Consider the following 127,857-nt stretch of genomic DNA (forward strand, 5'->3'; position numbering starts at 1 on the left):
CTAGTGTACTTCTGCTTTCAGGTATATACTTTGCAGTAGTTTAAGGATACGTGTGAACATACGCTCTCTCTCACAGAAACTGGTGTATATCTAGGTTTTGGGACTTTATTAGAAAGTGAACCACCTGAGATGAAATTAGAGTATACTATAAAAGGAAAGGTCTCACCCGAGTAATGAAGCTGAAGGGCTGTCATTCCACACCTGAAGTGTCTGGACACAGTCTGAAGTGGAGCATGTTGAGGTGGCAATCATCACTTTGGTTAGGTTGTGATCGGCAGATGCAACACTATTTAACATGGATTGGGAGAGGCATACGGGAAAGTGGGCCCTATCCAAGGGTTCCAGGACTGGGGGAAGTAGAGGCTCTATAGTGGAGATGTGAGGTTCCTGCTGTCTTAGGGTTCCAAAAGACAACGGATAGTTAATGTTATCATCACATTATTTGGTAATTGGGTTAACTTTGAAAAGTCCTTTTGTTAGGGTTTGCTGTACAGTACCCAGTATCTTGTATATAGCTGTGCTATTGGTTGCTTCTGATCTACTTGGTCTAGGCTTTTGAGAGAGCCTGCATATCAATTACACAGCCTATATATTTATTTATTTATTTTAATATTTATTTTATTTATTTATTCCCTTTTGTTGCCCTTGTTGTTTTATTGTTGTAGTTATTATTGTTGTTGTCGTTGTTGGATAGGACAGAGAGAAATGGAGAGAGGAGGGGAAGACAGAGAGGAGGAGAGAAAGATAGACACCTGCAGACCTGCTTCACCGCCTGTGAAGCGACTCCCCTGCAGGTGGGGAGCCGGGGTTCGAACCGGGATCCTTATGCCGGTCCTTGTGCTACAGCCTATATATTTAAAAGATTCAGTTTGTGTTTTGAAAAACTTCGAGACATACAATTGATTTTCCCCCTCTCATATTAATTAACTAGTGATCTATATGACTACATTTTACTAGGAGTGTACATAAGCACCATTCCCACCACCAAAAGACTGTGACCCATCCCTCCCACCCACTCCCACCCCCCACTGGCCCAGGAAGCTGCATGTCTACCCCTCACCACAGGGTTTTTACTTTGGTGCCCTACTTACAGTTTGGTCAGGTCCTGCTTTTAGTTTCCCTTTCAGATCTTCTTACTCAACTTCTGTTGATGAGTGGGATCATCCCATACTCATCTTTATCTTTCTGACTTAGCTCACTTAACATAATTCCTTCTAGCTCTGTCCAAGATGGGTCAGAGAAGGTGGGTTCATTGTTCTTGATAGCTGCATAGTATTCCATTGTGTATATATACCACAGCTTTCTCAGCCACTAATCTGTTGCTGGGCACCTGGGTTGCTTCCAGGTTTTAGCTATTATGAATTGTGCTGCTATGAACATAGGAGTACATACCTCTTTTTTGGGGGTATAACCTCAGGAGAGGAATTACTGGATCATATGGAAGGTCCATGTCTAGCCTTCTGAGAGTTTTCCAGACTGCTCTCCACAGAGGCTGTACCAATTTATATTCCCACCAGCAATGTAAAAGGGTTCCTCTGTCCCCACAACCTCTCCAGCATTTGTTGCTGCTGTCCTTTTTGATGTATGCCATTCTTACAGGAGTGAGGTGGTATCTTAGTGTTGTCTTAATTTGCATTTCTCTGACAATCAGTGACCTAGAGCAGTTTTTCATATGTTTGTTAGCCTTTTGGATCTCCTCTGTAGTGAATGTTTTGTTCATATCCTCTGCCCATTTTTGGATGGGGTCATTTGCTTTTTTGGTGCTAAGTTTGCTGAGCTCTTTATATATTTTGGTGATTAGTTTCTTGTCTGATGTATGGCATGTGAAGATCTTTTCCCATTCTGTAAGGGGTCTCTTTGTTTGTTTAATAGTTTCTTTGGATGTGCAGAAGCTTTTCAACTTGATGTAGTCCCATTGGTTTGTTTCTGCTTTAGTCTTCCTTGCAATTGGGTTTGATTCATCAAAGATGTCCTTGAGGTGTAGATGGGAAACTGTTTTACCAATGTTTGCCTCTAAGTATTTGATTGTTTCTGGTCTGACATCTAGGTCTTTGATCCATTTGGAGTTGATTTTTGTTTCTGGTGAGATAAACTGGTTCAATTTCATTCTTCTGCATGTTACAACCCAGTTTTCCCAGCACCATTTATTGAAGAGAGCCTCCTTCTTCCATTTAATCCTTTGGGCCCCCTTATCAAGGATTAGATGTCCATAGGTGTGGGGATTTATTTCTGGGCTTTCAATTCTGTTCCACTGGTCTGTGTGCCTATTTTTGTTCCAGTACCATGCTGTTTTGATGATGATGGCTTTATAATATAGTTTAAGGGCTGGGACTGTGATGCCTCCATTTCTGTTTCTTTTCCTCAAGATTGTTTTGGCAATTCTAGGTGTTTTCAGGTTCCAGATAAATGATTGTAGTGTTTGTTCTATTCTCTTAAGCTTGGTGGAACTTTGATGGGTATTGCATTAAATTTGTATATGGCTCTGGGGAGAATATTCATTTTGATGATATTTATTATTCCAATCCATGAGCATTTCTTGGTATCAGTTTCTATTTCCTTGAGTAGTGACTCATAGTTTTCAGTATACAAGTCTTTCACTTCTTTGGTCGACTTTATTCCTAGGTATTTGATTGATTTTGCTGAAACAGTAAAGGGGAGTGATTTCTGGATGTCTTCTTCTTCAGATTTAGTGTTTGCATAAAGAAATGCCACTGATTTTTGTACATTGATTTTGTAGCCTGATACCTTGCTATATTGCCTAATAACTTCCAGTAGTATTCTGCTGGATTCTTTAGGTTTTTCTATGTATACTATCATATCTGCAAATAGTGAGAGCTTGACTTCTTCCCTTCCAATCTGTATTCCTTTGATTTCTTTCTCTTGCCTGATTGCTATGGCAAGAACTTCCAATACTATGTTGAAGAGTAACGGTGACAGTGGGTCGCCCTGTCTAGTCCCCGATCTGAGGGGGAATGCTTTCAGCTTCTGTCCATTGAGTATGATGTTGGCTGTAGGTTTGCTATATATAGACTCCACTATCTTGAGGAATTTCCCATGTATTCCCATTTTTTGTAGAGTTTTGAGCATGAATGGGTGTTGGATTTTGTCAAAGGCTTTCTCTGCATCTATTGAGATAATCATGTGGTTTTTAGCTTTGCTTTTATTGATGTGGTGAATGACATTGATTGACTTACAGATGTTGAACCAGCCTTGTGTTCCTGGGATGAATCCCACTTGGTCATGATGAACAATCTTTTTGATATGTTGCTGTATCCGGTTGGCCAAGATCTTATTTAATATTTTGGCATCTATGTTCATCAGAGATATTGGTCTGTAGTTTTCCTTTTTTGTTCTGTCCCTATCAGCTTTTGGTATCAGGGTGATGTTGGCTTCATAGAAGGTGGAAGGGAGTATTCCTGTTTCTTCAATCTTATGGAAAAGCTTAAGAAGTATGGGTACTAACTGTTTCCTGAAAGTTTTGTAGAATTCATTTGTGAAGCCATCTGGTCCAGGGCTTTTGTTGTTGGGGAGATTCTTAATAACAGTTTTAATTTCTTTGTCTGTGATTGGTGCATTCAGATTTTGTAGTTCTTCTTGGTTCAGTTTTGGAAGGGCATATGCTTCTAGGAATTGTTCCATTCTTCCAGATTCTCCAGCTTGGTGGCGTATAGTTCTTTATAGAAGTTTCGCAGGAATCTCTGGATATCTGTGGTGTCAGTTGTGATATCTCCTCCATCGTTTTCAATTCTATTAATTTGAGTCTTCTCTCTTTTTTGTTTGGTGAGTCTGACTAGGGTTTGTCAATTTTGTTTAATCTTTCAAAGAACCAACATTTGGCTTCATTGATCTTTTGTATGGTTCTTTTATTTTCGATGTTGTTTATTTCTGCTCTAACTTTAGTGATTTCTGTCCTTCTGGTTGCTTTAAGGTTCCTTTGTTCCTCTTGCTCTAAGTCCTTGATGTGTACAGTAAGGTTGTTCATTTGAGCTTTTTCTTGGTGTTTAATATGTGATTGTATGGCTATAAGTTTCCCTCTCAGTACTGCTTTAGCTGTGTCCCAAATATTTTGATAGGTTTTGTCTTCATTTTCATTTGTTTCCAGGAACATTTGAATTTCCTGCTTGAGTGAATCTCTGACCCAGTGGTTCTTAAGGAGTATGTTGTTTAGTTTCCGAATTCTGTGACTTTTAATAATTTTCTGTTTGTTGTTAAATGTTAGTTTTACTCCACTGTGGTCTGAGAAGATACTTGGGATGATTTCAATGCTCTTGAATTTATTGATGCTGTCTTTGTGGCCTAACATGTGGTCTTTCCTTGAGTATGTGTTATGTGGATTTGAAAAGAAGGTGTATTCCAGTTTTTTGGGGTGAAGGACTCTGAAAATGTCCAAGAGGTCTAGTCTGTCAATCTCTTCATTCAATTCTCTTGTATGTTTGTTGGTTCTCTGCTTTGTTGATCTCTCTAAGTGTGAGAGTGGGGTATTGAAGTCTCCCACTATTATTGTATTACTATTTATGTATTTTTGAAATTCTTTCAGTAAGTGCTTGATGTATTTAGATGGTCCCTCATTGGGTGCATAGATGTTAATAATTGTTAAGTCTTCTTGGCTGATTGATCCTCTAATCATTATGTAGTGTCCTTGCCTACCTCTTATTACTTTATTTAATTTAAAATCTAATGTGTCAGAGATGAGAATGGCTGTTTCTGCCCTTTTTTGTGGTCTGTTAGCCTGTATGATAGTTTTCCATCCTTTCACTTTAAGTCTGTGTTTATCTTGTTGTGACAGATGAGATTCTTGCAAGCAGCATATGGCTGGGTTATGTTTTCTGATCCATCCCCCCACTCTGTGCCTTTTGATGGGTGAGTTTAAGCCATTGACATTTATTGATATTATGGATTTAATGTATTGTAGTGCCATTGTTCAAAAAAAATTTTTTTGTTTGCTCTGATATATTGCAAGTATTATAGTGATGTTCTTGTTTATAAGAGGTCTTTTAGAACCTCTTTCAGGGCCGGTTTGGTGATGGTTGCCTCCTTTAACTGTTGTTTGTCTAAGAAGGTTTTGATCCCTCCATCTAGTTTGAATGAAAGTCTAGCAGGATATATTATCCTTGGTTGAAACCCTTTTTATTCAGGGCTCGATAGATATCTTCTGGCTTTTAGAGTTTGAATGGAGAAGTCTGCAGATAATCTTGTGGGTTTTCCCTTGTATGTGACTTTTTGTTTCTCTCTTGAAGCCTTTAGGATCCTTTCTTTATCCTTACTTCTTCTCATTGTGACTATGCTGTGTCTTGGTATCTTCAGGTCTGGGTTGATTCTGTTTGGTACTCTCTGGGCCTCTTGAATCTTGATGTCCTTTCTGTTATTCAGGTCTGGGAAGTTTTCTTCTATTATTTCCTCTAGAATGTTTGCTTCCCCTTCCTCTCTTTCTTCCTCTGGCAGGCCAATTATACAAATGTTACTTCTTTTGAGATCATCCCATATGTCTCTATTGTTGTTTTCAGTGTCTCTCAATCTCTTTTTAAGCTCTTTCACCTCTTTCTTAGTTTTCTCTAACTCATCCTCTGTCTGACTAATTCTGTTTTCTGCTTCTGTTAGTCTGCTTTCCCTTGCCTCAGCTTCTTTCTTCATTACAGCTATTTCAGCTTTCAGTTCTCTAATTGCCTCAAGATAATCAGTATTTTCCTTGGGGGTCTCAACTTTTGTTTCCCTAATACTGCCATTCCTTTCCTCCAATGTTGTTTTCATTTCTGTGATTAATAAGTTTATTATTGCTTGCATATTTTTCTTATCTATGGTTACTTCTGGCTGATTTGTAGTTTCTTCTGGGCTATTGTCTTCATTCATTGGAGTAGCAGTTTTATTTGTTCTTGATCTACCCATTTTTTTGATTTATGTGTTTCTTTTTTTTATGCTCTGTTGTTCCTCAGTTGTTGTGTCTTGAGTACAAGCAACACTGTACTAAATACCTTTATGACAATTGGACTCACCAACCTCAGGAATTACAGTAGCAACTGAAGCAAGTATTGAAGCAGTTTAATCACTACCAGTTAGCCAAACAATTTCTACAGTCCGTGAAAAAATAGTAACCAAATCCCAGTGAAGAAGAAAGAGAAAAGAAAGAAGGGATAGCAAGAATAGACAGTTATGCAAATCTACTATTCACCGTATATTCTAGTGGTAACAAGAGGGGAAAGGGAACTAGAGCAGAGATACACACATAGAGAGTCCACTCTGAGTCAGATTGCTTCCCCAAAATAATTCACAAATTTGGAAAGGCAAAGAAGAAGGAAGGAAGAAGTGTATGACAAGATAAAAAAAAAAAAGAAAAAAAGAAAAAAGAAACAAGAGAGAGAAAAGATAAGAAAAAGAGCTGTAATTAAAGAGCAGTGAAAGGAAAGTTTTTTTGATTTCTTTATTTTAATTTAATTTAATTTAATTTAATTTTTTTGATTAGCTAGGAGGAGGAGGAAGGGGAGAGTCTGCAGAGGAGGTAGGAGTAATGAGACAAGTTCCTCCCAAAATAGATAAGATGCCCACTACCCTAGCAATGAAAGATACCCTAAGAGTTAATTCTGATCAACCTAAAGGGGGGGGAAGATTTATGCCTTTATATAATATTAATAATAAAATAGAGCAGGGTAAAAAAAAAACACCCTGTCCCAGATTACCTCAAACCTCGTGATCAGAGCCAGCTGATTGTTAAGAAAGAGAAAAAAAAAAGAAAATAAAAAAAAAACCACCTCAGGACTAGGCAAGGATGGCTGAAATAGACAGTTATGCAAATCTACTATCCACTGTATATTCTAGGGGTAGCTAAAGGAGGAAGGGAAGTTGAGCAGAGATACTCGCAGTGAGAGTCCACACTGAGTCAGAATTCTTCCCCAAAATAATTCCCAAATGTGTATCAGTGAATTCAAAAAAGCACACTGTTTGGTGGTGTGGGGGATGGGACCTGTGGCTTTGGAAGCTGTAGGATTAAGGAAGAAAGGATGACAAGAATGAGAAAAAGAAAAAAAAAAAGAGAGAGAGAGAAAAAAGAAAAAGATAAGAAAAAGAACAGTCATAAAAGAGCAGTGAAAGGAAAGAGTTATTTATTTATATATTTTTAATTATTTAATTAGCTATGCGGGGTGAGGTGGGGGGGTTGGCTATTTAGAAAGAAAAAAAAAGGCCAGAGCTTTCAGAAGGGTATAGCCTTAGAATGAATGATACTCCCTGGTGGGACAGGAATCTTGGTAAAGAAAGAAGCTCAGCAGGGGAGCCTGCTAGGAGCTGGTCCCCAGGGACTGGTTATGGGGGGGGGAGGGGAGGAGGTGTGCTTAATAATTTAAAAGAAAAAATTTTTTTCCCTTTTTTTCTACTCTTAATTTTTAACCCAAATTAAGTTATAGTCACCTCCTTGGTGTCACCGTTAGGACCCCTTATTGACTGGCCTACTAAAGGCAGAAAATCCTACCGTTTCCAGAAGATGTGGTCAGAGCTCAAGCCACTAGCAGCTTCTCAGTCTGCCATCTTCCGGGCGGTATGAGTCTTTTCATTGTCTTGACTGAAAGTTTAAAATCTCTGGGGGGAAAAACTATGAAGAATACTTTGATAGAATAAGAATGGAACAATCTTTAACAGTGGAATAAAAATCTCTCATTTGAGTCTTACAAATACAGAAAATAATTAATAAATAAAAATAAGAAATCATAGGACATATACTCAATAGAGCCCAACTTAGCATAAAGAAGACTGTATTGCACCCCTAGGGACAAAAATAAATGGAACTGCTGGTGATAATGCTTAGGAAGTAAGCAAGGATATGAAGGGCAGCTACTAGATGAGTTCACTCATATGTGGAAATAGAAAATGGAAACATAAACTTGAAAATATATATATATATATGCAACCCATATCTAAGACCTTGGAAGAACTATGTTGATTATCATTGGGGGAGTCAGCGCACATAACTTTGATGGCAGAAGTGGTATAGAAATACACTCCTATTGTGGAATGACAACCCTTTAGCTTCATTACTCAGGTGAGACTATTCCTTTCATAGTATTCTCTAATTCCATTCCAGGTGGTTCACTCCTAACAAAGTCCCAAAACCTAGATATAGATCAGGTCCCCTGAGATAGAGCATATGTTCACACGTATCCATAAACTAGGGCAAAATATATACCTGAAAGCAAAAGTACACAATAGTCTGCAATGAGTACCCCCCCACCCCCAATACTTCATCTGCACTATTCCAGCCTTTAGGTCCATAACTGTTCAACAATTTGTTTGGCTTTGTATGTTAACTCTCTTTTCAGCCACCAGGTTTCAGATGCCAGCAGGATGCTGACCAGACTTCCCTGGACAGACGACCCCACCAGTATGTCCTGGAGCTCTGCTTCCCCAGAGACTCACCCTACTAGGAGAAGAGAGAGGCAGACTGGGAGGATTGATCGACAAGTCAAGGCCCATGTTCAGCAGGGAAGCAATTACAGAAGCCAGACCTTCTACCTTCTGCAACCCAAAATGACCTTGGGTTCATACTCCTAGCGGGATAAAGAATAGGAAAGTTATCAGGGGAGGGGAAGGGATATAGAGATCTGGTGATGGGAATTGTGTGGAGTTGTACCCCTCCTATCCTATGGTTTTGTTAATATCTCCTTTTTAAAATTAAAAAAAATCTGTTGCACTGAAATAACAACAACAACAAAAAAGAAATACACCCCTATTATCTTGTAATGTAATAAAAAATAATAAAAGAGGGGCCAGGTGGTGGCACACCTGGTCAAGCACACATATTAACATGTACAAAGACCTGGGTTCAAGGCCCCATTCCTCACCTGGATAGGGGATGCTTCACAAGCTGTGAAGCAGGTCTGCAGGTATCTATATTACTCTCCCTTTCCTCTCAATTTCTCTCCATCATAGCCAATAAAATAGAAAGGAAAAATGAAAAAGAAAGAGAAAAAAATGGCTGCTGGAAGCAGTGGATATGTAGTGCCAGCACCCAGCCCCAGTCACAACTCTTATGGTAAATAAATAAATAATGATAGTAAGAAAAGATGCCCAAGTCCACAAAGCAGATAAGTTACTTTTAGAAAAATCACAGAGGAAACTAAAGATTCATAGAGAGTTGATCAAGGAGCTCTTTGTAAGAGGGAGCCAGTGGTCCCCGAATTCAGGGCAGCTGGAAAGGAGGAACTCTCTTCTTCATGGCCTGGAGCCCTGGCCTCAACTTGAAGCAGCCTCTTTCAGCAGAGGGAAGGAGGGCAATGTGGATACTCCTTCCCCGAACCACTTCAGCATGATGGCACAGCCAAGAGGCACCTGCCTAGCAAGCAGAGATCTCTAACCAGAGACTCCTAGGGCAGGGCCACACCCCTGGGAGCGCACAGCAGGTGAGAGCAGAGGCCTTGGGGTCTGCTCAGCAGGCTGGCTGAGTCCCCAGCTGGAAACCACTGTTACCATAATCACCTGAAGCAAAAACCAGCTGGGAGAGTTTCAACCAAAAGGACAGACACACAAAAGACAAGAGGAAGTGAGTGAACAGATGGAGCAGGGAGCAGAACCAGACCGGACTAGACAGGGGAGCGGGCGTGAGTGGGTAGACTCGAAGGGTAGAGGTTATCTGCCAAGGTCCCTAGTGGAGCAGTGGACAACACCAGGAACAAAAGGAAAGACTCTCCTGTCAGCAGCCTCGGAAACTTGCCCACTCACTAAGAGAATGAAAAGCTGGCAAAAAAAAAAAAAAAAAAAAAGCAGGAAGTGGTGTTTTCAGAACTCTGAAAGTGAACAGAAGCACAGCAACAGTTCAGAGGCATCCTCACTCACCTTCTCGGTCCCCAACCTGAGTCAGCAGCCAGTGGTACAGCTCCAAGGAACAGGACTGTATCATTTCCTGTGCAGGCTGTCTCTGCTGCAGGGCCTGACTTCAAGGTGCTGCCTCACCTGTGCAGGACTGGCTCATCCAGAGCCTCACCTGTGTGGAGATGACAGATCTGCTGCCCCTGCAGGCAGAATGAACATAGTCTAAGGCTGTCTTCAGTCTTCCTGCCCCAAACAAAGGCTACCAGCAGGCCAGACAAACAACTGAGGCTGAGAGGAAAGGGTCTGGGGAGGTTCCAGCGCTCTCCCTAGAGGCCCTGTATCCACCTTGGGCAGCTCTTGGAGCCTAGGCACAGCAACTCAGGCAGGCTGAGAAGTACCCCCGTGAGCATATCTGCTAAAGCCAGCAGCCTCATGTTGCAGGGACCTCAGAGACCTCAGCCAGGCACCTGCTGATGGGACAGAGACAGAGCAGATTCAGGGCTATGACTGCAAAGAAGATGGCCTGAAAATTAGTTGAGGAAGTCACAGATACAAGCCACAGTAATCACAGATACTACAGAGACCAAGAAGGAAACTCCCAGTGTCAGCACGTCCTGACAGTCAAAATTGTTTACTCTCAGCTAAATAAAGCATTTGAGATTTCCATGGAGCCAAGCCACACACCCCACACTCGAGAGAAAGCTGTCAGGGGTGATGTCTCCAAGGAATCCAGGTGTGGGGATATAACACCAAAACTTGAAGTCAGCTACTTTAAAGTGTTCCAAGAGTTAACCCATGAAAAAAAGAAAGAAAGCATAAGGATTATATGTCACCATCTAACCTGGGTTGGGACTGACATTATACCAAAGGGGAAAAATATACATAAACATACACATATAGATATATCCACTTCAGGTGAAAATCACAACAAAGGAAAAAGTCACTCAAGGAATTCAAAAGCAGATTTGCCCCCAACAAACAGTCACCATCAGCCTTGGAGATGGAATGGCCTTTAAACTTGATGGAAATGATCCAATGTATGGAACAAATAGGTAAAGGCGGAAAGTAATGAGCAAAGGCAAGCATCCAGGTGTGTAGCTCACACATAGTAGGGGTGTAGGAGAGAAAAGAAGGGGGGACAGAAGGATACTTGAAGAAATGGTCATTAACAGCTCCCAAACTTCACGAGATCATTAGCTATACACCAACAGGCTCAACAAACAGAAGCAGAGGAAACTCAAAGGACTTCCTGAGACACATGATAACCAACCTGTCAGAAATGAAAAACTAACTCAGAATCTTAAAAACATCAAGAGAGAACTCAATATTCAACAACAACAAAAAAGAATCCTCAATAAAATCAGCCAAGGAGAACTCCTCAGAAACCATGGAGGCCATCTACACAGAAATATGAAGGCATACATTTACATGTACTGTCTGAACACAGCTATTTTCTAACCTGATTTAAGATGAAATTGCTAGATAGATACAAGCTTGTGTGGATGGTCATACACTGTATTGGGACAAGATTTGTAACAATAACAGCAGACCCAGGAGACACATTTCCAGAGAGCAGAGTTCTTCCTCATCAGTAAAAAGGATTTCCATACAACATTGGGATGGGGGAGAGGAAAACAAAGTCAAATTTACAATAAAAGCAAAATCCATACTTGATTCCCTCAAGCCCTACAGAAAGAGTATGAGAGTGATATATTGGGCCAGACCCAAGGAAAGAATCCTGAAGTAGAAGTCAAAAGAGCCAATAGAAATGTAAAAGGAGCCATCAGGACAGGTTAGTGTGGACAGAAAAGAACCTGCTTAAAAATCTGTTATTGAATGGAGACAGAGAGAAGCTGAAAGGAAAGAAGGAGATACAGAGAGACATCCGCAGCTCTGCTTCACCACTGCTAAAGCTACGCCCCTGCAGGTGGGGATCAGGGGCTTGAACCCAGGTCCCTGAACATGATAATATGTTGCTCAGCCAGGTGTGCGACAACCCAAACCCATGAGAAAACTTTTCTTTAGGGTTGTGAAATAGTACTCCTGAAACAGATACAATAATATAAAATAATGTTACTGCAATAAATAAGCAAACAAACAAGCCTTCTTATTTTAAATAATTGTAGTGTATAGACCATAACTTTCTCAGCCATTCATTTGTTGTTGGACATCTGGTTTGCTTCCAGGCTTTTTTTTTTTTTTATCATGATTTAAAGATAAATCTAATTAAGCTGTAGCTTTAAAATTATGGTCTATATATACAATGGAGTGCTCCTCACCTATTACGAATGATGAAGTCACCTTCTTCACCTCATCTTAGATGGGGTTTGAAGAAATAATGTGAAGTGAGATAACTCAGAAAGGGAAGGATGATTATGGGATGACCTCATTCATGGCTAGAAGCTGAGAAATAAGGACAGAAAGGGAAACACAAAGCAGGACCTGGACTGGGTTTGGTGCATTGCACCAAAGCAAAGGACTCTGGGGAGGGAGTGGGGCTTTCAGGTCCTGGCACATGGTGGTGGAGGAGGACTTAGGCTAGGGGTGAGTATTTTGCAGAAAACTAAGACATTTTGCATATGTACCAACAAGTGTATTACTGCTTACTGTAAACCATTAACCATCCCTCCAATAAAAAATTTTTTTAAGTGAACCAGTTTAAACAGTGATGTTGGAAATCTGACTGTTCATATGGACAAAACTGGTATCACCTGACATTTCATTCCACATCACTCTATAAAACTTGATGATAGCTGTTAGACCATATAGATCTGGATGAATCTCAGAAACATTACAAAGAGCTGAGTACACCAGATGTGAGAGTTTTCAGGACCCCATTCATGCACTGTCTGACCGCCAACAGTGAGGCCCAAGATACCAGAGAGCACAGGGACATCTGAAAAAACACGGGGTCTGGCGACACATATGGGGGAACATTTGAGGGGATAGGGCTTGTGCCTTATCCCCCGCTATTGAGCAAAGGAATACATTTCTCAAAACCCACTGGGTTGTGTACTTGTATGAGTCCATTTTGTTGTGCATACTTTGTACCTCAGTTCTTCTTCTAGCATTTGCCCTTCTTCCGTAGCCAGTCAACAGCGTCAGGTCGAGCCTGATGTAAAGTTTCGAGACCTCCTTTGAATCTGGAGAGGTGGCAGTCATTGACTATGTGGGTCATAGTCTGTCTGGAGCCACAGTAAAATATCTAAAGTTACAGTAAAGTGAATGAACAGACCCCCCAAGTACAAATCCTCATCAGGAGGCATGTCTCTTTAATATTTTCTTTTTTAGAGAGAGGCAGAGAGATTGTGTGAAAGAGAGACCACAGCATAAAGCTTCCTTCAATGCCATGAGACTGGAATTGACCCTAAGTTACAGAGATGGCAAAGAAGCAAGCCATCTAAGTGAGCTATTTTACCTGTCCAAGAGGCACATCTTTGATAACCAGGAAGGAGCTGACTGTCCTCTCAGAGTGGAAGCAACCAAATGATTTCCTCAGGCTCCTTGTCTCCTTTGACATACAACACTGTGTTTCTTCCATTCCATTCAGACTATATTGTAATGTCCTTTGCAGAGTGCCTTCACTTTCCAAAACCCTTCAATAAATTTTTGGAGGACTAAGTGAAACATTATTCAGAGTACATATGCTTTATCATCTCATTGATTAAATGGGTCATTACATTATTATTGATGGTGCATTGCTGAAAGTGAATTACTGATTATTAAATATCATGAAGCTCAACACACAAAAACTCTTCAGCTCACTTTTTTAAAAGGAGAGGGTTGGAGCTCACAGGAATTGTGTGAAGTGAGATAAGCCAGAAGGACAAGGGTGAATATGAGATGATCTCACTCCTGGGCAGAAGTTGAGAAATAAGAACATAAAGGGAAAACACAAACACAGAACTTGGTGTGGGTTTGATGTATTGCACAAAGTAAAGGACTCTGGGAAGTTTGGGGGTGGGGGGCTTTTCAGGGGGGCTTGATTGTGGAGAAGGACCTAGGCTGTGGGTGAGAGTGTTTTGCAGAAAACTGAGAAAATTTGTACATGTACCAATAACTATGTTTATGGCAAACAATTAATCCCCTCAATAAAAAATAAACAAAATTTTGAAAGGAGAAGGTTGCAGCATGTGCAAGTAAACTACTATTAAGAATCAACAGTTGGGGCCTGGCCATAACACAGTGGGTTAAACACACATGGTGCAAATCACAAGGACCCACATAAGGATCCTGGTTCAAGACCCCGGCTCCCCACCTGCAGGGGGGGTCTCCTCACAAATGGTGAAGTGAAGCAGGTTGCAGGTGTCTATTTTTCTCTCCCCCTCTCTGTCTTCCCATCCTCTCTCAATATCTCTTTGTTCTATCCAACAACAACAGCAATGGCAAAATAACAAAAAGAGGAAGAAGAAGAAGAAGAAGAAGAAGAAGAAGAAGAAGAAGAAGAAGAAGAAGAAGAAGAAGAAGAAGAAGAAGAAGAAGAAGTAGAAGAAGAAGTAGAAGAAGAAGAAGAAGAAGAAGAAGAATACAATGACGACGACAACGATGACGCCAACGACCCAGGTTCTACCGTAAGCCAGAGCTGAGCAGTGCTCTGGGGCGGGGTGGGGGGGGGGGAGAATTGATAATTGATTTATGGATAATTTAAAACAGACATTTCTGGGAAAGTAAACCTCAAAATCCATAGACTTTTCTGGTTTTATTGTACAGAAACAGAAACCAGCACAGAATCTTCTCTAGCTGTAGCTTTTCAAGCACACTCTAGTTTGTCTCCTATAAAAGGCCCCACAAGGGCTGAGCAGTGGCACATCTAATAGAGTACAGGCATCACCATGCACGAGGACCTGGGTTCCTGTCCATTTTCAGGAGGAATATTTCACAAGTGTCACTGTATCTTCCCCTTCCCTCTTAATTTATCTCTGTCCTATCAAATAAAATAGAAAGAAAATACACAGGAAAAAATGGCCACTAGGAGCAATGGATTCATAGCACCAAGCCCCATCAATAACCCTGGTGGGAGAAGAGAGACACCATAGTCCTCAATAATAAATCTTTGCATGGTTGAAGAAGGTCCTCTGTAGTCACTAGAAATTGTGGACACCACCAAGCATTAAGTTCTGTGAGCTTTCAGTTCTCAAAGATCAACTTCTCTTCATACAAACTCATTTCAGAACCAAACTTCCAGACAATAAAACCCCAAGTCACCCAGTACTACTCGCTTTTCTCTCTTGAAATCAGTGGCAGAATTCAGGAAAGCAAAACCAGAACCCCTTGCCCACATGCTGAGGTGCCAATGTGTGAGCATGCTAGGTGAGGTGGACTATTGTGTGATATACACCAGATCCAAATGAGGCCTCCTGTTTGAGGCTCCCTGTGGAGCCCTTGCTACTCCAGAAAATTCATCTACAGCTGTGATTCCTTCCTGTGTTCCCTCCCCAATGCTTCAACCTGAAGTCACCGGTGAGAGCAGGCACCTACTGAAAGCACATTGAAGTACTTAGGCTTTCCCACTTCATCCTCTCTGCAGAATCCCGTGTCCAGCCCCTGTCACTGCCAGAAGGAGAAAGGTGAAGCCACAGTGGGAAAGTGGAAAGTCCCACCCGCTGAACACCCTGCTGCAGAACCTAGGAGCTGCTATGTGTCCTCAGTGTGCCAGTCCTGAGGCTGTGCCTGTGAAAGCACTCAATATCCCCACCCTGCCCTCCTGCCACCAATCACACTCTCCCTGCTTAAAACGCCCCTTCACTGAGGTGAGCAGGGACACAGGCTGCATAGACACAGGCAGGCCTGAGTAATTGGACTCCATGTGTTAAATCACCCTGATTGTGTCCATGTGTGTTCAGAGCACCCACACCCTGGAAGTTTGTATGATCGATGCAGAGGACAGCCAACTCATGCAGAGGAACACAGATGTTGTCATGTGGGAGCCCATCCCACAGCAGGGACCACACTGCAGGGTATCAGTGGAGACCTGGGGCTACACTTCCCCTCCACCTGAGTGAGGGCCAGGGTGCCTAGGGGACTAAGGCAAGAACCTCAAGTTCTGTACAGTGGAGGGTTTTGTTAACATCTCCCAGCAGGCTGGGGTGGCTCAGCATATGCCACACAAGGAAGGCGTGCTTCAGATTTGTTGAGCTGAGCCTCCAGCTCCCCATCTTACTCTGTGCAGTTGTGGGGAACATGGCCTTCAGTCTGCTCACGCTCCTTGTTGCTGGCCAAGCTGTCATAGACAGATGAGATCCTGGCAAGAACACAGGGTGGCATCTCACACCTGAGAGAACGGCTTCCATCCACGAATCAGGAAATGACAGGTGTTAGAAAGGTTGGGGAGGGGGGAAGGGACTCTGTTGCACTGCTGGTGGGAATGCACACTGATGTAGCCCCTTTGGAGAACTGTGTGGAGAGTCCTTCAATAATTAAAAATGGAAGTACCTTATGATCCCACGATACCATTCTTAGGCAAGGACACTGAACTACTAATTAGAGAAGACATACACACCCCTGTGTTCATAGCTGCATTATTCACAATAGCCAAGAGTGGGAGCAACCTAAATGCCCATCAACAGATGATGACGGACTAAAGAAGTTATAGGATATATATTCCATAGAATACTTGCTCTGTAATCAAAATAGATGATTCTGTGTCCTTTGAGACAAAATGGATGGAACTGTAGGTGATTATGCTTAGATAAATAAATAAAGAGATGAAAGATCTCCAGATGAGTCTCACTCTCAAGAATAAGAAGGGTGCAAACCAAAAGGGTGCTTTGTGGCTTCATAACTGTTATACAGCCAGAAGCCTAGCTGAGGAGACAGTCAGCAAGACGGACAGGAGCAGAGAGGAAGCAAAGTGGGAGAATGTGCAGAAGGGGTGTGTGTGTGTGTGTGTGTGTGTGTGTGTGTGTGTGTGTGTGTGTGTGTTGTATCACTGCCTGAGTAGACCCCAGAGGCTCTGCTTTGAGACTGTAAATTCAGGGCTCACAAAGCAGGTGCTATCTTGGCTCCTGTCCTTGCCAAGAGCTTAACAACAGCAGAGAGGCTGGGGGACATCTCAGCCAGGAGAGTGTAAGTCCCAGCATGCATGAGGCCTGGATTTCCAGAGCCACTTGGGAGCACAGTGATGCAGTCAATGGAGGCCCACGGATGGTGGAGTGGCATTGCTGTTTCTCTCCTCTGTCCTCCCATCTCTCCCTCTTATCTCTCTTTCTTCTTAAGTATGCAGAATGAAACAATATTGGGCTGGGAATGTCATGTATGAGGCCTTATTTTCTCTCCTGGAGCATTATAAATGGAAAAAAGACAGAAAAAATACACCTGCAGATTATAATTCTTCTAAGTGAAAGAGTGAATTTTCTGTATAAACTTCTGTCTATGTAAGCATGTGGGACTGCACAGTGCTAGCTTCAGCCAAATTGCATGTTGTAAAATAAAGTCACCTCCTTCCCAATAGTTTATCAGGAACTAGCTTACCTCCAGAGGAGGTGTTATTAGGTACATTAAATAACAATGCTTAAGAGCCGTAGCTCCAGTAAAGAAAACCTGAACGTTGACAAGTGGGTATTTCACCAGAGTCTGTCTAAAAACTACAATCAACTGGATATAATTACATATATGACAGTGGAAATAGGGCAGAGAGACTCAATGCTCAAACCACAGAAGGTAAAACTAAAATGTACAAAGTATGAGTTCTGTCCACAAGTACTTCTCTACGCAATGCAATTAAGAGGCTCTCTTCTGGGACTCAGTACAGAGCCATAGAGGATTAGGGTGGGGGCTTCTCTATATGGTACTGGTAGTTGAAAAACTTCATAGCAAAGCATAAATAGTAAAGATTCTTTGCCCCTACTAATAATGGTGGGTATTTTCCACTAAGCCTTCAGTGAGGTTTCAGACCTGTGAAATTCCTCTGCACTTTTGCCCCAGTTAGAGGGTGATAGACGGAAAAGAAGAACATAAAGACAGAAATAAATAAAGATACCAGAGCACTACTCCATCATTTGTGAAGCTTTCCCTTTAGGTAGAGCTTCTATGATTTGCTCCTCTCTATTTCTATTTCTCTCTCTCTCTCTCTCTCTCTCTCTCTCTCTCTCTCTCTCTCTCTCTTTTGTTGTCACTAAGATTATTCTGGGGCTCAGTGTATGCACTGTGAATTCACTGCTCCTGGTGACCATTTTTTCCTTTTTTTTTTCTTTCCTATTTTTAATTGAATAAGACAGAGAGAAATTGAGAGGGGATGGGGAGATAGAGAGAGAAAGAGAAAGACAGACTGAGATTTACAGACCTGCTTTACAGCTCATGAAGCTTCCCCCCAGCAGGTGGGGAACTGGGGTTAAAACCTGGGTCCCAGGGGGCTGGGTGGTAGTGCAGCAGGTTAAGCGCACATGGCGCAAAGCGCAAACATGGGCATAAGGATCCTGGTTCAAGCCCACCAGCTCCCCGCCTGCAGGGGAGTCACTTTGCAGGTGGTGAAGCAGGTTTATGTGTATATCTATCTTCCCCTCCTCTCTCGATTTCTCTCTTCTCTGTCCTATCCAAAAACAAACAAACAAACAAACAAACAAAAAAAAACCTGGGTCCTTGTACATGGTATTGTGTCTTCTCTACCAGGCGTACCGCCCCAGCCCCCTTTACCGTTTTTATCAAAAATAAAGAGTAAAAATGGTCTCCAGGAGAAGTGGAGTTATCATGCAGGATCTTCAACAATAATCCTGCTGGCAAAACAAAATATCATCTTGCATGTAACCAGACTTTGCAGGAAAAAATAGACACCACAGACAAAGAGTGAATGCATAGTGTGACAATAAACTGTTGTAATTATTGCACAATCATTGGTATCAATGTCCTTTTTTTCAGAACAAAAGTGCAAAACAAATTGAACTGGTGCTTTGTGTTTGGGGTGGGGTAGCCTCTGCCAAGAAATGGATGGTGTTTTAAGACTTAAATAAAGAAATAACTGAAGTTGCGGGGCAGAGGATCAATGCTGGAGATCTTGGCTCCAGATGGGTCATATCAAGGAACATCACCGGAGCACCTGACACGCTTTCCAGAGAAGTTACGGCACATTATTCAGATATTTCCCTGATTAGATAAAATAAATCTTGAGAGGAAAGTAGAGAAACAGCTGGGCAAGAGAAATAAATCCTTCAGTGATCCCATAAATCACAGGAGGAGAGCCTTCAGCCACTGTGTCTCAGGGGTAAGTCTACAGATTTCTACACACTTGGATACTGGCTGAGGACAGGGATAAATGCAGTGCTGGGGGTGGTAGATTTATACCATCACCACAAGTTTCCATAAAACCCATCTGAGGTTTCCTTATAAATATGTACCACACAGTGACTGGCATAGCACAGGAGGTGGTGAGGGGAGAGGGTCAATCATATTTAAGCTGATGAGTGCTCAGACCCTTGGCAAGGACCCCCACTGTTTCGGTCTTCACATCTTATCCAGAAAAAGATCAAGAATTCATGTGGAGGCCTTTCTAAGGAACATGGGGCAGGTGTCATGGCAATGTGACAACTGTGACAATAACCAATCCAGAAAGGCAAGTGGAAACACACAGGAGCCTCCATGTTTCCCTCCTCTTGGACACAGGTCTCAGGGCTCTGGTCATGATACACGGGGCAGGCAGGTAGGCACAGTGAGCTGCGCTTCCCTCACCTGCCCAGGGCCCCTTTGTCTGAGGGATGGAGGAGCTGGCAATCACCCCACTTCTGGACATTCAGGGACAGGACAGGGTTCTTGTGCTGGGTCTCCTTGCACTCAGGGAGCCACACCAGCTCTTAGCCTGTGCCTGTCAGCTCCATACTGTCAGAAAAGCTTTTATTTGCAGCGGAAGAAAATATATTGGGAAATATTTATCTCTCAATTGCAGAATTATTTCTTCAGTCAGTGTTTCTTGTATTGCTTACAATACAATTTTCACAAACACAATTACAGATACACTCTTGCAGGATGCAGAGAACCATGGAGATGTTTTCTTAAGTATCGATCATCACTCCCACCCACCATTCTGTTTACAGAGACTTAAATGTGGGTGGTGTTGGCTTGTAAGAGAGGAGGGAGCAACTAAGTGGGACTTATACCCCAGTTCCCTCCTGTGGGGTTCTAGACTGACTTCTACATAGAAGAATCACAAAGAGAGACAGTCATATTTCAGGGAGAATATGAGCACTTATTGGGAGAAAGTAAGAACAGAAAAGGAGAAGAAAGTACAAGCCATATATCATGTCGATGAGAGAAAGAGAGAGAGAGAGAGAGAGAGAGAGAGAGAGAGAACTCAAGCCTCCTGATCTGGGGAAGAGCAGGACCCTCAGGATCAGCTTTTGTTTCCAGGTGTTTCATCTGCCTCCATCTGCATGTTGTGACCTTTGCAGTCAGGGAGGGAGGGAGCTGGGGCAGGATATGCAGACACACTGGGCTTCAGGCCCTGCCTCTGGGCCTTCTCCTGGCTGCCTGCAGGGTGTAGGGGGAGGGTGCTGCATTCTCTAAGCTGCCCTCCAACAAGCTTGCAGGCAGTCTGGGTAGGAGACCTGGAGGAAGAATCTCTGGCTGTAGTGTTATGGAGCTGAGCTACTCCCTGAGCCAGTCACTGCCCATCTAGCTGGGGCTCTGTAGTCCCTGGGCACTGGTCTGCCTCACCCCTTCACTGTAGCCATGTCCCTTCCTGGCAGAGGGTGACTAGAAAGTGTGCCTGTGAGGGAGGGGAGGGTAAGGAAGACACCTGCTGAGCACATGGTATCCTCTCCTGTGCTTCTCTGAGAACAGTGCATTGGAAACTGACTTCCCGAGAACACCAAAACAACAGGTCAGAACAGTAGCAATATCCTTCTATTCCAAGGCCACATCTGGTCCCCCTAAAATGAGAGCAAAACAGAGGCCAGTGTGGAGGAGGTGCCCCAGCTGGAGCTCTGCAGCTGATCTAGGAGGGAAGTATTTTCTTTCTTCCTTAAAAATATTTTTTAATTTTTGTCTACTTATTGGATAGAGACAGAGCAATCGGGAAGGCAGAGGGAGACAGAGGAGAAAGACAGAGACGACTGCAGCACTGCTTCCCTGCTCCTGAAGCTTTCTACCCTGCAGTGGGTACTGTCAGCTTGAAGGCAGGTTCTGTGCTCAACCATGTATGCCACTACCTGGCCCATGAGGGAAGCATTTTCTCCTCTTTCTTTCTTTCTTTCTTTCTTTCTTTCTTTCTTTCTTTCTTTCTTTCTTTCTCTCTTTCTTTCTTTCTATCTTTCTTTTTTCTTTCTTTCTAATTGTTTGCAGTAAAAACAGTTATTGATACATGTGTAAAATTTCTCAGTTTCCTGCAAAGTGCTCTCACTTCCAGTTTTGGTCCTCCACCATCATGCAGCAGGACCCAAAGCTCCATCTCCACCCCCCAGAATCCTTTATTTTAGTGCAGTACACCAAGCCCAGTCTAAGTTGTGCTTAGAATGGCTAAAAATGGATCTGCTCCATAACCCAGAAATCCCTCTACTGGGGATTCCTAAGAAATCGAACACACACATCCAAAAAATATCTATGTATCCAAAAAATATCTATGTTCATAGCAGCACAATTTGTAATAGCCAAAATCTGGAAGTAACCCAGGTGCCCAACAATAGATGAGTGGCTGAGAAAGCTGTGGTCTATATACACAGTGGAATATTACATCTTCAATGTCCAGGGACAGTTTATACTGGGACAGAGCAGTGATCTGAACTTTCTTTCTCTCCCTCTCTCTCTCTCCTTCTCACTCTCTCTCTCTCTCTCTCTCCTTCTCTCTCTCTCTCTCTCCCTCCCTCCCTTCCCCCTCCTTCCCTCCCTCCTTTCTCCCTCTCCTTCATATAATAAATAAATAAGGAGTTGGGCACTGGCACAGTTGGTTACATGCACAAATTACAGGGCACAAGGACCCAAGTGCAAACCCCTGACCTCCACTTGCAGGTGGAAATCTTCATAAGTGGTGAAGTGATGCTGCAGGTCTCTCTTTCTCTCTCCCCTTTATATATGATATAAATAAATAAAAATACTGAAAATTAATTACTTAATTAAGAAATGTTTGGAAATCTCTCATTCACAAAAAATGCATAAACTAATCAATGAACCTTAAAGAGACAAGAAACCCTAAATTGTGTCTTGGGAGTCTTCACACCCTGAGAGTTACTCCTGTGTTCAGCGATGCCTTCAGGTGTCTGCTGTCTTCTTGTCTAGGTACTGGACTAAGCTCCAGCCCCAAGGTGGTTCCATTCCTGAATGCACTCAGTTCTCTCACATCCCTCCACTGACAGGCAAAGATCTCCCAGGCCAATGCCAACATGCAGATAGCCTTCTCAGCATCACAAGCCCACCTCACAGCTGAGAGAAGGACTGTTCTCTACAGACATACAGTGAGTGCCAGAGGGGAGAGAGGATCAGTGGTGGATGTCAGAGCTGCTGCAACTGGGGAAATAACATAATAGTTATGCAAAAAGTCTTTCATGCCTGAGGCCACAGAAGTCCCAAGTTCAACCCCCAACACCACTATAAATAAATAATTAAAGGAGAACATAGTCATTGTTTGCATACAATTCAAAAGTTTCAGTTCTGAAAGCACAGCCCTGCCCTTTGCAACAAGAAGGGGCCAGAGGGCACTGATTAGTGAAATAGCACAAGGGAGAAAGACCAGTGCTACAGGTTTACAAAAGCAGAGGACAGAATAAGGTAAAAGGATTTTCAGGTTATCCGGTTGATGAGTGGTCACCAAGAGAGCTGGGGGCTGGGTGACATGAGTTGAACTGTGAAGGAGAGAAGGGGTGTCCAGGGATGAGTCCCCCACAAGAGGCTGCCATGGTAATCCCACAAGTCAATCTGAAGCATGTATGGGGGTGATACAATGTGAAGCCTAGCCAAAATGATGCTTTATGACTTATCTGTATAGCTGAACATGGAATTAGATACAACTAGCATTACATATTAACAAAGACTGGGGGCCTGGCAGTGGTGCACCTGGTTAAGTGCACATGATACATATGAACAAAGAGTAGCCGGAGAGATAGCAGAATGGTTCTGCAAAAAGACTTTCATGCCCAAGGCTCTGAGATCCCAGGTTCAATCCCCAGCTCTGGTCTCCAGGTCTCTTTCTTTCTGCTTTTCTCTGTCTCTCTGTCTCCTTGTATCTCTCTCATTAAAATTCATAAAACATTTTAAAAGCTATTAACAGAATTACTGTAAAAAAATCTCTAATGACACTCTGCTGGAGAGTTTGATGCTATTTTTACAAAACAAAACACATTTCTCTTGATGATATAGTCAACACATTGGTGGAGTTCTTTCTTCTTGTCACAGAGATTTCCAAATGCTTCCAAAGAGCTAAAATGAACCATTGGTTATATCCCACCGTAATTTAAATCTAACGTGTTATGACATGTTTTACTTGCATCCTAAAGTCTGTAGACAAAAGCAGAAAATAAAACAAATGAATATGTATCAGGACAAGAAACTGTAAGTTTATGTATTAAGTATTCTGATGTTATGTGATAAAAAGTGGTTTTCTGTTTACCTACACAGCATTCAAATTTTCAAAAAACACATAATGTTACCATAAAGAAGTTAAAACTGTTTTAAAATGTGTTGGAACTGCTAACCTGTTTTCTTATTTGGGCTCTTAAAACCTTTTTTTTTCATATTCCTCCTTGCTGGCAGAACTTCATACCTAAGATCTTCTACTTCTCCCAATTGACCTAAGTTTATTTTTTTTTCCTTTTAATTTCAGAAAGAGGTAGGGAGTGGAGACAGAGAGAAGAGAGATCCCACAGCACGGCTTCACCACTGATGGAGCTCCCTTGGTACTTTGCATGATGCTTTCATGTGGTACTGAGGGCTTGAACCCGGGTTCTTGTGCATGGCAAAGTGTGTGGTCTCTAACTCCAAGTCTATCAAGACTACTGCCTTCTCTCTCTCTCTCTCTCTCTCTCTCTCTCTATATATATATATATATATATATATATATATATATATATATATATATAATTTTTCTTTTATTGTCACCAGAGTTATTGCTGGGACTTAGTACTCACACTATGAATCCACTGCTCTTAGTGACCACTTTTCCTCTTTCTTTCTTTCTTTCTTTCTTTCTTTCTTTCTTTCTTTCTCTCTTTCTTTCTTTGTATTTTATTGATAGGACACAGAGAAATTGAGAGCAGAGGGAAAGAGAGAAGAATAGGCACCTGTAGACCTGCTTCACCTTCATGAAGCACCACCCCGCCCCGACCCACAAGTGGAGGCTCAAACCAGAATCCTCGTGCACAGTAATGTGTGTACTTACCCGGCTGCACCACTAGCCAAATCCTATTTTTATTTCTTAAACACAAAAAAAATAAAGCAGGACAGTGGAGTGAGGTGGGGAGCAATAAACTTTATACTGTGATAAGGGTGTTCTTTGTGACAGGTGACATTTGAGCAGAATTGCAGAATTTGGAAGGAACATAGCCAGCGGGCAACAGAGCTGGGAAAGGACAGAGCCAGGTGCCATAGAGATCATTCTGGATCCTTAGCAACTCCTGCTACCCTCCCTGCAGCCCTGAATTAAAGCACCAGGACTGAGATCCAAGTCCTCTGCCTTGGAGTCAGGGGGTTGTAAGAGCAGAAAAGGTCTATAAAGTGATTCAAAGCCATTTCTCTTCTCCTGGAATGAAATGCATCTATTTTAAAGAAACCACCATCGATTTCACTTCATCTAGGGCACTGAAAGCAGATTTTATATATCTGAACAATACTAGAGCTTGTGATATTGATTCTCCTACAGCTAAAGGTGGAGGAGAAATCAGAGTGGTTCTGTAAAAATATTCATGCCTGAGGTTCCAGGTTCCCAGGTTCAGTCCTCAGCAACACCATAAACCAGAACTGAATGGTGCTCTGGTAAAAGTAAACATAAAAATAAACTGAAGTAAAATAAAATTTAAAAATAAGTAAAACGAAATAAGTAAAATAAGTAAAATAAAAATGAGAATGGCTTGGGAGGCCGGTTAGTGGCTACAGCATTAGACTTTGAAGTGTAAGGTGCCAAGTTTGATCCCCAGCACTGCTTATGCCAGATTCCAGAGTAATACTCTCATTCACTTGCTCCTCTTTTTCTATCACTAGCTAATAAATAAAACAATTTATTATTACTTTTTAATTTTTGTTTTTACCAGAGCACATCCCAGCTCTAGTTTATGGTGGTGTGGAGAATTGAACCTGGGCCTTTGGAGCCTCAGGCATGAGCATCTGTTTGCAGAACCATTATGCTATCTACCCCCGCCCTTAAAACATTTTAAAAGTCATCAGCTATTACAGTGGAAATGTTTTTAGTGAGTTAACACGAAGACAGGTGGTGGCACACCGGGTTAAGTGCACATAGTCAAAATGCAAGGATTCCTGTTGGAGCCTCTGGCTCTCCAGTTGTGTGTGTGTGGGGGGGTCACTACATAAGCAGTGAAGAAGGTCTGCAGATGTCTTATCTTTCTCTTCCTCTCTCTGTCTCCCCTTCCCCTCTCAATTTCTCTCTGTTCTACCAAATTAAAAAAAAAGTGGATGCCAATAGCACCAGGTTCTTATTGCAGACACAGAGCCCCAGCAATAACCCTGGAGGAAAAAAAAAAATGAAGATGGTATATTTTGCCATAATTGCTGCTCCTCCTCCTCCTTCTTTATTTTCACCAGCATTATTGCTGGGACTCAGTGCCAACATTACAAATTCACCATTCCCAGTGGCCTTTTTTTTTTTTCTATTTTATTGGAGAAGACAGTGAGAAATTGAGAGGGGAGACAGAGCTAGAGATGGAGAGAGAAAGACCTGCTTCACCCCACCACTCATAAATCATCCCCCTGCAGGTGGGGACTTGGGGCTAGGACCCAGGTCCTTGCCCTTGGTAATATGTATGCTTGACAAGGTACACCACTACAGTTCTTGCTCCTTATCCAGCCCACTGAAGATAACCACACACATCAATAAAAATCCTTAGGAAAAGACCCTTTCTGTCCACAGAACCACATCTGTTCCTGTCACCGCAATGGGGAAACATCTGACACTGGTTCAGGTTCTCTGAATCCTGATCACATCAGGTAGTAAAGCAGTCTACAGCAGAGGCACTCCACACATGGGCCTTGGTTACCCTAGATGGGAGATGACCTTCACAGAATGGACAGGGACCCCAGGGGACACCCCTGCTTGCTCTGAACCTCAGACTGGACAGTCTAAATCACCCCTCTCCTAATTTGGGAAATGTCTCAATGACAAATTGGAGGATAACACTGGATTTCAAAGCACAGCTGGAGCTTTTTCCTTTTTTGGATGAAGAGATCATTTTCTGAACATTGAGCAATCCCTTAGCGGAAAGATGAGGAGATACACAGCCACCAAGGTCTCCCACCCGCTCCAGTCTCTCACTGTGCATATTCACATGTAATAACAGAAGAGCTGTCTTTTGTCTTTGTTTACCACTACCCTGTGTTGTCTCACCGGGTTGTGATTATAGGAGCAGAGGATTTAGTACCGCATCTACGTACTACCTGAGACCCATTCCATTCAGCTCTCTGGGAGCTCTGGAGCAGTGTGGGCTGTGGGGTAACTTGAGCTTCCAGAGAGAGGAAGAATGCTGATTATCACATTAATTCTGAAAGATCTGGGGTCCCACTGCCCTGTTTCTCCATGTCCTGTGACTGTCTCCCCCATTTCCTCTGGCTCCTCTGCCATGAGGTGCCCAAGTTTGGGGACTTGGGGAAACTGTCATGCACCCTTTGTACTTACTTTCCTAGCCTTTCCCATCTTAATGGAAACTAATCTTTTCCTTATTCTGTGTTTAATTCAATCACCCCTATTTTTCAAAGGAAACCAGTCTTGGAGTCCACAAGGTAGACTAGGGGTTGTTAGGAAACCTCTGCTCTTGGCCAGTAGTGCTCTAATATTCTCCTCCCGTCCACAGGGACCATGCCTGATAATCTGTGCTCAGTGGATGGCCGCTGATTCATTGTGTGTTTCCAGCAAAAATGTCCAGGGCTCAAATGATGCCACTCTATAAACTTCATTGATTCCAGGTTGCAGTTTTTATTTACTTATATTTTTATTTGAATGTAAAGAAGAGAACTATTTAAAAGAGATAAAACAGTTTCCTTTTATTTTCTAGATTGTTAAAATTTTGCTTATTGCATAGAGACAAAGAGAATAGAGAGACACCAGCAGTACTTGCTTCACCACCAGTGAAGCTTTCCCACTGCAGCTGGGGAGCGGAGGCTAGAACCCCAGTCCTCACGCATGGTAACGTGCGCTTAACCAGACATGTCACCACCCAACCTCTATTTTATTATTCTTACATTTTATATGACAGAGAGAGACTGAGAGGGGAGGGGATGGTAGAGTAGGAGAGAGAAAGAGACATACTCATGCAGCTTTCTCCCTACAGGTGGGGACTGGAGAATTGAGCCCCGGCCCTTAAGCTGAAAAAGGTTTCACAGTTATAGGAGCACCTGCGGATGGGATGAAGTGTTCCTAACGCAGAAAACAAAAATTATTTACTACTCTGAGGAGTCACAGTGGACCATTTGCTACAGAAATACTTCCCAGTGGAACTGTCACAGGATGTGTTCCTGCTGAGAAAAGGATCTGATGGTGTAGTTGGACCTCTGCCAGGTGACAGAGGATCTTTACTGCTGCAAACAGGATGCCAGCCTGGCCCAACCAGGGCTGCAGTGCCAGACCTCACCCTTGCAAGTCCCCTGCTTCCCTGCTGAACATCTTTCCTCACTGCTCCAGTCAGACTCAGTGAATGAATACTGCAGTTGAATATTTTGATCACTCTGAATTATTTGAAGCTCTCCAAACAATATCAGGGAAAAATCATCAATCAATAGATTCAGTCTCTCTTAATTTGGGGGAGTCAAAGTCATCCCATGGGGACCTCATCTTCCCTGACTCTCCTCTCCTCTCCTCCCCTCTTCTCCCCTCCCCTCCCCTCCCCTCCTCTTCTCTTCTTCTTCTCCTCCTCCTTCTTCTTCTTTTCTTCTTCTCCTCCTCCTCCTCCTCCTTCTTCTTCCTCTCTCTCTCTCTCTCTCTCTCTCTCTCTCTCTCTCTCTCTCTCTCCCCCTGGCCCAGGAGACACCAGGCAAACATTTTCCTCTTTGTGCTGAAAATGAGGAGCAGGGAGAGCAGCTGGGGAGCTGTGTGCTCAAGTCTCCCCAGGAGAGTTGTAGGACAGAACAGGGCTGTGGTGCAGACACCCAGCATCCTGCCAGCAGGGGGCACTATGGACAAGCAGAGCTCACAAGCTCCCTGGAAGCTTGGCTTGTGGTCCCCTGGTCTTTCGCATACTGGACACCATCAGGATGCCAAGAAGTAAGGGGTTGACTACTTTCAGACAATAGACCACATTGATGCCAGTAGTCTCTTTCTGGGGTGCCAGGAGCAAAGCTAGTTGTTCATCTATACAGGGCACTGCCAAGCAGGTTACCTGACCCAGCTTTCCCGTGAGGAGGGAAACACAGAAAGGAGAAAGACATCACAGGCTCACCACCATGGGACTTGCTCAGAACCATCCAGGGTGTTCCCGTGGAGTATCTGGGACTGAACCCAGGGCCTCACACACAGGAGGGCATGTGCTTTACCAAGTGAGCTAGGTGCCAGCCTCAATAGAGGATACTTTAATTCATAAAACCTTTGAAAATTACAAAACAAAAATAGAGCCCAGAAGATTCAAAGAGAACCCCTCTGTTTTCAGTGTAGGAATGACCAGTGAGCAGTTGGATTATTTTACACAAGTTCCTGTTTTGCAAAAAAGCAGTCTCATTTTGACTTGCCACATCAGGGAAATAAATCACTGTGACTTATTTTTTATTACGCCCAGAAAGCCCACTTATTTAATACTAAAGTGTGTATACCCCTCCAGATTTTGTCTAAGGTTTCTATCATTCAAAACCACCAAACAGACTTGAATATAATTGCACTTTTAAATAACCTGAAGTTTGAAGTCAGATAATTGAAACCTAATGACTAATTAAATTTCTTCATTACCAGTTTAGAAATATGCATCAAATTATAATCAACTACTTTTTTCTTGAGGGTAATAGGAGCACAAGACCAGCTTAATCACTCATCCCAGCTCCAGTTCTTGAATGTGCAAAGAAGGAATCTTATTCTCTCCATATCACCAATCACTTACTTTAAACCTGTCAAAGAAAGGAGTGTTGTTGACATATGGATTAAAGCTGAAGTTTCTCCAGCCTCCTACATGCAGTTTAATTGGCAGGCAGGTAGCTCCAAAACAGAAGAAGTTATGAAAACTCTGTAATGCATTCTTAGGTTTTTTTCTACATATATTTTATAGAACAGAGAGAAATTGAGAGGGGCAGGGAAAATAGAGACATAGAGAGACAGAGACATACCTGCTTCACCACTTGTGAAGCTTCCCCATCTTGTAGTTGGGAATTGGGGGCTCAGAGCCAGGCCCTTGTGCAAGGTAATGTAATCACTTAACCAGTGTGCCACAACTCAGCCCCTATCATTAGAATTTTTAATTGCAATAAAAGGTGTTCAAGGACAGAGATCCTCACACCCCCTTTGCAGATCCGGGAGCTGGGAGCTTGTATAGGAATTAACACTATGTGCACCAGTCAGCCTGGATCCTCACCTGCTGGGGGTCACCCTGGTCCTCTTAGAATCTGCAGCAATTCAAGGGCATCTCCACTGCTCCTCCCACATCATCCCAGTGCCCACAAAACCTCACCTTTAGGACAAAACAGTGTCAAATCTAGAAAAAGCATCGTGGCTAGAGTTGCGTTGGTAACAGCCCAGAGTGTGCTTTCTGTAACCTCCCCACTTTCTCCACCAGGGTATATCTGTACCCTCCTCAAAGCCAAACCACACCTGAGGTCCTGTGTGCCCACAAGGAAAGCCATCCCCAGCCACTGATAAATAATATCTTTCCAGAATGGAAGTAAGGACTCCTTCCCAAAGCAAGAGTCGCTGAGCCGGTTGGTCGGGAGTCACGGCATTATCAGCACGTGCTTCCTCTTCCTTGAAGTCAGTTACTCTGCAGGTTGACTGTGAATCATCAATGGCACAGGGATGGTGAGAAAGCAGGTATGCTTCTGGGGCCTGGAGTCTCTGCAGAGAGGGGAGAAGAATACCCTTTAGCACTAGAGCCCAGGACTGCAGTCACCTTGGGCTCAACTCAGCACGGAGCTTTGCACACAGATAGAAGCCTTCGGTCTGTTGTTCTTCTAGCGTTTGCCCTTTTTCCGTAGCCAGTCAACAGCGTCAGGTTGAGCCTGATGTAAAGTTTTGAGACCTCCTTTGAATCTGGAGAGGTGGCAGTCGTTGACTATGTGGGTCATAGTCTGTCTGGAGCCGCAGGGGCAGTTCGGGTCGTCTCTGGCTCCCCAGCGATGGAACATAGCGGCACACCGGCCATAGCCTGTTTGATAGCGATTGAGGAGGGCCCAATCATAACGTGCTAGGTCAAAGCCGGGTTGACGCTTGCAGGGGTCTGTGATGAGCACCCATAGAGATGTGTTCTGGAGCATGAGCCTCCGAGTCAGAGCACGAGGGGTACTTGGGCTGAGAAGATTTGATACTGAAGCATGCATGGTGGGGCAGCCCCTAGAAATGACTCTGGGGCTGGGGAGACATGTTTATGAATGTTTATGAAAACAGCTTTCATGCCTGAGGAGCTAAGCAATCAGGTTTAATCCCCAGCAACACCATCAGGCTGAACTAAGCAGTGCTCTGTTTTCTCTCTCTCTCTCTCTCTCTCTCTCTTGCTGTGTGTTTCTCTATGTCTCTCTTTCATTAAAAATAAATTTAAAAATATATATATTTTTAAAAAAATAAAAGAAATATTCCTGTATGTGGGCCAAGTGGTGCTGCACTCAGTTAAGTGCACAGATAGCTATGAGCAAGGACCTGAGTTCAAGCCCCCAGTCCCCACCTGCAGGAGGGCAGCTTTACAAGTGGTGAAGCAGGGCTGCGGGCGTCTCTCATTCTCTCTATGTGTGTCCTTCCCTTCTCAGTGTCTCTCTGTGTTACCAAGTAAATAAATAAATTTTTAAAAATAAATGACTGTTTCTTCTTGAGCAGTAATGAGAAGCCCAGCACTCTGCAGATGACAACTGAGTTCTGGGGTGCTACCAGCTTTCCTTCCTCCACATCAGCCCAATCTCAGACCCTAGATTCCCAATCTCCTGTGTCCATGCCCTGTAATTCCAAGGGTCCCTTAGATGAGCACGTGGGCCTTTGTGACACCTTTCAGGACATGCCAAGTGCTTTGTCTTCTCTCCTCCTCCATCCCCCAGAGGAAGTGACCAGTGGGAGCCTCAGAGTCCTCACACCCAGAGACAGATGTGAAGACACTCCCCATGCTATGAGAACTCTGTCCCCTCTGCTGCAGTGCTGACACCTAGCCTGGGGGCATGGTCCTCTGTCTTTCCAGCCACCTCATGGGGTTTCCTGCAGGATCACAGCAGAGACTGTTCTGTGACAGGGCACAGGGACAGGCTGTGGGAATCTCAGCACAAGATGGTCAGTGAGATAGTCACTGGGGGCCAAGCCACCCAGAACCCAGTGGGTGCCTGTGGCAGGGCTCCTTCAGAACTTGTGGGCACTTTTCCATTATTACTGCAGAGGGAGGGCCACCACTCTCACGTGGCTGAGAGCTGGGCCCACGATCTCATCACTAGGGGAGGAGGCAGCCTTCAGGTTAGCTGACTCTGTGGTCAGGTGCACAGGTACTGGCTGGACTTCTAAGCACAGTTACTCTGTTGTGATCAGAGACCCATCACAGGCCACACAGCAGGTCACCAGCCCAGAGGAGCTCACTCCCCCAGGAGACACTGGTTCAAGCCCCTGGGCACCAGTGCTGAAGCTGTACTTCTTCTGTGGCAGATGACAGAGAGTCAGTCAGTCTGGTGAGAAAGGGTACCTTTTGCAATGGCTCTGTCCGGAGACTCACTTTCTGGGGACGTGTCCCCATGAGCTGGGGACCTTGGAGTCTCCTACCAGCATGCCCACTGCACGTTTGTTTGTTTGTTTGTTTGTTCTTATTATTGGAGAGGATTTGAGAGGGAAGAAGGAGATAGAGAGAGAGAGAGAGAGAGAGAGACCTGCAACCTTGCTTCAGCAATTGTGAAGCTTTCCCCCTACAGGTGGAGAACAGGGCCTTGAACCTGGGTCCTTGTACACTGCAATGTGAGCACTTAATCAGTTGCACCACCACTTGCACCCGCTAACCCCGACAAAGTAAGGTTTTGCTGGCATGTCACCACACTCTGTTGGATTTGGGCTCTCTGCCCCACCCCCAGGACATTATAAAGCCCTGAGCTACTCAGGACAGGGTCTGAGCTTGTCAAATGACCTCCAAGTTGGACAGGGGAACCCCTTTTTCTGAAATGTCTTTTTTAAATTTTTTTAAAGTTGTTTTTAAATTTTATTTATTCCCTTTTGATTCCCTTGTTGTTTTTATTGTTGTAATTATGATTGTTGTTATTGATGTCATCGTTGTTGGATAGGACAAAGAGAAATGGAGAGAGGAGGGAAAGACAGAGAAGGGGAGAGAAAGACAGACACCTGCAGACCTGCTTCACCGCCTGTGAAGTGACCCCCTGCAGGTGGGGAGCCGCGGGCTGGAACTGGGATCCTTAAGCCGGTCCTTGTGCTTTGTGCCACGTGCGCTTAACCCGCTGTGCTACCGCCCGACTCCCTTCCAGGGAACCCCTTTTATATCAGGTGACACACTGCCCATTGCCCAGAGTGACAGGACGTGCAAGTCTGCTGTGCGGCCTTGTATGTCCCTGCCCAGCTCTGCCTATCCCTGCTGTCCGCATTAGTGCACAGGGTAATTGGAAACACACATTAGTAATGAGCTAGATCCACTTCCTCAGACCCCAGGGGATGCAAAAGTATAAAAAGCAGAACTCTAACTCCCCCACACCCCAGCCAGTGGCACCAGGCTAGACTGTGATTGGTGGAAATGAAGGCCAGAGGAGGGAATGAGGGCACTAGAGGCTCCTGAGGGAGCGTGTCCTCCTCTCCAGGGTCCTGTCTCCTCATCTCCACTCTGACCTGCTTGATGGAGGGGTGCTGCCATCTCTCAGCCCCCACAGTAGCTCAGGTTCTAGAACAGACTCCACCCATGATAAAAGCAGGAAAGTCACCCTTGACAGAGCAGCTGCCTCCCCCATCCTTGTCTCAGCGATTCTCTCTGTGGTTTGGGAAGCCCATCACTCAAGAATCTCCATGGAGTCCAATTAAATAGTGCCGTTCCATTGTGAAGGGTTAAACTCATGCATGTAACTAATTTAATTAACAAAATGGATTTTCTTTAGTTAGCATAGTGCCGTCAGTGTTCATCTGTGTTGAGGCCTGGGTTATAGTTCTCGTCACGTTAGAGGCAAGGTTTCCCTATCTGCCCATTTCATTACGAATGTCTCTCTCTTAATTTGGGTAGAAACATACAGAAACTTAGAGTGAAGTGTTGGTATGCTTCTAATTCTGCTTCTAAAAACCCCTTCTGTTTCATTTGGTTTAATCCCCCCTGCTTAACACTGCATTTTATTTACATAACCACTGTATTCTATTTACATAACCACTGTTAACAAGCACCACCCTCCCTCCAGGGCATTGGTGGTTCAGTGGTAGAATTCTTGCCTGCTCCACCCCCTCTCCTTGTCACACCCTGATCTTCCACCAGTCACTTTTCGCTCCACCCTCTCTATGTCACATCCTGTTTCCACCCTACTTGGCCAGTATATATAAGGACAGAATAGTTCTTAAATATTAGTGTTAGTTTAGTCTAGCTCAGCTGAGATTGTGCTGTGTCCTGCATGAATAAAGAGATACTGCCTACAGCTCAACCATGAGTCCTGGGTCATCTGTCTCCGCTCGTGAAGCTAGACCGACATGAAGAAGGGGGAAGAGGGAGAGAGATGCCTGCAGCACTATTTCACTGCTTGTGAAGATTTCCCCCCTGCAGGTGGGAACCAGGAGCTTAAAGCTGGGTCCTTATGCCTTGTATCATGTGTGTGCACTCTACCAAGTGCAATACTACCTGACCCTAATCCTACTTTTTTCCATCCACTCACTTATGAATTCTGCCTTTTAGCTTCCATCAAGGGGTGCTGGTATAAATGTGGTGCACACATGACAGTGACACTCTGCTCCGCATCCTACAGTAAAGTAGCCAGAATGGGCTGTGTGGGTAGTTTGGGGCCCTTTGACTGTACACAAAAGGAATTATGGGCTGTGTACATGATCAGCATACAGCTGGCTTCATGGCCTATAGCAAAGAATGGAAACTCACACCTGAGAAAGTTCAGCCTTTTGGCCTTTCACCTTTCACCTGTTGCTGTTCCCATTTGATCTTCTCCCGGGACGTCTCCCCGTGATACTGTCTCTCCTGGGACCGCATGTGTTCTAGCTAACTGCTGGTGAGCTAAGTTTAAGGGCTTATGCTTCCTGCCACATGTCTAGCTAGCCTTTTTCTCCTATTTTCCCATCGTGGTTTTTATGGACCTAATAAATCTGCCATTGTTATAAACCCCACAACAAAATACCAGAGAAGGTTTTAATTTTTTTCAGTAAACATCCTCTCCAACACTTGCTACTTTCTGCTATTTTTTTTTAACAATCAACCTTATGTGCGTGGTTCCATTTTTTGCATTTCAAAAATTGTGGGGACACTTAAAATTGATAGGCTACTGTTAATAGCAAACATGGAGATTAAAATACTTAATTCCAAAGCAGAGCACAGCTTTGTCATGTTTTCACCAGCAGCCTCACTGCTGGAGTCGCAGCTGTCATTGCATTTGTGCCCACAGTCTATGCCTCTTCCTTTCTCCTGTGAATACATGACCATCCTGGGGTCACAGAGTGAGTTCAATCCCCCCAAGCCCAGGGACTCAGGTGGACACACAGGAGCTCTTGTGACCCTGAGAGCCCCCACCCCACCCCAGGCCCCTTTCTGACTCCTCAGGACCTCTCTGCATAGGTTTCTGACTCCAAATGGTGAGGAAAGCATGCTATAACACAGTGCACAAGCTCGGAGTATGAACAAGTCAGACCAAGAACTTTTTCTCCTCTGTGTGATAAGAAAGAGCAGAAACCTGCATCAGGGGTCCTGTAATAGCTAACTTGGAGCAGAGCTGTGATGTGATGCCACCAAAGATAGAACAGGGGACCCTGGAGGGTGTCAGGCCAAGGGACAGGCTTGGAGGACTGAGGGGTGATGGTTCAAGAGGAATGAGGTCCTCAGTACTTGAAACTGTCAACGGTGGAGCAGGAAAGAGCCAGAGAGAGAGAGAAAGAGAGGCTGAGGGACTGCTAGCTAGCTCCTGCTTGACTGCTTCCACCTTTATTGTTTTCTTTATTGTTGAGGGAGGGAAGAGATGGACAGATCTCCCAGGGCCACCACACTGGCTGGGCCCCAGGCCAACAGAATGACCTCTCCTCTGTCTCTGTCTCTGTCTGCAAGCCTTTAAACCAAAGACTGATATCAGGTGCATTACATCATTTACATCAGGCTCATTGCATCATTTACATCAGGTTCATTGCATCATTTACATCAGGAGCATTGCATCATTTACATCAGGCTCATTGCATCATTTACATCAGGAGCATTGCATCATTTACATCAGGCTCACTGCATCATTTACATCAGGAGCATTGCATCATTTACATCAGGCTCACTGCATCATTTACATCAGGAGCATTGCATCATTTACATCAGGTTCATTGCGTCATTTACATCAGGCTCATTGCATCATTTACATCAAGTGCATTGCACCATTTACATCAGGAGCATTGCGTCATTTACATCAGGTTCATTGCGTCATTTACATCAGGTTCATTGCGTCATTTACATCAGGTTCATTGCATCATTTACATCAGGAGCATTGCATCATTTACATCAGGAGCATTGCATCATTTACATCAGGCTCACTGCATCATTTACATCAGGAGCATTGCATCATTTACATCAGGAGCATTGCATCATTTACATCAGGCTCATCGCATCATTTACATCAGGAGCATTGCATCATTTACATCAGGCTCATTGCATCATTTACATCAGGAGCACTGCATCATTTACATCAGGAGCATTGCATCATTTATATCAGGAGCATTGCATCGCTTACATCAGGCTCACTGCATCATTTACATCAGGAGCATTGCATCATTTACATCAGGCTCACTGCATCATTTACATCAGGAGCATTGCATCATTTACATCAGGCTCACTGCATCATTTACATCAGGAGCATTGCATCATTTACATCAGGCTCACTGCATCATTTACATCAGGAGCATTGCATCATTTACATCAGGCTCATTGCATCATTTACATCAGGAGCACTGCATCATTTACATCAGGAGCATTGCATCATTTACATCAGCTTCATTGCATCGCTTACATCAGGCTCACTGCATCATTTACATCAGGAGCATTGCATCATTTACATCAGGAGCATTGCATCATTTACATCAGGAGCATTGCATCATTTACATCAGCTTCATTGCATCGCTTACATCAGGCTCACTGCATCATTTACATCAGGAGCATTGCATCATTTACATCAGGAGCATTGCATCATTTACATCAGGCTCATTGCATCATTTACATCGGGAGCATTGCATCATTTACATCAGGAGCATTGCATCATTTACATCAGCTTCATTGCATCATTTACATCAGGAGCATTGCATCATTTACATCAGGAGCATTGCATCATTTACATTAGGAGCACTGCATCATTTACATCAGATAGATTATGTCATTTATATCAAGTGCAGTACATGATTTACATCAGACGTGCAAAACAGGGTCTTTGAGCCAAAGTTAAACACAGGCTTTGGGTCAGAGCATAGCCCTGTCCCAATGGGGTATATGAGGCAGGAAGGAGAAGGGACTGACTGTCAGTCCAGCTCTAGCCTGACATGCTCTAGACTAGGCCACCTGAGCAGGCTGTTCTTCTGGCATCAGTGGGGAAACTGAGGCACTGTGTGCATGGACTGTAGGCAAGTTCTGACTGTCCTATGATGTCTATTTCCCACGGCCCCTTGTGTGTCACTGGGGCAGAGACACCCCCGCCAGCCATGACCATCTGCCACCAACACCTCTGGTCAGGGCCTATAGGTTAGCTCACCTGGTAGGGCACCCACCTGGCCCTGCACATAATCTTGTCACCATCTGGGAACATGGCAGCACCAGGGAGAGGTGCTGCTGTGCTGCTGCTGATTTCTCTGGTTCATGTGATTCTTGTACCCAAGCATGGGTGATAGTCAACAGGTCAATGAAGGGAAGAAACAGAGCAAGGCGTAGAGGTTTTTTGTTGTTGTTGTTGTTTGTTTTTGTTTTTTTAACGATTTTATTTATTTATTTATTTATGAGAAAGATAGAAGAGAGAGAGAAAGAACCAGACATCACTTTGGTACATGTGCTGCCGGGGATTGAACTCAGGACCTCAAGCTTGAAAGTCTAGTGCCTTAGCCACTAGGCCACCTCCCAGACCACAGGCATTGAGGTTTTACAGGGCAAGTTTATTAAGAACAGAGCAGAGGGATAAATAATGGGAAAGCTATCAGGGGAAGGGATGGGATATGGAGATCTGGTGATGGGAATTGTGTGGAGTTGTACTATTCTTATCCTATGGTTTTGTTAATGTCTCCTTTTTTAAATAAATAAAAAATTTTTTAAAGAAAAAAAAAAAAGAACAGAGCAGCCTCCCTGGAGGGAAGGGACAAGAGGGAAGGAGAAGAGAGGCTCCTGCAGAGAAACAGGAGGGGTCCTCCAATGAGGTGCCTACTTTGGGCAGAAACCAGGGCCCTTATAAAGAGTTCTTGTTATCGCTCCAGTCTGGTGGATGCTTCACAGCCTGTCAGCTGTGATTCACCCTGTCAGCTCCTGATCTAGTCCTTCTAATGGCTGGGTGGGAATCTTGTCCTCTGCACAGCTGGCCATGTGGAATCTTCATGAGTGTTACCTGTTTGACTCAGAGGAACCTCTCGAGCTCTCGAGCTCAGTGTCTCCTGGTGACATGGGACCAAAAAGCTCTTGGTCTTCTGCCTGGGGCCCCTCTCCCAGCCTGCCATCTTTGTCCCTTTGCTATCTTAGCTTCAGTGCTATGGTCTCTCTCCCTCACTCCCTCTGTCTCTCTTTCCATCTGAAAAAGTCAGGCCAGTGCAGTAAAGTCCTGGTGAGGACAGAAAGCAAAAAAAAAAAAAAAATCTGTCCCTCTAAAAATGGCACTGGGACAAGAGAAGGCTGGGATGTAAAACTCCTTATCAGTGACCAAATTTTAGACAGGAGAAAGTAAAATGGCCCCATTCCCGGGGGAAATACTCAAGGTCACATGCATGCAGGTACCCAGGCGGGTCTAGCAGCCCCCTGCTGTCACTGCCTCCCATGTGCTGTGCCTTTTTAGAAGGTTTCCCTGAAGCCCCAGCAGCAAGCCAGCCAACTCAGGGAAGAGAGGGCCGGCTGCCTAGTCCCTGGTGCTGTGCTCAGCTCTGCCAGCAAAAACGGACAAAGGAGACTGAGAGAAGAGGCTTTTTATTCAGGGAACAGGGGAGGATAAAGGGCATGAGACCAGAAGATCAGGGAATGAGGGCAGATGGGAATAAATTAAACTCAGCACCCCCAGATAGTGCAGAGGGGCCCCCAGATGACTGTTCTTAAGGGGGTCTGCTGGAGGCGATGAAGTGATTATATTTGGGTTCAACATGCAGGGTGGAATAAATCACCTCTCCTCAGTTAATCAGCGAGATGTTCACTCCTGTAAGAGTCCACCAGGGGAGGCTCCGGCGTCTCTCGCAGAATATTAAGTGACTGCATTTGTCTGGAAGTTTGGTGGGTCTAGAAAGTTAGTTTATTGACAATCTGGCTGCAACATCTGTAACTTTAAGGGATCTGCTTAGGAAAAGTGATGTTCGTCCTTTGGCCAACCTTGAAAACAGAAGTGAGGATGTTGGGGAGGAGGGTGGGTGGGAAGGGAATGAGCTCATTCACTACTAGGACTTCACATTAATGGAGAGACCACTTCTTCCTCAAGTCATTCTCTAAGGAAAAACAAACCAAGAGTTTGGGATACAGAAGGTCGAAGACTCCTCTGGACATCTCTCTTGCCTCTTCAGGGAGGACTGATGCAGGAGGATCCTGGGGTCCTGGCCCAGCTCACAGGGAAACCAAGACCTTCTCAGATGAAGAAGAGCCCGACTGTGGCTCCCACATGGGAGGTGACTCACCCCCTAAAATACCCTTCTCCCCACCAGCAGATCAGCCAGGGCCTCTGTCTCTCAGGGCTGGGAGTCCGGGGTGCAGGGACAGTGTTACGACAAGCTGAAGCCAGGTCACCATGGAGCAGAGGGTTAATAGGGTAGCAGCAAGCTTCTCCATGTGCCCAGAAAGTGGCTTCCAGGTCCCACCCACAGGGGAAAGATGTGCTGTGACAATGAGCCCAGGTCACATGGGCCAGGTTGGGTCCCCAGGATGTAGACATGTGACCCCCTGACTCACAGAGCCCTGGGGCTGCAGGCTTTGTGGACTGTGGCCTGGTCAGGCCTGAGCAGGGCTGAGGAAGCGCTGAGTAGGCTCCTGAGGAGGTCAGCCTGTCAACTCCTGCCTCCCTCCTGCACTGGCCTGCTCCTGGGGTGGGGGTGAGGAGACCTCAGTGACAGTGTCAGAGTTCTGATGTCTGGGGGAGAGGCTGACGGACTCCTAGGATTCTGTTGTCCCTCTCACTAAGCACAGACATGTCCCCCTTCCTGTGAACCTTCTGGATAGGAAGTGGACAGGCCCTTGGCAGATACTGGGGGAAGTGACAGCCTTCACACTCACTTGCTCCTCATTAAAGCATTTATTCACAGTAATCCAAGGGTGGCATCCCCAGTGGGGACCGTCAGTGACTGGCTGGAGCCAGCTGAAAAGCAAGGCCCCTTCTTCCCCAGGGCAGGCCATGGGTGTCATTATTCATGACTCATGGTTCTCATTATTCAATACCTCCTTCTCTGCAGTTTTGGTCCTTTTTTTTTTTTTTTTGGTCATTAAATATAATTTTTTTTATTGGGAGGTTAATGGTTTACAGGGCAGTTGTCAGCACACATGCACAATTTCTCATCTCACCAACACAGGTGTCTGAAAAACATTATCACTCCCAAATTCGGTCCGTCCTCATGTACCAGGGCTTGAAAGCCCCTCCCGACCCCCTTTCTGCCCTCCTTCTCCAGAGTTCTTTGCTTTGGTGTAATACACCACCAGTCCAAAGGCTACTTAGTATTCCCCCTTTTTGTTCTTGTTTCTTAAGTTCTGCCTGTTTCTTCTCTTTCTGGCTTACCTCACTTAAAATAATTCCTTCAAGCTCTATGCAAGATGAGGAGCAGAAAGTGACTTCATCATTCTTAACAGCTGAGTAGTATTCCACTGTGTATATAGACCACAACTTTCTCTTCATTTTTTTCTTCCAGAGCACTGCTCAGCTCTAGATTATGGTGGTGTTGGGGATTGATCCTAGGACTTTAGAGCCTCAGGCATGAAAGTTTTTGCATAAACACTATGTTATCTCCCCAGCCCTGTACCACAACTTTATTAGCCATGTATCTGTCATTGAACATTAAAGTTGCTTCCAAGTTTTCACCTGAACCTTTAAGGCTTTGAGAGGTGCTTCTCCCTACCCCCCCCCAACCCACCCCCACCCACACACCTACAAATCATTCAACTTCAGACTTGCCTTAAACAGCACACCACCTCTTTTCTGCTGGGCTTTGGCTTCTTACCTGGGGGCTGATTTGTCCTCTAGGGACCTCTGGCAGCATCTGCAGTTAAGCATATAGCAGTGAAACCTCAGTGAAAACAACAAGAGTGGCGAGTTGGTGACTGGGCCAGTGAAATCACACCCTACAGCCTCCTGAAAACAAAAGAATATTTTCTTTTTCAAAAATAATTTTATTTATCTGTTTATTGGATAGAGACAGAAAGAAACTGAGAGTGGAAGGGGAGATAGAGAGGGAGAGAGACAGAGAGACCCTCACAACACTGCTTTAACACTTTTGAAGCTTCCCCACAGCAGGTGGGGAATGGAGACTTGAACCTGGTGCTTATACATGGTAACATGTGCACTCAACCAGATGCACCACCAACACTCTGCCCCCAAAATAATATTTTCTAAAAGAAAAAAAAAAGATATATATATATATATATATATATATATATATATATATATATATATATATATATATGTTGCTGTTGGCCTGCAATAACGACACGGACACCAGAGTCTTCTTCCTCAATTCCCTTTATTTCCTTCTTATGGCCACCTTAAGTACCTTTCACTGTTACATAGTCAGCCAATGGGCATTAAGCAAGCATGCAGCATTCATAGATCATGCAGCCTTCTACCAATCATAAAACAGTTCACGTGTCCAGCATGCAGTCTGTGAAGTTGGATCGTCCAACTTCCGCAAAGTTGTTTACCACTTTACTGGTTTAGCCACCACGTGGCCGGTGCCATCTTAGGGGCGTGATGTGCAGTGTCATTATCGCTCCCAACATATATGGACATTGTGCATCTTGGTCAAATGCCTTAAGGGAAAGAATGTTCTGGTATTTTAATGCTTCGACTTTAAGGCTCTCTGGGGGGCCAAGTCCTGGCCCCTGGGCTCAGCTTGGGTAAAGGAGATGGTGCTGGAGTTTGGGGCCCGCAAGCATCCTGGGGACTAGGACACAGTGTGCAAACCAGTCACTTGTCCCCCTCCCCACCACCCTCTGGAGACCTAGTGTCTGGGAGTCCTGGGGTATATGGAGGAGAGATGCCCCATCAGGGAGCCCCTGCTCACCCACAGCTGCTATTGTCCCTAAGGGGCACCCCAGAACCAGGGGAACAGGAGTAACAGGCCAGCCTATACCTGGCCCACCTGTGAGTGAGGCTCCCAGAAAAAGTCTTCACTCTCATCACCTTTGTTTGGAGAGACTGTACTTTGGTGGACCCCGAGAATGCTTACTGAGACCCACACTGGGGGACTGGGTGATGGCACACACAGTTGAGCACCAGTTGTACAGCTGGCTCTGAGCCCCAGAGATAAAACCCAGCACAATGAAAGACCCAGGAGGCAGATTAATAGGAGGAGGGTCACCTAGTGCACAGGCTCATGGCACGGTGAAGTGACAGCTGTACACGGTGACTGACTTACCAGGGTTTCATAAAATGAGAAGCTCTCAGGGCCTGGTTGCATGCCCACACTGGTCAGTGTGAATCCCACATCCCCCCCTCCCCTGCCAGAGTCAGCCTCTTCTGAAGGCTTGGCCACCCTTTGGTGGAGAGACAACAAGCCCTGTCCTAGGGGATGGGGGTGGGGGAGGACCTGCAGAGCTGGGAAGCCCTGTTCCACCTGGAACGGCATCAGAGCAGGGCCTGTGTGTTCAGAGTAATCACCAGCAATGATTTACTCATCTGCATTCTTGTAAAGCTCCCCCCAAGTCCCGCAAGTAGGCATCCGGAGCTTGAACCCAGGTTCTTGCACATTGTAATGCGCCTTTAACCAGGTGTATCACTGCCTGGCCCCTATAGTATTTTTTTCAAACATAAATGAGGTTATAGGATTCTAGGATACACAGGCAGGTAACCTCAGAGATGCCGGTGCTTTAGCTCTGTTTCATGTGAGAGTGAGCATGAGGACAGAGACTCAGACTGGGAGTGGCCCAGGAGACTCCATAGCTGTCTCTATGGACATGGAGACAGCTTTCTTCAGGGCTCTGCTGCGCTCCACTGACATTTTAAATGTGAGGTTGCAGCCTGCTGGCTTAGAAGGTGTTTTCTTCATTTCCTCGTTCTGCACAGCAAACACGCAGAGGAGAGAATGTGGTGGGAAGGGGGTGGAGGGGGCTGCTTCTGCATAGCTGTGACAGGAGTCTCTGAAGGAGAGATGGCTGCTCTTAGCTGTCCCAGCCCCAGACAGGGATGAGCCACTCGTCACTGTGACAGAGCTGCAGAACTGCCTGGAGGCCTCCAGCAACAGCCAACCTCCCCTCCTCCCAGAGCTCTAGCCACCATGCAAAGCAGCTTCACATGAGTCTTCATTTTTCTTCTAATTTCCTGGGCTTCTGACCCGGAGACTGGATGGAAATTTTATTCAAACTTGCTCTTGTGTATCAACTTTTGATAAATAGCAGGGTTTCCTGAGGAAGGGGTAAGGGAGTGAGAGGATGCTACTCCCCTTGGAGGAGTCCTCACCTGCCTGTCTGTGTCCCCAGCCTGAATGGCAAGCTGATGCTCCCATATTGCTCCCACAGATGTTGGGTTTCCCCTTGAGTTGCACGCTAGGTTTAGGACATGAATCAGTCTTTCCAGCACCAGGCAACTCCCAGCTTAGCAGCAGTGGGGCTGGGGAGGTGGCCAGGCTTCCTCCAGTGTTCCCAGTCTCAGCCTCACTGCACCTAGGGCAGCTCACTCCTGGAGGAAAGTTCCCTCCATTCTGTGAGGCAGGACCTGTGGGCCTTTACCTGGGGTGCCCAGAGAGGGGGGACTGTGGGCCTCCACCTGGAGCACCCAGAGGCCAAGACACTGAGGCAGCATCACTGTTTAGCCAGCCAGCAGCTCACCTACTAGGCAACTTTCTCAGATTCTTCCAGAACCTTCCCTCATGCCCAGTCATGCACACTCCCCTCCAAAGTTGCCAATGTGGAGAAGTCACAGTAGCCTATAACTCCAGAACCTATAATGCAGCTCCGCTTCTGTTCCAAGCAGCAGGGGCAGAAGGAACCCAGACTACTGCCAGCTGCCTCTGGTGGGAAAAATCGCCCTTAGTTGATGGCAGTGCGTTCCTCTGTCCTGGCTCCTCATTAACAGGTAAGTAACCCCACATTCCTCCTGGCAAGGGGTCTTCTGGAAGAAGAGGGGATTGAGGCAGGGTCCAGGGACCACAGGAAGCTGTGTCCAGCCCTGGGTCGGGGACAGTAGGCCCTTGATGCTGGAGACCATCCCCTGTCTCTGGAGCCCTTTCTAGAAAAGCAAGGGGGTGCTGACACCCCAGTTTCTTCCTCTGGCCATTTAGCACCCCTGGGGAATTCCCATGAGCTGTGTCTACCTTCAGGGGACACTGTGGCCCTGGAACTTGGGGTAGCAGAATGAAGGGAGGAGAGTTAGAAGCTCACTTTTGATTAAACCCACTCTCTCCATTGATCTCCTGCTCTGGGAGGGTCCACTAGCAATAAGATAGGATTTTTACAGAATTCAATTCTATGTAACACCAATTTGTATGAGACTGAGAGCCCAGAGCACTACATAGGCACTGCCTCATTTGAACCTGGGGCTTCAGACTGAAAGTCTGGTGTGCTAACGCTTCACCGTCTCCTCAGTCCTGCTCAGCATAATAACAATTTTAAAAATATCAAACGGGATGAAGTTAAGGCCCCACAGCAGTCTCTTAAATGGTAAAGATGGAGTACCAGACCCCTTGCCCCCAAAGATCAGCACTAGAAAGAGCTGTTCAGGAGCGAAGCCTCTCCCCTCCACCCTACCTGGCAGCCCCCTGCAGGCAGCGATGTCCCCATTTTGTGCTGTGTTCCTTTGGGGTAGGGATAGGAATAGAGGTCCCCAGGGGTGGGGTGTCTACGTGTTTCCCCCAGGGGAAGGTCCCCTTGGTCAATCTCTGACAGGTGATCAGAGCTCAAACCAGTGCATTAGCCCAAGTACCCTGGAGGGCCCAGAGCTGGGATGGGGTCCTTTCTGAGCTGCCCATCTCGCGGCCTGTTTGTAGGGTGCTCACTGGCCGGGAGGAGACAGGGACAGAGCCTTTGGAGAGACCAGGCTGCCAGCGTGCAGGGAAGCGCGCGGGGGCGAGCGCGGGTGGTGCAGGTGCGCGCACGGGAGCGCGGGCGGGCGGGGGCGAGCCCGGGGGCGCAGGGCAGCCCCCCCCCACACCGCCAGGACGCACGTGGGCAGGGCGGGCCGGCTGCACGCTGGCCCCTCCCCGGCCCGCCCCTCCGGGTCTCCGCCTCCTCCACAGCCGCCGCCAGCCCGCTGTCCGGGTCCACGCTGGAGCCAGAGCCGGCGCTGGACGCATAGTGACCGCGGGGACTCACAGGCACCCCCGCGTCCTCCCGGTGTCGGGACTTATCGGCGGGAGCAGCGAGACAGGTAGGTGGAGACCCAGGGACCTGGGCCGTCACCAAGTCCTGCTCCTTGAACCGCGCAGGGGACAGCTGAGTTCCCGCTGGGGGGACAGTTTGCTCACCGCGGGTCAGGACTGGCTGCCCCCAACCCCTCAGGACCCAATGAGGGGAAATTGGAGTCCTGGGCGCCTGGACAGACCCTGTTGTCTGGAGTTGGGGGGGGGGCGGTTGGCTTTTGCCAGAAGCTTCCCGGGGTCACCAACCGGCGGGCCGAGTCCTCAAGCTTCAGTCCCAGCTTGGCCCTGCTGTTCACAGAGGACAGCCTGGTTTCTGGGAGCCGCTGCAAAGCTGGCCTGGGAGGTACAATCCCTAGCGCAAACTTCTTCAGGGACATGGGGGCTTGCTGGGCAGGACTAAGGGATGCTCTGCTGGATGTGCTCTACTGGGTGGGCACCCAAGCTACCTTGCTCTGTGGCCGCTTCTTCCCAGCCCTGCCCCCCCCCCCCCCCCCCCCCCCCCGGTTGCTGCCTGGAGGCTGTGCTCACTGACCTACCTACCAGAGGGTAGTTAGGTTTTTGTGATGGAGCAGCAAAGGTGCAGCTGAGGAGGTGGCCACTCTGTCTTTCACAAGGGAGGGGACCTGACACAGAGGTGTCTGCCCACCCACCCCCTTCCCCCCAGAAGCAGGATGTAGGGAGCTGAGCCAGGAGGGGGAGCGAGATCAGAGCCCTGGTCTGGAGGGGAGGCCATGTAGACACAATCGGAAAGGATCCTGTAGGAATAACTGCAGGGGTGAGGGGCTGCAGGCTTGTCTTGTGATCTCCCCCCAGTCCTCCAGTGTCACAGCTGCCCCGAGGACCCCAGTAGTGTGAGAGTGGTGGGAGCATGGTGGAACATGACTCAGCCTTTCCTTCCTTCCTTCCAGACTGAGTACCAGCACTCTCTGAGCCTGGTGCTTCTCAGCTCTGCTTTGCTCTGTTTACCAACAATGGGGGAGGTTCTCTTGGCTGAGCTGTCTGGGTTAACCCTTCCAGGGCAGTGACTAAGTCTCAGGGTCAACGCTGAGCTTCTGTACAGGGTCTGCAAACCTCGGGACAGCACAGGAAAGGCCCCAGTGGGGGGTGAGGCAGGCGGTGAGTGTGGGCTCAGATGCCAAGCCCGGGGCGCTGGGAGGCAGTGCAGAGCACACACCTGAGCCAAGAACCAAGTGCCATCTAGGGAGACTTGGGGCTGCTGCCTGTTTCTGTGCCCTGTGTGGGGACAGGGACAGCGACAGGGATAGCAGGCTCACTGACAGCAGGTGACTGGTTCAGGGACAGCAGCTCCATTCTTCACGTGTGATAAGAGTCCAGCAGGAAGTTCTAACTCCTAATGTGATGACTGTCTGTATCACTGCCTGGCCTCAGTCACTCAGCAGGGCTCCCATCCAGTCTAGTGAGGGGCCCTCAGTGACCTCAGGCTGGTGCTCCCACAGCAGGAGAGGCAGGAGAGGCTTAACATTGTTAGCTATGCCTTGGGACCCACAGAGAGATCCTGGGGGGCGTCACACCGGTAAGTGATGGTGCCACAGAGACTTCTGTGCACAGCAGCCAGATCTCTGTATGTGCAAACATGTGAGTGCGCGCCTCTGTGCTTGCACGTGTGCACACTGCAAGACATGCCAGTGTGTCTGAGTGTGCACATGTGAGAATGTGTGTGAGCACAGATGTGTGCGAGTATGTACACATGTGTCCTGTGTGCACAAGAATGCGAGCCTCAGCATGTCTGTGAATGTGGGTGTGTGCGTGTATGTGAGCATGTCTGTGTGTGCGAGTGTGGACCAGTGTCCACGTGTACACATGTGCATGCATGTATGACTGTGCCTCCTGGGTGCACACATGTGACTGTGTGCATAAGTGTGGATGCATTCACGCGTATGAAAGCGTTCATGTGTGACTCTGCCGGCATGTTTGATCTGTGTGTACACACAGGTGCACACATAGTCACAAGTGTGCCTGTGTTTCATGCATGTCGTGCCCACATGTGTGTGCATGTTCCATGTGTGACTTTATGTCCATTTTTCTGTGTGTGTCTGTGTGTGTGCATGTGTGTGTGAGCGTGTTGTGTGAGTTAGGGAACCGTGGCTGGAAGCTTTCCTCATGCTGTGTCTATCAGCTTGCTCTCTTTTGAGTCAGTCCCCAGAATCCTCCCCCTCATGTGTCCTGATTGGGAGTCCCTCAGCAAGTCACTGGGTGTTGGAGGGCTGCCCCCTGTGTCCTGTTGTTTCCTGGCCGCCTCCTACAGGAGCATGCTGGGCACATGTGAGGGCAGAGCACTTGTTCCAGATCTGTTTATGGACCCTGCAGACAGAGATGCTTGTAATGGGGTTTTGAGGTGCACAGCCTGCCCTGGCCTCCATCCTCGAAGCACAGCAGCATGAGGCCTGTCTGCTGAGGCAAGGTGTGCCGCTTGCTTTCTGCCCAGTGGTGCTCATGTGCTGAAGGCGAACTGGTTTGGAGCGGCACCATGGGAGTGTCCTCCTCTGCTGTGCCCACACCGGGTGAGGGTGAGGGGGAAGTCTTCACTGCAGAGGACCTTGTGGGAGTCGAGAAATGTCACTCTTTCTGGAAGCCTTGGTGTTTTGCTGTTTTAATAGAGGATCCTGTGTCCCCAGAGCAGCCTCACATGGTCAGGGGCCAGGGGAGCTCAGAGCATTGCTGTGCTCCAAACTGAAATTATCCCCTTGTTATTGTCACTTGCCTCTGAGGTGCTGGGAACTTCAGACCAGATGGAGGGCTGGAGCTGGATTGTGGGAAGATGAGCCCTTGAATGGGACAGAGAGTTCTGGAGAGCCTATCCCCTGCCACCTCCCCCATCCTCTGCTGTGGGCCACCTTGTCAGGGAAGGCTACCTCAGCTCTCCTATCCCCATGGCTCCTGGGGGCTCTGCCACCCTCTGGCCCATGTGACACCATGTGGGCAGCTTCATGGGGTGACAGTCTATCCCTCTAGCCCCATCTCTGGGATGCATCCCTCATGGGCTGTCACCTCACTTGATCTGTCCTGCTTTCCAAAGAGGAGGGACTGCTCAGGTCCATTCTGTGGGCCACCCGGTCCCCAACAGGAGCCCGTAGGCTGCAGCCTTGCCCCCTTGAACCTTGGTGGGACCTTGACTTGGGGGTGCTTGTGCTATGCCACCCTCCCCAGTCCCTTCTAAGCTCAGCTCCAAGTGCTGGGAGCAAGCTCCCTCTCATGGCTTCAGGCTCAGACCTTTCTAGAATACTGAGTTATCTGGTGACATGAGGACTTTAAGTGCTTTATTGTGAAAGCTTTAGCCACGTAGGACACAGTCTAAACAGTGCAGTGGGGGAATCCCCTTCACAACACCTTGCCCCTCCCAATGAGCCTTGGGAGTGGTGTACCTGTCAGAGCAGAACATCACAGATGACCAGGCCACTCTCAGTTGTCACTGCACCATGGGTCTGTGGGTGCCTGGCTGGGTACCCTAGAGGGACAGCCCTGGAGCTGGATAAACTAAGGTGTAATGTTTGGGAACAGGCTCAAATCTGCTTCCATGTTCTGGAAACCCTCCCACCTACCTGCAGAGGACCTTGTGGTAGACACTGAGGTCACACTTTCTGTGGGGAGCACAAGGAGCCTCCCAAATGGGGATGGACACTCCAGCTGCTGCCAGGCTGGCATGGGGTGGGGGTGGGGGGCTCTCAGGGGTGGCTGCATCACCCCACTGGGCTGACTGGATACCTTGTCTTTTCCTGCCCAGTCACAGCCTGTGGTGTTGCTTTTGTGGAAAAGGTGGCTCCAGTGAAGCACTGACCACTTTGCAGGGGTGGTGAGGTCCCTTTCTTGGCATTTCCAATCCCTCCAAGGTCTGGAGGGGCACTGAGTCTCATGGAGACCCCCTTCCCCATCCAGGGACTGAAAGCTGCAGTCTCAGCTGGTCTCTCTCCCAGTGTCCCCAGGCAGAGTGGCCATGCTATGTCACTTCCCACAGCTCCTCACCCTCACTTCTCCCTCCCCATCTCTCTTCCTGGGGGCGGGTCCCTGAGCCATGCCCAGGCCAGCCCCTCCCTCTGAAGGATTCTGAGCATGTTTGGAGAAGGCAGAGGCTGCTGCTCTCAGGCACTGTCACCACCACCCTGTGTCCTGGCCCTGGCTGTGGCCCTGACTGATGAGAGGGAGGGGAGGGAGTGCTCCCCTCAGAGTGCTCCCCTCAGAGTGCTCCACTAGCACCCTGGGTTCCTTCCACAGACAGCCAAGGCACTGTCTGGGGGCTGCACCACAAGGGGCCTTTCCACAGGAGGAGCTCAGTGACCTTTGTTCTTTCTCTAAAGCTCTGGGGGAATTTCCCCTTGAATCTTGTTTCTGTTCTTGTGTTGTTATAGTCCCACCAATTCTGTCATTCTTTCCAGCCCACTTTAATTTCCAGCAGCACGGCCTGGAAAGCAGATATACACACAGATGTGTGCTCAAACTCTTACTTTCTCTCTCTCCCTCCCCCTCTCTCTCTTACACACACACACACACACACACTCCTTTGCACTCACACACATGAACTCATGAATAGGCTCACAAACTCATATACATACTCATGATACATACATCATCTTATGCACACATTCTCATACACATGGACTCAGGTGCACACTATGCACATACATGAACTCATTCATACATGTAAGCGCAGATACACACTCGTGCACATACATGGTGCATATCGTTGCACATGAATATATATGTATTCTCTCACGCATGAACTCAGATGTGCACTCACACATACATGAACTCAAGTGTACACACATACATGAATTCAAGTACACACTCACGCAAACATGGGTTCACATGTCTGTGCACCACAGTAGAGAACAAGGACAAGAAGTCAGCCCAAACCATAAACATCATCGGGTTGGATGGTGTTTGCAGTGGTGGGAGAAGAGTCACATGGTTTGGGGGGATGCGGGGGTGTAGCATCTGCTGTTTAAAGTCAGGGCCTGGTTTCCCACTGTTCCTTCTGCTCCTGCTCCTGCTCTCTTCCACCTCTCCCAGGCCTCCCCCTGCCTCTCCCCACATCCATCCCTTTGTCTCCCAGCGCAGGTCTTGTTTGTGGTGACCTCCCTGCATGGACCCTTAGTGGGTGGAACTCTCCCAGGGCTCTGTTGAAGTGGTACCCAATTCAGGGAGGGGCTGTAAAGTACACCAGCTCCAGTCTTCCCAGAACACTGTGGACAGAGGTAGAGCACACACCGCCTTGTGGACAGTGCTGAGGGTGACTGGACCAGCTTGGGCTTCCAGGGACCAGCTTACTCACCTGCTGGGCTGAGCATCCTGGCGGTCACAGGGCATCCTCATGCTGCAGTCTGACTGTGTGCTAGACACTCCCCTCTGGGCTGTGGCTGGGTCTTTCCTTCTGGGTTCTGAACTGACTGTGTGCTGGGTTCTGCCCTCTGTATTGTAGGATGACTGTGTGCTGGGTGTTACCCTCTGGGCTGTTGACTGTGTGCTGGTGCTCCCCTCTGGGCTGTGGGCTGACCGTTTAGTCTTCTGTGTTTACTGCCCCCGTTGTATAGTCCAGCTGTCTGACCTGGTGACCTTGTGCTGCAAGCTCACGATATGCTGGTCTGGCTGAGTCCCCTTGACTGTGTTCACTGAGAGGACCCCTCACAGCGCTGGTCCAGGGGTATACCTCTCTGAGTCTCCCCAGCTCTCCCTGCCTTCTGTGAGAGCTGTTCTGAGTCCTTTCTAGACCATGGGTGTGCTGACCATTCAAGTGACTGGTCTGTTCTGAGGTGACATGACTCTCTACCCAGGAAATCCCACTTGACTATGGAGCTCAATGCCTAAGACTGAGGACGTGTCACCAGCAGATGTGTCTCCTGCTACCCCACCCTCCCATAGGAAGATCGTGGGGACATAACTTCACACTGACTGACTGACTGACCACCCACCAGCCAGCCTACACTGTTGTTCCTGGGCCCAGAAGTGGCCAGACAAGAGAGGAGCATGTGAGCATGCAGTGTGTCTTCTTCTTTTAATTTTTATTTATAAAAAGGAAACACTGACAAAAAACACAGGATAAGAGGGGTACAACTCCACACAATTCCCACTACCAGAACTCTGTTTCCCACCCCCTCCCCTGATAGCTTTCCTAGTCTTTATTCCTCTGGGAGTATGGACCAGGGTCATTATGGGATGCAGAAGGTGGAAGGTCTGGCTTCTGTAATTGCTTCCCCACTGAACATGGGTGTTGACAGTTCAATCCATACTCCCAGCCTGTCTCTCTCTTTCCCTAGTGGGGAAGGGCTCCATCCCTCTGGGCCAGGAGGGCTTCCTCTTCACAGACGCTGAAGTCCTGGGACCCTGCCACCAATGCTTCCTACAGGGCTCTGGCTGAGGGGAGACGGGCACCCAGCTTCACTCCCTCCTTCTCTCTCCAGAAAGCCAAGGATGCAGAGTCATTACACACCGGCAGAGCGGCGGGCGTGTGGGTACTTGCAGCTGTTGTGTTGTGTATATTTTAAATGTCAGACTGTTTTTATGCAGACTACCCCTGCTCAGAGGTCTCCTCTGAGCCAATGCTCTCATTTCTCCACTTTAGAGAGACAGGGAGAGGGAGAGATGTCATATCACTACTCCACCATCAATGAAGCCTCCCTTGGTGTTGTTCATGGTTCTCTCAGGCAGTGCTAGAGGCAGAAGCCCAAGCCCTGTGCCTTGTGGGGGAGCTATCTCCATGCCCTGTGTATTTTTTCTTTAGGAGTTGTATGACTGACCCTTAGTCTCATCTGTGAAGTGAGCGTATCATGCCTTTTATGAAGTTAAAAGCATCCATTTTGGGCATCAGTAGTGGCCATGGGAGGTCACTGGTGGCACACCTGTTCAAGCACATGCATTGCCATTCACAGTGACCCAGATTCAAGCCACAGGTCCCCACATCTAGAGAGGGAGCTTCATGACCAGTGACGCAGTGCTGCAAGTCTCTCTCTCTCTCTCTCTCTCTCTCCCTATATCCTCTTTCCTTTTGGATTTCTCTCTGCTTTGTCTCTATTAAGACACACAGTCATAGCCGAGCAGTGCTCTGATAAAGAAAATGAAACAAACAAATAAACAAAACGGGTGGGGAGACAGGCCAGGGCAAGGTGTTCCTGACCAGAGCAGTGTGGGGGGACTCAGCCTAATGTTGTCTGTCTTCATGCACGTCTGCACCGGGCTCTCTGGCCTCAGTTTGTAGCAGGCACTGTTAGGAAGCAGAAGAGAGAATGCAAATCCTGGCTTTCAGCCACGTCCATGTCCTGAGATTGCAGTGGTCATGGTGGATGTGAGGGAATCCATCCCGAGATGCAGGGAGGGGAAAGGCCCAGGGTGTCTGCTGGTCATTTGCCATGTGTCTCTTAGACGTCTTGTTACTTATGCTCTGAGGAAACAGGGATTTGCCAAGCCAAAAACACCTGCTCCTTGTCTAGTCACAATTTACCTGACATCTAAAAAAAAAGTCAGAAAGCAAGCTAGAAAACCCCCATCTGATCATGTATGTGAGAACAGCATTCGATCATTTTCCATATTCACATGCGTTCAAAGAGTGAGCTTAATCTAAAAATGGAATTTGTGTCTGAAACAAAGTCAGTTCACAATAGCTGCTATTTCGAGAAGGAGTTCGAGATAATGGCCAGTGCCTTAGTAAATCGTAATCCTGTCTCCTCTGGAACTTGATCAAAAAAGAAGTTTCCTGGAGAAAAATTGTGTTCAGTGCGACTTATTGGTACAGACTGTTAATTCAGCTCTTAAAAGTCAGTTTATGAAGGCACTGGTTCAGCCCACATGTTACAGTTTGCAAGGGCCTGGATTCAAGTCTCCGGTCATCACTTGCAGGGGCAAAGCTTCTCAGGTGATGAAGCAGGTATGCAGGTCTCTCTCGCTGTCTCCCTATCTGCCCACTTCCTTTCTCAATTTCTCTCTGCATCTATTAATAACAGCTGGTGAAGAACCCCAGCAGATGCTCCTCCCTGAGGTAAGGGCTGTGTTCTCTGCAGCGAGGGTGAGGGACATTCTGATCAGACAAGGAATCCCATCTACTTCAAGAGCACTGTGGCCAGAGAATCAGCTCCAAGGGGAGGCAGGGAATCCCAAGGCCCCAGCACACGTCTGTGCTGCCCTCACGCAGGGTGGTAGGAGATGCTGGGGATAGTCTGTGATATGTGGGTTTCAGTTCTGCTTTTGCCAGGTGTCTGTCCTCTTCCAGGGTCTGGCTGTCAGAGTCTCTCTTCTGCCCCATGTGGTAGCAGGTCCAGGAGCTGCCCTGGTCCCCACCCCTACACACACACACACACACACACACACACACACACACACACACACACACACACCTGCCCTGTGGGTTCCTATAGCCACATCCCTGGGGGCCTCTCTCATACTGTCCTAAGCTCAGCAACTCCTGTCACAGTCCCTGGTGCCCACACATACACATGAGTGTGATCTGTCACTTTATCTCCTCTGCCTGCCTGTGGGAATGAAGGAACTCAGCAAGCTTCGGGGATCAGCATTTCCACCCTGAGAGCCACAGAAGGAGAGCAGCCAGAGAGTCTGTCCCCACTGTCATTGGACCTGTGGGCGCTGCACACTCAGCCAGGACACCCCTGATGTCCAGGGTGGTGGCGAGGGCTGCGGCTGGCAGGAACACAGAGACCCAAGTTCCAATGGGGAGAGAAGGATTCAGCTCAGCTCAGCTCAGAGCCACCTTCCTCATTGGTGTTGCTGTAATAGTGACCTTGATGTGACTTGGTGACATGCCAAAGTACCTGTTGGCATCGGGGATCCAGTCTTTCTGGTTTCTTTCCTTATTTATTTATTTACTTACTTATTATTGGATGGAGATAGATATTGAGAGGGAAAGGGGAGATAGAGACAGAAAGATACCTGCAGACCTGCTTCATCACTCGTGAAGCTTTCTCCCTGCAGGTGGGGACCAGGAGCTCAAACCTGGGTCCTTGCTCACTATAATGTGTGTGCTTGGCCGGTATATGACCACCTGGCCCCATCTTTCTGATTTCTATAGCCCTTCTATAGGAAGGGCTTCCTGTGTGTTCCTGGAATGGGTGACGACTAGTTGGGAGCCACTAGTTGTGGCCTCCTCGGTGGGAGCTCAGATCAAGAAAGCTCTTCCCCCTGGAAGTGGAGAGCCCTCTGCTGAAGGCTTGGGTGGGAGGAGACCAGGAAGGGACATGTGTCCCCTGGAATGGAGCAGGTATCAGAGTGCCAGCTCAGGCTCAGTCCTCATCAAGACAGCACAGTTCTTTGGTGAGGCCTGGAATAGGAGGGACAGAGGACTCTGGGTGACACCTGAGCCATGCAGCCAGAGGCCTCTGCAGAGGATGCTCCTGGTCCTGCTCCCTGTCACATGCAGTGACAACAGTGACAGCAGTGCCACCCACAGGCCCAGATTAGCCACAACTCCATGGGGCTGCAGCAGGGGCTCCTGCTTTAGAAAAGGGGGTTCAAGGGACATGCCACTTCCCTGGTGACCATCACATGACCACTCTGCACTGAAAGGTATCTTATAAAGGAGGAACCATGGGGTTTGTGGTGGATCAAAGCATGCAGTAAGCTCAGTTGAGCTAGCACATTACCAAGCTCAAGGGCCCGGGTTTAAGCCACTACTCTCCACCTGCAGAGGGGATGCTTCACAAGCAGAGAAGTAGGTCTGCAGGTGTCTGTTTTTCTATCTCCCTCATTATCTCCTTCTCCCTTCTCAGTTTTCTCTGTCCTATCAAATAAAATATAGAAAGGAGGTGGAATGAAAAATGGTTGCCAGGAGTGGTGGATTTATAGTGCAGGCACTGAGCCCCAGCAATAGCCCTGGTGATGATATGAATAAGTCAGGGCATGTCTGCCCCCTTGCTGTCCAGCCTGGACACACTGGGCTCAGGTGCTACTGTCATTCTGCCCCTGCCATGACAGTTGCCCTCAGCAGTGGCTGAGCTTCTGTGTGGACATTCAGGCCTTGTCTGTGCAGAGAAAATATACAGGAGCGGAGAGGACCAGCAGGCTCCCAGGGAGAGCACCAGCCATGGGGGTGTGGGGTTCAGCAGCAGAGCCAGGCTGCCTGTCTGCTCCAGCACCTGTGTAGAAAGAACTGAGGTGAGCCACCCTGACTGCACGCAGAGGCCCGGAACCAGGGCACAGCAGCAGGGACGTGGACAGAGCTGTCCTGTGCCCACCTGAATGGGTGACTTCCTGAGAAAATTGCCTTCTGTATAAAGTAGAGTGTCATTAACGAACAGCTGAAGTGTAGCCTTCTCTGTGCCAGTGCAGTGCGTTATGAGAGTTAGGGGCTCCTGGGAGGCCACTTCAGGCACCCACACAGGACAAAGCCTTCACCCCAAGGTCAGTCCCAGCTCAGGCACCAATCCATTCCCAAGGTTTATGATGCCTTCTCTGGCTCTCAGCTAGAATCCTGTAACCCAGAGATACTCTGGACAGGCTGAGGAGGCTGTGGCCCTCACCTAGCTTCTGAGGGGAACCTGTGCTCAGGTCAGGCTGAGAAGGCCTCATGGTCTCTCCTGGGACAAATCCAGGAGCTGGGGAGTATAGTCAAAGGCTCTTTCACTACACACACACACACACACACACACACACACACACACCCCACATGTAATTGTGTACATATGCACACAGGAGCATGATGTAACACACCAGTTGTGTGCACACATGACTCTGTACACAGTAAATATATGCAACGCATACACATATAATATGCTCATATAAGGGATGTAGACATGTATACACATTGGGTGGCAATGTGACCTTGTACATACATGCACACATGTGCATACATGCAGGCACAGTGCACAGCTGTTGTCATCACATGATGGCTGTAGTGTTTGGTGTGAGGCCCAGCCTTGCAGGGCTAAAGCAGGATCCTTTTTTCTCTTTTGTTCAGCGCCTTTAGTGGTTTATCACTTCTATTAATGTATTTGAGACTCGCTATTTCCCTTTGTTGATTCCCTGTTGTTTATCTTTCAGTGAAGTTTTCATTTCTTTATGCTCTTAGATTTTAAAGTATCTGTCACATATATTTAGAGCTTCCTTTGCTCCTTTGTGTGTGCTGCTTAAAGTAGACTCTCAGATAATTAAATTTTAAGCCTTTCTTCTGCTCTTCTGTTAAGACTGAAAGCTATAAACTTTGATGGAGTGCGTTCTCTGCAGTGCACAATCTTGACTGATTAATTACCTACAGGAAATATTTTCTGTTTTGCATTTAATTTCTTCTTTAATCCACAGGAATAGATGTATGTGTATTTGTGTGATTTCTTGCCTTGTCATTTGCTAATGATTCCTGAGTTAATGCTTGTTGAAGACTTTGCTTAGCATTTCAGTTTGTGGTCATTTGAAGCCCCTCAATGTCTGTGGAGGGCTTTGTGCCAGTGCTGGCATGTCATCTGGAGCCAGGGAGCAAACTTCCATGGGCCTTGCTGGGCTCCTGGCTTGGGCGAGGCCTCCTTCTTTCACCCAGGCCTGAGAGCTCCCATGAGCCTCTGCTTCTCTCTCTGGTTCAGACTTGTTCCCTGTAGCTGAAGCTCTGTTGGAAGCCTGCTCTCTACTCCTGAAAGGGCACCTCTCACTGCTGGCAACACAGTTTTATTCCCAGGATGGTGCTTTGCCTCCCAGTGACCTGGTCTGGCGTAATGGTAGCACTTGATGTCTTGGATCCAGGGTGTGGCCAGGATTCCTGAGACAGCTGAATTCCTATGGCTGCCTGCATCTCTGTGCCTTCTTCCTGCACAACAGGGCTGTCCTCGGTCCATGTGATGGCTCTGTTTCACGGTCACAGCTGTCACAGGACCAGCTGGTGACATGGGAAGGGTGGGGGTCACTCTTTAGACAGGGCCTCACTCTTCCTTTGAGGAAGGGTGTAGATTCTTGGGGTGACCTTTTTTAATATGAGGTGCAGTTGGCAGACACAAGGCCTTTCAATGGACCACCCCCTCTGATTTGGCCCTTCCTGATTGCCTTCAAGAACTCGTGGGGAGTGTCTTAACCAGCAAGGTCCTTTATGTCATTTAGCCATGTCACTAACCCAGAAACAGCCAAACACTGCTGGAGGCTAGGAGAAGCAACCAGCAGAAGTAGCCCCCATTGCAGGTGGTTCCTGGGCGGGGATCATGGAATATCCAGGGTCTTGAAACACTGCAGTTAAGGCTTCAGCTCATCAAGTCCTTGGGAGGAATTTGAAGAGGAAGTGAAGAGGGAAGCTTTAAGTGCAATGGCATGGATGACAAAACTAAAAAGACATACCCTTGACCTTAAATTAGTTATTTTATTGGCTTCATTCACAAAGATATTAGACAAGTCAAGGAGAAAAATTTAAAAGAAAAATTTAGAGAGCTCAGAAGGCCAATTTTTTTTAAAGATTTTATTTTATTTATAAAAAGAAAACACTGACAAAACCATAGGATAAGAGGGATATAACTCCACACAGTGCCCAGCACCAGAACTCCACAACCCATTACCCCTGCCCCCCCTTGATAGCTTTCCTGTTCCAGGGTCATTGTGGGATGCAGAAGGTGGAAGGTCTGGCTTCTGTAATTGCTTCCCCACTGAACATGGGCGTTGGCATGTCGATCCATACTCCCAGCCTGCCTCTCTCTTTCCCTAGTGGGGTGGGGTTCTGGGGAATCAGAGCTTCAGGACACATTGGTGGGGTTGTCTGTCCAGGGAAGCCTGATTGGCATCATGCTATCATCTGGAACCTGGTGACTGAAAAGAGAGTTAACATATAAAGCTAAACAAAGGTTCAACTTTGACTATTTCATGGAAAGGTTTCACTGAATGTGGTGATGCTCAAGGATCTGAGTTCAAAGCCCCCCCCCCCCGCCGCCACCTGCAGGGATGGGGAACACTTCAGGGGTGGGGAAGCAGGTCCGCAGGTACCTCTCTTTGTCTCTCTCTCTCTCCCTCTCTATCTCCCTGCCCCTCTCCATTTCCCTCTGTCCTACCAAATTAAAGGGGGGGGGGAATGGCCACTGGGAGCAGTGGATTTGTAGTGCAGGCACCCGGCCCCAGTGAAAAACCCTGGTGGCAAAAAAGAAATAAAGGAAGGAAGGAAGAAGAAAGGAAAGAGAGGGGAGGAAAGGGAGGAAGAAAGGAAGGAAGGAGAGAAAAGAAAAGTTCAGGAGCTGGGAGTGGTCCAGCACTAATGCCAGGAGCCACCATGCTTGAGGCTGGGCCACGCCCAGCACCTCATGATGGACATGGATCTTTCCCAATGCAGAAAAGAAGTATCTTTAAGTGAGCTGATACGGACACTTTTTCTTTCCTGGGTAGGAAGAATATCTCAAAGCATTAGGATGTTTTCCCTTTCTCAGTGTCTCTTACTGTAAATATAAAATCATGACATGAGGTCACAGGAGCTGCCCCCACAGTTGCCTCCGTTGAAGGCCCTTCTTGACAACCAGAAGTGTGACTGCTGTGATCTTTGCCTTCATGGTAAAAAGGACCTCTTTCTCTTTTACATATAGATGGTGGATGGGATGTTGCTTGTTATCAGTTCAGAATGTGGTTTCCTCCTTGCTTGTACTAACATGGGCAAGTTTTTTCCTTCTCGACGTAAGAATTTGTATACAGGAGCCAGGCAGTGGCACACCTGGTTAAGTGTACACATTACAGTGCACAAAGACCCAGGTTCAAGGCCCTGGTCCCCACCTGCAGGGGGAAAGCTTCACAAGTGGTGAAGCAGGGCTGCAGGTGTCTCTCTGTCTCTCTCCCTCTCAATTTCTGTCTCCATCCAATAATAAATACATTTTTTAAAGATTAAAACAAAAGAAGAATTTGTATATAGCCTGGGCTGGTGTTGGGGGTGAGCTTAACTTTTCTTCTGTAATGAGTATGTAGTGCTATGTTCGCATTTAATATGTTTTTTACTATTTTATTGAGAGTCTAGTGGCTTACAGTAGTTATTGGCACATGGCTAGAAGTTCTCATCTCCCCGTGATTGGTGTCTGTAAAGATCTCTCACCCCAACTTAGGTCCTTTTCCACCATCTTGAACCAGGATCACAAAGCCTCCCAGGCCCATCCTCTTCCTGCCTTCCTTCCCCAGAGTCCTTCACACACCAGCATTAACACAAAATGGATCTAACACCTAGATATTAGACCTGAAACTTTACAACATGTGGAAGAAAACATCTGTGAAACACTTCAGAACTTAACATCAAACATATCTTTGGACACTCAACCCCATTTTCAGGGAAAAGTAAAGAAAGAATATGTAAACAGGACTACATCAGATTCAAAAGCTTTCATACATTGGAAGAAAAAAAAAGATAAAAAGGCAGCCCAGCAACTGGGAGGAGATATTTGCATATCACACATCTGACAAGAGACTGTTATCAGAACTTTTTAAAGAAATAAAACAGCTCAACAACAAAGCAACAAACAACCCAGGGAAAAAAAAAGGGTGCAAAGTAGCTGAATAATCGGTGTTATACAGAAGACATTCAAAAAGCCCATAGACATATGTAAAAATATTTCATACTACTTATCCTTAAAGAAAGGCACATTAAGATCATAATGAGATGCACCTGTGATATGCCTGTGAGAATGGTCCACATCAACAAAATAAGAGATGACAAGTGCTGGGAAGGATGTGGAAAGAAAGACACTCTTACACTGTGAGTTGGGAATACAAGCTGGTACAACCACTATGGAAAACAGTATAGGAAAGTCCCCTAACAAAAAAAAATGGAAGTAAGTTATGAATTAGCAGTCCCACCGCTAGGCATTTATCCAAAGCACCATATATATATGACTCATATATGTATGACTTACATTGGATGAAGCGCTATGGAGTGAGCTGAGGGTCTCCAAAAGTGTAGCACTGATAAACGCTTCCAGGGCCCAACCCCTACACCTTGGAGCAAGCTCTTTCATAGACTGCTGTGTGGTGTGACATTCAGGGCCATCACATTTTATGTATCATTTCATTGACTTATTACAGCATTGGGGAAACATGCAATGCAGTCCCACTGCTCCCTGGCTGGCTTTGTCATGCTTTTAATTTCAAGATAGAAAGAGAAAGAGGAGAAGGGAGAGACACCACAGTACTACCACCATCCATGGAGCTCCCATGTGGTGCCAAGACTCAAACTAAGGGCTTGTTCACAAGCGTGTGCTCTACCTGTTAAGCCATGCCCCAATCCCTATAGAGCTGCTTCCAAAGGACTCTCTGTGGGGGACTGGGGTGACTGGCTGGGTCCTAAGCTGTGAGTACTGGGGTGGTGGGATTTGGGGAGAGTCAGGGCATAGCTCTGCAGCCTGTCCTGAATCCAGCGTCCCTGTCCCTTGCTTTCTCCCTACATTCTGCCTTGGAGAGACATGTCTCATAGAAAGCCAGCCCCTGCCTACCCCCTTGTCCATTTGTCCATCTCCTTTATGTCCACAAGCCCATCATAAATGCCCCCTCTCTAAATGTGCATGATTCAACTCGACAGATCCTTTCCAGAATGAGCTTGGGGGAGTCGGGTGGTGGCATAGCGGGTTAAGCGCACGTGGCACCAATGGCACAAGGACCAGCTTAAGGATGCTGGTTCGAGCCCCCAGCTCCCCACCTGCAGGGGAGTTGCTTCACAAGCCGTGAAGCAGGTCTGCAGGTGTCTATCTTTCTCCCCCCACTCTGTCTTCCCCTCCTCTCTCCATTTCTCTCTGTCCAATCCAGCAACGACATCAATAACCACAACAATGTTAAACAACAAGAGTAACAAAAGGGAAAATAAATCATTAAAATGTTTAAAAAAAAAAAGAATGAGCTTGGCCTAGTAACATTTTTATCACACAGAATCAGAATCCATCTTTTTGTTGTTTTTCCTTGGAAATCCATTCTAATTTTGCTAAATAAAATAATCGATGTCTGCCTTGCCTGTAATTGGGCTCTGGGGGTGGAGGGTGAGGGCGTGGGCAGGGGGCCGGGTAGCAGATCCTTGCTCTCCGCCTTCTTCCTCCAGATTAATCCCTGACTGAAGGGCTTTCAAGCTGCAGAATTAGTAGATTATGTAACCAGTCAGAGGGTACTCTGATGGCACCTCCCAAGCATTTCACAGACAAGTTCTAATGATTGTGCACAAGTCTGCCAGGGCCCTCATGGCAAGCCTTGGAGTGGAAGTGCCCAGGAGCCTGGATGGGGCAGAGCCCACCCCCACAGCCCTGAACTCTGAAACTGCATAAGTAGGCTGCTTTAGGCTTATGTCATTAACTACATTGGAGGAGGAGGTCAGAGAAGCCTCAGCAGGGAGCCCAGTGCCCTGCCAGTTGAGCCATCCCCTCTTGGTTGAAGGCTGGCCTCATATACTCACACTCCCCAGCATCCTCCCCACCTCTGTGAGCCCCAACATTGTGGCTGGCTTGCAACTCAGGGCTACTAAGGACCAGGGACCACACCTCACGTGTCTCTAAGTGACTGATGTGGGGACAAATCAACACTCTCTGGAGCTCAGGGTTCTCATCCTCAGAACTATTGGGGAGTAACTACTGTGCTGTCACTACCCATGTCCTGGTCAGCTCTAGACAGCCCTCTCCACCTGTCACCTGCTGTCCCAAGTCCTGGTCAGCACTGGTGAGCTCTCCTTCTCTCTGGTTCTCAGAAATATGCAGTCCCTGCCTTGGTTCTAAGTTAATCAGAAGAGTCTTAGTGTGCTTTCCTTGAAAACTACCACTTGGTTTTGTCACTGAACGCAAGGAAGAGGATCAGTCTTGACTGCAAAAGGAACATGTCCTCAGATGAGCAGCGGTGTGTGCTGGGTCCAGAGAGTCCAGAGAGGCAGGACTATGAGGTCTGCGCTCTGAACATTCCAGAAATCTCCATGTCCTTCTGGAAGCTTGCTGGTCAGAGGAGCCCTCACCGGGACAGACCCTGGCACTGAAGAATCACAGGGGTGAAGTGTGGGCTGTCAACTCCTATGTGCAGCTTCTTGCTCAGTGCAGCCCTGCCCCCTTATCTGGGAAGCATCTCTGGGGTTACTGGGGTTCCGCTGTCCCTGCCCACCACTGTTCACACAAGGGCATTGCTGGTCTGTGTGGGCTGTGGTGTGTCACTTGTGCTGCCCAGGTCCTCTGGAAGGAAGGCCTTGTCATTCACTGCCACCATGCTGAGAGCCCTGCTCAGCCCAAAGCATGTGGCCTCTGCAGGAGACATGGGCCCAGACTGCTAGTGACAGGGTGGAATAACCCCTCTACCCCCACCACCGAGGTCTCTTGAACTCCGACCTTCGGCTAAAGCTCTGGTTCTTAGCTCTGAGCTTGGTGCAGGTCAAGAACCTGCGCACGCATGCGCGCGCGCGCGCACACACACACACACACACACATACACACACACACCTAGGGAAGAGGACATTGCAGTATTGATGAAAAAGGAAAGGAATTTCTAGTGTTGGGTGTACAAGCACTCCGGGGGACGCTGGGGATGGGGAGGCATGCTTGCTGGTCCAGGAGGGACCAGCATCTCAATAGCAGGTAGGCATCTCTGGTTTTGCACCTGTGAGTGAGTTCAGGATTGTGCCATACAGTGTTCTGTGTGAGGTTCCCACAAGGGTTTATGGCTTCACCATTTCTAGCCTGCATGTTTCTCAAAAGTCAGTGGCCTGGGACTGAGAGGGTAGGGTCCTGGAGGTCTGGGGCACTGGGAGATGGACAGCTGGGGAGCTGGGGTGGGGGGCTGCAGGGCCCTGAAGGAGTGGAGCAAGGAGCAAGGGCCATGGGGGCCTGGGGAACAGACCATCTAAGGCTTGAAGGTGGGGGAACTAGGGCCTGGGTGTGCTGGGAAGCTGGGGGGGAGCTGAGGGCTGGACCACTGCCCCCTCTTATCACTGGGTAGATGCTAAGCAATTATCCAGTTTGTGGCCCCAGTTTCCCTCATTCCCAATTCACAGGTGGTCGATAGTGTGATGTTTTGCACACCTCCTTGCAGCCCACATGTGTGACAAGCTATCAGAGGACGCTTCAGAGCCACAATCAGCTCTCCCAGGAGGTGTCAGGATTGCTCCACTCCTGTGACACAGTAGCCTGAGTGCACAGCTAGGCAGGACAGGTGGGCATAAGAGGTGCTCTAGATTCCACGTGCAGCCTTTCCTTTCAAAACCCCTGGGGGGTAGGGCAGCAGAGGGTGGGTGCAAGGAGGCAGTGGGGTGACTGCTCACTGATGGAATTAGACCCTCGGTGCTGGGTTTCAGTCTGGTCTTCAGAGAGGCAGCTACTCATACAATGCTTCCATAAAAAATCAAAGAGCTTCATGGAAACTGAATTCCAATAGTGTCCCATGCCTTGACACCTAAGACCATATAAGGAAGTTTCATGAATGGGGCCTCTGCAACAATTCTGCCAGGCTTTTATTTAATCACCACCAGGGTTTATCTCGAGGGTCAGTGCTGATACTACAAATCCCCTGTTCCCAGAGGTCATTTTTCTTTCTACTTTAGTTGATAGGACAGAGAGAAATTGTGTGGGGAGAGGGGAGATAGAGAGGAGGAGAGGACACCAGCAGACCTGCTTTTTTTTTTTCTTTTTAAAATTTTATTTTATGGGGCGGGGGTTGATGGCTTACAGTGTCTCTAACACACAGGCACAGCCTCTCATCTCCCCTTGATTGATGTCTAGGAGACACACCAGGAGCCCCATGTCCTTCCATCTTGTCCCTCTCCCTCCTTCCCTAGGGTCCTTTGGTATAATTCGTCACCCCCACTCCAAGTTTCACCTTATGTCCATGCTTCCTGTCCTTTATTCTTAAGTCCCACCTATAAGTGACATCAGTCAGTATTGGCCTTTCTCTTTCTCTTTCTGGCTTGTCTCACTCAGCATGATCCTTTTTTTTTTTCCATTTGAATAGCAGACACACAGAGAGAGGAAGAGACAGCTCAGTACCAAAGCATCCCAGTGTCAAGGCGCTCCAGTGAGGTGTCAGGGCTCAAATCTGGACCCTGTGGGGAGCTAACACTGCGTTCTGGGACACTTCCTAATGATAATAACTTCCTAATATATATATAATGATAATAACTTCCTAATGATAATAACTTCCATGTGGAGAAGGAAAGGACCTGGATCTATGATCCAGAGGTCACCAGCAGGTGGCTGGGACAGATATGCTCTGGAAAGTGACCTTGTCTCCATCATCTCGTGAGCACACAACAGTGATGGAGTTCAGTCTTCAGGTCCCCATCCTGTCCTCAGCGGCCACCACTTGTCTGACTCAGGCCCCTGTGGCAGCTTCCTCTCCTGGTCTGGGAAGCAGCAGTCACTCTGAGGTCCCACTCATCCTTTCTTTCCAAACCAGTACAACCAACCCAGGGCCTGAGCAGAGCCCACCCACTCGGAGTGCAAGCAGGCTGTGTGCATTTGGAAACGAGAAAGCTGAGCATTTCAGGGCTCACTGCACTGATTGGAATAACAACCCTCTTAATATTTAATGCATTGGCTGGAAAGTTTCAGTCCTGCTGCCGCACTTCTGACTCTGGAAGACCTGTCTATCTGCATGTTGGCTGCAGAAGCCTTTTTTTTTTTTAAATTATCTGCACATTTTACATAATGATGGTCAAAAAAGACCCTTTCATTTCAGCACCTGGAGTGATGAATTCTATGAGCTTTTGGCAGCAGTTTCTGCTCAAGTCTGATGCCTGTGTGTCCACTTCACAGGTTGGGGGTTCACCTGGAGACGGAGCATCCCTTCACAAGGCTGGACCATTGGAGAGGATGTTGCCATGGAGACGCTGCCTCCTCCTCCCACTCCTTGGCTGCTTGGGAGGTAACAGTGAGCAGGGCTCTGGGCTGAGGTCAGCGCTGAGCCTGAGTCACGGCTTTATTTGGCTCAAACATGGGGATAACAGTCCCCTAGAAGCAAACGAACACACATCTTTCCTCCTAGAAAGATTCTAGATCTTTCTTCTGATAATTGGATTCTGGTGTAGCCCTGTGATTTGTGTAAGCCTTATCTCCACAGGAAATGCAGTGGCCCTCTGTTACAGACCTGCTGTGGTGTCACAGGCACAACAGTCAGCCTGAACTAGAGAATATTAATTGAAGACTTGTTCCCCAAATGGAGCTAAAAGTTTGAATCTGTAGCAAACAAGGGAAAATGTCTAATTAAAAGTATGTTGATAGTTTCATATCTAACCCTAAAACTGATACTGTTTCTTGTGAAGAATTTATATTTAAGTTTCCAAAGATGAACTACTTTTATCTTATTTTTTAATACCTATTTTAATGAAAGAGAGATATAAAGAGAAAGACATTCAGAGAGAGAGAGAGAGAGAGAGAGAGAGAGAGAGAGACGAGAGACCGGCACTGCCTGCTCTGGCTTCTGGTGGTGCTGGGGATTGAACTTGGGACCTCTGAGCCTCAGGCATGAAAGTATTTTGTGGAACCAATATGCTTTTTCCCCACCCACCCCCCATTTTAAATTTTAGATAATGTGAGATTAGAGCAAAGTAGAAAGAAAGGATTCTCAATGATCTACAATACAAAAGCAGTTCTTACAAACCACTGTCTGTGTTTTCCTTTTGTGTGCTTCTGGAGAAGAAGATGAGTAAAAGAGGTATTTAAAAGATGGCATCTAGACAATAATTGTTTTGTGTGTGTGTGTGTGTTTTGGTCTTTCCCACTTTTTATCAGAATAAAATTATCCCTAATAATAAAAAAATTGAAATAGGAATACAAAGAGTACCCCACAAGTACTACCATTTAGACTGAACTACTGACCCACTCTGCTCTTTCATTCTAGCTATATAGAATAGGTATGTATATTTTCCCTTTGTTTATTCATTTATTTGCTCTTCCATTGCTTTAACTCTTAGTCCTAAAAACCTCAGCATTTGTCTCCTATGAAGACCAGTTTTCTACACAAGCACGAGTCGAATTGTCCTTTTATTTGGAGGTTAATGGTTTAGAGCACAATTTTCTACACATGGCCCAGCTCGAATCTTGAGTGTCTGCAGCACACCCTCACCCTGCAGCTCAGGACTCCAACCCCCCTCCCCCCACTCCCCCTGCCACTTCTGTTCCTTCCCCAGAGTTCCTTGCTTTGGTGCAGTGCCCCGCCCCCAGTCCAAGTACCATCCTGTGTCTCCCCTTCTGACTTGTCTCTCAGGCCTTTTGATGTTTGCCCTCGGTTCACCTACTTTGTGCATGTTGCTTTGCTCATTTTGTCTTCATGTTTCCTATGCCTTTTCTTCTGTTGTTGTTGCTGCTTATGTTTTTACTTCTATTCTACCACTGACTCTCATTTAGAGTTGGAGTCTGTTTGCTTCTTTTCAGTAACTTTTGCAATTTGTGGTCATTGGGACTTCACTTCTCCAGGCCAACTTTTTTTTTTTTCAGACAGAAAGACAGAGATAAAGATAGAGTGACAGAAAGGTGGGGAAAAAGACACCACACTATGGAACTTTAACTTTAGTCCAGTGGGGGCCAGGCTCAACCTGAGTTGTGTGAGTGACAAAGCAAATGCAAGATTCAAAAGAGCTATCTTGCCAGCCCACAGCCAGGACTTCCTCCTGACATTCTGGAAGCTCCTGAAAGGTGGGCTAACTCTTTTATGTGTGTGTGAAGAAGAGGCTGAAGAATGTGGACAGAACACAGTCAAGGACAGACTGCTGACCCAACATCATCAAACAGTGACAGAACTTTAGATAATAATAATCCAGGCCAAAAAAAAAAAAAAAAAAACTCAAGTGATAATAGACTGCAAAATAAAACCTCCAACATGCAATATAAGATTCTCAAAGTAGGTTTCCCCAAGTGCTGCCTGATTTTTTTCTATTAAGACTTTTTTTTTTACTGTTACTAATCTTGTGCTGGAGGGGAAAAGCTATAATTATTTATAAGTTTTGACCTCCTTAACTGGTCTTTGGAGAACAAGAAGTACAGATATCAGAACTAAAACACTGTTTTGGAGGAAACCTTTATCGACAAAATTTCAGATTTGATTGTTGTGGTAGAAAGAGCAAAGTGAAAAGATTATTCTTTTTTTTAAAAATATTTATTTATTTATTTTTCCTTTGTTTTTGCCCTTGTGTTTTTTTTTTATTGTTGTAGTCATTATTGTTGTTGTTATTGATGCCTTCGTTGTTGGATAGGACAGAGAGAAATGGAGAGAAAGGGGGAGACAGGGAGAGAGAAAGATAGACACCTGCAGACCTGCTTCATCGCTTGTGAAGCGACTCCCCTGCAGGTGGGGAACCGGGGGCTTGAACCGAGACCCTTATGCCGGTCCCTGTGCTTTGCGCCACCTGCACTTAACTGCTGCGCTACCGCCCGACTCCCGAAAAGGTTATTCTTACTACTATCATGATGTTGTTCAGGATATTGAATTTTATAGAAGTGTATTGACATGTTTCTGTTAATAGGAAAGGAAGATTTGCTCAGAAAGCGAAATTTTTAGGATTATCACTGGAGGTCAATTCCAGAGGATGACTCCAGCACTCCTGGTAGCCTTTTTTTTTTTTTCTTTTTGAGAGAGAGAGAGAGATCTGCAGCACTTCTCAAGCACTCATGAAGCTTCCCCTTGCTGATGGGAGACTAGGGGTTTGAATCTGACACCTCCTCAATATATGGTAACATGTGTCCTTTATTGGGTGAGCCACCACTCAGTCCCAGAAAGTGAACCTTTTAGCACTGGATGATGTGCACATTAGTGCACATGCCACAATGCTCAAGGACCAAGGTTCAAGCCCTCCACCCTAGTCCCCACCTGCAAGAGGTAAGCTTCGCAAGTGGTGAAGCAGTGGTGCAGGTGTCTCTCTTCTTGACATCATCCCCAGCCCTCTCAAATTCTCTGTCTCTATCCAGAGAACTTGAGATGCTTAACTGAAGCAAATGAGATGAGGTTTACAAATGTTTAAAAGTTTAACTGGTGGGACCAGGCAGTGGTACACCTGATAGAGCACACAGTTGCAGGGGGGAGACTTCATGAGTGGTGAAGCAGTACTGAAGGCATATGTCTCCCCCTCCCTCTCAATTTCTCTCTGTCCCTATCGAAAATAAGTGAATAAACAGAAGTAACCAAAAATATCCTGAAATTATAAAAAGAGAAAGAAAGGGAGTCAGACGGTAGCACAGCGGGTTAAGCACAGGTGATGCAAAGCGCAAGGACCGACGTAAGGATCCAGGTTCGAGCCCCCAGCTGCCCACCTACAAGGGAGTCGCTTCACAAGTGGTGAAGCAGATCTGCAGGTGTCTGTCTTTCTCTCCCCCTGTCTCTATCTTCCCCTCCTCTCTCCATTTCTCTCTGTCCTATCCAACAACAACGACATCAATAACTACAACAATAAAACAACAAGGGCAATAAAAAGGAATAAATAAATAAAATATTTTTAAATAGCATCCTTCACAAAATAATCATCAAAAAAATTAAAAAGTTAACTGTTAATTTTAAACCATGTGAAGTTGGACAAATTGTGTGTCTTCATTATTGAAAAGTATCTTCATACCTGTGAACTGATTTATGGTAAAAGCAGTTGGCATTTGACTAGAACGTTAAGGAGTGAGTAAGACATTGGAAGTCAGTGTGGTTCTCCAATCAGATGACAGTACCATGGGGAAGGTTGGGTGGGAGTCAGGGAGCTGAGTTGTGCCCTGAGCCAGGGCTGTGTGGTGCTGAGATGTCTTGTGGCAAGTAGAGAAGAGCCAGACCCTGGCTAAGTCCACAGCAGGCTCTGCATTGATGATCAGTATCCTTTTAAGATCTAGGTGAAATTAGCTGATTTTATTTTTAAGAGTGATTTCGTTGCTCCTGGGCCAACTTTTTTTTCTCATTCAGACAGAAAGTGAGTGTGGGGGGGGGGGAAGAGAAGCTACTGAGAGACATCAGAGCTTCTCATGGTGCCGTAATGCCACCCATGTGGTTCAAGGGTCCAAATCTGGGCTGAAAAGCACGGCTAGACACACAGCCTCCCTGGTGAGCTAGCTCTCTGGCTCAGTGATGACTTCAGGGAATGATATTTTAATAGCCAACGTTGGCTGACTCGCCATTTGTATTAGAACTAAGAAATCTGTCCTTATAGGGGGAAAACTCACATAGTCCCCCAGAGTGTTTAGTCAAACTGGAAAACTCAGAAAATGTAGTACATTCCTGATGTTGTATGACCCCTGTTTTTCTTAAGTCAGGGTGGTCACTGTTTGCATTTTACTCTTGGCTCCCATATGGTGCTGAGATTTGAACCCAGAATCTATTGCCTGTTAAGGTGTGTGCCCTACTAGAGGAGTGATTGCTCAGACCCTTACTCAGATATTTTACGGTGGTTCTTAAGAGTCAGGAAATTGCATCATTGTTCTATTTTTGCTTAGACTGACTAGTAATCCCACAGGAACCCAAGCTAATTTCTCTGCAGACTGCTCAGAGATAGGCGAATCGCTAGAATTCATGGGTCCTCAGAGAATAAATATGTAAATGGAAATTATTCAATGTCTTTTTTTATTTATAAGCTTTTGGTCCATCAAATCCTTGACATAGTAATTGCAGTCTGAAATAACTGCCTTTACTTTGCAAATTCAGGGGTGCATTTCTAAGTCCATGCAAATGCCACCTAAGGTGGGTAGGATTAAAGTATGGGTAACAAAAGAACTTGGATTCAGTGTCCTGCAGAACAATGGTCAATGTCTGAAGAGCATCTGTTGAGTTTAAGACACTGTAATTTGGGCTTGGAGAGATAGCTTTCCTGATAGAATGCCTGCCTGCCGGTCTGATGCATGGCCCAGTTTTGAGCCCAGGCACCAGATTAGAGGATCTCTGGCACTGAGGAAGCTCCAGGGCTGTGGTAGCTCTTCTCCTTCTGTGTATGTGCCTGGGTTTATACTGTGTCTGTGTCTATACACACACACACACACACACACACACACACACACACACACACACACATACACACACACACATACACATCTGCTCACCTTACATTGCTTGCAGTTACAGCTTTAAAAAATGGTAAGAATCATTATGTCCACGATGGAAAATACCTTCACCACCTCACTGAGAGGTCAGGACAGAAACCTTGGAAAACAAAACAAAACAAAACAAAACCAAGTACACAAGAGTTAGGAGTTACATAAGCCCCTACCCATTCCCCTCACCCCCCCTCAAAAAAAGACTTCACTAGATCAGAGAAATAAATAAACTAATAGTGAAAAACTCACAATCAGAGATACAACAAGAGAACGTACAAAGCAAACTGAAACAGAAAACAAAGAACTAGAGGTTGCAGTAACTGAACTAATGAACTCAGTAACTAAATTAGTGGTCAGAGTAGCTAAAGAAGAGACAAAAATAGCTCAACAAAAGGTCACAGTTGCCAAGCTAATGAATGCAAATGATGGACTCAACAACAGAATGACAGGCTGAAAATTCAGTAAGCTTGGAGATGAGGCAGAAAACAGCAAGGGACAACAGGAAAGGCAACGAGAGAGAATAGAACACAATGAAAATGATGAGTGCCACACAAAATAAATCCAAATACATGGACCCCAAAGCATATAAAAATTTAAAAAAACTAAGGATAAAGAAAAGATCCTGAGTTCAGTAAGAGGAAAAAGAAGATCACCTACCAAGGAACCCACACAAGATTACTAGCACTGACCAATCAAAAGACATGTCTCTTATGAGATGTCTGAGCAGGAGAGGTGCTTCCAGAGAAGGGATTATCACATCAGAGGAATGGTCCATGACATTAATATGGTGATTATGATCATGTCCTGTATTTATTAGTTTAGAATAGCAGCTAATGGTGAAGTTAGGGTACAGAATTTTAAGCATGAGTTTGATTCCCAGAATCACATATTCCAGAGTATCACTCTGGCTCTTTCTCTAGTAAATAGGGATTTTTTAAATGTAGAGTAGAAATTATATAGAATATATATATATATATATATATAGAGAGAGAGAGAGAGAGAGGCAGGCATGTTACCAGACCCTATGTGGTGCAGTGGAAGCAATACTATGAGGGAATTCCACAACAATAGAGGTCTACATTAGGAAAGAAGAAAGATCTCAAACTATTTAACAACAATTGGAAAGGGAGCAGCAAAGAGACACAAAAGTCATCAGAAGATTAGAAATAATAAACATCAGAACAGAAATTAACGAGATAGCAATAGAAACCAAAAGCATGATTCAAAAGGCCAATAAAACCAATAGCTAGTTCTTCAAAAGGATCAATAAAATAGATAAGTCTCTGACTAGACTCACCAAGAAAAAACAAACGAAATGAAATGAAAGCTACAGGATATTGTTAAAAGAAATAGCCATGGGGTGACAGAAAGAAATAGATAAAAATAATCAGAAGCAAGAGTGGATTAAATTACAGCTGATGTTGCAGAAAAACAGTCATATGAGAATGTTATAAGCTTCTCTATTAAAAAAAAAAAAAGGACAACGTAGATGAAATAGACATACTCTCTGAGTCATACCATTTGTTCAGTCTAACCCAAGAGGAGGTTAATAGCTTGAGCAGACCATTCACTAATATGGAACCTGAAGCAGTAATCAAAAGACTTTCTAAGATTGAAAGGTCAGTTACAGACTGCTAAACTCACACTCACCTTTCTCAAACTCTTCCAAAAATTGAAATGGGGAAACATTCCCTAGTGACATTCTATGAGGCTGATATCACTCTATCCCCCCAAATAGGAAAGAACTCTACCCAAAAAAAAACAATAATAAAAATATATAGATTTATATCCCTGATGAACATTGATACAAATGTGTCTGCAAAACCTTGGCAAATCGAATCCAACAACATGTAGAGAATAATCCATCAGTACTAAGGAGAATTCATTCCTGAGAAACAGGAACAGTTCAATGTTTACAAATTACCATATAAATACACCACATCAACAAAGAGGAAATCACATGCTTGTGTCATTAGATACTGAAAAAGGATTTGACAAGGAACAACACCTATTTATTAAAAGACCTTTAATAAATTGAGAAGAAGGGAAATTCTTTAATATAATAAAGGCCATGTATAAAAGACCCACAGTCTTTGGTGTATTGCACCAAAGTAAGGGACTCTGGAGGTGTGGGGGTTGGGGGAGTGTGTTTCAGGTCCTTGTACATGACGGTAGGGGAGGACCTGGGGGGGGGGAGTGTTTTGGAAAAAACAGAAATCTTACACATTTGTCAACAACTATTTACTGTAAACCATTAATACCGTCAATAAAAAATAAATTTAAAAATGACCCACTCAACACCATACTCACTAAGGAAAAAAAAACAAACAAAGTTTTCTCCCTTAAGTCTGGAACTAGACAAAGATGTCTCTTCTCACAACTACTGTTCCAACATAATCCTAGCCAGTGCACTCAGACAAAAAAAAGACTCCATTTTGGAAAGGGAAAAGTGAATTATCACTCTTTGTAGATAACATGATATACCCGGAGAACCCTAAGGACTTCACCAAAAACTACTGTGAACCATCAGTAAATTGGTAAAGAGGCAGAATACAAAATGCAAAATCAGGATATAAATCTGTAGCATCTCTACACACCAATGATGAGTCAGAGGAAAAGTGATGAAGAAAGCAACCCCATTCATAACTGAACCACAAAAGATAACCCGTCAGTGACTTTAACAAAGGTGGTTAAAGGCCTTTACAATGAAAGTTGTAGTGCATTGTTAAAAGAAATAAAAGTATGTCCTTTATTTATGGATAAAAAGAAGAAATGTTATTAAAATGACTGTCCTACCAAAAACAATCTGCATATTCAATTTGATACATATCAAACCTCCAATCACATTTTTAAGGAAATTGAACAAATTATCCAAAAGTCTATGTAAAACCAAAAATAACCAACGCATTCCTTGGGGGGGGGGGAGCATGGAGGGCAGAAATGTAGAGATCACTCTCCCTGATATCAGTCCACACTAAAAGCAGTAGTATTTCAATAGTGTGGTGTTGGAATAAAAACAGGCAAGCAGACCAAAAGAACTAACAAGAGTGAGAATAAAGCCACATTTATATGACAAAGGGCCCAAATGCCACTCAACAGGGAACAGAAGGCCTTTTCAACAAATGGTGTTGGGAAAACTAGACAACCAAGTATAGAAAAGTGAAATTAGACCACCACTTGACATCATACACCAAAATTAATTCAAAATGAATCAAAGGCTTGAATATTAGACCTGAAAATTTTGAATCTATAAAAGAAAACACTGGTGAAATACTTCAAGACCTTAACATCAAACATACAGTCAGATACTCAGTCCCATGCATAAGAGGAACTAAACCCAGATTAAATAAATGGGACATCAAGTTGAAGAGCTTCTTCATTTAATTATAAGAAAATTCCACAAGGATAAACAGGCAACCCATCCACAGAGAGAAGATATTTGCACATCACACATCTGGTAAAGAGATCAATATCAAATATCTGTAGAGAAGTCATATGACTCAGTAACAACAAGAACAAAAACGAATTAAAGAGGGACAAAAGATCTGAATTGACAGTTCTCTAAAGAAGAGATACAGATGGTCCATAGACATAGGAAGAAATGCTCCACTAGAGAAATGCAAATTAAAACTGCAATGAGATTTTACCTCACATCCATGGGAATGGCCAGCCCTTCTGGGCAGGGATAGGTGAGACTCTCCTGAGTCCTGGTCAGGAGCCCTGGTGTGTGGTCTTGTGAGCTGTGGGCCCTCCTCTGTGCTCTCTGCACTTGGGCCTGGGTGTGGGAATTGACATGAGACAGTGTGTAGATGGGTTCTCTGTGGGTGACTGGCAGGACTGGGAGGGTCTAGTCCCTGGTTAAGCTCAGTCTGGGCAAGCCTGTTCTCCCACCTCTGACCCTGGCCTCTGCTCTCTCCCCAGCAGAGCTGCTCCTTCAGGGACCCATGTTCAGCAGGGAGCCCAGCGACAGCACTGTGCCCGTGGGCCCTCGGGACAGAAGTGTCACCCTCCCTTGTGAAGCCAGGGGCAGCCCTGCCCCTCAGTACAGGTAGAGGGGCACAGGGCTGGTGGGGGGGGCGGGGGGTGGTGTGGCCATGGAGTCTGTTGTCCTCACTCCTGTCCTGGCCTCCTTACTGTGGCTGTGTCTGACCTGTGACCTCTGGAGACACATGTCCTGCTCATCCTGCAGCCAGGCTGCTCACTTTCAGGGGTCTCTGAAATCAGCAGCATCCACACTGATGCCAGCAGACTGGTCAGGCCTAATTTTTACCTCCTATCAACTTTACAAATGAATACTGTGAGTCTGACAAGATGGAGTGTATGAAATGAGAGGTGGGAGTTTCACATGATGCCTCTGATAGGATATATATCCTATCACAGAGGAAATATATATGTATGAATTTATTTATAAAGTAAAAAATATCTACATGACCATAGGATAAGAGGGGTACAGTTCCCACCACCAGAGTTCTGTAACCCATCCCCTTCCTTGAAAGCTTTCCTATTTCTTTGTCTCTCTGGGAGCGTGGACCCAAGATCATTATGGGGTGTGGAAGATGGAAGGTCTGGCTTCTGTAATTGCTTCTCTGCTGAATATGGGCACTGGCAGGTCAGTCCATACTCCCAGCCTGTTTCTATCTTTCCCTAGTGGGACAGAACTCTGGAATGGTGGGGCTTCAGAGTGTGTTGGTGAGGTCTTCTGCTCAGGGAAGTCAGGTTGGCATCATGATAGCATCTGCAACTTGGTGTCTGAAAAAAAGCATTAAGATATAAAGAAGAACAAATTGTTTAATAATCAGGAACCTAAAGGCAAGAAAATAACAGATGAGATTTGGGGGTCTCCATTTTGGAAAAAAGTTAGTAGGTCTGTTTTAGGCATATTCCAAGGGGCCCATGACTTTACTAATTTTTGCCTGCTCCCAACAGCTAACATGCAGGTATTGTCTGGGGAGATGTTGTCAGAGGTGGAAACAGGACTAGAAAGCTGGATTAGGGAAGAGAGTAAGTGGCTCCCAGATAATGATCACAGGATATATTCTTTATGAGTATGTGTAAATGCAAGTAGATAGCCTGAGTGCTGAATAGGGAGGGAACTAGGTAGCCAGATGGATGGGTGAGTGGATAGATGGACAGGTAGATAGATGAACAGATAAATAGATGGCCAGATGTGTGGATAAATGGGCGAGTGAATGGATGGATGGATGCATGCATGCATGGTTGAATAGATAGATGTAAAGATAAATGAGTAGGTGCAGGGTTGGATGATTGGATGGATGGATGGACAGATGGAAGAGTAGGTGTATGGATGCATGGATGAGTAGAATAGATGACAGATAGATGACAGATAGATAGATGACACATAGATAGATGACAGATAGATAGATAGATAGATAGATAGATAGATGGGAGGGTGGATGGATGGATGGACAGATGGAAGAGTGGGTGTATGGATGCATGGATGAGTAGAATAGATGACAGATAGATGACAGATAGATAGATGACACATAGATAGATGACAGATAGATAGATAGATAGATAGATGGGAGGGTGGATGGATGGATGGACAGATGGAAGAGTGGGTGTATGGATGCATGGATGAGTAGAATAGATGACAGATAGATGACAGATAGATAGATGACACATAGATAGATGACAGATAGATAGATAGATAGATAGATAGATAGATAGATAGATAGATGGGAGGGTGGATGGATGGACAGACAAATTGTCACAGAGGAAAAACAGGACTAGGTAAGACACATGAGGCCTATCTCTGTCACCTGTATGTCACATGCAAAGCCCACCCAACCTCCTTGCTAGGGTCCTGCCAGCCCCACCCAGCCACAGGGAATGGAGCTGAGGTCCCTCCCACACAATCACAGGTGTGTCACACAGCCATGTCACATGTGCATTCTCATCTGCCATGATTCAAGACTGGAGGGGAGAGGTCTGACCAAAGGATGAACAGGAGGAGGGGTCTCCACAAGGACAAAGCCATTACCCGGGGAGCTGGTGCCAGCACAGGGAAGAGGGGTCATCAGGGAGCCTCATTCCTTGACCCCAAGAACAGGTGTTTCTGTGGGAAGCTCTGATGAGAGCTCGATCCTCTCCCAACTGATTGATGAGAGAGAAGCAGGCATCTGTGTCCTGAAGTGCATTTTCCAAAACTTGATTTCTAAAAAACACAGCCACACAACCAGCTCATTTATATCTCCAGCAATTATGCTGCAGCCTAGACGGTTATTTTTGGGTAAAGGATTGAATATGCAAATCCAGACATGCCTTCTTTCAAGAGCTGCAATTATTCTCATCTCCGCAGTAAACATATTAACAAACATTACATTTGAACACAAATGCATTTGCTTATTAACTTGAAAGCTGCATCGAATACTGCAAATTGCTTCTGTGATTAAATTCCTAATTTTCCTGTCAACCCCTAAATGAAGTATTGCCTCTTGATTTCTCAAGTGTTCACAGCGGGCAGAATCCCTGGCCCTGCCCCAGCCCCAACCCCTCCAGTTTAGTTAATTGTCTTGTTCTGTTTTATTTAATGTCAAAGGGTGACTTGTTATTTTTCCTGCAAAGGATTATTGTGTTTTCATTTTTTCTGCCCAGACTTTGTGGACATGGAAATACTTCAAGACAATAGCCTTGTATGGTGGGCAGTGAGAGGTGTGGTGCCCTGGGTCACTTGGACTCAGTCTAGAATCCCCCTGAGTTCACTTTCTGTGTCTTTTCTAGGGGTGGGTTCCTGATCTCTGGGTTACTATTTTGTGTCTCCAAGTGAGAGAGTCACACCCTGGGGTCCTGTCTCTGATCAAGCAAGAGCCTCAGGAACTAAGACACTGTAGATTAAGAGCTTGATTAGGGTCACACCATTGGAGTGGGGTGGGGGTAGGGGTATCCCTCATGCCTAAAAAGCTCTCCTCCCCTGCCACAGGACAGCCAGAGTCTCTGTCTCTCAGGACTGAGCATCCAGGATGCAGGGACAGTGTTACAACAGGCAGAGGCCAGGCCATCATGGAGCATGCACAAGGCAGCATCACACTTCTCTGTGTGTCCTGTGTCCAGAAACTGGTTTCCAGGTCCCGTCCACAGGGGGAGGATGTGCTGTGACAATGAACCAAGGTCACTTGGGCTAGGCTAGGTCCCCAGGGTGTAGACACGTGACCTCCTGGCCTGTCAGAAAGTCCTGGGGCTGCAACTTTGTGGACTGTGGCCTAGTCAGGCTCCGGGCAAAGCTGAGGAAGCACTGAGTGGGAGGTCAGCCTGTCACCCTCTGCCTCCCTTCTGTGCTGGCCCTTCCCTGGGGTGAGAGGGGTGTCTCAGGTGGCCAGGAATGCTGTAACAGAGTCACAGCCAGTGAGGCCAGTGTGAGAATACAGGGTGACAACTGGAGATGATAGAGGAAGGACTCTGAGAGCATCCTCCTCTCCAATACTAAGTAAAAAAGACCAGTCAGGGACCTCAGTGTAGTGGAAGGGCATGTGGACAGAGAGTGGGTTGGGACTCTCTTCTGGAATTTTCTGTGAGTACCTACTTATTACCAGTCAGACAGTGTCACCAAAACAGTCCACCCAATAGGCAATATTTGCTTACATATTTTCAACCCTGGAAATAGAGACCTTTAATTCAGTCTACCTTAGTTTTATTATTTATCTATTTATTGTTGAGTTGGTTCCTCCAGCATACATGATCTCACCGACTGGGGCCATTTATTTTCATTCAGATTCAGACAGGGAGAGAAGGAGAAACAGCAGAGCTGCCCCTGTTGCCCCTGTGGCCTCCCCATGTGGTGTGGGACCTTGAATCTGGGTTCCAATGTGGCCTGCCTGGTGAGTTCTTTGTCTGGCCCCCAACCCAGCCTTGCTTAGCTTGGGCTTGCTTTCTGTCACCATTTATTCTCTGCACTGGAAAGTAGTGATTTCTGTGTCTGCCATCATTGGCATTTGGCATATGTCCTGAGGGTGAGGAATGTTAGCCTTGGGTGAGTCTGTGTCCTCCTGAATCTTTGGACTCCTGTGGACTCTCCATGATCGAGACTCAGGATTCTAGACCCACTGACCTGCAGGATGTGAGGGACATGCAGCAGGCTTTAGTTGATCCTTTGACTTTCTAAAGGGGGCCGAGGATGTAAATGTTTATTTATTAAGGAATGGAGGACTGGACCTGAGCTCTAGAGTGAGGTGGGGTTGGGGATTGAACCTGGGGCCACTGGGGATTACATGCTGCATGTCATGCTGTCTGGACAGGCTGAACCCTCTCCCAGGTACTCAGGGGAGTGACTGAACCCCCTGCCCTTTTATGCAGTGGGAGCTGGGCCTTCTTCCCCTCCACCTGCCCCTCCGCCTGTCTTGGAGCCTGTGTGTCACTTGCAGGTGTCTGGAAGTCCTTGTGTTTGGGCTAGTGGCTATTGCTGCCTCAGAAGCCCCAGGCTGGCTACTAGGACTGTCATCTCTGCACCCTAGGTGACCCCTTTCTCCAGGAATCAGAATTTCTTTTTTTATTAATTTTATTAGTTATACTTATTTATTTATTTATTGGTTAGAGACAGAAATCAAGAAGGAAGGGGAAGGAAGATAGAGAGGGATAGAGACAGAGAGATCCCTGCAACACTGCTTCACCACTGGCAAAGCTTTCCTCCTGCAGATGAGGACTGGGGGCTTGAACCCGGGTCCTTGCACATTGTAACATGTGTGCTCAACTGGCACACCACCACCCAGCCCCAGGAATCAGGATTTCTTAAAGCAAATTTGAAGCAGAATGTGAACATCAAGGCTAAGTTGGGCTATCCAGCTGCTTGCAGAGTATTCTAGTAAGGACACTGGCACCTGTGCTGGCCTTTGCACATGCGCACCTACTGGAGCCTGGGGTTGAGGTGTGGATGCTGGGGGAACCCAAGCCAGGCCTTCTTTCCTTTTGGGGGCTACATTGGGATCTGCAGAGGCAATCAGAATCAAGGGATGCTTTCAGAAAGCCAGAAGCTCATGTCTGTGTGTTAACACAGGCCTCCCAGGACCTATTTCTTCATATATATGTCATGCTATGATGCGGAGGAGAGAGAGGGAGAGGAGATCCGGAGCAGAGAGGGAACACAATTCTTTATTTGTGCAGGCACCTCAGAGTTGGGTGAGAGCGCAGTGGTTCGGGCCACGTGGAGCTAGCCAAAATGGCCGCCTCGTACAGCACCCTTCCCTGCGTCTAATCACTGAAGTGAAAAGCGGGCAAGAGAGTGAGGGGCGGAAAAAGAAGGGCTTTATAGGGCAAAAACTGGGAGTGACGAGCCGGGACAGGATTGGTTAGGAAAGGCACTCCAAGAATGTCCCAACTCTTGCAAGAGTGTCCCAGCTCTTGCAGGAACTGGCAATAGCCTGAGGGGACAACATGGCAGATGTGACTGCATCTGCACAATTTCCCAGCATATATATATATATATATATATATATATATATATATATATATATATATATATATATATAACATTTTTCTCTTTTATTTGTTTGACAGGACAGAAAGAATTTGAGAGAGGAGGGGGACATGCAGAGGCAGAGAGACACTTGGAATACTTGCTTCATTGCTCCCTTTGCAGCTGGGTATTGGGGACTCGAATTCAGATATTTGCGCATGGTAACACGTGCGCTGAATCAGGTGCACCACTGCCCAGCCACCCTGATTTTTTGGTGGGGAGAGAGGAGGACAAACAGAGGAGACTCTCACCCCTGGCCCTCATGCATAGAGCCCTCAGAACCATCCATGGTGCTGATATGCAGTGCTGGGGCTCAGACCCAGAGCTCCCCAGGAACCAAGTGTGTGCTCTGCTAGGTGAGATTTCTTCTTGACTCCCTTCTCTATGTCTCAAAATGGTTTCATTCTGAGACTCAGCTCTCAGGAATGTCACAGTCCCCTCATGACAGTGACACTTCCTCCAAGAATGGTGACTGTGCCCTAGGGGACACTGCTCTCAAGTGCCCCAAGTCTGGGCTAAGAAAGCCTCTCACTGTACTGCCTGGACCTGTGCACATGAATTTGAAGAGTTGGCTCCGAGAGCCATGGGACACAGCCTCAGAAACTGAAGACATGGTGGCCGTCTTCAGGCTTGTGAAACAAAGAAAGCAGGTTTCAGGACCCGGTGCACATCCTCTCTGGGTGAAATGGTCCCTGGTGCCATGGTCCAGATTGGGGCGCACACATCAGACTTAAACAGAGACAGCCTCTTGAACCCATACTTTCAGCAAGATGAAAAGTCAGCCATGCTTAACGAGATACTGAGCGTTTCCTGTCACTGGGGCTGAGTCTCCTGGTGATGGATGTGTTCTGGGAGGAGAGGTCGTGATTCTGCTGGGGGAGGCAGGCATCCTTCTCACATCTGGGTGCCAGCTGAAAGCATGCCCTGGTGGTACACACACACACACTTTCAGCAGAACCTTTGACCTGTTTACACTGGCCCCTGTCCACACTGGCAAGGAGATACCATGACACCAGCCCAGTGTGGGGACTTGACCCTAGGTCCTTAGGCTTAGCACACTCTCCCAGGGGAGCTATCCCCCAGTTCCCAGAGTTTGTTTCCATTGTAACACAGGAGGGTCAGCTTGTCTTCTGTTGGCAGGTGGTGGCTGAACGGCAGTGAGTTGGACCTGAGTCTGCAGCGGCGGTACCGGCTACAGGGTGGCAACCTCGTGCTTCTGAGCCCCAGAAGAAGCCGGGATGCTGGCAACTACCAGTGCGTTGCCAGCAACACCGTGGGGACCGTGGTGAGCAGGGAGGCCAAACTCCAGTTTGCCTGTAAGTGTGGGCATGTTGGCATGAGGCTGACTGGGTGTGGCCGTGTGGGTCTTGGGAGTTGGGCATGGGTGTCAATAACTCTGAGTGGGCTGAGAATTCATCCCCCGTGATCTTCCAGTTTCTTTTATTTCAGTCTATTTTCTTTTATTGCCACCAGGGTTATCACTGGGTCTTGCTGCTGGCACAAAAAGTCCACTGCTCTTGGCAGCCATTTTTGTTTTCTTTCTATTTTATTGGATAGGACAAAAAGAAATTGAGATGAAAGGGGGAGGGAGAGAGACAGGCAGACACCTGTAGATCCACTTCACTGCTCATGGCATTTCCACCCCCTCCCTGGAGGTGAGAGTAGGGGCTCAAACCTGAGTCCTAAGGGCAAGGTGGTGGCTCACCTGGTTAAGCGCACGTTACAATGTGCAAGAATACAGGTTCTATCCCCCAGGCCCCACCTTTGGGGGAAAGTGCTTCGAGTGGTGAAGCAGTCTTCCAGGTGTCTCTGTCTCTATCCCTCTCTACCTTCCTCTTCCCTCTCAATTTCAGACTGTTTCTATTCAGTGAATAAATAAAGATAATGCAAAAAAAAAAAATCCTGGGTCCTAGTGCTTGGTTAATGTGCTCACTCAACTTGGGCACCACTGCTTGGTTCTTGGTCTCTTTCTTTCTTTATATTTTTACTTTTATATATTTATTTATTTGTTTATTGTTTCCTAATGTGATAGGACTGAGAGAAATTGAGAGGGAATGGGGAGATAGAGAGGGAGAGAGCAGTGGGTAGATAGCATAATGTTTATGCAAAGAGACTCTCTTGCCTAAGGCTCAGCTGTCCCAGGTTCAATCTCCTGCACCACCATAAGTCAGAGCTGAGCAGTGCTCTGGTTAAAAAGAAGGAGGAGGAGAAGGAGAAGAAGATTCTACAAGGCCAGTTGGTGGTGCACCTGGCTGAGCATATATGTTGCAATGTACAAGGATCTAGGTTCGAGCCCCCAGCCCCCACCTGCAGGGAAAAAGCAGTGCTGCAGGTGTCTCTCTGTCTTTTTCCCTATCTCCCCCTCTCCTCTCGACTTCTGACTATCTCTATCCAACAAACAAATAAAGATAAAATAATAGAATTTAAAAAAAGATAGAGGGAGAGAGAAGGGTCTGAACAGTGGTACACTTGCTACGTGCACACATTACCATATACAAAGATTCAGGTTCAAGTCCCAGTCCCCACTTGCAGATAGGGAAGCTTCAAGAGAAGTGAAGCAGCACTGTAGGTCTCTTTCTCTCCTTCCCCCTATCTCTCTCTCTATCTATCTATTCTTTCCTGATCACTCTCTCTGCTTTGCTTTGTTCATAGCTGTTTCATACCCAGGGTTTTTTTGGGTTTTTTTTTTTTATCATCATTCCTTGGTAACCTATCAAGCGTGTGTATTAAGCAAGAGTGGCACTAGACATTCACAATGGGTGTCTTTAAGGCGCTCCCCTCATCGCACTGACAGCATCTGGACTGGAAACTCACCTGGCGACCCCACCCAGCACACACCTGAGTCTCAAGCAATTCTGTCCTCACAGTGCGCACATCTTGGCTCTCAGCAGGGGCGGGCTGTGGTCGTACTTCCTGGAGGCCTCAGATTTCAGGAGGGCATTATGACATGCTCCATCTCCATCTCTGTCTCCTGCCTGGGCTTGAGCTCTGTGTCCCTTCTCGTGTGTAGCTGCTTCCCACACTTGTCCTGCCCCCCCACCCAGGCGAGAGGCTGGGTTTCCCAGGAGCAGTGACCAACTCTTCCATCATCACAGTGCAGCTGGCCTCCTCTTCATGTCTGTGGTGGCTATTTCTGCCTCTGCTCTCTGGGCGATTATTATTCACTGATAGTATTTGCTTAGTTACAGTTAATGTGTGTCCTCTAGATTGGTTCTTTGTGAATTATATGTTCTGTGAATGTCTTCTTTCCGGTGACTGCCTCTTTTTTTTTTCCCCCTCAGGATTTGTTGCTGTCAGGTAGTGAGGTGATGGTCTGACTTTTATCACCCACTCTTTTCCTGTATAACTCTGCCTCCCATTGAAGCCATTACAGCCCTACTTCCTTAGCCTGAAGTCAGAAATACAGTCATTTTTTAATTTTCTTTATTTTTATATATTTTATATTTTTTTCACCTTCCCCATCACCAAAGGTCTGTGTCCCCATCCCCACCCCTATAGATAACTGCTGTAGTTCTCCCACAGTCTTAAAAATAGGTTGATATTTTGGGTTTTTTTTCACGTTTGTATATTTAATTGCCTGTATTCTGCATATGAGTGAAACCATTCTGTAGCTGTCCTTCCCCCTCCTTACTGGCTTCACTGAACATCATCTTCTCCAGTTCCATGCAATTTATCCCAAAGGACACAATATCATCCCTTTTTATTGCTGCATAACACTCTGAAGTATATAGAAAGACAGTTTTTTAAATTCTCTTATACCCTGTTCTGCTTGCCAGACTGCTTTCAGAGAAGCACAGCCAGCAACCAGGGTCTTGTCTGCAGGGTGGAGAGGTCACTTTGTCCCCAAGAATAGGACCGTCACATGCAGGATAGACGTGGTGGGCAGATTTTGCCGTGCATATGGTTTGCTTGGTGGGACCCTGTGAAGGTCGGAAGTAGAGGAGAAAGCTCGCTGGTTGCAGGTGGGGGTAAGGGGATTGTGAATCGAAGTGAGAGCCAACAGCCTGAGGCCCTGAAGAACCACATCTGTCACCCCAGCATTTGCAGGAAGAGGCCCACTGTCATCTCAGACCAGCCTCCATTCCAGGAGGCTCCACTCAACCTTTCCTTAGGGTAGAGGTAGGGGAGGAGAGAGGTGTAGGGGGAATGCAGCTGGAAGGGCTCCCCACCTCTAGGACCAGGGCTTCTCGCACTTCCCTCTAGAGCAAAGCCCATTAAGGGCTCCAAGTCTCCCTGCTGTCTCAGGAGTCAAGGCTCCTGGGATTATCTTTCTCTCCCCAGGCTCAGCTCTAACAGGTGAACTTCTGGAGTGATGCTCACCCCAGGTTATCAGTGTTGGCTCCCCAGCTCTCCCAGGGCCACAGCAGACTGTCCAAGCCAGTACTCTGGGGCCAGCTTCCATTCCTGGGATTAGCCTGTGCCTGGAGGGCAAGCTTGGAAGGCTTGTGTTTCTTCACCTTCCTGGATTTGTCTGCCATCCCATATTATTTCCCCTAACCTTCCAGGCCCTGCACTTGTCTTTTTCTTAAACAAGACAAGACACTGAAAATGTAATCAGGCCCAGGAGATGGCTCACCTGGTAGACTGAGTCCCTGTTTCCATCCCTGATGCCACATGGGAGCACCATGGGTGGCATTGGGAGAGCTTCATGAATGGTGGAACGATGCTTTTCTCTCCTCCCATCACCCCATTTGCTATTTCTTCTCCCCTTTTCTCTCCCAAAAAGGTAAAGGACAGGGGGCAGTAGCCCATCTGGTTGAAAGCACACCTTACTATGTATTCTGGGCTCAAGGACCTGGGTTCAAGCCCCCAACTCTGCACCTGCAGCTGGGAAGAGAGAGGGAGAGAGAGAGAGAGAGAGAGAGAGAGGCTTTAAGTGGAATTTAAAACTCTATTGAATTTATGTTCTATCAGACTTTTTTTTACAAGTCACCATTTCATCAATAAGAATGATTACTTGGATTATTATGGCTCTTTGTTTGAGGGGAGCCCTGGGCTGCTGGTGGATGAGTAATATGCTGCTTTTCTTCCTACTTCACTGGTGAGAAAGGCACCTCAGAGAGAGGTGGAGATAGAGATAGAGAGATTGGCTGTCATACACTCAATGATGAAATACACATCTTGGCCACTTAATCTAAGAGACAGATAATGTGTCATGGACCTGACTTTGGAAGTGCCTGAAAACCGTTGACCCAACCATTGGGATTTTACCCAACTTTTGCAGACAATCCAAGTAATCTTAAATTTCTCTTCTTCTAACTATATGATCATGTCTTTTTATTCCACCAAAGCCAGTCACATTGTTCATGGCAACACTCTATAATATACCAGGTTTAGTACTGGCAAACCAGAGCAGTAGCTCTGGGCATGTACTTCTCATCTAGAACTGTATAAAAATTGTATTTTAACCATACTAACATAAACACCTCCTTTAACAGATTATAGCGTAGCTGTGGAAGAAGTTTCATAATCTTGGGTTTATTGGCCTTTCTAATTATTTTATTTTCACAATATGCCAAGTGGATATCATAAAACATTTCTTGGTAAGTAGATTTTATTTTTCCCTGGTGTGTCCTGCCAATAATTTCAGTTTGGATATAAAAAGAAGAATATTTTAGACACTCAAGGCAATGAAACAAGTGTCGTGTGTTCATCTACTGAAAAAGGTTCAGACTAAGTCATAATAAGAAAAATTAAGAAAGTTTTGTGTTTTTATTGGAAATGCAAATAAGCCCCTCAGAGACTTTGTGGCAGTTCTAGAGCTTTTTCATGAGATGCTCAGTACCCCACATTTGCAGACACTGAGCCCCCAAGCCTGCTGCAGACCAGGAGCCCCTGCAGGTAAGTGAGGAGGTTCTGGAACCTTCCTTCTTCTCTTCTGTCCTCCCCACCCCAGGATCCCAAGAGGCTGCCTCCAGAGCTCTGAGGAAACACTCAAGGTCTCGTGTGATTTTTCTGGGCACACTTTCTGTTCTTTACTTTTTTTTAATTGCCACCAGGATTATCACTGGGGCTCAGCATCTGCAAGACAGACCCACTTCCCTGCTTCAATGAGGTTCTTTTCTTCATCCCCACCCCAACTGTCATGACTCCTGGGGAAGCAGAGTTCCCACGTTTGTGCAGAAAAGAGAGGTTGTAGGGGTTTGTGGCTGCAGGTGTGTGTAGCCAGAGGTTGCAGCAGACACCTTGCTCCTTCCTGGAAACATCTTCCCAGTGGAGTGTTCCCAGCTGCTTCTCCTTCTGCACTTCCTCAGGAGACAGAACCTCTCGTAAAGTCCATGCACAGTCTGTTCATTTTCTGTATTTATATGAATTCTTGCAGCACCAGCATCTCATTGCATGTGTGACAGCATAGGGTAGTCTCCCAGGCCCTGTTCTTCTAGTCTGTATCCAGGGACAGCACAGCCCTGCTCCACCATCCATGGAGCTTCCTTGATGCTGTCCACGGTGCTGAGTAGGAGAGGTTCCCCAAAGCCTTGCCCCACCATCCACGGAGCTCCTTGGGTGCTGTCCATGGTGCTGAGAGAGGAGAGGACCCCCCCCCCCCACACACACACACACACATCCCTGCTCTGCTGTCCACAGAGTCCTCCTGTGGTGTGGAATTGGAGCCCTGGTCCTGCACACAAGTCCTACACTCCACCCACTGAGACATCCACAGGCCTCAGATATTTTCAGGATTAAACATACAGCAGAGAGCCTCCTCCCTCCCAGACACAGGCTGTCCTGTCCTCACAGGAGGCTTTGCCTTCCAGCCCACCCACACAGAGAAGTCCCAGCACAAGAATCCTTTAGAGGCCAGGAGCTGGCTGGAAGGCAAAGCCTAGGATGTGCAGGCCTGAGGTCCAGCTTCTACCCAGTGCTGCCTGTGCCAGCACACTGCTTCACTTCTTTCCCACAGTCTCTCTAAATAAATAACCTTTCAGAACAGAGGGCTATCCAGGTCTTTCTATTCTTTCCATAACTACTGCTATGGAGGAGGAGGACTCAACGCACAGTTTTGTTCTCTCTCTCTCTCTCTCTCCCCACCACTCTAGAGTCTGCCTGAGTTGCCTTGCCCCCACTTTTATTCTCTGTTCTGCTTCACTAATGGTGCCTTTTGCAGTGAATGTCAGGGAGCTATGCAGTGAGTGGGATCTGGATGGGGTTGTCAAAGAAGAGTGAGTAGAAGGGATGGGGGAGGTGGGGGCTCAGCAGAAGAGCAAGTGTGACAGTGCTTTCCCAGGTGGTGAAAGCTTTTCCAGGGGAGGTGACATGCCACACTGTTCCGGGGGGGGGGGGGAGAGGGGGGTTGCGGTAGACTGCTCTTGCGTACACAGAGGATGGGGCTTTTGTAAGACAGAGGCTGTGACTTCTATAGCCGGCCTTCTGAGCTGAGTCTCTAGACCTACAGTCTGTGGCCTCAGCAGCCTGTTTTGCAGAAGACAGCCAGTGGCAGGTGCAGGTGAGGGTGTGGAGGGAGGGGTCCCTAAGGCAGGCTGAGGGACAAACCCTCAAGACCAGACACTATGCAGGCAGATGTCCCCTGCTGGGGTTCACCTGAGGACCCTGAAAGGCAGGGTTGGAGAGAGAGAGAGTTCACAGCCTGGTAGAATAGGGGAAGATGGCTGGTGTGTCTGCACTGGACTATAGGCCATGTGCCTAATAGTCCAGAAGCTTCCAGCTGTGGGCTTCTCATCTTCACAGGATACCAAGTGGATTGTGTCTTTTCTTCATCAAATATGATGGCTGACATCCATCCTAATTGAGCCAAGATGCCTGAGAAGATTAGTGCTGGGAGAGACTATAAATAATTCAGATTGCAAGATTTTGCTGCAATGCTGTGATTCGCTTAAGACTCAGCGCCTCATCCAAGCATGATCTGTTGAGTTTCTTCCTCTCTCTCTCTCTCTCTCTCTCTCTCTCTCTCTCTCTCTCCCTCCCTCCCTCCCTCCTGTTTACTCTTGGGCCTGGCTGTCCCCTGCCAGCAACCTGGCCTTAGAGCAAAGACAGAGACAGCCCCAGAGAACAAGCCTTCACGCTCACTACCTCATACACAGGTGTTTCTTCATGAGTTATGCTCCGTGAGTTCTGACAGGCCTGGAGTGGATGTGCAGGAGGGAGGCAGCATAGCCGGGACATGTTCAGATGAAGATCAGGAGCATCTAAGAGGACTGGACACTGCAAGGATATAGTAACCCCTGCAGCCCAGCAGAGGCTGGGTCTGTCCTCAGGAGACCTGCTGATTTGTGCTCCTGGCTAGACATGTGACATCATCATAGAGTCACTGTTCACCAGATCTCAGTGGGTCTGGAAAGTGGGGTACAGTGAAGAGGGAAAACAGCTTTGCTTTGCAGAAAGTGCCATTCTGCAACACATATAGAAAAATAATATAGAAGACACTATTCAGGTCACTCTGGGACTCTCTGTGACAGCCACACCCACGGAGGATACTTGTTGAAAGACTGACTTATGTTCCTAGAGACAGAGGGGGAGCCCAGCACACTGAGATCTGGTGTGAGGCTTGAGGGAGCACACCTCCTCAGTAACTGACTTATACCCCATCTGCAGAGTGGGGGTGGGGTGGGGGTAAAGGTAGCACCTGTTTGCAGGGCAGGGAAGCAGGTGGAGAGATTGGGCCACACCTGTCAGATGGGAGAGTCCAGAGTCGCCACTAGGGCAGTGGTGGTGATGAGACATGAAAAAGACAAATACTGAACTGGCCACAGTGCTAGAAGGTTCTGGAAGAGGACAGGACATGAGGTAAGGACTATAATGACTATGCAAAAGTCTTTCATGCCTAAGGCTCTGAGGTCCCAAATTTAATACCCAGTACCACCATAAGCCAGAGCTGAGCAATGCTCCATTTTCTTAACTTCTTCCTTCATTCCTTCCTTTCTTTCTTTCTTACTACCTATCTTTCAATCTCTCTCCTCTCTCTCTTTCATTAAAAATAAATAGAGGGGGCTGGGCAGTGGTACAGCAGGTTCAGTGCACATGGCGCAAAGCACAAGGACTGTCGTAAGGATCCCAGTTTGAGCCTCCAGCTCCCCACCTGTATGGGAGGGTAGCTTTGCAAGAGGTGAAGCAGGTCTGCAGGTGTCTTTCTCTCCTCTCTGTCTTCCCCTCCTCTCTCGATTTCTCTCTGTCCTACCCAACAACAACAACAGCTGTGACAACAGTAACAGTAATAACTACAACAAGGGCGACAAAATGGGAAAAAATAAACTCCAGGAGCAGTGGATTCGTAGTGCAGGCACCAAGTCCCAGCAATAACCCTGGAGGCAAAATAAATAAATAAATGGATCCGGATGGTGACACACCTGGTTGAGCACACATGTTACAAAGTGCAAGAATCTGGTTTTGAGGGAGTCAGGCTGTAGAGCAGAGGGTTAAGCGCAGGTGGCACAAAGCACAAGGACCAGCATAAGGATCCCGGTTCGAGCCCCGGCTCCCCACCTGCAGGGGAGTTGCTTCACAGGTGGTGAAGCAGGTCTGCAGGTGTCTATCTTTCTCTCCTCCTCTCTGTCCTCCCCTCCTCTCTCCATTTCTCTCTTGTCCTATCCAACAACGACAACAACAATAATAACTACAACAATAAAACAGCAAGGGCAACAAAGGGAATAAATAAATAAAATAAATATTAAAAAAAAAGAATCTGGTTTTGAGCCCCCGATCCCTACCTACAGGGGGAAAGCTTTGCAAGTGATGAAGCAGAACTACAGATGTCTCTCTGTCACCCCCTTCCCTCTCGATTTCTGACTGTCTATCCAATTCATGAATAAAGATAATAAAAAGATACATTAAAAATAAAATGAATATAAATATTTTTTGGAAGAGGACAGGACTGATGGGGCGTCCCAGGCTCCTTCATCCTCCCTCTCATGTTCTCCTCAGTCTGAATTCACGAGTATTTCCTGTCTAATGGCTGGTAGATACTTTGGCCTGGCAGTGTGATAATCCGGTGGGAGGGAGTGTGGTGAGGCACAGAGGGAGTTCAGGGCCTCGTGGTCTCAACTTCCCTGACAGAAGCTCACGACTTGTGGGGACACTGTCGACAGGAATAGAGCCTGTCACTGTGCTGGATGAGGGCTAGCCAAAGGGCATTTCTGGGGACACAGCAGCCTCTGGGTTAGGGGTGCCCACCCCTGCTGGCTCAAGCCTTCTGGCAGTTCCCACACACAATCCAGAGGCTCCTAGGCCCAGAGCAGCCCACAGGGTTCTGCAGGGTGAATCTCAGCTTGCCTCCTCTGTTTTCTGCCTCTTGTCTTTCTCACCATGTTTTACGGGGCTGTGTCCTCATCTCGGCACATTTTTTAAAAATGTAATGGGGGATTAATAATTTACAGTTAACAGTAAATAAAATTGTTGGGATATGTGTAAAATATCTCAGTTTTCTGCAAAACACTCTCATCCCCAGCCTAAGTCCTTCTCCACCATCATGCACCAGGACCTGAAAGCCCCCCACCCCACCCCCATCCCAGAGCTTTACTTTGGTGCAATACATCAAACCCAATCCAGGTTCTGCTTTGTGTTTTCCTCTCTGTCCTTATTTCTCAACTTCTGTCCTTGAATGAGATCATCCCATATTCATCCTTCTCTTTCTGGCTGGTCTCATTTCATATGATTCCTTCAAGCTCCATCCAAGATGAGGTAAAGAAAGTGAATTCACCATTCTTAATAGCTGATTAGTACCCCACTGTGTATATAGATCACAATTTGCTCAGCCACTCATCAGTTGTTAGACACCTGGGTTGCTTCCAGGTTTGGTCTATTACAAATTGTGCTGCTATGAACATAGGTATGTATACACACATCTTTTTGGATGGGTGTGTTGGGTTCCTTAGGATATATTCCCAGGAGAGGAATTGCAAGGTCATAGGGTAGGTCCATTTCTAGCCTTCTGAGAGTTTTCCAGACTGCTCTCTGCACATTTCTATGTATTAAAATTTAAAGTGGAAGGTTGCCTTCTAGAGCTCGATGGGCAGGTGAGGAGTCTAGTGTCAGGCATGAGGTGACTTGCAGGCATAGCAGAGCAGTGCAGTCTGCATCCTGGTTGACTCTGGGCCTCCCTATACCCAACACAGAAAGCAGGTTTCTGGGGGCCAGGTGGTGACACACTCAGCTGAGTGAAAACTACAATGCAAGGACCCAGGTTCAAGTCCCTATTCCCCACCTACAGAGGGAAGGTTTCGTGAGTGGTGAAGCAGATCTGTAGGTGTCTTTCTGTCTCTTTCCCTCTCCATCTCCCCCTCCCCTCTCAATTTCCTTCTGTCCAAATAAAAAAGAAAAGAATGAGCAAATGACTGCAGGGAGCGGTGGATTCTTCATGCAGGCCCTGAGCCCCAGAGATAATCCAGGTGGAAATAAAAAGTGATTGACTAATTGAAAAAGAAAGCAGGTGTCTGAGTGTCCACTGGTGCACCAGGCCAGAAGCTGGCAGATGTAGGTACTCAGGCCCAAGAGTGTGGTGTCTCCATGATAACAAAAGGCATGGGATGTGACAATATTTATGTTTACCTGGAACACTTCCATTTATTTTTTAACATAGTTCTACTTTTTAACTATCTCCATTTCAGGTTAATTTTTCTGAATTAACTGTTTATAAACACCTCCCCCACACCATCATAAAACAATTATTACAGAATAACCTTTGACTACTTCTCTTTCACTAGAAATCACATGTGCTTGTTGCTAAAAACATTAGATTGAAGGGCTGGGCAGTGGCACATTTGGTTAGACACACACACACACACACACACACACACACACACACACACACACACGAGAGCACAAGGACCCAGGTCCCCACTTGCATGGGGAAACTTCACTAGTGGTGAAGCAGGGCGGCAAATCTCTCTCACTATCATCTATCTCTATCTGTATATCAACCTCCTTCTCATGTCTATCTTCTTTTTTATATTTATTTATTTATTCCTTTTGTTGCCCTTGTTGTTTTATTGTTGTAGTTATTATTGTTGTTGTTATTGATGTCATTATTGTTGGATAGGACAGAGAGAAATGGAGAGACGAGGGGAAGACAGAGAGGGGGAGAAAAAGACAGACACCTGCAGACCTGCTTCACCGCCTGTGAAGCAACCCCCCTGAAGGTGGAGAGCCAGGGGCTCGAACTGGGATCCTTGCACCAGTCATCGCACTTTATGCTACCTGCCCTTTACCCACTGCGCTACCACCTTACTCCCGTGTTTCTTTTTTTTTTTATCAGAGCACTGCTCAGCTCTGGCTTATGGTGGTGTGGGGGATTGAACCTGGGACTTGAGAGCCTCAGGCATGAAAGTTTCTTTGCATAACCATTATGTTATACCCCCCACCCATGTTTCTATATTCTATCTCCCTTCCCTTTCTGTCTGTCTCTTTCTGTCTTACACACCCTCTCAATTTCTCTCTGTCCTATCAAATATAAGAAAAAATTAAAAAACCTTATATTTACATGCATGACGTGATAAGCATAACTCAGTATTAAATTTAATGGAACACACACATTAGTATTTTATAGGTAATTTTTCTAGCTTTTTATTTTATTTTCTAACTTGAAAACATTTAATTTAATGAGAGATATAAAGCTATAGGTAGAGAAAGAGAGAGAGAGAAATACCAGGACACTGCTGATCTCTGGCTCACTGAGTGTCTGGGATTGAACCCAGTGCCTCAGGCTTGTGAGTTCTGAACGTCATGGCTGAGCTGGCTTCTGGCTCTGCCCAAGCCTCTAACATTTTGTGTTCAGGGTTTGCTTTCCTACAGCTCTTCTGGACTTACAGAGCTCTTAACAAAAAACCCAAACCTCCCTTCTCCCTCTCCAGCCCTATGAGCTCCTGAGGCGCTGCTATTCCCTGAGAGAGAGGACAGCATTTCTGTGAGCACTGCAATACTGTGGTCCACTCTGACACTGTCTCTTTGTCTTCTCCACGCAGACTTGGAAAACTTCCAGACCAAGATGAGAAGCACAGTGTCTGTGTGGGCAGGGCAGGGCGTGGTTTTGCTGTGTGGGCCCCCACCCCATGCTGGAGGTAAGGCTGGACTTCTGATAGGCTCTTCCAGGTCTGTGAAAGGTTGGGTGGGTGTGGGCCTCACTTGAGAGCGGACTCTAAACTGACTGTGACTGGGTAGAAAGGCACACAACACCAGCCCTGCAGGGAAGGGGTCTGGTACCCTGAGGAGCAGAGCTCCCTGGTGTTCAGTTGTCAGTAGACACCCTTGTGTGGGTGTGGCAGTGCAGCCTGGTCTGGTGTGTTCATCACCTGTGCACACACCTGGGCATCCTGCACACTCAGCCCTACACACTCATCTGCACACACTCAAGCCTGCATACTCAGCCCTGCACACTCAGCTCTGTACACAGACTAGCCTGCACACTCAGCCCTGCACACTCATCTGCACACACTCAAGCCTGCATACTCAGCCCTGCACACTCAGCTCTGTACACAGACTAGCCTGCACACTCAGCCCTGCACACTCATCTGCACACTCAAGCCTGCATACTCAGCCCTGCACACTCAGCTCTGTACACAGACTAGCCTGCACACTCAGCCCTGCACACTCATCTGCACACACTCAAGCCTGCATACTCAGCCCTGCACACTCAGCTCTGTACACAGACTAGCCTGCACACTCAACCCTGCACGATCCACCTAAGCTTAGGAGCTCCTCGGTTTGGGGACAGGAGCTCTCCAAGAGCCTGCCGGCTCCCTGCCTATCCTGTCCCCACTGTTGTAGGCTTGGGGACACAGGTAACACTATGCAGGGACCACCATGTCCTCACTGGAGTAGGTAGGTGAGGCACCAGGCTGGGGGTGTCCTACTGAGCGGGGTCCCTCAGAGGCATACTCCTTCAGAGTGAGGTCATCTCAGTAAAGACCCCCCACAAAGGGTCCAGCACAGCCCTCGGCCACCTCTCAGCCCTGCAGACATAGGGGCATTGAAGGGCTGAGGCACGAGTCCGCCTGAGCCCTGAGACTCTGGAGGGACTGGTTTCAGCTTTTGTCACTGTGTTGGAGGCACGGGGCCCACCATGTCCCTCCTGATCAGTCTCTGGCTCTTGCCGGCTTTCAGAACTCTCTTATGCCTGGATCTTCAACGAGTACCCGTCCTTTGTGGAGGAAGACCGCCGCAGGTTCGTGTCCCAGGAGACCGGCCACCTCTATGTGGCCAAGGTGGAGCCCTCAGACGTGGGCAACTACACCTGCGTGGTCACCAGCTCAGCCACGGGGACCCGGGTTCGAGGCTCAGCCACCCCGCTCGTGCTGCGCTCTGATGGTAGGACCTCAGGGCTGGGTGTATGTGGGGTGAGAGGGGGGTAGGGCACTGGGAACAGAGTGGGGTTCAGGAACTGAGGGTGAGGTGTGGGCCCTGGACATGGAGCACTGAGTACAGGGCCCAGAGGTGGGGATACAGAGCTAAAGACGGTGCAGGGGAGGGTCTGCAGGCTGAACAAGGGAAAGGAAGGGCCTATCCATCGGGATGTCCTCCTGGCTGTGCTGAGGACTGGGTTCAAGGCCAGCGCCTCCTGCTCTAGAAGCTGCCTGCCCTGCAGGAGGTCCTGGCTGGCCTTGTGTGCTCCACAGGCCTATCTGGACAGTCTGGATGCTGGAGGACAGACTGACAGATCTCAAGGAGTTTGGAGGTGGGAAGCCTGCCGTGGAGAGCCCAGGGCTCAGGCCTATCTTGCTCTTGGAGCCTCCTCTGCCCCACAGATGCTCTGGTGAAAGGCAGATGCCTTTCAGATGCCCATAGATGAAAGGCACATGTTGTTTTTGGTTTTGTATTGCCACCAGGGTTATCTCTGGGGCTCAGTGCTGGCATAATGAACCCACCACCCCCAGCAGCCATTTATTTCTGTTTCATTGGATTTTTCTTTCAAATATTGTATTTGCTTATTGAATAGAGACAGAGAGAAATTGACAGGTAAGGGGGAGATAGAGAGGAAGAGAGACACCTGCAGCCTGACTTCACTGCTTGTGAAACTTTCCCCCTGCAGGTGGTGGGGGGCAGGGCTTGAACCTGGGTCCTTGTGCATTTTAATATGTGCTCAACCCAGTATGCCACCACCTGGTCCCTTCTTTGTATTGTTTTGGATAGGACAGAGAGAAATTGAGGGGGGAGAGACAGAGACAGAGAGACAGAGAGATAAAGAGACACCTGCAGCACTGCTCCACCACTTATGAAGCTTTATCCCTGCAGACTAGGAACAGGGTTCAAACCTAGGTCCTAGAGTACTGTAAAGTGTTTGCTCTGCCAAGCTGCTTTACTGCTCACGAAGCTTCCCCATCCCCCTTCCCCCTGCAGCTGGAGCTAAGAGGCTTGAACCCAGGTTCTTGTACATGGTAATGTGTATTCAACCAGGTGCAACACCACCCAGCCCCGACACGTCTTTTTAATTCTAAAGAACAAAGGAGATAGATCATTAACCCCTAGACCTGGCCAGTGTCCCCCAGACTTGGCCCAGTGATCTCCTGCAGACCTTGGTCCTGTTTGCCCAGTGTCTGTCCAGGTGAACATGCTCACAGATGCCCATCTGCTCAGAATCGGATCCCGCCAACTCATCCCCACACTTGTGAGGTGTCTGTGACAGGTAGTGCTGACTGCTGAGGGCTAACTATGCTCTGGTGTCACCTCTCCTGCTATTGTCACCTTTCTCAGCCTCACATCCCTGAGCAGCCCTGTGCCTCTTTCCCTCTACACCTTGAACCGGGGGCCAGTCAGCTCCAAGTCATAGTGACCCAGCACTGCAGCCAGGGACAAGAGCCATTTTCTGTCAGGAGTGGATGTCTGTCCAGGTGGCCACTCACCAGGCTTCTGCCAGCATCTCTGAGGATACACCTATCCCTTCTGGCTCTCCTCTCAGGGATGCTGCAAGAAGTCAGAGGCCTTGGGACTTGGGGAAACCTCCCTGTTGTGGTAACGTGCAGAGTCATCCCACTGGGGTGGCCATTGATGACCCAGTTCCAGGTACCAGCAGCAGCATGTCCAGCTGCTCTGTGGGCCAGGCAGGCGGTCACCTAGTGGTCAGGTCAGCAGGAAGCCTGGTCACATGAGACAGAGAATGTCAATGTCCAGCCTGGGGCCCCAGGACCCACCGTGGCCTCTTCTCATCCTCACAGGGTCCATGGGGGAATATGAGCCCAAAATTGAGGTTCAACCTCCGGAGACACTGCCGGCAGCCAAGGGCTCCACCGTGCGGCTGGAATGCTTCGCCCTGGGGAAGTGAGTGGACATGAGGGCCAGCTCTGGGGGGTCAAGACAGATTTGGCAGGTCTATCGCCCACCCGGAGCAGAGGGGGGGCCAGGGCAGCAAGGATCCCCTCACTGGGACTTGGGGTGCTCTGTAGGCCTCTCCCCTCATGGAGACTCAGGGTGCTCTGTAGGCCTCTGTCCTCACAGGGACTCAGAGTGCTCTCATGTGACCTCTCCCCACAGCCCTGTGCCGCAGATCCGCTGGAGACGGGGGGACGGACTTCCGTTCCCCGGCAAGGTCCGCGTGAGGAAGGCGGGTGCGGTGCTGGAGGTGCCCAGCTTCCAGCAGGAGGACACAGGCTCCTATGAGTGCATCGCAGAGAACGCACGGGGCAGCAATGTGGCGCGGGGCCGGCTGACCTACTATGGTGAGCAGTCAGGGAGATCCCTGGTGCATGGTGGGAAAGGACGTAGGCTGGGGGAGATGGGAAACTGTGCCAAGGTGTCAGCAACGTCACTGCAAGCCATAACCCCTCAACAAGGTGATTAAAGAAGAGAGGGAGAGAGAGAAAGTGAGAGAGAGATAGAGAGAGGCCCAGAAGCAGAACTCTAGACTTGAAACCTGAGGTCTAGAATTTAACCCCTGGTATCACACATCCCTCCCATTTGAAGGAGCAGAAGAGAATTCTGGAAGCCTCTGGAGGTGTCTCTGGGGACTAGACTCTCAGCCAGGGCTCACGGCAGTCTTGTCCCATCCAGGCTGATATCCTCCAAGAAGGAGGTGTTTGGGCAGAAAGGAGAGAGCATGTGAGTGGACTGCACTTCAGAGCAGACAAGCTGTTTATAGAAGGAGCAGGCAAGCACGGACAGCTGCACTTGCTCACCAACTCCATGGCTCGGTCTTTACCTCAACTTCATTTATACAAAAGCAACTTAGTGAACTAGAACTGGAGAGAGGAATCTTCCCTGGTTGCAGTTAACTGGAAGCAAATACATGCCTCCCTCCCCCTAAGAGTGGAGTGTGAGGTCCACAGCTCATATCTGTACAGCATGCACCCCAAACCTGTGAACCACACACCCCCACAAACTACCCTGGTACCCTACCTTCAACTCCCAGACAAGGAACCTCAATTCCCAAACCAAGGGGCCATCTTTCCCCCAAAAGCAAAAAGCCATCACCCCTCCTAAACTAGAAGGTCCACAATCCCTAAACCAAGGGGTCCTTTTACCTCCCAAACCAGAGAGGAAACCCCCATAAACCATGGGGTCTCAGTCCCCAGATCAGGAAGCTGCCACTCCCAAACCACAATACCCTCAATCCTTAAACCAGGGGTCCCTTACTCCCCCAAAGTCAGAGAGTCCCCCCACCCCCCATAACTAGGGGTCCCTCACCCTCCAAACCCTCAGCCCCGACCTCCTTGTCTGGCTTTCCCAACTGACCCTGTGCGCACTGCCTGCCATTCTCTGAGTGGTGAGTTGTGGTCACTGTCAGAGGACCTTTGCCCCAAACCTCCTGAAGGGTGAGTGGAAGTGAGAGATACACCTGCTGTCCCCCTCCTGTGACACCTTCTCACAGAGTGTGGTCAGACCCAGCTTGGCCCCTGCCTCATTTTCACTCATTCAGAGGCCAGCTGTTTGTGTTCAATTGAATCACTTCCGCCTGGAAAGATACATCCCCGGTGTGATTGGTAGCTGCCATGGGACTGGTTGCTTCTGTCACTTAGGAACTAAGCTATCATCAGCCACAGCAGTGTGACTCAAGTCTCTCGGGGGGGGGGGGGGGGAAGCCTGCCATGTGTCCTGGCTGTGAGAGCTGTCGTGTGACACATGGAGAATACACACAGGGCCTGGGATCTGGTGGAGAGGGCATCTGAGTCTAGCTGGGGGTGTGGGGGAGTACAGGCTGCCACTTCACCCTCAGGCTGAGTTCTGGTCCCCCACACTGAGATTCAGTGCTTAAGGACAGCCTCAACTACTGGACAGATTGGCCAGGCTCCATCTCCTGCCCTTCTGGCCCTGGGAGCACCACAGGCAGCACCTGGCTGGACTGAGTTCTCTTTCCCTCTGCAGCCAAGCCCCACTGGGTGCAGCCCATCCAGGACATGGAGGCCTCAGTACAGGACCGACTGAGCTGGGAGTGCAGGGCTAGTGGCAAACCCAGGCCCTCTTACCGCTGGCTGAAGGACGGGGTGGCACTGAGACTGGAGGTAAAGGGCTATCCCCTTCTGTGCCAGGCCCCCTCTCTGCCTGTCTGCCCTCGTGCGCAGCTCTGACTCCCCACATGGCTCTGGGACAGAGGGTGGTCATCTCCCATTTCCCTGGGCTGGCCCTCTTATGACATCATACTCACATTTGCAAATCCAAATTTATGTTTGCATTTGGGCTCAGAAGGCCGAGTGTTCCGAGGACTTGTGAAGCAGGTTTACTGCTGATGGACTTGCCACCAACTTCCATTTCTCTCCTAAGACAGTCTATCCATTCACAGGAAAGAACACAGGTGGACAACGGCGCCCTGACCATATGGAACCTGAGTGTGGCGGACTCTGGAATGTTCCAGTGTATTGCTGAGAACAAGCATGGCCTGGTGTACTCTAGCGCAGAGCTCAGGGTCCTGGGTGAGACTCTTCATCTCTCTTCCTCTCTGCCTTGACCCCCCCCACACACACACACACATACACACATTTGCCAGAAGCACAGTGACTCCCCCTCTCCAGGAGACTCTTGCTGTGACCCTCAGCTGAGGACAGGATACAAGAACAGATTAGATTCCTGGGATTGCTTCACACACACCACCACCACCACCACCACCACCACCACCACCACCACCACCACCATCTGCACCAGAGGGAGAGGAAAAGTTAAACACTTTTATCCAGGGTAGAGCTTTAGTGGTATGAATTAGAAAAAGAGAGTCTTCTCTCGGCATCTTGTTTTTCAGATGTTTTTGACTATTTGGGGAGGGTCCAGGGCACAGCTCCAGCACAGATGGGGTTGGAAGACTGGCTTCCTGCCTGATATTAGGACTTCACGGGTAGAGAACCATAGCCAGTTGCCAGGACCCTGAGAACTGACATGTCTCAGGATAAAGAGAGAATAACTACAGCCAGTCACCACCCAGCTATCCAGAAGAAGTCAGGTAGGATGTGTACAAGACATTCTGAGCTGGGATAGATGTCAAGTGTGCACCCCTCCCTCCCAAGCTTCCAGGGCTATTTAGTTATAAATTTCTTCATTACATCAAAAAGGAATGATGAAGATTAAAGATGATTTTTTAAAGTGAAACATGTCAGGAGTAATTGTCCAGGCACAAGTCACAGGTGGTTATACATCACACAGATAAAAATCAGAATACATTTCTAAGGGGGGGACACATCAGAATGAGGGTGCTTAAAAATGCCATTGTCCCAGTATCATTATGTCAGGTGCATTCCTTTGATGCCATAAGATATTTTATCCCAGTGATTCCCATGTACAATCTCCAGACTCTTGGGGCAAAAGCCAGGCATCAGACTGACAGGTAACTGCATATGTGCTTTACCACTATATGCCTGTGGGCAGTAATCTCTAACACATTCAGACTTTGCCTTAGAGCAAGATTCTTGTTATAAGGGACACAGCCTGAAAAACAGGCCTTGTGGTATTATTAGTCAAATGAATGAACCTAGCAGACAAACAACATATATTTCACAAACATAGATGCAGAAGGTGACAGACAATCAGTAGGATTTCTAGTAACAAGTATCAGAAAGTCTGGGATCAGAAGCTTTTCTAATATCCCACCAAGTCCAGAATGTTCTTGCACTCTGCCCACTGGGTTTGTGGCATCCCTGCCCCATAGTCCCACTGGGACAAATGGTGACTTCCCACGTGGTCTGCCCTTAGCGCGCGTGCGCGCACGCGCACACGCGCACACACACACACACACACACACACACACACACACACACACACACACAACTAAGGACAAGCTGTTCCCAGCCAGGAGTCACCCTAGCAGAGCATCAGCTGCTCAGGCCAGCCTCTCAGTGCCTCCATACTGCAGGGGGCTGCTTCCTAGTGGCTGCATGCACCCTGCCTGGAGCCCTGCTCTGTTGAGGCTACCAGGTGATATTTTGACGTGTGAGAGCCAGGCTCACCCTTTCGGCTCTGCCAGCATCCCCCCCCCCATGTTCTGGATTCTGAGCTCAGATGCCCCCACCCTCAGTCCCCAGCCTCTGTCTCCAGCACCAGTAGTGGTTGAACTTGGTGCTAAACCCTATGGGGCTCCAGGAACAGTGCTCCAAGTCGCAAAGTCTTTCTTTCTTTCTTTTTTTTTTTTTGCCTTTAGGGTTATCACTGGGGCTCAGTGCCAGCACTCCAAGTCCACTGCTCCTGGTGGCCATTTTTTCCACTTTTTTAAAATCGGATAAAACAGAGAGAAATTGAGAAAGGAGGGGGAGATAGAGAGGAAGAGATAAAGACAGACACCTACTGACCTGCTTCACTTTTTGCGGAGCATCCCTCCTGCAGATAAGGAGCCGGGAGGTCAGACCTGGATCCCTGCATGGGTTCTGTGTGTGCTTAACCAGGTGTGCCACAGCCCGGCCCCCAGTCCCCAAGTCTTTCTGCATCTAGTGCATCTCTGGGGAGCACCCCAGGCCTTGCATGTGTAAGAGCACCCTGAGTAGCCTCCCCAGGCCATAGTCTTCATGACTGACGAAGGAAGGAGGAGAGACAGCACAGCACAGCTCCACCGTCCACTGAGCTCCCAGGTACTATCCCTGGTGCCCCTGTGCTGGGGGCTCGAACCCAGGGCTTTGTACGTGATAAAGTGTGCTCTGCTAGGTGAGCTGTCTCCCAGTACTGGGGGCTCAAACTCAGGGCCTCTCTCATGGTAAAGTGCACTCTGCTGGCCCCATGCCCTAACACCTCCTGTGCTCAGAGCCTGCAAAGGGGCAGGGAGAGTCTGACGGTCCAGGGACCTCGGAGGTCAGCAGGACCCTCCCCTTGCCCCTTCCCTTCCAGCGTCAGCACCCGACTTCTCCGGGACCCCCATGCGCCCCTGGCTGCAGGTGCAGGTGGGCAGCAATGTCAGCCTGGACTGCCGGCCCCATGCCTCCCCCCGGGCTCACTGCTCCTGGGCCAGAGATGGCCAGCGCCTGCAGGAGGGCGGAAGGTATGTGTGCCCATGGGTGCCGGGTGTTGGGAGGCTGCAGGGGAGGTCAGGTACGCTGTGCCCATAGGTGCTAGGTGCTGAGTGTTTGGTGCTGCAGGGGAGGTCAGGTACGCTGTGCCCATAGGTGCTAGGTGCTGAGTGTTTGGTGCTGCAGGGGAGAAACTGGGGTAAGTTCCACAAGGGGTGCTGCAAGTGTCTCTTTCCCTTTCCCCTTCCTCTCTCTCTCTCTCTCCCTCTCTCCCTTCCCTTTCAATTCCTCTATCTCTATCAAACAAACAAAACATATGGCCATACCCTGGGCACATGCAACTCTCTTGTCTCTCTCGAAAGTACTTTCTTGCTTCTCGTGTTCTCCAGCAAGCCTGAGGGACTTGATGTAGTTCTGCTTTTAAATCTCACTGAACCCCTAGCTAGTCCATGAGTGATCTCACAGCAACTGTTTCTGGAAATGTCCCTCACTTGACAATCCAGAAAGAGAGAGGCCAATACTGAATGATACACTTATAGGTGGAACTAAAGAATGATAAAGGACAGGAAGAGTGAGCATAAGGTGAAACTTGGGCTGGGAGTGGCATGTTGCACCAAAGCAAAGGACTCTGGGGAAGGAGGGAAAGGGACAGGATGAAGGCCCTCTGGGGTCCTGGTGTGTCAAGAGGAGATGATGGGCTGTTCCCATGTGTTAAAGACTACGCTGTATGCTATTAACACCCTGCCCAAATAAAATTTTAAAAGTCCCTCACTCCTGTGACCAAGGTTCCTCAGGCCCCAGCAGCACTTTGGCATCAGCTATGAGGATGCCAGGCTCTTGCCCTCCTCAGCCACATGGGCACAAGATCTCTCGTTCTCAGGAAGGAGATACCTCACATGGACTGGCTGAGCAACTTAAGGTCTCACATTCTGCAGGCTATCATCAGGGCTCTTCTGTGGGACCCTCAACCTGGAGACCCTGCTCTGTCCTCCACACATCTGTTTGTCTTTCCTGCAGAGTCTCCTTCCTGAGGGATGGGGGCCTCAGCATCACCAACGTGAGCAAGACTGAGGCCGGCAGCTACACCTGCACAGCAGAGAACCAGTTTGGGAAGGCGCAGGGCTCCACACACCTGCAGGTCACAGGTGGGCCGCTTCCTGTGGAGAGGGAGGGGAGTGGAGTCCTACAGCTCCTCCCAGAGATCTCTGGGTGGGCAGGGAGGCCTGTGTGCCCTGAAGGTCAGGTCCAGGAGAAACTGTCTTCTCATCAACTGGTATCTCCTACCTCCTTTATCTCAGAAATGCTCATTCATTTTTTAAAGTATATTTATTTATTTAATTTTTTTTATTGCTCCAGGGTTATCATTGGGGCTCAGTGCTGGCACTATAAATCCACTGCTCCTGGCAGCCTTTTTTTCCCTCTTTTTTTTTTCTATTTGACAAGACAGAGAAAAATTGAGAGGGGAGTGGAGAGAGGCAGAGACACCTTCAGACCTGCTTCACTGCTTGTGAAGCATCCCACCCTGCCAGTGGAGAGCAGGAGCTCAAACTAGGGTCCCTGAGCATGGTGTTATGGGTGCTTAACCAGCTGTGCCACCAGCCAACCTAAGAAATGCTCACTTTTGTCATGAGACTTTGTGGTTCCAGGAGGTGGCTTGACAGGTAGAGTGTACTCCTCACCACACACAGGAACTGTTTGGGCCACCGTGGATGCCATCAGAGGAGCTCTCTGGATGGTGGGGTGATGCAATGGTCTTCCTCAAGCTTGAGAGCGGAGAGGCCCAGGAGCCCCACTCGGGTGACCCCTGGACCCTCCCCACACCTCCCTCCCAGGGCCTAGAGGCAGCAGGTGTGCACAAAGCAGACACAGGGACATGTAAGGGCCAGGTGACACTGCCTGTGATGGCCCCTCCTGAAGCTCGACTGTCCCCACAGAGCCCACGAGGATGGCCCTGGCGCCCAGCACTGTGGATGCCTCTGTGGGCGAGAGTGTGGTACTGGCCTGCCAGGTGCAGCACGACCCCCATCTCACCCCCACCTTCAGCTGGTCCTTCAACGGGGCACCCATGGACTTCGGGACAGAGGGGCTGCACATTGAACAGGCCGGGGGGGTAAGTGAGCCCACACCCCCCACCCAGTGTGTGTGTGTCACCTGAGAGGTCAGAACTGTGATGTCATTGTAGGGTCAGGACTGTGACTTCATCACTGGGTGAGGGCCCTGATGCCATTGCTGAGTTTGAAGGTGGTCACTGTCAGATTAGGCCCATGATGTAATGGGCTGTGATGTCATCTCATGGATGTGTTCTCACATTAATGCGAGAGTGTAGTGTTTTGTTGTTGTTTGTTTTTTCCCATGGCATTTGCTGGTCCCTGGGTCAGCTGTCACTAAGAGTCAAGGACACTCAGCCCAGCTCTCCTCCGTTTTCTCCTTTGTAGGCATCAGTCCCCTTCACCACTGGTGTCTAGGCAGGGCTCCTGCCTGAGTTGCTTTGGGCTTGTGGACTGTTCATGTCAGTTCCTACAGTCCCTGTCTTACTTACGGTGAGCAAAATGGTTTATGGGACATAAGCACATTTAGCATAGGACACATGTAAGCAAACTCACAAGGGATTATGGAAATAGGAAGTTAGATGAGTGTCTGATGGAAGTCACTCTCTCTTTTGCCTGCTTGCTCTTCACTTGGTGGTCTCCTCTCCCCAGAATCAATGATGCTATTTCCCCCAGGACCTGCACCTATTATAGCTGAACACTGGTGCACAGTGCTTAAGGACTGTGCCCCACACCACATGGCTAGCTAATCTTTCCCTTTTTACTTATTTTGCTACCACAGTTTTTATTTTATTTTATTTTGCCTCCAGGGTTATTGCTGGGGCTCGGTGCCTGCACCAAGAATCCACTGCTCCTGGAGGCCATTTTCCCCTTTGTTGTCCTTGTTATTCATTGTTGTTGTTGCTATTATTATCTTTGTCGTTGTTGCTGGATAGGACAGAGAGAAGTTGAGGTAGGAAGGGAAGATAGAGAGGGGGAGAGAAAGATAGACACCTGCAGACCTGCTTCACCGCTTGCAAAGCGACCTGTCTCCAGGTGGGGACCCAGGAGCTCAAACCAGGATCCTTGCTCTGGTCCTTGCGTTTGGGTTTCTGAACTTCTCCTTGTAGGCATGGAACTCCCAACCTCCCAGACATTCCCAAAAGAGATGGTTTCTCTGTTCTAAGGAAGTGACTCTGGGTGGCTCTGGATGGGGGTGCAGGAGCTGGGAGCCTGCAACTCTGCTCCCTACCCCCAGGGAGGGAGGGAGCAGGGGAGTAGCTTGCAGTTCTTTTATGCTATAAGCAAATAAGGAACAAAATGCTTCTTCCCGAAGGCATTCTGGTTCCTCTCCTGAGGGGAACTTTAAAACTGACCCCTTGCCCAAAGCCAGCCTGAGAGACATCAGGACACTGAGAGGCAAAGACAGAACAATTTCAGTGGCGTCTTAAACACAAGGCCCCCTCATTACCATCCCACCCACCCCCAGCTATTTGCGTTAAATAAGCAAAAACTCTCAACAGTTGAGTCTGTTTCCCTGACTCATCACTTGGTAGGTGGCCAGACAGAGAGAGCTCTGTTCTTACTGCAGGCAGGCAGGTACCCAGGGCCAGGGTTTGCCAAGAGGGACAGCAGACCCAGTGAGAAGAGAAGGAACAAGATGTCCGTTTCTAAGCTGACTGGCAGAAGTCAACACCGCTAACAGCTGACTCAGCTATAAAACACATAAAGACTTCAGAGTTCCAACCAAAACCAAGGTGAGGAAAGAAAGGTTTTGTTTGTTTGTTTGTTTGTTTGTTTTTTCTCTTATTAAGCAGTTCACACTGTCTTGAGCCCCGTGGCAGAGGGATTAGCAGGCTGTGGGCTGCTCAGTTGCAGTGTTGAATGTGTTTCTGCCATGGTCGCATGCCTGTCCCCCCCCACCTCATCCCACCCCAACACACACCTGGATTCACTGCTTCTCAGGCACAACCACAGGGAGGAGAGCTGGGGGCAGGTATTCTCTGCCCTTATTTTATTTTTTATTAGTGATTTAATAATAATTAACCAGATTGTAAGATAGCAGGGGCACATTTCCACACAGTTTCCACCACCAGATTTCAGAGTCCCTCCATTGGAAGCTTCCCTATTCTCTATCCCTTTGGGAGGATGGACTAAAATTCTTCATAGGGCACAGAAGGTGGAAGGTCTGACTTCTGTAATTTGCCCTTATTTTTAAAAGTGCCATGGAAGGCTCAGTGCTCACTCAGCCACTGTGTGTCTCATCAGCGTGTGCTAATTCCCAAGCCAATCACACACACACACACACACACACACACACACACACACACCAACATCTGTAGCCTCCTGGAAGCCCAGCTGCTCTCTACACACAAGTCCTGTGCCCCTGAGGGTGCTGGCCCTCCACATCCAGGCTCTGCGGCTTGCGCACATGGGCTCCAAGCCTATGCTTCTCCTCCCAGGGCTCATCTGGAGACTTGATGATCAGAAACGTCCAACTGAAGCACAGCGGGAAGTACGTGTGTGAGGTGCGGACTGCTGTGGACAGCGTCTCCTCAGCCGCGGACCTCATTGTGAGAGGTGTGTGCCTGTGCTCCTTGTTCCGCTCCCAGCTAGCTCCCCTCCTGGAGGACAGGACAGGCAGAGGGCTCACAGCCTTGGGTCATCACAAGTGACCCCATGAGGGTGCTGATGTGATAGGGAGCTTTCTTGTTTTGCAAGAGATTGGGCTGCAAGCCATCCACCCTCACTGCCCAGCTGGTGCTTAGCCCAGGGGTCAGTGTTAAATGAAAACATGAGTAGTGGTGGTGCACACATATGTGCATGTGTATGTGCATGTGTATGTGCACGTGTGTGCATATGTGTGTGCTAGAAACCTAGAGCATACAAGCTGCTTGAGAGAACAGGGCCACCTGAGCACTGTTCAGGGTCTTGGACCCCTCGAGGCTGAAAGATGAGCACATTGCACCCCCAGGGAAGGCTGCAGATGAAGACCAGATGCAGGGGTGCCTGCAGTCTGAAGGGGGGATGCTCCAGAGCCGCCTCTGCAGAGGAGCAGGTGGACAGAGCAAAGCTGGATCCTAGAGAGGTGTGGTCGGAGAGTGGCTGCCATGGCAGGATCAGAACCCAGCAGTAGAATGTTAGGGGCAGCTTCTTAGCCACCTGGAGTCACCTTTTCCCTGACTGTCACCTGCAGCTCTGCAGTGGAGACAGTGGAGGCATCCAAGCTGGGAGATAGCTCAGCCCACTGGAGCACTAGCTCTCAGAGGCACAGGTTCAATTCCCAGCTCCTCCTTATGCAGAGTTAAGTGGTGCTCTCTTCTCTGTCATGCAAAGCAGATCTAAGATATAGCAGCTCCGTGACACTGTCCCCACTTCAGGCTCTGTGACATGCCTGGATACTACATCCCATATGTGTGCTTGCCTGTGGGTTTGCTCTTGTGATCCTCCATGGCTATGGTCCTCAGGCAGGATTCACATTCAAACAAACAACTTCCCAGATGCTCATGTCTGGAACTTCGGAGCCCCGTGTGCCTTTCACAATTGCCACCCTGCATGGCAAGAATGCAGCAGCCACTCTCGGGATCCTTGTCCTTTATTGGTTAGTTCCGTAATACATCCACAGAATTCCAAAACAGTTTATATAAGCAAAAGGTGTAGTGGGTTCATTAACAAGGAGGAGCAAAATTGAGAAGGGACATTGTAAAAAGGCTGTGCCAGAGACATCAGACAGGCAGGCCATCAGATCTCTTCTAACAAGCTTACACTATTTCAAGATTTCAACTAACTCACACCCCTCATAGGATCTCAACACATACGGCTACAAAGGCCGACAAGTTGCATACCTCCTCGTTCACCTTGGGTGCTTATCGCTATTGTGAGACCCTCTGGCCTGAGCTCAGGTTCTGGCCTCATAGGCGCCTGTCAGTGTTTGAGAAGTTATAGAAGTTGTTAGCCCCACATTTAATTATTGGGTTGACTAAAAGTCGTGATGCATTTTTACACAGAAAAACATAGAAACGTATCTCATGGGTCTGGGTGGTGGTGTACCTGATTAAGTGCACACATTACAGTGCTCACGGACCCAGGTTCAAGCCCTCTGTCCCCACCTAGAGGAAGCTTCATGAGCTGTGAAACAGTGCTACAGGTGTCTTACTCTCTCTTTCCCTTTCTAGCACTCTCTCCCTTCTCAATTTCTTTCTGTCTTTATCCAAAATAAATAATTTTTTAAATTAACTTTATTTATTGATTGGATAGTGACAGTCAGAAATCAAGAGGGAAGGGAGAGGTAGAGAGGGTGATAGAGAGACACCTGCAGCACTGCTTCACCATTTGTGAAGCTTTTCCCCGCAGGTGGGGACTGGGGGCTCGAACCCTGGTCCTTGCGCATTGTAGCATGTGCGCTCAACCAGGTGCGCCACCACCTGGCCCCATAAATAAATATTTTTAAGTGACTTATCTCAGTTAACATGATTCCTTTAAGATCCATCCTAGATGAGGTGAAGAAGGTGAGTTCATCATTCTTAATAGCTGAGTATAAGCCAGAAAGAGGATGAATATGGGATGACCTCATTCATGAACAGAAGATGAGAAATAAGAACAGAAAGGGGAAACACAAAGCAGGACTTGGACTGGGATTGGTGTATTGCACCAGAGCAAAGGACTCTGGGGGATGGGAAGGACTTTCTGGTCCTGGTGCCTGATGGTGGAGGAAGACCTAGGGGGATAGAGTATTGTGCAGAAAACCAAGAAATTTTACATGTGTGCTTACAACTGTATTTCCTGTTAATTCTATATTATGAATCCCCCAATAAAAATTAATTAAAAATTTAAAAAACTCTATCAAGACTTTTTCAGCAGCACAATAATTAGGCCACGAGTTGGAACAATACAAGTACCACCAACCTGGCATGTTAAGACCTATGTTCTCCCATAATTGCCTGCCCCCACAGGGTCCCCAGGGCCCCCCATGAGCCTCAAGGTGGCAGAGGTGACAGACACCACAGTACAACTGTCCTGGGCTGAGGGCGCTGACGGCGGCAGCCCTGTGCTGGCCTACTCCGTGCAGGTGCGGACGCCCTTCTCCGTGGGCTGGCAGCCTGCCACCACAGGTAACTGCAGCATCTGGGAGTGGGCGCTGGAGTCTGGTGCCAGCTGACCCTTATGAACACCCTCCTCCTAGCACCTGAGGCCCTGGACGGGAAGATGCGCACCGCCACCGTTGTCCACCTGACCCCATGGGTGGATTACGAGTTCCGGGTAGTGGCCAGGAACGGAGTTGGAGCTGGAGAGCCCAGCTCCCCCTCAGAAAAAGTAAGGACTGAAGAGGCAGGTCAGTGCTGTTTCCTGAGTACCGACTACAAGACATCCCGGGGCAGGTGTCCAGCCCCAGAGTCCCCATCCTGAGGGTCTGACCCCCTGGAGACAGGACTGGACCCCTGGCATTGGTCAGCAGGCCTCTGTGCCTAAGGCTGGGGTGCCCTGTGGCACATCCAGTCCCTTAGTCACTGTCCACAGTGCTTGGTGCTGTGGAGTGGGTTTTGCCACTTGAGCTTCCAGAGATGCTCAGACAGGGTTACTGTCTCAGCAGGACGGTGCTGCTCCCCTTGGGGACAAATGGGAGACAGTGACACTCAGTCAGTTGCTGTCTTGAGCTTGGCCAGTGATCTTGGAGAGGCGGGAGGAGGAGGGAACACCAGGTGCCCACCTTCTAAAAGAAGATCAAGCTGGTGCTGACTTGCCCCTCCTGGAGCAGCTCTTAATGCTGACCAGAAACTATTTTTATAAATCTAAAGTATCCTAACAGAACACTAAGGGGAGAAGGGGGTGGCCAGCAGCAGAGAGTGAGCTTTGCCTGCTCAGAGTCTGCAGTTGGAGCTCTGTAGATGGGGGTGAGGAGGATGCTGGTATTTTTAGGAAATAAGGGGACTTCCTGGGGAACTAGCCCAGGGTGCCTGGTGCTAAACTCCCCAGCACATGTTTGTGCCAGATGTAGGGGTGAATCCAAACCTGAGTCTCTAGAGGACTTGGGGAGCGCTTGACATGCTCTAGATGGGTCATGAACCCACAGAGCTCAGCCTGGCTGGCCGCTTGCTGGGCCTGGTCACCTGACCCTCTGTGAGGGGATGCTAGGGCCGGGGTTAGTCTGTCTCTGAGGGGCCCCTGGGTTATTCTGGGTCACTATCGCCGGGCAGTGCAGTCTGAATGTCTCCCTCCTGGAGCCCTCACAACTCCAATCACCCCCACCCCCAAAGTGCCCCTTTCTTTGTTGATTCACCTAGCGTGGAGGCTGTCCTTCAGACTGAGAGATCCAGATCTGCCTCCCGTATCTCCACACAGACCCCTCTGATGGGCTCAGAGAAGCCTGTGTGTGCACGCTGAGGTGCACAGTCTAGGTGCTCCTCTGCACAGGTGTCTAGAAAGCATCACTGTAACGCCCTTCAGGCAGGAGAGCCAGGTGGAAACAGGGTTCTCTGTCTCCTGGCCTCACAGCTCCAGAGGTGCCTCCTGCCGAGGTCAACGGGGGCGGTGGCAGCAGGTCGGAACTGGTCATCTCCTGGGACGTGAGTGTGGAGACCGCCCTGGGGAGTGGATGTTGGGGTTAGGGATGTGCCCAGCCATCCTGGGAGCCACCTGGGGGCTCTGTTCACACCCTGGTGTGTAGGGGGAGTCTCTGCGGCTGTCCTGGGGGTCTCTCTGGTCTGAGTGCTTGTGGCCTGGTATTGTGCAGACCAGCCCTTCCCCCAGAACTTTGTAGATGAGTCATTACGGCAGGGGCCCCTGGTGATGGCAGGATGCTCTGTAGGCACAGGCAGGTTGATGGTGCCTGGAGGATTATTTTAGGGTAATCCCGGCCCAGGGCTAGGATGCTACCCAAGCTTCCATTGTCCACAGGCCCTCCAGCAGGATGCCCTTTCACCTGTGCTTTTTCACCTGTGCCCTAACTCATGCGTGCCTTCTCACCTCCATCCTTACACCTGCACCCTAATTCACCTGTGCCCTCTCACCCGGCCCTCTCACCTACACCCTAACTCACCTGCCATCTCACCATACTCTCTCATCTATAACTTCTCACCTGTGCTCTCCCCCTTTGTCTCCAGAAGTCTTGTCCAACTTTTCCCCAATCTTTACCTGGTACTATAGTGACAGACCATAGTGACAACTGAGGACAGCGACAGCTGTGATTAGTGATGGCTGTGAGTAGTGACAGATGTACTTAAAGATAGCTGTGGACAGTGAGAGTTGTACTTAGTGACAGATGTAGTGGCAGCTGTGGGCAGTGACAGATGTAATTAGTGGCAGCTGCACTTAGTCACAGCTGTACTTAGTGACTGCTGTGGGCAGGGACAGCTGTGAATAGTGACAGATATAGTTAGTGACAGGTACAGTTCATGACAGCTATGGGCAGTGACAGCCGTGAGTAGTGACAGATGCATTGGTTTGTCAGAAAAGTCATACTGTATTGTTCTGCATCAAAAAAAAACTTAGAAAACTAAGGCATGACTTTTCCAACAACCCAATAGTTAGTGACAATGGTTGGTGGCAGGGGTAGTTGGTGGCATCTGTAGTTGACAGCAGATATGGTTAGTGGCTGGTGTAGTTAGCGGCAGGTATAGTTGGTGGCAGGTGCAGTCATCTCATCTGCAGTTGGAAGGCACCTCAGTATTGAGGTGTTTCTGCAGTAGTGGTGCACCAGGTTAGCCACACATAACACCAAGGCTCGAGGACCTGGATTTGAGCCCCCGGCTCCCCACCTGCAGGGGAGTCGCTTCACAGGTGGTGAAGCAGGTCTGCAGGTGTCTATCTTTCTCTCCCTCTCTCTATCTCCCCCCCCCTCAAGTTCTCTCTGTCCTACCCAAGAAAATGAAAAGAAAAAAAAAGTGCCACTGGGAGCCATGGATTCCTAGTGCTGGCTCCAAGCCCCAGCAAGAAATCCTGGTGGCAAAAATAAATAGATAGATAGATAGATAGATAGATAGATAGATAGATAGATAGATAGATAGATAGATAGATAGATAAAAATAAATAAATAAATAGTAAAAGAAAGAGTAGATTGTGGAGATGCCAATGGACATGGCATTGCCTTTAAAATACCATTTTGACTCCTTTCGCAGCATTCTCGCTGCTGGGAACCCAGCCATCATATTGATGGGGACAGTCTTGCCATGAAGCCATTAACAGGGTGTGTTGACACCTGACTTTAGCCATGAGGTCTCATCGACATAGACCTCTCTTCTTGCTCAGGACTCAGGCCAGGCTGCCTGAGACTCAGGAATCTCAGAAGCTCCACAGGGTTCAGTTAGTTGTGGGATGGTCAGAGGAGGCCTGTGTATACTCTACAGCAGTTTCAGATTCCAGACTCCTCCTCTGTCACACACAGTCCATCTGTTGCATGAGTGGCATCTCACAGGATAAGGCAGGACCCTTGCCCCTTGTCCCCTACCCAATCCTGTAATTCCTGTATCATGTCCCCATGTGTTCCCTGCTCCCATATATGGTGATTTCTGCCCTCCCTCTTATCCCGTGTTCCCTTGCCCCTGACCCTATCCCCCCTGTCCTCTGTCCCCCTGCCCCATCCCCAATCCTTTGTTTGCCCTCTGTCCCCAGTCCTCCTGTCCCCTATTCCTTGTCCCCCTGCCTCACTGTACCCACTCTTTCAGCCCCTGTCCTCTGCCCCCTGCCCCCCTGTTTCCCTGCCCCGTCACCCTGACTCCTTTCTCCCTTTCCCCCTCCCCCATCCCCTGTCATGCTGCCCCCTGTTCCCCTACCCCTTGTCCCCTGTGTGTACCCAACACTGCTGCCCATTCCCACAGCCCGTCCCCGAGGAGCTGCAGAACGGAGCTGGCTTTGGCTATGTGGTGGCCTTCCGGCCCCTGGGGGTTAGCAGCTGGATCCAGACGGTCGTCACATCCCCTGAAGCACCCCGCTATGTCTTCAGGAATGAGAGCATCACTCCATTCTCACCCTATGAGGTGAAGGTGGGCGTGTACAACAACAAGGGTGAAGGCCCCTTCAGCCCCCCAGCCACCGTGTTCTCTGCGGAGGAAGGTACTTGTCACTTCAGCCAGCACAGTGGACACCTGCACCCTCATATGGGCCCAGGGAGCAGAGACAGCCTTCTCAGGCCCCAGGCAGGGGGTGCAGGGTGAGGAGGGGCTGCTGCATTGGCACTGCAGGGGCTCAGAGACAAAGAGGCTGGGGGCAGGGAAGGACCTCAGGGGCTGTGACATCAGTGAGGGACCTCAGGAGGTCTCTGGTCAAGCAGGGTGGTCCAGCCTCTCTCGAGTGGAAGGACACAGTCTAAAGTGCCAAACCTGGGTCTGTGCTGGTCCCTGAGGAAGGGGACAGGGACTGCTAAGCTGGGGACAGACAAGAGGACAGAGGTCTGTCCCTCATGCAGACTGAGGCTGTGCCCACTGGCTCCCTCTGCCTCTGGGTCCTGGGCTGAGGACACAGAGACTTCAGCTAAGAAAGGTACCTGGAGTGGACTCCAGGCCATCTCTCTCCAGGGAGGAGGGAACAGGGATCTGACCATCTCTTGCTCCCATATGGCTATGAGAGGACCCCTGGGAAGGTGACCGTGTGTCCCTCTTATCCCCACGCAGAGCCCGTGGTGGCACCAGGCCGGGTCTCTGCACGCAGCCTGTCCTCCTCTGAGCTTGAGGTCTCCTGGGACTCCGTGGTCTGGAAACCCAGCAACGGTCACCTGCTGGGCTATGAGGTACTGCCCTCACGGTGATCTGGGGGGGTGTCAGGCTCCGTCCAGGAGAGTCTTTCTCCCCAGGGAACAGGGCAGAGCCTCCATGCCACCCTGAGGCCGAGGTTAAACCTTGCAACTAGGGCCAGAACCCAACCATACCCATTCGCTCTCCCCCACGTGAGGAGATAGGTTCACGACTGCTCTGGAGTGGCTGTGTGGCAGCACAGCTTGCAGAGGGCCCGTCTTAGTTGGCAGAGAACAGGATTTAAACTCCTAGTCCCAAGCCCACTTTCATGACCCCTTGGGACTGGCTCAGCTACCCCTGGGAGGGCAGCACACCATCATATTGGTCACCAGGTGGGGCATTCATGTGCTGCTTCAGTGTCCTTCTGGGGTGCTGTGCTGGTTGGCATCCCTGCATTGTGAGAGCCCTGTGCTGCCCGAGCTCTGGCGGGGGGTGTGCTGGAGGCTGTCAGGAGGCGAGGCCAGCCCTAGGCTACACACAGCTCAGAGGAGGTGAGAAGGTCCTGGGGTACAGGCGGCTCTGAGGAAGTGAGGTGGCCCCCAGGGTGCAGGCAGCCCTCAGAAGGTCCTGAGGTGCAGTATCCCCCTTCTCTCACCTCCCCCAGGTGCCTGCCCCCTCTCTACGGGATGCTACCTCGCCACACCCCTCCTCCCCCAACCCTGCTGAGCTAGTCTATGTCAGAGCCCCAGACCTTGGTTGAACATTGTCCTCTTCTCTGTCCCTAAGTCCACAGAGAGCCATCTCCCTACTGTCCCTCTTGACAGGCAACCTTTGGTGACCCCCTCCCCCCCCCACCCCGTAGCAGGGCGGAGCTTGACTTTCCTGGGTGCTGTCCAGTGTGTGTCTCCTCACCCTGCCTGTAGGTGCTCCACGCTGCCCTCTGTGCTGCTTGGCCACTCTCTGAGCTCTGCCCATGGTGTGAGGGCAGGGCAGCCTGCAGCCCAGGGGCATACCCCAAACACTGCCCGGTGAGGAGTGCCCCATGCTCACCCATCCCTCTCTACTCAGGTGCGCTGCTGGAGTGATGGGGAGGAGGGCTCGCCCAGCCGTGTCCGGGTGGCTGGGAACCGGACGTGGGCCCGGCTAGGCGGGCTGAGGAGCAACCTTGCTTACCACGCAGCTGTGCGGGCCTTCAACAGCGCAGGGCCCGGGCCCTTCAGTGCAGCCGCCAGCGCCACCACCAGGAAGACCCGTGAGTGCAGCTGCCCGCTCATGGTCACACAGTCACCCTCTGGGGGTCGCCATGCAGAGTGCATAGCATATGCGGGCCCTGGGTTCCAGGCCTGGCACTACATGGGGATACTGGAACGGGACTATGAGTGGGAGAGTGGTGCTCTGGTGTCTGTCTGTCCTCTCTCTATGCCCCTTTATTCTCGATCTCTAAAATAATGACAATAGTGGCAGGACTGAGAGATGGGTCATCCAGTAGAGTGCCAGCTTACCATGTGCACGTGTCCAGTCCTAGGTCTGAACCCCAGCCTTTTCTTGGGAGTACCACAGCAAGGGATAAGCTCCAGGAACGGTGTAGTGCCGTGTGTGTGTGTGTGTGTGTGTGTGTGTGTGTGTGTGTGTGCAATAAGAATTCTAAAATTCGACTTTGCAGTGGTGGCATTGTGCTGACGTGTCCCCAGCACTGCACTGAATGCTGACATCAGGGGAGCCTCTGCAGACTGAAGCTGAAGGGCTGCTGCCATCCTGACCCAGCCCTGGAGCTGGGCTTTCTGTCCATAAGACCCCAGATCCCCAGTAGCAGTGAGGGGAAAGGGATTTGGCCTCTAGGGATCAGCTTTTCCCTTCAAATGTGATGTGTATGTATAGTTTGTATTAGGAATCCATAGCCCCCCCCCCCCATTCCAACTTTCTAAGTAGCAAAGGGTTCGCACCTAGAGACCCAGGGCGGCCCTTCCTCCCTCCCAGCATTATTCTCACCCTCTCCTGGGCACTGAGTGACACTGCCTGAGGCATCAGGTCACCTGGCATGCTGTTTCCAGAATGTGAAGGCCTTGCTGGGGAGATGGGTCTGTGACCAAGTCTAGGGCTCTGGCTGTGGCTGGGTCTGTGGTCAGGGTCTACAATTGGATCTGTGACTGGATCTGTGGCTGGGTCTGTGGCCAGGTCTGTGGATATCTCTGGGACTGAAGTCAATAACCATGGCCTGTGGTTAGGGTATGTGGCTGGGTCTATGACTGGGTCTGCAACTGAGTCTGACTGGATTTGTGGATGAAAGCTATAGTTAGGCATGTGGCTGAGGTCTGTGACTGTGCCTATAGCTGTGGTCTGTGGCTGAGCCTGTGGCTGAGGTCTATGGCTGGGCCTGTGGCTTAGGTCTGTGGCTGAGGTCTGTGTCTGGGCTGGTGTCTCGGGTCTATGGCTAGGGTCTTGGGCTGAGCCTGTGGCTGAGGACTGTAGCTTCGTCTAAGACTGGGCCTGTGGTTGAGGTCTGTGTCTGGGCTGGTGTCTAGGGTCTGTAGCTAGGGTCTTTGGCTGAAGCTGTGGCTGAGGACTGTGGCTTGGTCTAAGACTGGTCTTATGGCTGAAGTCTGTGGCTGAGGTCTGTGTCTGGGCCTGTGGCTGAGGTCTGTGGCTGAGGTCTGTGGCTGGGCCTATGGCTGAGGTCTGTGGCTGGACCTATGTCTAGGGTCTGTGGCTGCTTCTAATCCATGTGGCTTCAGTTTCCTGTGAACAGCTTTGTGTACATGTCCTGAATGCTATCATGGGTGACACAGACTGAGTTCCCATCTGGTTGACAGGATTGCCTTCTTAATTATTCCTAAATTCCCATCCTTTATTCCCTGTGAGATGAAGAGCTTCCACAGAAGAGAAAAGCCAGAGCTGCACTAGGGCCCATGGGGACCCTTGGAATGAATCCGGAGCTGCAGACATTCGAGCTCTAAGCTGTTTCCCTGGTGGCTAGCACACCCTTTCACAGGAGAGCTAACTGATGATGGGGATTCAGAATGTTCCGCAGGTGAGGCCCTGTCCCCAGCCTCCTGAACTCACCTGTGTTCTCCACCTCCCCAGCGCCCAGCCAGCCTCCCGGACGTGTGGCCTGGAACGCCACAGACAGCACCGTTCTGCTGAGCTGGGAGCAGGTCCGAGCCCTGGAGAATGAGTCAGAGGTGACCGGATACAAGGTAAGCAGTGGCCATGCCCGCCTGGGGAGGCACACTGGCTCAGCAAGCTCTCAGGGGCCGTGGCACTTGCTGAAAGCTTCTGGGCTGAAGGGCCACAGCACAGCAGCTGTCCAAGAGACTCCATGTGCATCTGCCTGCTGTTCCTACGCCCTGTCCACCCCTCCCTGACCACGGTCCCTTCCACCCCTTCTCATCCGTGACCATGGATTGCTCTTGGTCCCAGGTCATTTTTCTTTCCCTTGTCCACCTGTCTGATGCGGAAGGGTGGACCCCAAGCCCAGCCTTCCCCTGAACCCTCATTGTGCCATAGTAAGGAACAGGCCCTCAGCACCCCTCACTGTGCCATGATGGGGGGCAGGCCTTCAGCACCCCTCTTCCCACTGTGCCATGGTGGAGTCAGACCCTGAGCCCCAGTCTTGATGTTGACTCAGGGAACCCCGTATTCTGGGCCTGGGTGGGGACAGTGACCGAGTCTCCTGCCTGCAGGTCCTGTACCGCACGAGCGGCCGCAGGGAGGTGCGTGTACTGAGCACCGACAAGACCTGGGCAGAGCTGCAGCTGCCCGGCCAGCACGACTACATCCTGGAGGTGCGGGCCACCACGGACGGTGGGGATGGTGCCAGCAGTGGGAACATCCGCATCCCCCGCAGGAGCCGTGAGTAGGGAGGCCTCCTTCCCCAGGTCATCCTGCCCTCCTCCTCCTCCCCCTCCTCCTCCTGTGTCTGCCCTTCTTGTTTCTTCCTCCCATCCCTCCTCCCCTGATCCTGAGGACACTGGGGCCTGGGCAGGGAGGGCAGGCAGGTCTGGAATCAGGAGGGAGGTGAGAGGAGAACAGAGATCAGACACTTAAAACAGCTTCATCTGGGAGACGGGAGATGGGAAGTGATGCACCTGGTTTAACTGCACCTGTTACCAAGAGCAAAGACCCAGGTTCAAGTCCCTGCTCCTCACCTGCAGGGGGAAAGAAGTTTCGTGAGTGATGAAGCAGGTCTACAGGTGTCTCTTTTTCTCTCTCCCTCTCTATCTCTACTTCGTCTCACAACTTCTCTCTGTCCTATTGATACAAAAGTAAAGGAAAAAGAAAAACTAAAACTGGATGCCTGAAGCAGTGGAATCATAGTGCTGGTGAGAACCCTGGTGGCAAAAAGAAAAAAGAAAAAAGGGGGGCATGTGGTGTTGCTCCCAGTTGAGTGCACATGTCACCATGTGAAAGAGCTTGGGTTGGAGTCCTCACTCCTCACCTTCAGGGGAAAAGCTTCATTAGCCATGAAGCAGGTCTGCAGGTGTCTATCTTTCTCTCTCCCTTTCTGTCTTCCCCCTCCTTCTCAATTTCTTTCTGTCCTATCAAATAAAATAGAAAGGGGGGGGGGCAGGCTGCCTAGGAGCAGTGAGTTTGTAGTGCTGGCACCAAGCCCCAGTAATAACCCTGGTGGCAAGAAATAAGGACGGGGAGGGGAGGAACAAGAAAAGCTCTATATGGCTCCTTTCTTTTCCTTCCTTCCTTCCTCCCTTCCTCCCTTCCTCTCTCTCTCTCTCTCTCTCTCTCTCTCTCTTTCTTTTTTTTTTTTTTTTATTTTATTTATTTATTCCCTTTTGTTGCCCTTGTTGTTTTATTGTTGTAGTTATTATTGTTGTTGTCGTCGTTGTTGGATAGGACAGAGAGAAACGGAGAGAGGAGGGGAAGACAGAGAGGAGGAGAGACAGACAGACACCTGCAGACCTGCTTCACCGCCTGTGAAGCGACTCCCCTACAGGTGGGGAGCCGGGGTTCGAACGTTATGCCGGTCCTTGTGCTTTGCGCCACCTGCGCTTAACCCGCTGCGCTACAGCCCGACTCCCTCTCTCTTTCTTTTTACCAGAGCACTACTCAGCTCTGGTTTATGATGGGTACAGGGGATTAAACCTAGGACTTTAGAGCCTCAGGCAAGAGAGTCTCTTTGCATATCCATTATGCTACTTTATGCTGTCTCACCAGCCCTACCGCCCCACCCCCTCCCACCCCACCCCCACTCCCAAGAAAAGCTGTTTGCGAGCTTCTCCACACTGTGACCTGTGCAGCAAAGTGCCCTTGGCTTCCCTTTCAAATCAGAATCCTCCTGCACTGCTCAGCAGTGGGGAGCCCACATCCGCTTCCTGTGCTCGACCCCCTGGTGCTGAACTCCTCCTGGGAACTGGGTGTGACACAGATCAGCGCCTTAAGACAGAAAAGCTGGGGCCAGGCATTGGCTCACATGGCACCTGGTTAGGTGCTCACATTACATTGAGCAAGGACAGGGTTCAAGCCCCTGGTCCCCACCTGCAGAGGGAAAGTGGTGCAGCAGGGCTGCAGGTGTCTCTCTGTCTCTCTCCCTCTGTATATCTCCCTCTCCTCTCAGTTTCTCTCTGTCTCTATCCATAATAAATTAATAAATAAAAAAATGTATGCCAGAAAAGCTGACATCATTGAGGACGGACTTTGCCAAGCTAGCTTTAAACAAATCCTTGACTTCTGACTTAGAGGGTGTTTGTTCATGGTCACTTTTTCCTTCAAAACCCAGATGCAATCATTTATTTTGGAAAGTGCTCGTTTTACATTGAGAGAGACCGGATGTGCACTTTATCGGCAGCAATGCCCCCCTTTTATTGGGGGGTTGATGAGTTACAGTACAGTTGTCTATACGTGTGGGTGATCTCCCAATTCCACATAACAGGTGTCTGTCTGCCACATACTCTTACCCTATTGGGGACCCCCAAACCCTCTCCCCCTAGCCCCTGCCTTGCTGCAGTACCCCACCCCCAGTCCAAGGCTCATCCTGTGTTCTCCCTTTCTGACTGTCTCCCACAGTGTCTGAGAAGCCAGTCCCCTCCTCCTGGTGACATGACTGGGGATACTCTGTCCCTTCCTCCTGGTCACCTGGCTGAAGATGCCCTCTGACCCTTCCTCCAGGTGACCTAGCTGAGGGTGTTTCCTAGCTTCCTTTCCAGACTTCCAAGCCTGGTCTGGGAAGACAAAAGAAAACCTTTCTCTTTAATCTTGGAAAGCACAGTGACATTCACAAGTGTGACATTCACAAGTAAAAAGAAGAAACAGGACCCTAAGGACAGCTAGAGGGATAAGAAAACCTTGTCAGGGACTGGGGAAAAGTGCCTCTGGCTGGTTCTGTACCATGGAATCTGGAAGCCCTTCTGGACCTGTCGACCTGAGCTTGGGTGACAGAGCAGCCAGAAGGAGACACTCGCTGTCCCAACTTCATATAAGTACCCCGCTCTAACCGATTGTGCCACTGGAGCTCCTGCTGTCCCAACTTCAGTGAGGGGAGCGGCTCCCTTGTCCCTAGTCCTGCCAGGACTTGAGCTAATGTCACCACAGGTCCAGGTACAGCCGGCCATAGGAGGGGGTCTGCTGCATGGAGGGGTGGGAGCAGCCTACCTCCTTCTGTGTCTCCCTAGGCAGGCGTGATGTGCCTGCACAGAGCTTCATCTTGATTTCTGCAAGATGAGTTAGGGGTTCTGGTTGGTTGGTTGGTTTTGTTTTTGTCTTTTTACCAGAGCACTGCTCTGCTCCGGCAGATGGTAGTGCCAGGATTTCAAACTGGGACCTTTGGTACCTCAGGCATGAAAGCAGTTTGCATAACCATTATGCTATCTCCCCAGTCCCTCCCTCCCTCCCTCCCTCCCTCCTTCTCTCTCTCTCTCTCTCTCTCTCTCTCTCTTATTTGATTTATTATTTATTTATTGGTTAAAGACCAACCAATAGAGAAGGAAAGGGGAGAGAGACACCTGTAACACTGCTTCGCCTCTTGTGAAGTTTCCCTCCTGCCGGTGGGACTGGGGGCTTGAACCTGGGACCTTGCCTATGGTAACCTGTTCCTTCAACCTGTGCACCACTGCCTAATCCCCTCCATGAGTCTTTGAGTTATGCAAAATGATGTATCTGGAAACTCATAAAGTAGAAACAAGCACAGATTTCCAAGTTCTTCTCCCAAAGAAGCTTTCTTTAATTAAACTGCTGCATTATCTCAAACACTGCCGGCAATCACCTGTAATTGTTTGTGAAATGATTAAGTTGTGTTTTCCAATTTCAATTAAAGCTAAGGAAATGAACCAAGCTCAAACCAAGCTGTTTAGGGAACCAACCTTCACTGCCAGCTGATGAGTAGGCCACTGACAGAGGGAGGAAGGAGCTGGGCCAGTGAGTGTCCTGCTGGGCCCAGAAATGGCCGGCTAAGCACTGGGGCTGCTTCCTGCAGGGCACAGGCAGTCCAACCCTCTCTCTTTTTTGCCAGGTGTGGATGCCAGAGGTGCCTCATCTGCCCTCCCAAGGGCTCATGCCACGTCCAGCTGTGCACCTGTGGCCCTCCTCTTCCTCCTGAACACCCTCTGGTGATGGTCACTCTTTTATTATTTACCAGAAAGTGGATTGGCTCCAAAAAAAAAAAAAAATCACTTCAGTGGAGCCCCGTGACCATGCATGTTTCTGTTTCAACTCTGTATCTTTAACATTTTACGTAGGTTAACAAGGCCTACAATGACTATAAAGCAGCCCTCCTAAGGGAGGGATTGGAGATGCCTTAACACTTGACAAACCAAAGGAATTTACATTTCACACAGTTCAGGCCTGTGGAGCAGGTGGGCTTCTGTGCCTGCGTTCAGCACTGCCTGGGTGTGAAGACACACACACAGGCTCAGACACACGTGCTGCTTCGAATTTAGAAACATTCAGTGAATCCACTTTTTTTTTTTTAATTCAGAAAGACTCCTTTAACCCAGATGCTGCTTTCCCACCACTGCTGGGCTCTTTGGAAGAGTGGTTCAGTACTATTTTTGAAAAGTTCCTTTGGAATATTCAAGGGTGGAAAACTCACTTGGTCAAGTTTGTGATTTAGCAGGTGGCCAGAGGGAGCTACCTGGTTCTCCTTAGGGTGATACTGTGAGGTTCTAAACTCTCTGCTCCAGAGCTCCCCTGCTCCCCCCTCCCTTGGCCACCTACTGGGATGGGGAGCAATGTGGGTGACCTCCGAGAATGTGCCCCCTGCCACTCCAGAGTCAGGAGGCCCTGCCTGTGTCTGATGTCTGCATCCCAGCCTAGACAAAGTCTCCTGTCCACTCAGGGATCTTATAGAACTCAGAAAGTCACATTCAGCCTTCCTCAGAATGTTTTAGAATGCTGGAAAGGACCATCTCTCCACCTGTGAGCTAGCACCCAGGTTGTATTAGAGCCAGGTGGGGAAAAGAGGAAATGACCTGGATTGCAACTGAAATATCAATCTACCAATCAAAATTCCAGGCCCCTTTTCTCCCAGTGTCTGACTTCTCCCAGGGCCTTCCTTGCTTGGACTGGTAGGAGTGGGCTCTGACGGGCCAGCTGTTTCTCTGAAAGACCTGGCAACGCTCCCACTCCTGAGTTAAACTTGCAGGGTTCACACAGATGGGAGCCACTCACTCTTCCAATTTGCAGCTTTCAAAGGACTGTTAAAAACATGAACTTCTGGCAATATCCAGAGTAAGTGACCAGTGGCCAGGTGCAAGCCCTGCAGACACAGCCATACACCTCACACACACCCACACATAGTCACTCCCTCCTTGCAAAGAATATCAAACAGTAAAAAAAAAAAAAAATCCGCAAAGTTTTGCCATCACCATGAGGTACCACATCACACTCAGAGATGACATTCAGACACAGTCATTGTCCACAGAGGAGAAAAGGGCTTGCCGTTTTCTCTGAAGGTCTGTATATATTGTATATATCTGGGGGGGAGGGAATCTGGTGGCTCACAGATTTCATATCACCATGACTGTTTCCTGTCAAAACCCAGGGACATGCTTTGCCCAGTTGCTGTATCTGATGTTCCTGGGCGGGGCTGTCACTTCTTATCCTCCAATAACTCCTGTCTAGTCCCTGACACTTCTCCCTGTCCAGATGAGTGAGTGCCCTCCTGTCCTCTGGCTTCTAGCACTGTATCTCCATGAGATCGCTCACTACTCTGTTTCATATTGAAAAGTACTCGGTTCATCTTCAGATTCCTGTGTGTGTATCCTATGGTTATCTGTATGTATGATTTTCTATTATTCGAATAAAATTTATTACAGTCATGTGTCTGCTATCAATTGGCATCAAGAACATTGGGGGGGGGAGTAGGGCTACAAGAGTTGTTCTCATGCTGTCAACTGTCCTACTTTTCAGCAAAGTTCATTTTTTAATTGGGGGAATTAATGATTTACAGTAAATACAGTTGTTGATACATGTGTGAAATCTCTCAGTTTTCTGCAAAACATTCTAACTGCCCCCCAGCCTAGGTCCTCTTCCACCATCATGCACCAGGGCCTGGAAGCCCCTCCCTTCCCCCCAGAGTCCTTTACTTTAGTGCAATACCCCAAACCCAGTCCAAGTTCTGCTCTGTGTTTTCCTTTCTGTTCTTATTTCTCGACTTCTGTCCATGAGCGAGATCATCCCATGTTCATCCTTCTCTTTCTGGCTTCTCTCATTTCACATGATTCCTTCCAGTTCCATCCAAGATGAGGTGAAGAAGGTGAGTTCACCATTTTTAATAGCTGAGTAGTATTCCATTGTGTATATAGACCACAACTTACTCAGCCACTCATCTGTTGTTGGACACCTGGGTTGCCTCCAGGTTTGGGCTTTTAAAAACTGTGCTGCTGTGAATATAGGTATAAGATGTTCTTGTTCCTTCTGACTCAGGGGACCCAGCAGCTGGAGACCTCACTATCAGAGTCACAGATTATTTCAGCAGCTGGCAGGGAGGGCTCATAGGGGAGACCCAAAGCCATCTTATGGGACCTCATCTCTCCTGATTTCATAGGGCTGGTTCCTGGAGGCAATGCCCACTCCCTCCACCACTACCACCACCTCCCTCCCATCATTGCTGAGGCTTCACCAATTTTGGTGAACTTTTTTAAATAGCTAGAGAGAGCCAGCAAAATATCTCACTAAGATAGTACCTACTTTGTCAGATACAACACCTAGGTTCAAGCCCAGCCCCCTGAGTACTGGAGAAAACGTTGGCGCCATGGTCTCTTTCATTCACTCCATCTGTCTGTCTACACAGATCTGAAAAACCCAACCCATAGCAGCAAAACCCCAAAACCAACAAAAAGAGAGACAGAGACACCACAATGTCGAATCTATCCTCAGGGCTGTAGTGCTCTCCCTATGGGTCAGGGGCATGAACCAGAGCCAAGCACATGGTTATCTCACCCCCATGCCTCTCACACATAGATACATTTGTTGACATGTTTAGATAAAACAACTCTGGAAGGCTTTCACCCATCTTCTCTGTGTTCCCAGTGTAGACACTTGCTTTCACATAACTTCAGTGGTACAGTATATCCTAAATGTTTTCCAAGTATGCTAGAAAAAGATCACCCTGGGGGTGAGGTGGTGGTGCATTCAGTTGAGCACACACTTTACCAACCCCTTCCCCATCTGCAGGGGGGTTCGCTTCGTAAGCGGTGAAGCAGGTTTGCAGGTGTCTCATCTTTTTCTCTCTCTCCCTATCTCCTCCTCCTCGCTCAATTTCTCTCTGACCTGTTAAATAAAAGAAAAAATGGCCATGGAAGCAGTGGATTTATAGTGACAGCACTTGAGCCCCAGTGATAACCCTGCAGTCAATTAAAAAGAAGTGGGGGGAGGTCGGTGGTACACTGGGCCAAGTGCACATAGTATAAAGAACAAGGGCCCACACAAGGATCCTGGTTCAAGCCCCCACTCCCAACCTATAAGGGGGTTGCTTCCCAAGTGGTGAAGCAGGTCCACAGATGACTTTCTCTCTTCCTATCTTCCTGTCCTCTCTCAATTTCTCTCTGTCCTGTCCAATGGGAAAAAATGGCTACCAGGAGCAGAGGATTCATAGTACAGGCACCAAGCCACCCCAGTGATAACCCTGAAGGCAAAAATAAATAAATAGAGGGGGGTCAGGTGTACATGGCTAAGTGCACACATTGCCATGTGGAAGCACCCAGGTTTAAGCTCCCAATCCCCACCTGCAGGGAAGGAAGCTTCACAAGTGGTGATGTAATGAAGCAGGTTATCTTTCTCTGACCCTCTATCTTCCCCTTCCCTCTCAATTTCTCTGTCTCTATCCAAATTAAACTTTTTTTTAAAAAAAAAGAAAACTATTCACTCTTACATAGCAAGCACTTTTAGAGGTTACTGTGGATTCAAGGAGATGTAGGGTCAAAATGATCCATTTGTTATCTTTTTTATTAGTGAATTAATATTGAGTAAAAAAGTTATAACAGAAGTATAATTTCACACCTTTCCCACCACCAGAGTTCTATGTCCTCACCGAACTGAGGGTGGGCTGGCAGGTTGAGAGCCCGTGTTGGAATCCCCATCACCACATGTGCCCGAGTGATGCTCTGGTTCTCTTCCTCTCACACTAACAAATGTTAGGGCTGCAGGAGGCTCCCTGGGCAGAGCACACATGTCGCCATGCCAGAGGACCTGGGTTGCAGCCCTGGACCCCACACACACCTGCAGCCAGGAAGCTTTAGAAGCAGTAGAGCCGTGCTTGTGTCTCCTCTCTGTCTCTGTCTCTCATTCTGTCTGCAAAGGGGGGACATGGCTGCTGGAAATGATGGAGGCATGCAGTTACCAAGCTCCTGTGATAACCCTGGTGGCAAAACATAAATGGAGGTTAAGGAAGAAGGAGAATGGAGGTACATCTCGGAGCAGCAGCCTGGGGACATGCAATGCTGGTTCCTTTCTCCCCACCCTGACTGACTGCCCCACGCCCTCTGCCCACAGGTCTGCCTCCAGTGGTGACTGGGTCTGAGGGACAGGGTCTCCAGGCCAAGACTACTATCCTTCCCTTTCCTCGACGTCCCTTCACCACCTTTCCTCCCCTGCCCATTCCCTGTCCCCCTCCCTAGGTTTTGGTTCCCATATGCAAAAGTGAATGGTGCCTGTGCAGACTCAGTGTGGTGAGATGTCAAGGACAAGCTCCGTGCTGAGCTGCTTCTCTTAAGCAGAGGCCCCGGGACCCCCAATCTAAGCTCAGGGCATGAGAGGGCTCCTCTCCATGGGCAAGCACAGAGCCCAGGCTGAGGCTCCCAGCACCACATGGTTCTGCTCCCCTGTGTTCAGCTGCCCCTAGAGCCTTCTACCAGCCCATATTGATTGACACTTTAGCTAAGGACAGGGACTATCCACAGCACCTTCTTGAGAACCAGAACTCCGGCTCTCGGAGCTAGGCACTGAGCTGAGCATCTGACTTTGCTGCCCCAGCCTTCCCAGCAGTGCTTCTAGCCAGGTGCAAGCCAGTTATGAGGGGTGGGGGTGGGGAATCAAGGCACAGGGTCCCATGAGCCCTGGGGATGGGCCTTCGGGGACTGTAACCCAGGCAGCAGCATTTCACCTCCTGAGCAGGATGGGGTTCAGCTCCCCCAGACTAACAGGGACAATTCTGAGCAAGCCTCTTGGCTGCAGCCTGTGCCTGTTTGAGTCTTGCTGGTTGATGGATGGGTGCAGTGGCTGTTGGATTGTGATTAGCTGGGGGCACATCCAGGAGCACCCCCTTTGGTTGCTGCCATGGTGTTGCCCTTCAGGAATTCTCTATGGTTTCCCAGGCCCAGGTGCTGTGTCTATATCAATGTTAAAGCATAATTTCTCTGCTTAAAAAAGTTTCTTAAAAATATGAAAAAACAGAAAAATGAAAAGTAAATAAAAGTATTCCTAGGCTTTCATTTCACCAGGCATCTTCTTTGATTCTTTGAAGACTGTCTGTGTTGATTGCCAATGAGTTTACCCTTTTCAACAAAAAGCTGACTTCAGTGAATCAAAAACACAAAATAACAGGATGTTGCAAATGGCCCCCCACCTCCAATTCAAACGCCCCCTGCTGTTTCGTGTTCTTCTAATGTCATCTCTTTTTGTATTAAAAAAATAATCAGTGTTAATTGGAATTATTGTTCTGAATAGCTACCCTTTTTTAAAACATAAAACTGTGCTAATTGTTGGATAATTTGAATATAATTTGGATACAGCTCAGTAAATATTGGTTAAAAGCAAAAACAAACCACAGCAGAAGGTAACCACATTAGCAATTAGAAAGTGTCAACATTCTTTTGAAAGAAAAGAATTTTGAAAGATCACTTGGAATATGGTTCCTGTAAATCCAGAGCTTTCCCTGCTGTGGTGCTGGGAGCCAGAGCCCTCATTAACAGGGCCAGCTCTCCACAGCAAGTGGTGGTCACTTTCTGACCTGTGCCCCAGGTCTGCTCTGCTGGAGACTGGGATTACAGGGGAAGGAAGAGGGCTCTGTCCGCCTGGATTCTTGCTCCTTCCTCTTCCTCTGCCCAGTGGATTGTTCTTATCTCTGATGTCTCTGATCAGTGAGGAGGAGAGAGAGGTGCTCTGTGGTTGCATGCCCTGTGGAAGCACGTCCAGCAGACAGCACTACTGAGCAAGGCCAGCTTGCAGCTGATTTTTGAACACTGAGAGGCCTGGATGAGAGAGCAGGGAGTTCGGGTGGCACTGCCATGCTCACACAGGCCTTTCTGGACATGGTGGCTCCCCGAGCTTCCTGGGACCTTGAGGCACCTCCTCACCTGTTCTGTCCAGCCTGGTCAGAGATGAGCCAGGAGACCTGTCACCACTCCATTCACCTTCTGGGCCTCGGTTTCCTTCAGGGCACCCCTGAGAGAATGCCAGGATGGGGTATGGAGCTGCATTTGAGGGAGTCCTTTCCAGTTCTGAGAACGTGTCCCTCCCTACTGCCCCCATTGCCCTCACCTGTCTCTCCGGCCCCATCCCCCATCCTGTCTCATGTCCTTTGCTTTCAGAGCTCCAGTGGGGGTCTGACATGGAGATGACAGACTTTGATCACACCATCCTGGCTGTAAACTGATTTGCTGAAATGCATGTTTATCTCCAGAATGTCAAGGCAGCATGGTGCCCCCAGCAGGTTTGCTCTGAACCTACTCCCCCCAGGTCCATGGGCTGCAGGTGTGCTCTGAACCTACTCCCCCCAGCTCCACAGGCTGCAGGTGTGCTCTGACCCCCTCCACCAGCTCCACGGGCTGCAGGTGTGCTCTGACCACCTCCTCCCCCTCACCCCAGCTCCACAGGCTGTAGGCATTTTACTGGAGCTGCAGGTATTTCACATGAACTATAGGTACAATCTCACCCTTTTTGAGTGATTCCCCCCACCCCCGGCAACAATCTGGCTTCTGTATTTTCAGAGGCAGGTGTGGGTGGGCTCCCAAGATGCTATTCTTCCCATCAGAGACCAGCCGCTGAGAAAGGGCATGCAACCACCACACCAGCGCGGGCTTGGGAAGCACTGAACCTCAGCTCATTATAGGTGTGTTCAGGGTGGGAGACTCAGCTCATTACAGAAACAAGACCGCACACCCCAGCCAAAGAGACAGACAGGGACACTTCCCAGATGGGGAGGGGCGACACTCTGACTGCAAAACTAGACAACAGACTCTTGATGTCTGGTACTGAGCTGCCCTGCAGCTAATCCTGGCGTGCTAAAAGGCATCCTTAGGAAGATGTCCAAGATTCTGAGGCTTCATTCATCAGCTTCATGTACTGGTGTCTAAACTGATGGTGAAGATCATGTTGAGCTGCAATTAGTTCTCACTTGACTATATCCTCAGAAGGCCCCCAAGCCAGCAGGATTATGAGAGGTCAGTCTGCTACCCTTTTATTCTGCGCAATTTCAGAAGCACTTCATCTGCCAACACGAGATTTCTCCAGCAACCTCCAGTATGTCATGCGTACATCCTTGTGCACCGTTAGCAGTTTCACAGCAAACCCAGAACACACTCTGCTCTTTCCAAATACCTCCAGGGCAAAGGTTAATGGTTACTAGAACACTCTGGAGTGGATCCCCTAGAGGCCACAGCCCCTGGGCCTCGTTTTCAGACACATTTCTCTCAGGGTTCCTGAGCTGCCCTTGTCATCATTTTCTTGTTTGCTCCACCTTTGCAAGTTTCAGTACTAAGGACCTCACCCCTCCCAAGTCACCCCCCCCCCTCAGTCTCAGCCCTCCAAGCCTGCCCTTTGGCCTAACATCCCAGTCCCCACCCTAGGAGCTCAGGTATGTATATGTATACGTATACGTATATGTATATGTAGTATACATATGCAGTAGTGCACCTGGTTAAGCGCACACATTATCATGTGAGAGAGGACATGAGTTCAAGTCCTTACTCCCCCACCTTCGGGGGGTGGCGTCCTTCATGAGTGATGAAGCAGGTCTGCAGGTGTCTTTTTCTCTCCCTATCTTCCCCTCTCCTCTCAATTTCTCTCTGTCCTATCTAAATAAAATAGGAAAAAAATAGGAAAATCAAACAGAAAATAATGGCTGCTGGAAGCAGCTGATTTGTTGTGTAAGAATCAAGTCCCAGCAGTAGCCCTGGTGGCAATTTAAGTGAGAGGGAGGGAGGATGGATGGCACTTCATGACTCAGCTGGTAG

At 48.2% G+C, this 127,857-nt stretch overlaps 1 protein-coding gene across 1 annotated transcript; it reads left to right on the top strand.

Moving 5' to 3' along the window:
• Positions 1-44,797: 44,797 nt before the first annotated feature.
• On the top strand, positions 44,798-121,503 carry CNTN3 (contactin 3). The gene is made up of 23 exons (XM_016185723.2): positions 44,798-44,910; positions 64,549-64,657; positions 73,708-73,834; positions 80,393-80,568; positions 92,164-92,259; positions 93,302-93,505; positions 95,350-95,452; positions 95,666-95,850; positions 97,493-97,629; positions 97,908-98,037; positions 100,427-100,577; positions 101,563-101,690; positions 102,480-102,655; positions 105,035-105,152; positions 107,525-107,683; positions 107,755-107,904; positions 109,065-109,135; positions 111,386-111,620; positions 112,178-112,293; positions 113,306-113,489; positions 115,319-115,431; positions 115,918-116,086; positions 119,697-121,503. Exons 2-23 carry the CDS (start codon positions 64,606-64,608, stop codon positions 119,795-119,797), a joined length of 3,081 nt encoding a protein of 1,026 aa, XP_016041209.1. The 5' UTR covers positions 44,798-44,910; positions 64,549-64,605; the 3' UTR covers positions 119,798-121,503.
• The last annotated feature ends 6,354 nt before the right edge of the window (positions 121,504-127,857 follow it).

The sequence above is a fragment of the Erinaceus europaeus genome, chromosome 21 (genome assembly GCF_950295315.1).
Source record: "Erinaceus europaeus chromosome 21, mEriEur2.1, whole genome shotgun sequence".
Taxonomy (NCBI): Eukaryota; Metazoa; Chordata; class Mammalia; order Eulipotyphla; family Erinaceidae; genus Erinaceus; species Erinaceus europaeus.

Coding starts and splice junctions, on each gene's coding strand:
- CNTN3 (XM_016185723.2), top strand. CDS start 64,606: ATGTTGCCATGGAGACGCTGCCTCCTCCTCCCACTCCTTGGCTGCTTG. Junction 92,260..93,301: donor GCCCCCACCCCATGCTGGAG/GTAAGGCTGGAC, acceptor GCCGGCTTTCAG/AACTCTCTTATGCCTGGATC. Junction 98,038..100,426: donor CGCAGAGCTCAGGGTCCTGG/GTGAGACTCTTC, acceptor CTTCCCTTCCAG/CGTCAGCACCCGACTTCTCC.